The sequence below is a fragment of the Euprymna scolopes genome, chromosome 20, assembly GCF_053919585.1.
Source record: "Euprymna scolopes isolate OS-2025 chromosome 20, ASM5391958v1, whole genome shotgun sequence".
Classification (NCBI taxonomy): domain Eukaryota; kingdom Metazoa; phylum Mollusca; class Cephalopoda; order Sepiida; family Sepiolidae; genus Euprymna; species Euprymna scolopes.
In genome coordinates, this window is record NC_136501.1 from 112,633,165 (window position 1) to 112,753,164 (window position 120,000).

Consider the following 120,000-nt stretch of genomic DNA (forward strand, 5'->3'; position numbering starts at 1 on the left):
GATAGACAGACAGATGTTAAGTTTTCTGTTAAGTTAAGAAATCTCTCTTGCCTAAGCTTTCAATTTTTCGAGTCGAATTTGAACTACACACGGCTCGCAGGGGAACAATGAGATAAAGACAATATATACGCATATAATTAAAATACATTATTAAAAAATAAAATAAATTTAAAAGAGAAAAAGTATGAACAACAGTTGGCAAGAAAGTAAAAAATATGACGACAGTACAATGTAAAAATAAACCTAAACCAGGCTTCGGGTCAAACAAATCCAACTTGCCTCCTCCCTTGAGGCTTGCATTCACGTGGGCTTAGAACTAATTTAGCTGATGTTGAAGCATTTCTCCTAACAAATACCCCGGATATCTTAGCACTAAGTGAGACTAACCTACACTCCTCCATTCCCTCTTACTACTTTAACATGCCTGGCTATCTCCCACTCTGCCATAAGGACGGACCCATGCACGGACGTGGAGTTTACATTCCTAATACCCTTCCCTTGACTAGAGAAACAATTTATGTGCTTTAGACTAAACATGCAACACAACATTAGCTACTTTTATTTTCTCTATCGCTCTCCCTCGACCCAAGACTGCACCATAATAAACAAAGTCTCTGACAGCATAGACACAGCACTCTCCCTCGATACTAGCGCACAAGTACATGTATTTGGTGACTTTAATGTCCACAAGAAAAACTGGCTTGGATTCTCTACTCACACAGATGCAGCAGCCAGCACAACTAATAGCTTCTCTATATCTCACTCCCATCACAAATGGTTACGTTTCCAACCCGTTTCCCTGGCCAGCAAGAACAACCCGCATCACTTCTAGATCTGTTTTGACCACAGTTCCCGATGATTGTATAACGAATGTCCACAACTTACTTGGGAACGCTGATCATGCAGTGATAATGGTTGAAATCGCCCTAAACTCTAGAGCCAAAACTGAAGAGCCAGTGCTCAAAACAACGAGATATTATAAAAAGGCTGACTGGGAAGCCATTAGAGATCTTATCAGAGCTGCCTCATGAGGAAATATTTTTTCTCTTCCTGCTGAACAGTGAGCAAATGAGACCACTGAATGGTTCAAAACAGCAATTGAAGCGCATGTTCCCATGCGGAAATTTTATAGCAAGCCACACTCTCCCCAATGGTTTAATTCGACTTGCACAGATGCCATTGCTCAAAGGCAGCATGCATACCGCAGATTTAACCGACATAAATCCAGTTCAAACAGACAGAAGTATATAGAAGTTAGAAGTAACGTTAAGAAAGAGATAGCGACAGTTAAGAGAGAATTTACGGAAATCACTAAAAAAACGCATCGAAGCACAAAAACTAGGAACTCGTGACTTCTGGAAAATCTACAACAGTGTGGTAAATAATGGGCAATCAACAATTCCCCCGCTAACCAACAATCACGAGGTTGTTTGCTCAGCAACTGAAAAGGCTATGCTTGCCAGTCAGTTTGCCTCAAACACCACACTGGACCCTTCCAACCACCCCCTGCCTGACTTTCCTATGCGGACAGACACCACGCTAGACGATCACCCCTGCTCAGGTGCATGCTATCATAAAAAACCTTGACACTTCAAAAGCATGTGGACCCGATCTCATCCCAGCTGTGCCATTACAAAAGTGCTCAGCCGAAGTAGCTCCAGTTCTCTCCAAACTCTACAACAAATGCCTTAATGAATCTTGCTTTCCGGGCTGTTGGAAAACTGCTTCTGTGGTACCAGTATTCAAGAATTCTGGCGAAAGAATTGACCCATTAAATTATCGCCCCATTAGCCTCCTCCCACTTTTTGCCAAAATATTTGAGACCTTAATTAACCATGCTCTAGTCCATCACCTTACAGATGCTAAACTTCTGACTGACCAACAATATGGATTTAGACAAGCCCGTTCCACAGCAGACATCCTACCTGTAATCTCTGAGCGTATATATCATTCACTGGACAAAGCGGGGGAGGGTAGAGCGGTAGCTCTAGATATATCTAAGGCTTTTTACAGGGTATGGCATGAGGGTCTCCTCAGGAAAATTAGATCATACGGTATCACTGGTAGAATATTTAGCATAATTAAACCCTTCTTAGATAAGAGAAAAATCAAGGTTGTCCTCGACAGTCGTACATCTAAACAATATGATATAAATGCGGGAGTGCCTCAGAGGTCTATCCTTGGACCTCTATTGTTCCTGATATTCATAAATGACCTCCTTGACAAAATTGCCTCTGAGATGGGTATATATGCTGATGACAACACATTCTATAACAGGCATGACAGGAAAACAAATGAACACATATCTTAAGAAATGGCAGAAACACTAGAGGATGACCTCCAATCTGTAGTGGAATGGGGACAAAAATGGATGGTTACGTTCAATGCCGCCAAGACTAAACTAGTTTCATTTAATAATTACAAGAAAACTTCTATACCACCTATAGCAATGGCCAATGACTCTTTATCTGAGAGTACATCTTTCAAACTCCTTGGCCTAACGTTCACAGGAAACATAATTTGGAACTATTACATTAGTATCCTGTACCTTTATAAGGCCACCATTCGCCCATGTATGGATTATTTCTGCCATATTTGGGCTGGTGCATCTGCTGTTAGTCTCTCGCTCCTTGACAAGGTTCAAAAGAGAGTCGCCAATCTGATAGGTCCTGAACTGGCATCTAAGCTTCAGCCTCTGTCCCATCGACGAAATGTTGCATCCCTCTGCCTGTTCTACAAGTATTTTAATGGTGAATGCTCTGGCGAACTGCAGACACTTGTGCGCCCACAACGTGAACACCCTCAACAAACCTGACAGGCTGCTAAATCCTACTCCCACACTGTAGAGATCCCTAGATGCAAAAGATCTTTCTACTCCAGTAGTTTCTTCCCCAGAACCGTTAGACTTTGGAATTCTATTCCATGTCCCTGCTTCCCCAACTGTACTGACATGCAGAAGTTCAAGTGTAACGCAAACCGACATCTTGCTGGCCAAATGCCTACATAGTACTCCAGTAGTTGTTGCCCCTGATAGTAGCCCCCTACACCAAAGTGGCAATGTGTCTTGTTTGGGGTGAAAATGTAATATATATATATATATATATATATATATATATATATATATGTGTGTGTGTGTGTGTGTGTGTGTGTGTATATATATATATATATATATATATATATTATATATATATTAGTGTTGGGGCGATAAATTGCAATCGGAATCGGGAATCGGAAAAATCAAAACTTTTTGGGGTATCGGAAAAATTATAGTCTAATTTCCGATTCCAAACCGATTCTTTAAAATTTTAAAATAAAAAATGAAACAAGCACAAAATGTTTTCTTTTGTTTTTTTTTTTTTTTTTTTTTTTTTTTTTTTTATTAGAAGTTGTTCGTTTACAACATAAGACTGAGAAGGACGACAGAATCTTATTTACAGATTTAACGTTGATTCAGTTTGTTTGTTTTTTTTTTGTTTTTTTTTTTTGTTTTTTTTTACATTTTCACCCCTATCAGGGACATAAGCTACAGGGGTACTATATAGGGAGTTTAATTTATTTTATTCATTGGTCATTTATAACGTGCCTATTGCCTTTGTATTAGCTAAAATGTCTATGTGCCTTCATCTGAGGGAGTTCATATGATTATTAACACGTTTTAAATGCTCTGGACGGGTGGGGTGGGGGGAGAATTTCGTTAGCGCCAGCTGTACATTAGGGTGGTGTCATAGGCTTCTTCTGAAATAATTAAAGATATATGGCACCTTTTTGGACACAAGGAAATCCTCAGACTCTCCAAACCTAATTTAATTTGCTTTTATTAGTTTTTATTATAAGCAACGTAAATATTTTAGAGTTCACTTGCCTATTCAATATCACAGATTTTAAAAAGCTTTTCACACCTATTTGATTAATGGCCATATCGTGTCTATTAGAGACTTCCATTTTAATATCAAAGATTTAACATGCTTGGCATTTTTTTTTCTTCTAGCGCTGGTTTTGTCTGATGACCGCATCCTTTGAAATATTTCATGTTTCCTTATATTTTGTTTGGTTTTGGTGAAAATATAGATGAAAATCTCACACGTTTATCAAAACTTTGGAAGAGCAAACATTGTGATGTTTGTTAACTTAAAAAAATCAACTTTCAGTTACATTTAAAATAACAAAAACATATGAGATTCTACTTTTTAGGCGATTATGTGTGAACACTCTGAAACGTTATTTTAGAATTTCGAATGGGGGTTCAGTTGTGCATATAAATATAATGTAAACTGATCCCATTTCGATACATTCTAACTTTTTAAGCAGTTAAGTAATTTTTATCACTAATTCTAAAGCCGATCAGCAAAACCCGACAGGCAGCTAAATCCCACCCCCACACTGTAGAGATCCTTAGATGTAAAAGATCTTTCTACTCGAGTAGTTTCTTCCCCAGAACCGTTAGACTTTGGAATTCCATTCCATGTCCCTGCTTCCCCAACTGTACTGACGTGCAGAAGTTCAAGTGTAACGCAAACCGACATCTTGCTGCCTAAATCCCTACATAGTACTCCAGTAGTTGTTGCTCCTGTTTCACGAAATACACCCGTCTAGCTGAATCCACTGTGAAAAATTTCCCCCACTCTATATCTGTGCCTAAATCAAAACGCGGATTCCATGAACAAAGCTTCTTTCTTAGAACTGCACGCCTGTGGAACTCTGTTCCGTCTGCCTGCTTCCCTCCGGACTACAACTTGGATGTGTTCAAGTCCAATGTTAACAAATTCCTAATGAACCGCCCCCTTAAGTAAACACTTCATCAAAGCTCCACACTAAGGTAATGTACTTGCAATAACCCTTATCCCTGAGTGACTTCCGGGCCTTGATAAGTGGTGATCACTGTGTAAAAAAAAAAAAAAAATTGTGTTGCCACCCGTACTTAGGGTTAGTAGTATAAAAAAGGGGTTTATCATTCCCACTTACCTCCCTTTAATACATTAACAATCTAAAAATAGGGTCTGTCTAATTAACCAATCAGGGACCCCTGTTTATTGGGTTCGCTTTTAGAACAATAGTCTCTTCCTTTTTTAACCACAGCTCGTCCATGAAGCAACAGGTATGAAAATTCCTCTCCTAAAATTTTGTGCCTATACGAACATTACAAGAGCCGTCTAATTCTTTGGGCGTAAAATAACTTTATAGTTGGACTTTCTCTAAAGCCGCAAACACACTAAGTTTTGCAAAACTTGTAAATTTTATTGTTTTAATAATTAATACTTTTTTCTATATCCTGTTTTGTGTCGTTAGTGAATCACTTTATTTCAGTCTGCTCCAACGAACTTCGCGGCAATTTTTGGACTACAACCTCCATTTGCCAGTATTCGCTTTAGTAGTAGGAAAGGGGCGTGGTTTTTATGACTTTTAACAATGCTGTATTTTAATACGATAGTGTGTGTGTTATTCATTTTATGTGTCACGATTACATCCGAGTGACTGTTGTTTAATTATGGATTCCCATTTCTAAATAATTTTACCAAGAATTCTTCATAAGTTTTCGTTCCGGTTTCAATTATAGCTGATAGCAGTCATTTATTTTTTTAGTGCCCGGAAAACTCGTACCCGGAAAACATATTCCTTTTTGCTAGGTAGGACAACTGGTCCCTTATTGAATAAAGATCGATTCAAAACACATTTTATGATTGTTCTTCAAGGAGATATTGCTTTTAAGGGCGACTACGCACTCCCATAATATTTTAAAAAAAATATTTTTAACTCTTGTTTTAAAAAAATAAACTTGATCACTGTAGAGGCCAGAAAGGAGTTATCTCCCTTTCGCTCAGACTTTGCATAAGTGGAGTTATCCCCCTTATAAAACGACAGAGGAATCGCCATTAGTTGTTTAACCAGCTTGCTTAACGCAAACTTTACAATCACGGAGTCAAGACAAGAAAAACAAAACCATATATTTCTTTAAAAAAATACTTTAGTTTGACACTTTTTTTGTTATTACAAAACAAAAATAAAAGAAAGAAAACACTTACGTGTTATCAAAGAAATTAATTATTTTATTTAAAGAATTAATTTAGTTTAAACAATTCTTGTGTTATTACGAAACAACAAAAAAGAAAGCATGGTACTTATGTATTTTTGGTACCGCGCTGAAATAATAATGTTATTATATCGAAAGCAATTCTTAACATGGGGAGGAAGGATATCGTTTAAAAGTCATTTCGCGGACACTTCTGCAGTATGCATACGGCGCCTATTGTTAGGGGGCGATAACTCCAATTTCTTTTTGGTCAAATAACGCGGCAAATAAGTAACAAACAAGATTTTTTTTTTTCCGAACAGAAAAATATTTGAAAATCAAAACATTTATTGTATAAAAATGTATCAATATATAATTGTAAAAACATTTATTGCATAAAAATGTATCAAAATATAATTGTAAAAATATGTATTGTATAAAAATGTATCAATATATAATTGTAAAAACATTTATTGTATAAAAATGTATCAAAATATAATTGTAAAAACATTTATTGCATAAAAATGTATCAAAATATAATTGTAAAAACATTTATTGTATAAAAATGTATCAATATATAATTGTAAAAACATTTATTGCATAAAAATGTATCAAAATATAATTGTAAAAATATTTATTGCATAAAAATGTATCAATATATAATTGTAAAAACATTTATTGCATAAAAATGTGTCAAAATATAATTGTAAAAATATTTATTGTATAAAAATGTATAAATATATAATTGTAAAAACATTTATTGTATAAAAATGTATCAAAATATAAACATTTATTGCATAAAAATGTATCAAAATATAAACATTTATTGTATAAAAATGTATCAATATATAATTGTAAAAATATTTATTGTATAAAAATGTATCAAAATATAAACATTTATTGTATAAAAATGTATCAATATATAATTGTAAAAACATTTATTGTATAAAAATGTATCAATATATAATTGTAAAAACATTTATTGTATAAAAATGTATCAATATATAATTGTAAAAATATTTATTGTATAAAAATGTATCAATATATAATTGTAAAAATATTTATTTTATAAAAATGTATCAATATATAATTGTAAAAATATTTATTGTATAAAAATGTATCAATATATAATTGTAAAAATATTTATTGTATAAAAATGTATCAAAATATAATTGTAAAAACATTTATTGTATAAAAATGTATCAATATATAATTGTAAAAATATTTATTGTATAAAAATGTATCAATATATAATTGTAAAAACATTTATTGTATAAAAATGTATCAATATATAATTGTAAAAACATTTATTGTATAAAAATGTATCAATATATAATTGTAAAAACATTTATTGTATAAAAATGTATAAATATATAATTGTAAAAATATTTATTGTATAAAAATGTATCAATATATAATTGTAAAAACATTTATTGTATAAAAATGTATCAATATATAATTGTAAAAATATTTATTGTATAAAAATGTATCAATATATAATTGTAAAAATATTTATTGTATAAAAATGTATCAGTATATAATTGTAAAAATATTTATTGTATAAAAATGTATCAATATATAATTGTAAAAATATTTATTGTATAAAAATGTATCAAAATATAATTGTAAAAACATTTATTGTATAAAAATGTATCAAAATATAATTGTAAAAACATTTATTGTATAAAAATGTATCAAAATATAATTGTAAAAACATTTATTGTATAAAAATGTATCAAAATATAATTGTAAAAACATTTATTGTATAAAAATGTATCAAAATATAAACATTTATTGTAAAAAGATGTATCAAAATATACTTGTAAAAACATTTATTGTATAAAAATGTATCAATATATAGTTGTAAAAACATTTATTGTATAAAAATGTATCAAAATATAAACATTTATTGTATAAAAATGCATCAAAATATAATTGTAAAAACATTTATTGTATAAAAAATGTATCAATATATAATTGTAAAAACATTTATTGTATAAAAATGTATCAAAATATAATTGTAAAAACATTTATTGTATAAAAATGTATCAAAATATAAACATTTATTGTATAAAAATGTATCAAAATATAATTGTAAAAACATTTATTGTATAAAAATGTATCAAAATATAATTGTAAAAACATTTATTGTATAAAAATGTATCAAAATATAAACATTTATTGTATAAAAATGTATCAAAATATAATTGTAAAAACATTTATTGTATAAAAATGTATCAATATATAATTTTAAAAATATTTATTGTATAAAAATGTATCAATATATAATTGTAAAAACATTTATTGTATAAAAATGTATCAATATATAATTGTAAAAACATTTATTGTATAAAAATGTATCAAAATATAATTGTAAAAACATTTATTGTATAAAAGTGTATCAATATATAATTGTAAAAACATTTATTGTATAAAAATGTATCAATATATAATTGTAAAAACATTTATTGTATAAAAATGTATCAATATATAATTGTAAAAACATTTATTGTATAAAAATGTATCAATATATAATTGTAAAAACATTTATTGTATAAAAATGTATCAAAATATAATTGCAAAAACATTTATTGTATAAAAATGTATCAATATATAATTGTAAAAACATTTATTGTATAAAAATGTATCAAAATATAATTGTAAAAACATTTATTGTATAAAAATGTATCAATATATAATTGTAAAAACATTTATTGTATAAAAATGTATCAAAATATAATTGTAAAAATATTTATTGTATAAAAATGTATCAATATATAATTGTAAAAACATTTATTGTATAAAATGTATCAATATATAATTGTAAAAATATTTATTGTATAAAAATGTATCCATATATAATTGTAAAAACATTAATTGTATAAAAATGAATCAAAATATAATTGCAAAAACATTTATTGTATAAAAATGTATCAATATATAATTGTAAAAACATTTATTGTATAAAAATGTATCAATATATAATTGTAAAAACATTTATTGCATAAAAATGTATCAATATATAATTGTAAAAACATTTATTGTATAAAAATGTATCAAAATATAATTGTAAAAACATTTATTGTATAAAAATGTATCAAAATATAATTGTAAAAAAATTTATTGCATAAAAATGTATCAATATATAATTGTAAAAACATTTATTGTATAAAAATGTATCAATATATAATTGTAAAAACATTTATTGTATAAAAATGTATCAAAATATAATTGTAAAAACATTTATTGCATAAAAATGTATCAATATATAATTGTAAAAACATTTATTGTATAAAAATGTATCAATATATAATTGTAAAAACATTTATTGTATAAAAATGTATCAATATATAATTGTAAAAATATTTATTGTATAAAAATGTATCAATATGTAATTGTAAAAATATTTATTGTATAAAAATGTATCAATATATAATTGTAAAAACATTTATTGTATAAAAATGTATCAAAATATCATTGTAAAAACATTTATTGCATAAAAATGTATCAATATATAATTGTAAAAACATTTATTGTATAAAAATGTATCAATATATAATTGTAAAAACATTTATTATATAAAAATGTATCAAAATATAATTGTAAAAACATTTATTGTATAAAAATGTATCAATATATAATTGTAAAAACATTTATTGTATAAAAATGTATCAAAATATAATTGTAAAAACATTTATTGTATAAAAATGTATTAATACCTAATTGTAAAAACATTTATTGTATAAAAATGTATCAATATATAATTGTAAAAACATTTATTATATAAAAATTGTATCAATATATAATTGTAAAAACATTTATTGTATAAAAATGTATCAATATATAATTGTAAAATATTTATTGTATAAAAATGTATCAATATATAATTGTAAAAACATTTATTGTATAAAAATGTATCAATATATAATTGTAAAAACATTTATTGTATAAAAATGTATCAATATATAATTGTAAAAACATTTATTGTATAAAAATGTATTAATACCTAATTGTAAAAACATTTATTGTATAAAAATATATCAAAATATAATTGTAAAAACATTTATTGTATAAAAATGTATCAATATATAATTGTAAAAATATTTATTGTATAAAAATGTATCAATATATAATTGTAAAAACATTTATTGTATAAAAATGTATCAATATATAATTGTAAAAACATTTATGGTATAAAAATGTATCAATATATAATTGTAAAAACATTTATTGTATAAAAATGTATCAATATATAATTGTAAAAACATTTATTTAAAAGGTTGCGTAAGAAAATATAATTTTTATAAAACAATTTTTATAATTAAACCATTGGATTTTTATAAAGTAAAATGGCTTTTTTTTTCTTTTTCTTTTTTTTTTTTGTTTTGTTTTGTTTATTTGGAGGTGGGGGGAGGGTCGAACAAATAAATAAATAAATAAATAAAACATTTTTTTTTTATTAAAACAACTTTGAAGGGTCAACAACAAATTAATAATTTAAATGTTTTTTTGACCGAGAAGGGTCATCTCGCGACAGTTTAGTTAAACGCACCAAGAAAAGATGGGCGCCGTCCGCATACTGCACAAGTGCCTTTTGTGGTTTCGAGAACACAAAAAGTGTTAAATCTAAATTAATTTTTCTAAATAAAATATTTGTGTTATTATTTGATAATACAAGAAGTGTTTTCATTTTTTTTGTTGTTGTTTGTTTCGTAATAACACACGAAATGTTAAAAACTAAAATAATTTTTTTATAAATATATGTAATCAAATTTTTCTATTGATTCTATTTTTACGATATTTTCAGGGTCAATGTGAAATTTTATGCTCTTTCCAATAAACCGAATATAATATTTTAGACAAACTTTTTTTCACGCCCACCCTCCTGTTTTAAATGTCTATTAAAAAGTAAATAATTAATTTACCCACCAAAGTGTTATATATCACAAATTGATGATAAAAGATCAATAAATAATATATTCAATTTAAAACAAATAAAAGATTGTTTTTTTTTTTAGAAATTTACCTGTAAAGTGCGAAGTTTAAAACCTTTTTTCTTAACCACGTTGTTTTTGTTTGTTTGTTTGTTTGTTTTTTGTTTTTTAAATGAAACCTTGGTCCTTGCTCATTTAATTGAAAAAAAAATTAGGGCTTGAATTACATTTTTCGAGTAGTTATAAGCTTGGAAAGACAGGAGGTCGAATTATTCAATATATTTCACGCATTCGTAAAGTCAGTTTGTGACACACGTATGGCTACACCACGAATTGCTTCCATCTTGGAGTGACATCACATACTCCCCAACTCGCCTATCCTATTTTTTCTATATATATATTTTTTCTATATATATATTTTTTCTATATATATATTTTTGAATTACATTTTTCGAGTAGTTATAAGCTTGGAAAGACAGGAGGTCGAATTATTCAATATATTTCACGCATTCGTAAAGTCAGTTTGTGACACACGTATGGCTACACCACGAATTGCTTCCATCTTGGAGTGACATCACATACTCCCCAACTCGCCTATCCTATTTTTTCTATATATATATTTTTTCTATATATATATTTTTTCTATATATATATTTTTGAATTACATTTTTCGAGTAGTTATAAGCTTGGAAAGACAGGAGGTCGAATTATTCAATATATTTCACGCATTCGTAAAGTCAGTTTGTGACACACGTATGGCTACACCACGAATTGCTTCCATCTTGGAGTGACATCACATACTCCCCAACTCGCCTATCCTATTTTTTCTATATATATATTTTTTCTATATATATATTTTTGAATTACATTTTTCGAGTAGTTATAAGCTTGGAAAGACAGGAGGTCGAATTATTCAATATATTTCACGCATTCGTAAAGTCAGTTTGTGACACACGTATGGCTACACCACGAATTGCTTCCATCTTGGAGTGACATCACATACTCCCCAACTCGCCTATCCTATTTTTTCTATATATTCCATCTGGAATTCAGCCCCGATTTAGAGATCGACTTGCTTGTTTTCGGTCCTAATGAAGCCGGAAAACAGTGGGCGTCTACCATCTAGAAAGGATTAGGAAGGCCTTAATAACATTTTTTTGTTTTTTCTGTTTCTCTTTGTTTTGTTTTTTTAACTTTTCCCCTCACCCCCGTCATGCCATTGAAACTTTGTTTTTTAATAAAAACGCTTATTATTCATTTCTATATTTAGAGACATTATAATTATATTATATTAAAAAAAAAAAAACCATGACTTGTATTTGGAAATCTTAAGCAAGACGAACCCTGGTGTGAATGTGGTATTATGGTGAATGTGGTATTATGGTGAATGAAAAATATTTTAGACAACTCAAAGGTACAGTGACAAGGGTGTCCATTTAACCCATCCCCACTTTTTTGATTGGCCTTGTGACTAATTTTGTTTTGTAAACATTCTGTTTGTCAAAATAAAATAAACCAAAGTGTAATATCTGTTCAGTCTTCGATAAGAAGAGTAGAGATTCTTTTAGATGGAATAATTTTTTTCATTTATTTTGTCCCAATAAAAGTTTTTTAAGGCAGTGAATCTCCCCTCCATCAACAATTTCCACCGTTATCCAATTTGAATCATTGTATTTATCTCCGCCCCGCCCCCACGACAGAAAGATGTGAAACAAAGGCAGGAAATGGGATTTGAAAAGTGGAAGAGAATTCTGGTTGAACAAAAATTGCTTTGCCATTCCACGGCAGGGACACCGCAAGTGATTAAAAATAAACTAACCTTTTTTCCAATGGTAGGAAAGTAAAGAGTCTACCACGGTAGAGTGACATATAATTCAAGCTCTCTCGCCATTAAAGGTTGAAGCATTAAAGATATTAAGGAAGGGCCCTCTTGCACTTTAGGCAAATGGAAATTAGGAAGATAGAAAAGGAACAGCAGTTGTTTGACACCGGTTGAAAGAATGCAATCTGATTGGATAGAGAAATTTTGTCGTCATTACTATGAAATATTGATAAAATTTAAAAATTCAAATTGTTGAAAAAGAATTGGAAAAGAATTTAGTAACTAAGTATTTAATAATTAATAGTATTTTTAGAATTAAAAAAAATTTTTAAGTTAAGATAGAATTTAAGAATTGAAATTATTGTAAAAGAATCTAATAAGTATTTAATAATAGTATAAAAATAATTAGTGTAGAAGCATTTTTAAAAGAGTTAAAGTCATTTAAGTAACAATTCGATCGCTGACTTATAGTGAACTTTTTTACTTCTATTTTAAATTAAAAAATGTTAATTAGCTCTCCAGTTAAAAGAAGTTCAGATAGAATTTAAGAATTGATAGTATTGTAAATAAGTATTTAATAATAGTGTAAAAATAATTAATTAATTAAAATTACGCGTAAAAAATTGTTTAAGAAATTGTTTATTTATAAAATGACGTCATAATTTCTCTATCCAATCAATGGCATTCTTTCAACCGGTGTCAGACGACTGCTGTTCCTTTTCTATCTTCCTAATTTCCATTTGCCTAAAGTGGAAGAGGGTCCATATATATTCGTTTGTTGCTTTTCTTTTCCTGCGTAAATACGCCAACCAATCAATATGCACGCACCATAAAAAAACTTATCCTTCGTCAGTGTTCGCACTGTTATCCTTATAAAATAATGTCCGAGTTGATAAAATTAAAAACAAAAGAAACAAAAAATTTGAAAGTTCAAAAAAAAAATAAATAAAAACATAAGAAAAACAAAAAAGTCAAAGAAAAAAACTGTATTATCTCCCTTAGTATGAGTTATCGCCCTTCCATAAAATTTGCTAGAGCTGTTTTACCGGTTGTTATTGTTCAGAGGGGGACAACTCTTGATAACTAAAAGATTCGTTCATTTTTCATCTCATAATTTAGGACGCGATATTTTTATTACATTAAAACATAAAAAAAAAAAAAAAAGCCGCGACGATTTTTTTTTTAATGTAACAAAGTTGATAACAGTAATAATACAAAATGTAGTTTTTACGCGACTTTTAAGAGAATCGTTTTTGTTTTCATGTCATAGTTTATGAAGCTAAAACCAACGAACAAACGTTATTTTCGTTAGATGATAACATTAAAAAAAGAAGCTGTCGCAACTTTTTTTTTAATTAAAAAGTAAATGTTATGGTAAGGTTTTTTTAAAATAGTCTTGGAACTTAAAAAAATACAAAGAATGAAACTCTTTAATCCATTTTTTTTTTTTTTTTTTACTGTAACAAAGCTTAACATATTAATAACACCAGCACCAGCATCTAGTTTTTACAACTTACTAAGATTAAATGCGACAATAGGAAATTATATTGTTTTAAACCAAACTTTTTAATAAAACCAGGATGAAACTATGAAAAATGGCTGTGGCGGCTTTTTATTTTTTATTTTTTTACACTTGAACAAAGCTTATATCAGTAACACTAATATCTAATTTTTAACATTAAACTGTGATTTATTTTATATGGAACCCTGTTTTTGTATGAAAAATGTAAACAAGATATTGCTATGATATGAAAACAAACGATTCTCTTAATAGTTGTGTAACAACTACAGTTTGTATTATTAATGTCATCGACTTTGTTAGATTAAAAAAAAATTGTCACGGCTTTCTTTTTTTTAATGTTTGGATTTGATAAAAAAAATATTGCGTTCTTAATTACGAGATAAAAAAAATTAACGAATCTTTTAGTAAACGAGAGTTGTCTTCCTCTGCGCAGTGACAAATTGTAAAACAGCGCCAATTTCATAACTGACTTGTGATATGTTTGGCCGAACCGAAAAGCTGTGATACAGCAAAACAGTATATATATATATATATATATATATATATATATATATATATATATATATATATATATACACACACACACACACACACAGAGCGATCTGAATATAAGAGATTTTCTCTGGTCCCAAATTAGAGCCTGTGTAAACCGGATAGAAGGGAGTTGTGAGGACGAGTCGAGTCTCTTATATCCGGGTGTGTGTATGTATAATACATATATATATATATATAATATATATATATATATATATATATATATATATATATATATATATATATATATATATATACTAGCAAAAGTACCCGTCCTTGACTGGGTTCAAAAGCAGCCTACGGAAAATGGACTCTGATTTATTAAAGTATGATAGATTATGAAAAGGAAGGGTTGTAAAGAGATAGCTTCGAATTTGGGGGTATCAAAACCAAAGCAAAATATGATGAAAGTAAAAATAAAATAGATAAACCCCATAATTTATTATACCATACCTACTCACACTGAAACACTTATAACAATAATCTGTGGATCTATATTAAAAAACCTTGTTAAACTTTGTGACATATTTCCATTCTATGGAGGTCAGATTCGAACGAACACCCCATAATTTTCTTATACCATATTTCTTCTAACTGAAACATAATTATCAAAGTATACTTACGCAGATAGATATGAAAAGTCTTTATTAAAGTTTGTGCCTATTTCCATTCTATGGAGGCCAAGCGCGAACGCAGACCCCATAATTTTATTATACCATCCCTATTTAAGTTAAAATATACTTATCAAAGTATTCTTAGGTACATCTATATCAAAAACACTTGTAAACGTTTTTTTTTAATTTTTTTTATTTCCATACTTTGTGGACCAGGCGCGAACACAGACTCCACAATTTTTATGAACCATCGTTCTGCCAGATCAAACATACCCATTCCTGTGTCTCGATACATCTTCTATCATTATATGGAATGAGTTTTTTCAAATAGTCAACCATATAGGAGCCTATTTGTGACCAGACACGCACACACACACATTCAGCTTTATATTATAAATATATATAAATTTCGAATTTCCTGATTGGCTGTAATCGTAACTTCTTGCACTGACTATACATTGGATGTATTTAAATCCAACGTAAACAAATTCCTAATGAACTGCCCTCTTAAGTAAACACTTCATTAAATCTCCACACTAACGTACTGTACTTGCAATAACCTTTATCCCTGAGTGGCTTCCGGGCCCTGATAAGTGGTGACCACCGTATAGAAAAAAAAAAATTCCTGAAAGATTAAACACTAGCGTATGTAGGTATTAAAATGATTATAGTAATAATTATGTCAGCCTCTTTAATAACTTGGTTCTTATTCTTGCGTACTCTAAGTTGAAATAAGTCGGTCATTTAAGCTTACATGCGCAGATTATAATGTTATAATTATGAGATCACTTTCACGTCAAATGACATGTTTTATATAAATGTTAATTTCAACTGTATTTTTCATGGTTAATGTTGATCGTGTGGTTTGTTCTATTGTTAATGAAGTCAGAGATGTTTTGCAACGAAAACTCCGACACTTTCTGTAAATATAAACTGAGCTCTAGGTGCATATGTGACACTATCACAGATAACGACCTACTAACCGTCAATATCGACATTTTAGTTATCTGTCGAGACCTCTTTGTTGTTGATTGATTTGCTTCAAGCCACAACCTGCTTTCCTTTCAAAACTGGAAACTCCTTAATTGTTGCAAAACTAACTCTAAATATGGGTTACTTTGGAATTATATTTCTATAAGACATCTAACAAATGTCGGCACGTAAAATGGATGATGTTGAAAAAAATTATAAAATAATAATCGCCAACATTGTGTGCCATCGTTTCCCTCTCTTTCAATTTCCCATTCTAGCCAAGTTGTCTCTCATCAATAGGACTGTGACAACAGCATATTGTTTTCATTGTTTTGACTCTTGAGTACATATCCGTTAACATCTTATATGTTTTATATAGACTAATGTGGTTTTCGGTTAATTGACTGCGTCTTACTGCGATGGATATATATTTGAGAGTCAAAAGAATGAAAAAAATATTCTGTTGTCATACACCTAATCATCAAACACTCGAGGGGCAACACAGACGAACACTTTCCGTAAATATCAACTGAAAACACAGAAAACGACCCACATTTTAGTTGTCTGTCAAATCTTTATTGTTGATTGATGTCATCTTACCTCGATCTGCTTCAAACCACGACCTGCTTTTCTCTCAAAACTGGAAACTCCCCTCAACTGTCACAAAAATCACTCTAAATACGGTCCTTTGTGCCCAATCTCCGCCACACCTTGATTAACAATTTATTTAAGCTCCCTTTTGTGCATCTTGGTGAACAACTTCCTCCCAAATCTCTTTCTACTAACCTTCACCTCCTATACCTTTGTTCTGCTGATCAATTTATTTTTTTCAATTCCCAACACTTTTCTTTGGCGGGGGGGGGGGGGGGGTTACAGTGTGGAGGGACATACATCTGCAGCGTCTTTTCAGGTTTCCTCTAAATAAACTGGAAGAAAAGAAATTTTTTTATTCACAAAAAAAAAAAAAAAAAAAAACTCAATCAAAATAAAAGGATGAAAATTGGCCAAGTGTTCGCTTTTTTTTTTTTTTTTTTGCAAATTTGAGATGAAAAATCTTTTTTACAATCAAGCACATGAATATTCGTGCTTCGTAATTTATTTGATGAGATTCGATTATTTAGACTACCAATCTCATTTTGGATGTTACACTCATGTTTCAGCCAATGTAACTTTCTCCAGGTGCATCTTGGGGTTAAATTAAATTAAACTGATCCGACCCAACTAAATATGGATCGGTTAGTCTTCTCACTTGATATTTCATAGACATTTAAAGAGTGTGGTATCCTTGTTCTTTACATAAAATTTGAGGTTAGGCATTGATAGTAAAGTTCTTGATATTGTTAAGTCTTTTCTTTCTGATCTTGATGGAGTATTAGAAGGTTGGCTCTCATGATTTTTGGAGAATCTAGAAAAGTGATATTAAAAGTGATACGTTTTTTTTTTTTTTTTTTTTTTTTTTTTATTACATTTTCACCCCAAACAAGGCAAATTGCCACTTTGGTGTAGGGGGCTACTATCAGGGGCAACAACTACTGGGGTACTATGTAGGGATTTGGGCAGCAAGGTGTCGGTTCACGTTACACTTGAACTTCTGCACGTCAGTACTGTTGGGGAAGCAGGGACCTGGAATGGAATTCCAGAGTCTAACGGTTCTGGGGAAGAAACTACTGGAGTAGAAAGATCTTTTACATCTAGGGATCTCTACAGTGTGGGGGTGGGATCTAGTAGCCTGTCGGGTTTGTCGAGGGTGCTCGCGTCGTGGGGGCACAAGTGATTGCAGTTCATCAGAGCATTCACCACTAAAATACTTGTAGAACAGGCAGAGGGATGCAACATTTCGTCGATGGGACAGAGGCTGAAGCTTAGATGCCAGTTCAGGGCCTATCAGATTTGCGACTCTCTTTTGAACCTTGTCAAGGAGCGAGAGACTAGTAGCAGATGCACCAGCCCAGATGTGGCAGCAATACTCCATACATGGGCGAATGGTGGCCTTATAGAGGTACAGGATACTTTCGGGTGTTAGTAGTTTTCTAGCACGGTAGAGAGAGCCTACCTTTCTTGCAGCGGCCCTGGCAATGCCTTCAATGTAATCGTTCCAACTCATGTTTCCTGTGAACGTTAGGCCAAGGAGTTTGAAAGATGGACTCTCAGATAAAGAGTCGTTGGCCATTGCTATTGGTGGTAGAGAGGGTTTCTTGTAATTATTGAATGAAACTAGTTTAGTCTATTTCATCTTCTAAAGATTAAGCTGATCACTTGCTCGTCTTTTTGCTGACAATTCTTCTTTCAATGATTCTGGTGATGTTCATCCTGATCCAAATATCATCCTGTTAATCTCTTCTTCTTAAGGTCAGCAGCAGGTTTCTCCATTGTAATGTTCATTTCTTTCTTGGAATCCACATATTAAATCCACTGCTCTTTTCGCGTCTTGTAAAATCGGTACTCTCTATCGGTACTCTCTATCGCTCTAAACACTTTCTCACGCTCGAAACTATTCTCTACCTCGATAAATCAACTACCAAACCATGTATGGATTATTGTTGTCATATTTGGTGAATCTGATCTGGTGCTGTTCTTCCTGATTTTCATTCAAAAACGGATCAGTTTCTTGATTCTATAATTATCCAAAAATAATTGCTAAAATTCTTGCTTGTCTCCATCAATCCAACGCTTCCAGATTTGATTCCTATTAATGTTCTCAAACGTTGTGTGTCCGAACTTTTTTTCTATTTTCTTGAAATCATTCAATCTTTGTTTCAGTCCTGTTTCTCTTCTTATTGAAAGGATTTTTTGTTGTTGTTGTTTTTTTTTCTTCAATTTTCACCCCAAACAAGGCACAGTGCCACTTTGAAATAGGGGGCTACTATCGGGGACATAAGTTGCAGGGGTATTATGAAGGAAGATGAGTAGCAAGATGTCTGTTCACATTACACTTGAACTTCTGCATGTCAGTACAGTTGGGAAAGCAGAATCCAAAGTCTAGCAGTTCTGAAGAATGCTGCTGATTGATCTGATCCAAATAAATATCGTCTCGTTTGTCTTCTCTTCATCATAAGGTTGGTCAACAGCAGGCTTGTTCATTGTAATGTTCAGTCTGGTTTTCGTTCAACAGCTGATCTATTAACTGTCGTTGGGCAATTGCACTTGACATTTCAAATGCATTCGACAGAGGATGACATCCTGGTCTTCTGCATAAACTTTAAGATTATGGTATTGATGGTAAAGTTCTTGACATCTTTACGTCTTCTCCTTCTAATCGAGTAGATTGTGAGTAACTCTTGATGAAGTATACTTATTTTCTTTATTTTATCAATGGCAGTGTTGCTCAGATCCAACACGGTTTCTTCTCTATATAAATGACTTTCCAGAGAATTTTATTATTCAGAAAATCAACATTTATGATGATGAAACCACCTTCTATTCTGGTATTGCTTTTCACCCATCTTTCTCGGATCAGTTGAAATATGCAGTTGATTTAGAAGTGGATTGGGTTTTATTATGGATTGGGGTAAAAAAAAATAGCTGGTTTCGTTTAATCCTGTTAAGACTTAACTATTCACAGGTGTGTCCCTTTTCTTTCTGAGATTTTTATGGATAACTCTGCTCTCGATGAGAAATCGACTCTAAAACTTATCTTGGTCTTTTTCATCAAATCTTTTTTGGAATACATTGCTTTTATTGATGCTCGTAAAATCACTTCTCTCTGTCGCTATAAACAATTTTCTCACACCCGAGACTATTCTCCATCTCTACAAATCTACTAACAGATCATGCAGGGAGTTTTGTTGTCATATTTGAGCTGGTGAATCCATTTTAAGGTTCTCGATAAATTACAGAAACATATCTGTAATTTGATTGGCCCACACTTTCTTCTCTGCAACCTCTTTCTCACAGTAGCAATACACATGAAAAAATTTAAACGGCTTAAAATATTTAAATATTGGTATATAGAAAGAACTTGAGAAACTAAGAAAGAATCTTTTTTAATTTTTAAAATCCAATTAAAATCAAGGAAGTTATGACTATTTTTATGTCCTGCGTGTTTGGATATTTTCCCTTCTTTAAGACCATATGCGTTTTGTCACATTTTTTGCACAACTCTTTCAGTAAAAATGCTATATCTTTGTTAAAAAACAAGACTAAGCAATGAAATTTACCATAGAAGTGTATTTTTGTGCAAGGAATCTGAATATGCTACTGAAAATCTCCAGAAATGAATGGTTTCCAAATAATCTGCAGTAAATTCACATAAATATGCTGCAATTGCTTAAAAATGTCATGTATTCATTAAAAGATAAGAAGTTAGAGAACTGAAAGTTTAGTTGTAATGCATTTTATGTGCCAAAAACTGAAATCAAAATCTAGGATTGGTTAAAAATGAATATATTGCAATATTTCTTTGGCATTATTGTAGATTAATACCTTCTGTTACCCCTCCCCATCTGACCACCTCTCCAAAATATGTGATTCTACCTTTATAGACAATTGCATGTGAACAACTTGAAAAACTTTAATAAAAAGATAAGTTATTTTAGAATTTAATGTAAAATGATTTCCCATTTTGAATCAATTGAACGTTTTAGGGCAGTTAACCCCCCCCCTTTCCTATGATAGATAAATCCTGGGTGTTTTTTTGTTTGTTTGTTTGTTTTCTAAAAGGCAGTTATGCGTGGTTTTAAGAGGGTCTTTGTGCAATTATGAGAAGGTAGGGAGGTTGCCACTCTGACTTTGGGTTAATGATAGGGCTAAGGAAAATTATGTGTGAACATCCTGAAGACTTGAGAGAAACAAAACAAACAATTTTAGAATTTAGAGTGGGGGTTGATTTCACATAAATGTAAAATAATTCACCATTTCAAGACGATCCTAGCGTTTTAGGACAGTTGATCAATTTTTTTTTTTATGGGAGATTAATCGTGCACTTTCTTTAAACGTTTTTTATGCTTTTTTTACGCTTATATGAACTCACAGAGGAAGTTTATTTAGTGGAGAGCTCTGCCACTTGTACTTAGCGTTATTGTTAAGGCTAAAGGTTTTAGGAGGCGGCTTGCCACTCATACCTAGGATTAGACATAGAATTAAGCGAGTTTTTTTTAAGAGGGTGTTTGATACCCATTGTGAAACTTTACAAGAATTATGACAAACAGACAAAAATAAATGCTACTTAAAAAAGTGACGTCAATCTAACAGAAAACATGATGCTTGGAAAAATATCAAGTATTTAAATTCTATTTTACTGTAAAAAAAGAAACAAGTTTTTGCTAAAGCTGACAAATTGTTACAAATTTTGAATTAATGTTATTTTGATTTTTAATTACATTTCATGTCTTTTCTTACCATTTTTATTTTTTAACTGAGCACCTCCTACAAATATTTAAATATTGATTATTTTTTTAATTTTATTTTTAATAATCGGGTAGATTAGTTTCCATTCGATAATAATTCACTGAAAACATTTTTTAAGGGACGAAAATTAGAAGTGTGTTACCGTTCGTACACATGAACCAAAACAATCATATTTCACATTTTCGCTTGTTAAAATATTTTAAAATTTACTACTACCCAATTTTTAAAAATATTTGTATGGTTGATAACAAAATAGCTCTAACTAAACATGTAAGAATTTTTATTTATAACCAGGTTTTCAATTTAAAAAAAAATCGATTTGAAATAAAAATAAACAAAAACAAAACGTCTGCTTACGCCATGTTATCGCTGCTGCTGCTATTACTAATACTACAGAAGTCTTGATTCAAATTCATAACGATTTTTTGGGATATTATGTTTTTAAATTGCTACGTACCACTAGAGAAAACACTGTCCAATCATTTTTTAACGAATAAACATAGTAAAAAGATTGTTTTATTTAATAGTGAGTGTCCGAAGAAAATTTTTTTTCAAAATTTTCAATACTCACCATTTTGAAATCTTTTTTTTAACACAACAAAAAAAAACGAGTGATCAAATGAATTTTGGACACTCAAAGTTATTAAAAATGACATCTATTTTGGCTAATTTCCAAATTTCATTAAAAAATTCTTAACAGAAATCGGGGGGGGGGGCGTTACAAAATCTTACCGAAAATGCTGTTTTATGATGTTCACATTTTTATCACTTTATTTGCTTAAAACTCTAAAAATATATAATGTATGTTATTATTTACTAATTCATTTGAAAGTATATTCATTTCTGAACAAAACGGTGATATTTTGAAGACTTAAAGGGCTTTGGTTTTTAAAATATGACTATTTCAGCAGAACCCCCTTGAAATCTGTGATTATCTAAAGCGTTTTAACGGCCATGTGTATTGCTACTCACAGACATTGCTAGTCTCTTTTCTACAAATACTATTATAACATATATTATATTAAATACTATTATGATATGTGTTCCTCAAAATTGTCTGATCTATTCTCTGCTTCCTTTGTTCCAGCTCATTTGACTCATTGGTCTAGTGGTCTTCATTAATTTGCTGTTTTAACACCTCATTATAATACAGCTTCCTATTTCAGTAGATTGTTTCCAAGAACTGCAAAGTTGCGGAATTTTCTTCCTATTCACGGTTTTCCTTCTACCTTCTTATTACTTTTTTTTTTACATCAAGTGGCTTTATGCCTTGTCTCAAACAATTTCCATTAAAAAAGTTTCCTTTTAACTTCTGCTGTGTATATCGAGGAAAAGTCCCTTCTGATTAATACTTAGGTAATTCGAGTTTAATTTTTAAACTTTACATAATAGTCTTTACTTTGAAATTTTTTTTTTTTTAATATCTTGTAAAAAAAAATTTTTTTTTTAATCTTAAATAAAAAAAAAAAAAAAGTTTTTTTCATGTAAACTTAAAAAAAATGTCCACGTAAATACTAACTCCTATTTCTTTTGTCACGTGAGCTGTATGTTTTTATTTGAAGACTTAAAAAATTCTGCCCAGTTAACATCCCGACAGTCTACTACAATGAGATTTTTACATATAAAGAGAAATCGCTTGAAAAGGGCTCATTCAGGCTGAAACCTTTAAATATCTATGTAAAAAAAAAAAAAAAATGGTTTTGGCTTTAAAAAAAATGTAAACATTCATTTAACTATATTTCAATAAAGTAGCATCCTATTTCTACTAAAAGATTCTTTTTTTACAAGATATTAAAAAAAAAAAAAACACTTAAACTGAAAGAAAATAAAGTTTAAATTAATAAAACAAAGCAAAAACACAAAAATAATAGAATGATTAAAATTGGTCAAGTGTTTATTTTTATTGCAAATCTGAGATCAAATGGGGCTCTTTACAACCCCCCCATACCCATCCCCCCACCCCACCAAGGCACAAAGAACAAGTAAAATCAGCCCCGACCCTCCCCAACATGAATAAAGAGTCAAAGATCGTACAATTTAGGGGTCTTGATTCTGCGAGTCCGAGTAGCCGCCACAGTTGATAAAACTGCTTTAGGAGTGGTTTTATATGAAACATTTGTTTTTTGCTGCGGAGATTGTGATGAGACGCCTGATTTTACTGCTATCCCGTCAGAGTTTGTGGGCGTGGTCTCACTTTGGTTTGGAGTTGGATCGGGTGAAGCATTTGCTGGCTGCACAGTTTGTTCAGTATTAGATTTACCGTCAGTTGCCGATTCCGCCACGTCTGGTGAGGCGGGGGGATGATAAGTGCTGAGTTGTGCAACTCTTTTTGCTTTTAGAGGAGAAGCTTCGAGTAAAGACGAGACGTGGCCCAAAGGTTCGGAATTTGAAATTGCTTCTTGAGTAGAACGTTCTGAATTGGCATCGGCACCAGATACTGACGACGAAGAAGGGGAGGAGGGGGAGGAGACAGAGAAAGGTAGGGAGGAACCTTTTGTTGCAGGGAGGGGAAGCATTGAATTAGAGCCTGAAGAAGATAAGCTGGTAGAACTATTCTCGATATTGAGATTGGAAATTTTGGCAGTAGTTGTAATACCTGATACAGCGGCTGTCGACACGGTACTGGCAGAAACGAGGATACCACGATTAAGGGATATATGGAAAGTGGTTTGTTGCTTAGTACTGGTAGATTCGGTGAGAGCTTGAAGTTTACCAATGTCCAACTGGGGAGGATTACTCAAGATTTTTGCTTGAGTAATTGTAGGCGTCCCAGTACCTTTCGTCAAGACAGTCGTGGGGAGGGGAAAATCGTGAAATTTAAGTTTCTGGACTTTTTCTTGGTCTGTCGAGTACAATGACAGCCCAGATAAATTACTTGAACTGGCCGAACCCTGTTGACCACCAGTTGTTAAGGTCAAAGTTGGAGCTCCACCTCCTGCAGCTTTCTGTTTGCTGATCCGAGTTGCCAACGCTTGAGTTGTGCTCAGGATTGTTGGCGTAGAAGATGATAGTGTCGATGACGACATATTACTCCCTTTAGCTGAACAAACAGTGATTGATATTGAGTTTGACTTATCCATAGATGTGATAAGTTGCTGCATTTGTGGAGTGCTCGCCACTGGGGTAATATGGACGGCACCACGTGCCCCACTGTGAGAAATAGGGTAAATAGAGCTGAGACTTGATGTATTTGCTTGGGAAACTTTGGTTAGCACCTGATGCTTGTTAAATGACCCTGGTACAAGCATCGGAAAGCCTTCATGGGATCGCTTCTGCTCTGCAAGCATCGACATACCAAGATTCGAATTTGGACTACCATCAGACGTCGAAGAGCCATTTCGGTCGGATTTGCCAGAGAGAATCCCGATTTTATATTTTTTATCAGAATCTACTGTGGTGCTTGTCGCAGCGTGCAACTTGGTACCAAAATAGCTTCCAGAATTCTTCAGAAGTTCCGATAATTCTGGGGCACCTGAGAGTGAGGCTAACATTCCTGCAGTAGGTCGGAAAGACGAACTATAGTTGGCTGGCATAGCAGGAGAACCTGGTAGGGAACGAACAACCTTTTTCTTGGCATTAGACTCCAGAGTGGAAGAATTTGACGCTGGTCTCTTGCGATTTGTCTGCCGTCGTGATGCCGCCGCTGTTGCTGCTGCTGTCAAAATATGAACACATAATAATGACAGGTAGGCAGTTGGGAGTTAGTGACGTAAGCTCAAATGTCTGGAAAGGAGAGGTCAATAAGTTTTTAGGATGACAAAACAAGTTTATTTGGATGCACATAATTGTTTTCGTGACGTGGTGAATGCAGTGTTTACTTGGAAATATTTGTTATTACGAATTGAAATTATTGGTTATAGTCAAGTAATTCCTAACTTTTGGCATGGCTGCTACCGGAAGCGGTGACAAGGAAAATCAATTCCTTCACCTTTTTTCTCTCACGTCTATATTTGTGAATGTGTTCTTTTTTTTATCACATTTTTCTTTATATCTAATAATCATTGAAAAGTTTTTTCAGTTTTATTTTAATTAAAAATTATTGAAATTAGTTTTCTTTTAAGAAATATTAAAAACACATTTTAAAATCTTTGAAAACTATTTGGGAATATTATATATCGGATACGTTTTTTTTTATGGTGTTGATTTTAATAAACATTAAAAAAAAAAATTTATATTATTGCGAGCGATTATCCTCAGCCTTTTGTTGTTTTACGTTTTGCCCAACTATTCCTCTGACCTTCATCAGGTGGCCAGTAGGGGCCCGTGGCGCAGTGGATAGAGACGTTGAATCTCTACGGTTCCAGGTGAGAATTGTTTCAAGATAACGATTTCAATTCTACTCAAGCAGACCAGAGGCTTATTTGGCCCAAACATGGTGAGACGACAACAACTATAGAAGGCAGTAATTGCTGAGAATGAAGTTAGGAGATTCGGAGTTTCTATCCCGTCGCGGTTACCACCTGACGAAGACCAGAGGAATAGTTGGCCGAAATGTCATGAAACAACAACTAAGAAAGATGCGGATAAAAGTCCGCAATAAAATAAATTAATAAACAATACTCATCTCAATAATGAATTCCAATATATATATATTTTTATGAAATTATAATATATATATATATAACTTTTTATGAAATTATAAATATATATATATATATATATATATATTTATGAAATTATAAAAATATATATATATATTTATGAAATTATAAAAATATATATATATATTTATGAAATTATAAAAAATATATATATATATTTATGAAATTATAAAAAAAATATATATATATACATGAAATTATAAAAAAACATATATATATATATATTTTTATAATTTCATAAATATATATATATCTTTATAATTTCATAAATATATATATATCTTTATAATTTCATAAATATATATATATCTTTATAATTTCATAAATATATATATATATCTTTATAATTTCATAAATATATATATATCTTTATAATTTCATAAATATATATATATCTTTATAATTTCATAAATATATATATATCTTTATAATTTCATAAAGATATATTTCTTATAAAATTTCAAATAAGATAAAAACTTATTTTTTTAATTTTGTTATTAAAAGTACAAATAAAGACTAATTGTGTTATTTTTTTATCTTTTTATATTTTTGCTAATTTTTGTTGCATATTTTTTTCAATAAATTCCTTTTCTTCTATTTTATCTCAATAAATCGATTCACAATAGATTTGGTTGGTTGGTTGGTTGGTTGTTGTTGTTTTACGGCATATCAACCTTTTTCAGGTTATTTAATGCCGAATCCAGTTATTTTGAGCAACGATTTTTAATGGAGTATATTTTTTTTAAAGTCAGATTCTATTTAACACATAGTTGAGACCCTAACAGGTACTACCACTCCGGGTCAGAGTGGACCTGGGAGCAATGGCAATTAAAGGGTGTCTCCACACTCCCCAAAGCCTGCAAGATGGGGCCTCACCATCGGATCCAGGACCCGCTCTACAACAGAAATGCTGAAGAACAATAAAAGTGAAAGAACCGATTTGCTTTGTCATCGCTTCCGGTAGCAGTCATGCGAAACCTTAGGATGTATATTAGCTGACTATAACCACATTACGACAAACTAATTTTCCTTACATGCTAGCAAACCACATAAAACACGTGAACCTTTGTGTTTCGGAATTCTTTTTTTGATGAGGATTGATTATTCCGATTCTTTGGACTACTGTTCTCATTTCGAACATTTGTTTATCTACAGTTGGGATAATAACAAAATTTTTTTCAAGAAAAATTTTTAAAAAATCTTTATGATGTATGTACCTGTCACTGCACGAAGATGTCATATTCCAAAAATCACATAAATCGATCAAGTATTTTTTTATTTTTTTTATTTAAGAAAATCAAATATTATGACGCATTTTATCGAAGAATTACTTGACACCGTCTTCCATTTCGAATGATAAGCTGCTAGCGACACCTGTTGGCAATGTACGAATGTGAGATCAGCAAGGGTAGACAACCAACTTTCGCCACTCTAGAAAAAAATCCTTTAAAACTAACACATTTGGGGATGCTGAAAATGAAAATAATATTTACAATTTCCGAAAACGAGTAGTTTCCATGTTATGAAGAAATGTAAGTTTTAAAAAAGTGGGGGATCACTTTTCTATAATAATTTATCTATAATGAGCACCCACTTTATGGCCACCTGTTTTGGTGGGTGGGGAAGGATGGGGCAACATACAATGAACACAGTTTTACATAAAATGAGCACCCACACATTGATCCTCCCCTACCCAACAAAAAGTCTGTGACTAATTTTTTTAAAGGAGATGAAAGTATTAGTCCAAATAATTAAATACAATTAGTGGGTGATGTCATCAGCATAAATGTTAATTTTCTAAATAATATTCTCTGAAAGGTCATTTATATAGGGGGGGTGGGGGAGACAATCGACTTTGGAAAAAAAAAAAAAAAAAAAAAAAAAATGGCAAACCCCCTTTTTTTTCCTTAAACAGGTGGTCATAAAGTGGGTGCTCATTAAAATGTAATCCCCCACATTTTTTAAACTAACATTTCTTCATAACATGGAAACTACTTGTTTTCTGTAATTGTAAATATTATTTTTGCTTTCAGTGTTCCCGAAAACCAGTAAATGTGTTAGTTTTAAAGGATTTTTTTCTAGAGGGTGGAAAGTTGGTTGTCTGCCCTTGCTGATCTCACATTCCCTACATTGCCAACAGGTGTCGCTAGCAGCTTATCATTCGAAATGGAAGATGGCGTCAAGTAATTCTTCGATAAAATGTGTCATAATATTTGATTTTCTTAAATGAAAAAAAAAAAAAAAAATACTTGATCGATTTATGATTTTTAGAGTATGCCATCTTCATGCAGTGACAGGTACATACAAAGATTTTTAAAGATTTTTCTTGAAAAAAAAATCTTTTTTTATAGGCCTAACTGTAGATAAGCACCGAACATTGTATTCACATTTCAGTTGATCTAACCACAAGAACGCGTGACATAGCGGATAAAGTACTTGGTAAAATTTAGTTGTAAAAGCTACCCTCATCTGGAGGTTAAAAGTTCAATCGTTGGCAAACCAACCAGAAAACACAGGCCTGATTGTCAAAGAATTCTGCTGACAAGATTTCACCTGACATCGCAGTTTGCCTGACTACAACCCCCCCCCTTCTTTGTGTGAGGTATCGTGGAACAAGCTACAACACAAAGAAGAAGTTAACAGCTAAGATCATCTGGAAGAGAGTGACAAAGTTCTGTGGCTAGTCCCAAGGATGCCTCGGAGCTGTCATCAAAGACAAAAGCGGTCCATCAAGTCAAAGCAGTATCACGAGGAGGTGGCAGTGGCAAAGTGGTTAATGGCACAGACTGACAATCTGAGGGTGCCAAGTTCGAATCCAGTTCATTCCACTTAGCACTTTCACTTAGGATGTTGGCAACCTTCACGTGGTCCCTCTTGTAAGTAGTCAATGTATTTCTAGAAAGAATTCTAACTAGAAAGATACTGAGGAAACGAATGCCAACAATCATTTGATTCATACAAAATAAATGAACAGAACCATAAAGATAAACTAACCCAAGTTTAATAAATAACTAAAATAAAAATTAAAAAGAATATTCAGTTTTTGTCCAGAATACCCCCCCCACCTCATATTAAGTAATAAAAGTTAAAAAATCTCTACGATGTATATGGCAAAACAATATCATATTCCAAAAATCATCTATCATATAAATCTCACCTGTCTGTTTAAATGTTTGCATGTTTGTATGTCTGCCTAAAACTTTCGACAGAGGCGACGGATTTTCACGAGATCGGTATCGTTTTGAAGCTCAAACTTTCGGACGACAAATATAAAAAAAATTGGCCAAAAATATTAATTCCTTCACCCTCAACTGGGCACTTTTCTACAGGGAGGAGTCGATTTTTTCGAAAGTATTACCCGCTTTTCGATTGACTAGCCTTAATTTAAACCTTCGCCACTTTCGGTTTGGCAATGGACGTGACGGCAAAGACGTCATTTTTTTTTTTTCCTCCTTCGCGGTACAAGTTTCAGCCTGCCTGCCTACTACCACTTTTTTTTTGCTCAACACACACCTCCAAACACCCGAGCAACGTCAGGCACCCAGGGTAGTTTAAAAATAAAACTACTTGCGTAACGTTGCATAACCTTGAGTATTATTACGTAACGTTGTATAACATTGTCCAGGAACCAACACGTTGTAGCCTCAGTCGCAAAGCAGACAAAGAATAGAAAAGGATTTCAACTCGCTTTTTTTGTTTGCTCATTCTCTCATTACGACTGACGCATGATTGTCTTTTCGAACCATGCTCTCTTCTTTTGACAGTGGTCTTTTCCCTTACCGTGACGTCATTTCGCTCACAGCTCGGTATTTGCATGTAGCTGTCCGCACTATGTTACACTTGATCAATTTACATAAGAAATTCAGATTTTATTAATATCTGAGAAGTGATTGTCTTTCGCAGCATTTTGAAAAAAATTTCCAGAAAGGAGGGGAGATTATTCAACAATAATTCATACATACTAGATCTATGTTGTAATGCCTAATCGCTTAAAAATGATTATATTAATAAAAATAAAACTACTTGATCAAGTTATGTGATTTTTGGAATATGATATTTTTATTTCTTCACGGTTATGTATATCATACAGATTTTTAATATAGGGAGAATGTTGGACAAGGTCTAAAAAATCTCAAACAAGCCTACCTTTCTTATAAAATCATTTTTCCTACGATAAACCATTTTGTGTTTAATCATGTGAAAGATTTCTTCAATACCTACCGAGTTGCGCTTTTGTTGGTGACATTGGTTCGGTAATACTACCATCTGAAGATTCGTCTCCAATTTTAGATTCGGCATTATCAGATACCATAGAGCTTTGGTGCATAACCTTTAACAGCCGAGACATTGGAAGACCTTTCATTGTCGGCATCAATTTTGCCTAAAATGACAAATCAGATGGGCATTGTTTGAATAATAAATATACATGGCATTCCACAAGTTGTGAACACATTTGGACATTAAATATCTTAAACTATTAAGGATATAAAATGCATATATATATATATATATATATATATAGTAAGCATAATTGCCATACATATTTTATAACTTACTACCTAGCTCTACACACGTATTGAGCACTTTTGAAGTAAATACTTAAAGTTTACACATAAATGTATACTCTCGTATATTAATTTATGTGATTAAATGAAGTAGTCATATATATATATATATATATTAGTAAATGAATGACAAAAGTCTATATTCCAAAGTTCATGATGTTGACCATCTTACAATTTATTCCTTTAATTCAATTGACATTTACAATTCTTGACAGTATCTGTTTCGTAACACAAACTCAATCACTTAATTATTATATCAATTAGTGAATCTATTTTGCCCTTAACTCATCAGAAGAAATAGCAACAATCAATCCATCAAAAGGAAGTAAAGTGCGTTTTTACATGATTAAAATCCGAAAATTGTAAATGTCAACTGAATTAAAGGAAGAAATTGTAAGATGGTCAATATCATGAACTTTGGAATATATATTTTTGTCATTTATTCATTTTATTGGTCTTCTTAAATAAGGACTGGTATATATTATAAGGAAACATATTTCCACAGTAATATATATATATATTTGCAACTATATAAGGAAATAATATACTTTATAAGGAAATAAAGTATATTTCCACAGAAATATATATATATATATATATATATATATATATATATATCATTAATATTAAAGTTGGATTTGATAAATTTAGCCTTAAAATCATATCACTTTCATTTAATATATATAATTCAGTAGACATAAAGTCTTGAAATTTGTCCAAGACTTCTGGAACCCCCTGTAAAAAATAAAAATAAATAAAAATAATAAAAAAAAAAAAATAAATAAAATTAAAAAAAAAATAAAATAAAAATATAAAAATTAACAAAATGGAAAAATAATATAAAATTAAAAATATAGAATTTAAAAACCAACCTGTTGAATAAACTCGGTGAACCAAGTGCAAGAGACATACAAACACTTGCGTTCAAAAGAACAATAAGAATCAAAAGTCTCAAATTTAATAGGTTCCAGACTGTCGGCCAAGCTCCAACCTCTGTCCCATCACTGCAATGTTGCATCCATGTGCCTGTTTTACAAGTATTTTAATGGAATTTGTTGATGAACTCCCAGCACTTGTGCTATCTCAACATACATATCTCTGACTAATTTGACAAGAGCAAAATCCCTCTCCTTCACTGTTGATGACCATTAGATGCCAAAGAGCTTTGTACTCTAATAGATTTCTTCATTTGGACTGATAGACTCTGGAATTCCCTCCTTGTTTCCTGTTTTCTTGACTGTAATAATCTGCAGAAGTTTAAATGTAATGTGAACATACATCTTGCTGCTAAACTCCCCACAATCCCCCGTTAAACACGATCTCAAATAGTAACCCTTTAAATACCAAGTGGCGATATGCATTGTTTGGGATAAAAAAATAGTAAAGAATTTTAAAAAGATGTCTTCATTGCAACGTCATAATATTAAATGAAAGATGACGAAGAAAAGTTATAACTTTATCATCAGAACAATAAAGAAAAGTTGGGAAAAAAGGGGAAAATTAAGAAAAAAAAAAAAAACTCTTTAAGCCATCGCATTTCAAAATTGAATGCTTCTCATAAGAAGAGAAGGGTCAGAATTATACAAAATACAAATATAGAAAAAACTGGTTTAATGACATTTCTATATGAAATGAGAATGAAGGAATAGGATAAAATGGTAAAAATTAAAAGTAGCTACCACATGTAGAAGTAAATCGAAAGAGCACTACATATGTAGGTAATAGTGAAGCAATATATATAGGCCATCTATATATATATAAGCGAAAATGTATGTGTGTATGTATGTACGCTTTTCCTCGATGTCCACAAAAGGCTTCTTTCAGAGAAGCGCTTGCTCGGTTCACAACTTCTTAAAACTTTTTATATCATTTATAAATTGTAATATCTCAGAGTTACCCACGGAGCTCGCCTGTCTATTTAATTTTATTGACTTTCAAACGTTAATTATTCCACATTTCCCGCATCGGCACGCGTTACATTCGGTTTTCGGTATAAAAAAAAAAGCGAAACTCGACTAATCACAGGCCGAAAGCCAGTTGTCTCAAGAGAGCTAAGTAACGTTTGTTCAATGTCGACTTCATCATATCAGACTGTAGCTTTCATTTCGCTCCTCCTAATAAACAGGGAGCGGGTTTTTAAAAACAAACCGATTTATTCAACTCATTCAAAACTGCTTACTGCTGAATACCTATCTCCGTCACGTCAATCAAAAACGCGCACCTGTTTTTTTTAACACTTTACTATTTTCCAACTGCGCGCCGTGAAGGCATCGTTTTTTTTTTTTCCACGGGCACCTGTTTTTTTTCACATACACCGAAAAACACTCGGGCAACGCCGGGTACCCCTCGCTAGCTATGAAATAATGGAGATTATTAAAGAACAACCAATAATAAAATGAAAGGAACAAGTGAAGCATGCATGATCCCCCGTGAGTGCACAATGAACAAGGCATTAAAAAAAAATTCAGCGTTTAATCCCCCCCCCCTTCATTTAGTCCCAAAAGTCTCTAGGGGACGTCAAATCCTGGTAAAAATGAACAAACAGTGCAGGTTTAGGCTTTAACATATGTAAATTTGAGTTCTGCACCATGCAAAAAAAAAAGAAGAAATGACCATGTCCATCATTTGCTCCCTCCCCATTGGCCCCAAGGCCTTAACGTATTTAAATTTGAGTTCAGCCCCATGCAAAACTGCTAAATAGACATACACAGAAAATTATGGACAAATATAGTAAAATGGAATGTTTTTATTAGCTCTAAAAGAATCCCTGGGGGAAACCCAAGAGTTATCGTGAAGAATAGACAAACAAATTTATAAAGAAATCAGTTAGTTACAACTTTTCAGAAAGTTTTATAAAAATTCAAAGCATCATTTTTTTTGTAATAAGCACAAAAGTGTCAATTTTAGCCATTTAAACCCAAAAGGCACTCCTAGTGGGGCAACCGGAGTTTTCCTGGAAAATCCGTTCTGTTACTTTTTTACTCATATCATGTTTAATGTTTGTGCAAAATTTCAAAAAATAGTTATTGAGAAAAGTGCTGACAGGCGAACAGACAAGGGTGAATTTACAGGTCCACCCTCTTTGTCAGGGGACCAAAAAAAGTGAGAATAAAAGAGAAAGGAGAAGGGATAAAGACAGTAGAGGATACGGAAATACATATATAGATAAAAATAACACAATCTGGAAGTGAAGAAAAATGGGAAGAGAAAATGTAAAAAAAATGTGTTCAAAAGAAGTTCAAAAATAAAATAATAAAAGACAAAATAAAAATAAAAATGAAAAAATAAAAATAATAAAATAAAAATAAAAATGATAAAAGACAAAATAAAAATGAAAATGATAAAATAAAAATGAAAATGATAAAAGACAAAATAAAAATAAAATGATAAAATAAAAATGATAAAATAAAAATGATAAAATAAAAATAAAATAAAATAAAAATGATAAAAGACAAAATAAAAATGATAAAAGACAAAATAAAAATAAAAATGATAAAATAAAAATAAAAATGATAAAATAAAAATGATAAAATAAAAATAAAAATAAAATAATAAAATAAAAATGATAAAATAAAAATAAAAATAAAATAATAAAATAAAAATAAAAATGATAAAAGACAAAATAAGAATAAAAATGATACATATTCCAGTGAAGTCCTTATTTTAGGGTTCCAGAAAGCAAAGAATATGGCAACCAATGTCTATGATAGCAGGTAAATGTTTGGCATCCAAAGGGTACCTCATCCCCAGCATAATAATAAAAAAAAAAAATGACAAAAATAAGTAAATAAATATGACATGCTTTTCTTTCAAAGCATGAAATTACCTCTGCTCGAGCAGGCTGTTTGCTGTGGTGGTTGGCAGGTCTGGCAGCAGCAGCAGCTGTTTCACGGAGCACCTTACGACGCTTCTTTTTTTTCAAGTCCAATTCTGCCAGCTCAGCTTGTTCCGATTGGGATACGGACTGAGAGAGAATACTACCAAGAAATTCAGCTACTTCATCCTAAAAAAAAAAAAAAAAAAAAAAATTATACAAATAAATTTTTAGCGTTTGTCCAAAATTCCCTCTATATCAAAAAAAAATACAGAAAAATCTTTATAATGTACGTACCGTTACAAAACAAAATCATATTCCAAAAGTCATGCAAGTTGATGAAGTAGTTTTTTTTTTAATAAATAAAATCATTTTTAAAGGATTTAGAGTGATTAATGCGAGATCATAGACATTACAAGGCCGATTTCTCAATTTTGAATTATTGAATTACCTTCCCTTTTTCTTTAAGATGACGATGTGAGAGTCGCTCCTTGCTTACTCACAACATTTGATTTTCTTAATTAAAACTACTTTATCAATTTATATGATTTTTGGAATATGACATTTTCATTTCTTCACAGATGTATATCATACAGATTTTATTTTTATTTTGTTTTTTTTAAATATAGGAAAAATTCTGGACAAGGACCAAATTTTTTAAATAGCTCATCAAAAATATAAAAAGTTTTTGTTTTTTTTAATTACACAAATAAGTTTTCTAAATTGCCAATTAAAAGAATAAATAAGTAAAAAAATTTTTTTATAAAATCATACAATTTTTTTAAAAATTACAAATCAAAAATATTAAAGAAAAAATTTTACAAAAAGTTTTTTAAATAGTTTAACCAAAAGTCTGAGACAAATTTGATAATTATTTTTATATCTTTTTATTTCAGAACCATTTGCACCTTTTATGGTTGAGATGCGAGCTGAAGAAATGCAACAGATGCTACCTGCCTCCCTGACTGTACTGATATGCAGAAGTTTAAATGTAATGTAAACCAACATCTTGTTAATCTTTCCTATGCATGGTCACAAATAGTAGCCCCTTATGTCCAAATGGCGATATGCCTTTTTAGGGGGTGAATGTCGTAAACTCCATCGCAAGGAACATAAAAGAAAAAAAAAAAAAAAAAAAAAAGACGTCATTCTCCATCGTCTGCTATACCTATATTTCACTTCTGCCTCATTTTAACTTTACGTCACGTGTATTTCATTCAACCCTGGCAGTGATTCTGTTTTACAGAACTGGGTTATTATCATGCACTCAGTGTGACCCTTGTCAAAATTCATACTAGCTAACTTAATTGTCATCAATGCAGAACCCATAATATGTAATACAAGAACCAACTACACACCACCAAGTTGAAAGAGAATCCAATTTATGAAAAGCAAGAAATTTGCTAACAAGGCCAAACACCCACCTCCCCATTGATCCTCAGATCCGAGGAAGCAGCTAAGAAGATATATATATATATCAATGTTGGGGCGATTAATCGGAATTGGAATCGGAAAAATACTTTTTTGGGGCATTGAAATTTATGCATATTTTCTCATGCCAAAAAAATGATTCCTTTATTTTTTTTATATGATTTTGTTTCAAACAAAAATCTGCTGCTGCTGATAGTATTAATAAAATAAATATTTGATTTCAAACTAATAGTAAAACTAAAATCTATACATCATCCCCCACAAGTGTTTATTTTTACATTTGAGAAAATATCTGCACATTTTAACGTGTTTTTACTGTAATCGGGAGGAATAATTGTATAGATAAATATTTACAAATTTATGAAGAATCGGAATCAGAAAAAATATTGGAATCATCACATCACTAGTCTATATATCTATAAAAATGAGAATGTGTGTGAGAACACACACACACACACACACACACTCAACAAATTTTTTATTTACAAACTTAAAATTTGGCATATAAGGTATTCAGATTTGTGGAAAAAAATTTTTTAACCAGTTTTCATAAGAAAAAAAGGGTTACTAAGCAGTCAAAATTGAAAGATTGGTATGTGGAGGTCATTGGATTTTTATCTGTTTGTCAACTGTTTCACGACTGCGCATGCACAAATCATTCACATGACAGCTTCCTTATGTAAAGAATAAGTAGGTTTGAAAACACTTTTTAAAGATCGTGGCAAGCTGGCCTAATGGTTATCATACTTGACTCATTGTCCTTAGGTTTTGGTTACGACCTCAGCTCGAGTATTTTTTTTTCTTACAAGAAATGAACTGTTTAGAAAAAACATAATACTAGCATACACATCTCAGTTTCTTTCTATTAAAAAAAAAAATAAAAAATTTAACATTACATTTAATACCGGACAATGCCGAGTACATTTGCTAGTGTTTGTGTGTGTGTGTGTGTGTATATATATATATATATATATATATATATATATATATATATAGCTTAATCGAATCAAACTAGATTGAACTGAAAGCGGGAATAGTACTTACGAAAATGCAACGATCAACCATGTATTGCGTTAATCCTTCGAGTTTCTTCTTCGCTCTTGAAACACGAAGACAGTCATCAGCTCCACCTACGACGACCAAGCTGTTTTCAGCTTTCATTTTTTCACGAAGATCCTCAATCCCATCAATATCACATGAATTGCTGTGCTGACCGACCACGAATAGCGTCGGCGTTTTACTATCAAGTAACGGATCCTCAATATCCTTGGGGAGGAAATAAACAAAAAAACATTAAAACCAATTCAGCATAAGTTTCATAAAGACAAACAGAAAAACAATTTTATTAACATTCAATTTTTTTTTTTACACACTGTTAAAGAATCAGACTAATAACATGGCTTATACTCATAACGTTAGCCACGTTTTCACTGACTACAACATGGTCGTTTTCAAGTCCAATATAAACAAGTGCTTGTTGAGCTGTTCTTGAAAATAAAATCCTACCAAATTTCCACTAGGACTGGTCATCATTGAGATATCTAACCCTTATCTCCGAGTGGCTTCTGGGCCTTGACAAGCAAAAGTGTGTTTGGCCTGCATTCGCAGTACAAGTTTCATTGGTCTGTTCAATTGAAATATGAAGCAAATATTACTTTTTAACAATATTAATAAAATTTGTTGTATATTAGAATCCTGCAAACTCTATTTTCAATGTTTCCATGAAACTGAAGGTATAGATGGACGATCAAACAAATGCACTAAACGTTATAGGGACATGCATGGATGTCTGTATATACACACACTAGAACGAGACAACTCGTGTAGCAATACAAACATGAACTATTGATATCATATATAGTTTATTTGACAACGTTGTATATAAAACAGCTATTCTTATTTGTAACGCGTGTATACGTAACGTTACACACGTTATGTTGTGATTAACTAGGGACCCAACATGTTGTAAACTCCATCGCAAGGAACATAAAAGAATAACTTGACTTTTTTTTTTCCTTTGTGAAACAACGGACATTTATTTACAGGTTCTTTTCCTGTCACCCTCGGCCACCGTGTCTAACATGTCGTTTTTTTTGTCCTTCTGACATGATACCCGGTCTTTCGACTCTTTCGAATACCGCTCCCCTTCCAACGTTATTCCTGGTTTGCACACACATTTTTTTTTTTAATTATTTTTTCTTCTTCCTTGCCATGACGTCATTTCGCACGTAGCTCAGTCATTTGCATAAAAATAACCATACGCGCATCCGCACTTTGTTACATTCTGTTGTGCCGAGCATCGCATGTGCATCCTCGATTCTACTCTGAAATCGTGTTTTTTAATAAAAAAAAATATAAGAATTTTAGACCTCCAAGCTAACCTATCTCTGGACAGGTTTTTATTTATCCCTCTTTCTCTCAAGTCCATCTTTATCACTTCCTTCCATGTTTTCTTTGGCCTACCCCTGCTGTCTGACCCTGCTACCTTAACTGTTCTACATCTATTCAACTTAGAAGTCTTATCCAAGCCCATCTTTAAGACTTGCGTCACACATCCTTCGTTGTCATATCATTTCTCTGCATACATGTCCTCAATCCGTCACTGGCCAAATTTCATTTCCACACAACATCATACTGTGTATGATTGTGTCGTAGACTTTTCCTCTGATCGACATTGTAATGCTCTGCTGGTTAGTAATGACACAAGTTCTCCATCTACTCCTAATTTGAGCTATCACATTAACACCTACTCAACCTTGTGTCCAAAAGGAATTTCAGTTTCGGGGAGTTTTATGTCATTTTGCTTTACGGTGTATTAATTTTTGGGGTTATTTAATGCCAAATCCAGTCATTTTGGTAAAAGGTTTTATGTTCATATTTTCAAATATTTATTCATGGTGTTTGGTTTGATTGTTTTGTAGAGTAAAATTGCTTTTGTTTTTGACTACTTTGGTAATTTTTTCTTATTGTTTTAGAGTTCTCTCTTTTTATCGATCGTGTACTTCTATGCATTAAATGAACCAGGTATCATATGTTGTCCTTATATGGAAGCAGGTAAAAATTTGAAAATCTGCACTCAATTCTGATGAAGTCTCCGTTTAATTAAGACAAAATCTATAATATAAATCTCACCTGTCTGTTTAAATGTATGTATGTTAGCATGCCTAGCAAAAACTTGTTTAAATGTATGTATGTATGTCTGCCTAAAACTTTTGACAGAGGCGACAGATTTTCACGAGATCAGTATCATTTTGAAGCTCGACCCTTTGGATGACAAATATTGAAAAATTGGCTAAAAACATTAATTCCTTCAACCTCAACTGGGTACTTTTCTACAAGGAGGGGTCGCTTTTTTTGTTGACATTTTCACAAGCCATCCCCGCTTTTCGATTGACTAGCCTTAATTTAAACCTTTGCCACTTCCAGTTTGGCAATGGACGCAACAGCAAAAATGTCACGTTTTTGTTTTTTCACATTCTTTTCCTCCTTTGCGGTACGGGTTTGAGCTTGCCTGCCTACTTCCACTTTTTTTTTTTTTTTTTTTTTTTTTGGCACAACACACACCTCCAAACACCCAGGCAACGCCGGGCACCCAGGCTAGTATAAAAATATATCACGCCAACTTGATTACATTGTCTTCATATTCTTTATTCTTTGGATTCTTCAAACTACTGTGATAACTGCTTGTAAATTTGATATTTGAAAGAAGCCAGTTCAACCCGCCTTGAGTGAATGCCATTTCGGTTACAGTTCGGGTTTTAGGTTTGGTGCATGAGAGATTGTTATTGAATTGATGGAGACAAAAATTTGTTTATTTTAAATTACTATAGAATCGAGAGGGGGGGAGGGAAGGGGCATAAATAGCTACTTACCCCATGATAACCGTTGATGCCGATGAGGGGGAAGCCTAAACAGATAACAGCCGAAACAGACTCGATAAGAGATACCTGAAAAATAAAATCATGAATCGATATAAGAAGGAACTTCTACAAAAGTTAAAACCAAAAAAAATAACTTTGCCATCCCGTCATCATGAAACACGTCTTATTCATACAAACATCAGCAGGGCACCCGGCGTTGCTCGATCATGAAATATGTTTAAACATATTTTAATTGTATTCGGACTATTGTTCTTCTCATTTTCATAACATTTCAGTCGATGTAACCTCCAATCTTCAGGTGTATCTTGTCGAACTCAAGAATGTTTCTGTCGAACTTGGGAATCTGGACAGAATTTCTAACAGAACCCTTTATTTACTTCACGGGGGTAGCATGCTCTCATTCTGTCAGCTATGACCGGAGAGAGGTCCTAAGTAATTTGCAATTGTATTTTTTTAAGTCACCCACACTGAGAATTGGACTTTCAACCTTCAGGAGGTCACTTTTACAATTGATTTTTCCAAGAATTCTAATCACTGCACCACAGGTTGCTGCAAAGATTCCAAATAATATAAATAACAAATCATCTCAAAAATTCAGAAACATAATATTTTAATTTATACAAATTCCATGTTTATTGATATAGAATCAATTCTGTGTTGATTATTATATTGTACCCTATATACAGTAGTGTTGTGACGATGAATCAGAATTAAAAAAATCCGAGCTTTTGGTGGCATCAGAAAAATGTGAGCCTATTTTCCGATATCGATTCCTTAAATTATCTTTTTGATTTTGGTTAAAGAAAAATCTTTCACTGCTTGTAGTAATAATAAAATAATATTTATTGATTTGAACTTCCAGTAAGACTAAAATCTCTAGATACCTCATCACAAGTATTTTAACTTTTAAGAAAACATAAGCACATTTAAGATGTAATCGGGATAAAATAACACTTTTACAGTTAAATATTTAGAGGTTTTTAAAGAATCAGAATCGGGAATTTAGTACAGAATCGGGAAAAATATTGGAATCGTCCCATCACTAATACATAGTAATGATTTTGAAAAAAATAAATATGACTTGGGTGCGATCAGCTACAATCAAAACCAAAAGATTTAGCTGTCCATTCTCAGTCGTTTGAACTATCATAAGATGGATAACATTAAAAATGAACCGACTGTATATTTGCGCATGCGTACAAAAGCACCTTAAGTTGACTTATGCCTGGCAAATTCTTTTGTTTACAATTTTGATCTTTAGTTGGAGTTTCTGAAATTGCAAGTAAATATCTAGTATCTCTAGCAAAATCAAACTAAAAAAAAATTTCACAGCAAGTACCGGCCGAGGTCTTATGTACAACATGAAAAGAAATTGGAATCTTAGGAAGATTTCTATCGTTCCAGTAATCATAGGAGCGACCACTCATGAAAATGAATTTCAAAAGCTACCAGACAAATATAATTGTGAACCAAGTGCAAGAGAAATGCAAACCGTTGCGTTTAAACCTTTTCATTGGAGTCGGAGATTGCGGATAAATGCTTAGTATTTAGTATTTCTAGCAAAATAATAAAAAACGGGGGGGGGGATTATTAAATTTCCCAGTAGTGCCAATCATCATCAGAGTACCTGGCTGGTCCTTAACATTAATCGAGAGAGAATGTATAATTTGTAGTAAAACAAAACTTTTGATGTAATTGAAATGTTAAATTATCCTCCTCCTCTGGCAGGAAGATGTGACACAAGGGTCAGAAAATGGGATTGAAAGGTGAAAGCTCTAGAGGAAGAGGCAGCCCCATAGGTATTTCCTGGCAAGGATGCATCAGGCGATTAGCAATAAATTACATATTATGTCAGGGTATCAAATAAAAAATACCTAGGCACTTACATTGGTATTTTACGGTAAGGGTGCCTCAGGAATAAACTAATTCTGTCTCAAAAAGGTGAAGGTAAAGCCTGGGAGGACGTACCTCCTAGAACTGCACCCGACTAGCAACATATTGCAGTAAACAGGAGAAAAAAAAACATTACAACAATGGCTCAGATTCTGTTGATTTTGGTGGCAACAGAAAAGAAAATGTTGAACTTACGCGGCAAGCAACTAAAGCACCAACGTTCCAACCCAGAAGAACAATCGGTCGATTCGAGAAATGTCCTTTGAGCTGTAACAATAAATAAAAAAAAATAAAATTAAAAAATTAGTAACAAAAACAACAAAAAAAAAATGCTATCATTTGTATTATTTCGACTACTGTTCTCATCTTGGATGTTATCATGTTTCGGCCACTATAACCTCCGACCTAATTCAGGTATGCCTCGTCCGAATCTAGAATCTTTATGCTAAGCATGTGTAGAATTTTGACTGTAACTCTTTATTTAATCCATGGGATAACGTTTTTTTCTTTTTCTTGTATTTTCACCCCAACCAAGACACAGTGCCACTTTCATGTAGGAGGCTTCTATCTGGGACATAATTTGATGGGGTGCTATGTAGGGAGTTGAGCAGCAAGATGTCTGTTCACATTACACTTAAACTTCTGCATGTTAGGGAAGCAGGAACCCGGAAGGGAATTCCAAAGTCTAGCAGTCTTAGGGAAGAAACAATTAGAGTAGAAGGATTGTCCTCATTCCATCAGCCATGACAGAGTAAAAGTCTTAAATAATTCTCATTTGTATTGTTAGTAATAAGGAGGGATCATGGCACAATGGATAAAAGTGCTAAGTTTAATCAGTTCTAAATGACAGATTTCTGCAGATTCAAAATTTAATTCTCAGCACAGGCAATACTAAGAATTTAATTACGAATCATCGTAACATTTTAGGACATTTTATATACAGACAGAGGATTGCATCGGCAGTGAGATACCTACTGGAGCGATAGAGTGATCCAACCACTTTTCCAGCAATCTTGGCAACAGATTTGAGACATGTGTTCCATTTAAGATCAGGAGTGACGGTCAGTCCCAGAAGCTTATCAAGACATGGGCTTCCCCAAGACGAGAGCCGTTCATTTCAGTTGGGGTCAGATGGGTGTCAGAGCAATTACGATGTCAAGAGAGACGGTTGGTTTGTAGAGACACATTAGTCTGTAGTTCCATACATAGCGACTACACGGACACAATGCTCAACACTTTCAGTTTGAGATACACTCAGTTATCACCCTTATTTCCAGTAGTTACATGTTTCAGTGCATAGGTGGCAATATCAACTTCCTCTTCAGTCTCTTTTTCTTTCTTTTTGCCCATGGCACACAACACTGACAGACATGCCTCACACATTCCAATATACAGTAGTGTTGCGACGATGAATCAGAATCAAAAAAAAATCCGAGCTTTTGGGGGCATCGGAAAAATGTGAGCCTATTTTCCGATATCGATTCCTTAAATTATCTTTTTGATTTGAATTTGGTTAAAGAAAAATCTTTCACTGCTTGTAGTAATAATAAAATATTTATTGACTTGAACTTCCAGTAAGACTAAAATCTCTAGATCACCTTATCACAAGTATTTTAACTTTTAAGAAAACATAAGCACATTTAAGATGTAATCGGGATAAAATAACACTTTTACAGTTAAATATTTAGAGGTTTTTAAAGAATCAGAATCAGGAATTTAGTACAGAATCGGGAAAAATATTGGAATCGTCCCATCACTAATACATAGTAATGATTTTGAAAAAAAATAAAATGACTTGGGTGCGATCAGCTACAATCAAAACCAAAACATTTAGCTCTCCATTCACAGTCTGCAAACAGACTCGGTAATGAAAAAAATACTGCAGCTAATACTGCCTACTGCCTTACATTGCAAAAATCATGAGCAAACAAACTCTACTATCACTGAATTAACTCTGTAACCATATGAATCAAAACATATCAATCTCAGTCCACTCATGATCGCAGAGATCAACAAACGCACACACAGAGCTTTATACACTTTCCACCAAAAAGTACTGTCTATATAAAGAAATGTAGAAATGTTTTGTTTTTTTTTACATCGTTTTAAATAAGATCTACGGTTGTAAATAAATTACCTCAGTATTTATTTTCATTAATTTATGTCAAACATGCAACACATTAAAATTAACCAGCCACCTTTTTCCCCTCATTGCACCACGTGCTCAAAATTATGAGAGAGAGAACCAGAAAGATCTTGGTCATTGTCAGCCTTTGCAGTGTTGCCATAAATTGCGGTATCGTCTACATAAATTTCTATGAATGATCTAAGAATGTGATTTGGAAGATCATTGATTAAGATGAAGAAGAGAGTTGAACCCAGGATGGAACCTTGATGGATGCCAGCATTGATACTATGAGTTTCTGATTCTTGCCTATTGACAACTACTGTTCTACGCTATCTCCTTAAATAATCGGAATTCTACCAAATCTACACCACTAATAATTACTACATGATCACCTTACATTAACCCTTATTCTTGAATGGCCTTCGGGCCTTGATAAGTGATTATTCCCTTATAAAACAAAAAAAATCTTGAGACTTTATATGATAGAACAAGAGCGAGCTATCCCCATGGATTAAAGAGTTTCACCACAATAGTAAAGATTAGGCACCGAAATATAAATTTTAGACGACAATGCAGAAAATGTTTCTTATCAAAGCTTGAAGGCCACTTGAGGATAAGAGTTAATGAATGTTAAGGTGGTTGTTTAGTGATCATTAATAGTGTAGATTGGATACAATTTGGATTATTTAATAGGACGGCTCAACAAGAACTTGTTTACATTGGACTTGAATGCTACTATATTGTAATCAGCCGGAAAGCAGACCAATAGAACAGTGTTCCACATGTGGGTAGTTCTAGGAAAAAAAGTTTTGTTCATGGAATCTGCATTTAGATAGCGAGTGAGGGAAATTGTTGATAGTGGTTGTAGTTAGTAGAGTTTTTTTTGTGGAAGGCGGAGCATAGATTAGCGTTCAATCGAGCACTTGCCTAGTAGAGAGCGATAGAGCAGAGACAGGTTCACAACGTCTCTTCTGTGGGAAAGAGTTGCAGGAAAGAGAAAAGGGCATCACCTACGAAGTTTCAAAACTGGTTTTGAACTTTATCAAGGCAAGACAAGGCGCGCTGTGCAACTTCTGCCCAGATGTGGCAATAGTACTCCATTTTAGGACGTATTTGATATCCAAATGACTGAGGACTCCTGATAAATTTGATATTCCCATGACACTGCTTACTTGAGGAATCCAGTTAAACTCACCTAGGTTGAATACCACTTTCAGTATGGTATGGTTATGCAACCTGGTCATGGACTGCTTAACGGTCATCCTAAGGCATCACAGATTGCTCAGTTTTTTGTTGTTTTTTTAATCTCTTTGCATGGGATTGCAATTAGAAAATTTATGGCTTACGTTAAATTTTACAAATTAAAACCATACATTATTATTAGGTTGGTGCAAAACTAATGTCGTTTTTTATCAGATATATACACATCAAAAAAGTGACGTTTTTGCACCACCCTAATATTTGAAGTAATCCGGGCTTCTGTTCACAGGGGAGATAACTCTTACAAATTAAATTTATGGCATTTAAAACAACACAACATAATTATTTGAAAAACTTTTACAAAATTAAAACCACATACAACATAATTGTTTGAAGTAATCCGGGCTTCTGTTCACAGGGGAGATAACTCTTACAAATTAAATTTATGGCATTTAAAACAACACAACATAATTATTTGAAAAACTTTTACAAAATTAAAACCACATACAACATAATTGTTTGAAGTAATCCGGGCTTCTGTTCACAGGGGAGATAACTCTTACAAATTAAATTTATGGCATTTAGAAATTAAAACCACACAACATAATTATTTGAAATTATCATGGCTTCTGTTGACAGGGGAGATAAGCTTTACAAATTAAAACCCTCATACAACATTGTTTGAAGTAATCCCCCCCCCAAAAAAAACCTTACTTTTATTATCTTAAGAATGGAGAAAAAAACTAATACCTCAGCATTTTGAAAGCTTTTTTTTTTTAATTGAAATGTTATAAAGTTAAAAAGACGGACTGACCTCCAAAACTTTGGTTCGTACGGATCCAATCATGTGTTCTAAGCATTGAGCAATGCCAACACCACCGCCACCGTTGACTGTATGCATCGTTACGGGAATCACTTTACCAAGATTGGAAAGCTGAGTAATGCAGAATTTATTACGTTTCGAAGAAGAATTGTTGGGATATGTCGGACCACTTGAAGCAATCAAAATCAAAGGGTTGCCAGGAAGTTTACGCTGAAAATAGAAATGATAAAATATTCTCAAAGCGAAAATCATGCAAATAGAAACACTTTGGAGATGAATTGGCCTGTCGCGCTTAAGTAGGAAATATGGTTTCATTATTTATGTATGAAAAATGAAAGCACGACAAATGACTGGTGCCGATTCTTTATCGCATGTCATTCGAGCAACCTTAGATTCTTATCTAAAAAAAAAAGCAATCGATTTAAATTTAAACGAACAGCCATGCTGGTTTTTTGTTTTTTTTGTTAAAATTTTTTGTAAAACTAAATTTTTTTTTTTTAGATTTAAGAAAAATATTTTAAAAAAGCTCCAGAACTTAAACTTAAGCACAAAACATTTGAATACGAATTTCGATACTTGTGTAGATTCGTGATTTTTTTAAATAACGCATTTCAGGCAAAAACATTATATACTTACACATCATGTGGAAATTAATATAAATTCTAAAAATTACAAAACTGATCCAGTGAAATATGTGCTAGAAGTATTTATAACCAAAAAAGTCATCCACAATTACGTTTTGTTTAAAAATGGCAGACTCTTAATTTAACTAAATTTAAATCAAGGGAGATAAATAAGTTTGTCATACTGAATTTGTAATTATTTTTCTATCAGACAATTTTTTTTGGAATTTTTGGAATTTATACTAAACTAGCCTGGATGCCCGGCATTGCCTGGGTGTTTGGAGGTGTGTGTTGAGCCACAAAAAAAAAAAAAAAAAAAAAAAAAAAAAAAAAAGTGATAGTAGGCAGGCAGGATCGAACCTGCACTACAAAGGAGGTACAGAACGTGAAAAAAAAAAAAAAACCCTAACGTGTTTGCTGTTGCTACCATCGCCAAATCGGAAGTGATGAATGTTTAAATTAAGGCTAGTCAATCAAAAAGAGGGAATGAATTTTGAAAATATCGGCGAAAAAAGCGACTCCTCCCTGTAGAAAAGTGTCCAGTTGAGGGTAAAAGAATTAGTTTTTTAAGCCAATTTTTCGATATTTGTCATCCAAGGGGTTGAGCTTTAAAACGATACCAATCTCGTGAAAATCTGTCGCTTCTGTCAAAAGTTTTTGCAAGACATTAAAACATACATACATACATTTAAACAGGGAGGTGAGATCTATTTATAAACTAGCGAGGGGTACCCGGCGTTGTCCGGGTGTTTGGAGGTGTGTGTGGAAACTCCGGGAGTGAGGGGTTAAAAAAAAAAATGTTTTGATAGGTAAGTATGAGGATCGAACCCGAACACTTGAGACAAAGTTGTAAATTAAAGTGTGAAAAAAAAAAAAGTGCAACATTAACGATTGCCCCACCGCGAGATGCTAACGGAAACATGTTTGAATTTATTTAATAACTTGGATTTGGCAAGTGCCCGTTTTAATGAGTTAATGAGGTCAAGTTTGACTGCGGGATAGTATTTCATTTACTGCGGGAACGCTTCCCAAGATGTTATAGGAAAAAGACTAACCCACATGCGGCGAGCGACAAATGTTGAATATTTATCTTCCCAAAGTCGAGCAAATTAAATAGACAGGCGAGCTTCGTTGTTAACTCCGAGATATGATTTATATGTGATATAAAAAGTTTTAAAAAGTTGTTAGGCGACCGACCGCTTCTCTGAAAAAAGCCTTTTGTAGACATACAGAAAAAGTGAACACATACATTTTCGCGTTGCCCGGGTGTTTGTAGGTGTGTGTATGGGGGGGGGGATAAGTAATAACCCTAAAACGATGTTAAAAAAATCGGAAAAACAAACAAAAAAAAAAAAAAATAACCCCGCTGTGTATCGGGGGAGGGGGGGGGAAAGTAGACTAAAGAATAAGCGAAGTAAAAAGAAAAAAGAAAGAAACGTTGTCCGCGTGTCTAAAGATGTAAAAGAAAGAAAAAAAATGGTTTTGGTCGTGAGGTTGGATTGAACCCGGAACGCAGAGGAGAAACTAACTCCAACCACTTAACTGTCTAGGCTAAGAGTAAGAGGAATTGATTATAGTGTTAAAATAAGGGTTATAAAGCGAGTGAAAGAGGTTTGATTGACAGATAGCCACTAAATGAGGTCACCGTGGGAGCATTACGAGATGACGTAGCAGTATTTTATTTTTTATTAAATTACGTATTTCATTTCCTGTCTAGACATCTCTATCTGTCTCTCTATCTCACTTCGTCTTCCTTACTCTAAAGACTGGAAAATGGCGTCTGGCTGTTTTTGTTTTTTTTTTTAAACTTCGATCGTTAATATTTTTTGTAAGCGTATTTTTTTTTACTTCACATTTTTGGCTTGTTATTTTTTGTTTAACTATCGTATCTAACTATTTTGAATGTGCTAATAACTTTGGTAACGTTGCCATAGCATAGAAGTTCATAGTTTAGTTTGTGTAAGGGTTAAATTTTTTTTTTTACTGATAACATGTTTTTTTAAATTCAGACTGCCATTAGAGCTGGCTGACGTCAAGATCACGTGACATGACTCAGTGGGTTTTAAATACAAGTTGACCCAAAATAAATGGCCCCGTGTATACTTTATGTAGAAGAGTTGGTGCCCGTATTTTTGGGGGCAGTTATAAATCGATTTAAAAATATGTAATGTTTAACATTAAAATATCACTTTTTTGGGGACCCCCCTTCCCTGCAGAAAATCGATCAGTTGACGCACTTCTGATGGTCACAAACATACATACATTTTCGCTTTTATATATATAGATTTGCCATAAGATGTAATTACATAATGTTTTCACCTGAAATACGTTTGTGTAAAATGTAAACAAGCACCCAACTTTTTTTAGACGTATTCAAGCATCTATAGATGAGGTTATGTTTGTCAATTGATCACCTTTTTTTTTTTTTACATAGGAATCACCACTTATCAAGGCTTGGAGGCCACTCAAGGATAAAGATTAATGAACGTATGGTAGTCAATGGAACAAGATCATAGTAATCGTTAGTAGTGGAAATTTGTTAAATTGGATTACTTAAGAGGACCGTTCATCAAAAATTTGTTTACCTTAGACTTGAAAACTACCAAATTGTAGTCAGCTGGAAAGCAGGCAAACAAAAGAACCTTTGTTCATGGAATCTACATTTAGGTTTAGGCACAGATAAAGAGTGGGGGAAATTATTGATAGTGGGTTCAGCTAGACGAGTGTTTTTCATGAAAGTCAGGCAAGAGGGAACCATAGATTGGAGCTAAGACGAGCACTTGCCATGAAAATAATGATAATCATTTACATCGATGCCAGACAGGGATCAGAAGCATTGATGTAAAGATAGAAGCTTGGTTTTAGAAGTATTAAAAGTAACGTCTTTCCCCATTGTACCACGTGCTCAAGATCAGAGGAGAGAAAATCGGAGAGAACTTGGTTATTTATGGCCTTTGATGTTGCCATAGCTGGTAGTGTAACCAGTATGTCTACGAATGATCTTAGGATGTTATTTAGAAGATCATTGATGTAGATGAGGAGAGAGTTGGACCCAAGATGGACCCCTGCATTAATACTGTGAGCTCCTGATTTCTGTCCATTGAAATATGAAATAGCATTCTGGTAGGTGGGTCACACTTTTGTACAAGATTTTCCGATATATTCACACACCACACACCTCTATAAGATGCCCAGTTGGTCCGTCACGTTAATTTAAATATAAATTTATTTTTTAGTTGTCCAAACATCTCTCGAAGCTTTGTCCATTAGTCCATGACGACTTCCAGTCTTTCTGTTCGGTCACCACAGATCAAATCAATTTTAAAATTGGAAAGAAGGTAAATGGGGAAGAAAAAAAATTAAATCTAAATGCATAGATTTAATTGTTAAAATTATTTTTGATAATGAATTTCAAATTTGAATAATTTTACGTTTCTGAATTTTTGAGATGAGGATTGGTTATTCGTATTATTTGAATTCATCGGACTACTGATGTCATCTTGAATGTCATTCTCACAACGTTTCGGTCGATTTAACCTCCAACCTTCTTTAGGTGTATCTAGTCAAGCTCGGGAATTTGGACAGAATTTCCAACGGAACCCTTTATTTACTTCACGGAGGGAGCATGCTCTCATTCCATCAACCATGACTGGATAGAGGTCCTAAGTAATTCACAATTGTATTTTTTGATCGCCTACACTGAGAATTGAACCTTCAACCTTCAGGACAATATCACTTTTTACAATTGATTTTTCCCAAGTATTCTAACCACTGCGCCACGGGACGAGAGTTCAATAGAAACATTCCTCAGTTCAACAAGATACACTTGAAAAAGGTCGGAGGTTACATCGACTGAAACTTTGTGAAAATGACACTCAAGTAGACTGCTGAATCTAATCCAAATAATACGAATTGAATAATTTAGTTTAAAATAACCAGTTTTATGCCGATTCTAAACAAGATAGACGTTGGAATGTTTGTTTTTTTTGTTTTTTTTTACTGGATTCAAATGAAAAAACAAAAATAGGTTCTTATTTAGAATTTGATTAAAAAAAAATACAATTTTATGTTGCACGTACTTGTCACAGAATAAAACTGTCATATTCCAAAAATCATGTAAATGATCAGGTATTTTTTTTTTAAATACAAAAAAATCAAATTTTATGACAAGCAAGAATGGGTTGGTTGGTTGGTTGTTTCTGTTTTACGGCATATCAATCCTTTTCGGGTTATTTAATGCCGAAGCAAGAATGGGAGAGCCAGGATTCGCCATGTTTTTTAGAATATGTTAATATTCAAGAGTGGACAACTCAATTCAATTACAGAGATTTTGTTTGTATTCAAAATAATTAAAACTTTGTTTCGCTAAAAATCATAAACTTTTATTTTCTTTGTTAAAAAAAATATTTATCAATCTACGTAATTTTTGGAATATGACATCTTTGTTCCAAGAAGAGTATGTGCATCATAAAGATTTTTCTGTATTTTTTATTTTTAATTTGGAGTAATTCTAAATAAGCACCAAAGCGTCAAAATAATAAACAGTAAACGTTACTAAAAGATGACGTAAAAAAAATAAATGGTAAATGTTATTAAAAACCAATGTCAAAAAAAATAAACGGTAAATGTTATTAAAAACCAATGTCAAAAAAATAAACGGTAAATGTTATTAAAAACCAATGTCAAAAAAATAAACGGTAAATGTTATTAAAAACCAATGTCAAAAAAATAAACGGTAAATGTTATTAAAAACCAATGTCAAAAAAAATAAACGGTAAATGTTATTAAAAACCAATGTCAAAAAAAATAAACGGTAAATGTTATTAAAAACCAATGTCAAAAAAAATAAACGGTAAATGTTATTAAAAACCAATGTCAAAAAAATAAACGGTAAATGTTATTAAAAACCAATGTCAAAAAAATAAACGGTAAATGTTATTAAAAACCAATGTCAAAAAAATAAACGGTAAATGTTATTAAAAACCAATGTCAAAAAAATAAACGGTAAATGTTATTAAAAACCAATGTAAAAAAAATAAACGGTAAATGTTATTAAAAGACAAACTCACTGGTTTCTGTTGACTGAGAGTGTTATATACAGGATCCCAAGGTCTTTTAAGTAACATATTGAGCGCATCAACAGAGGGCGTAGAACCCTGTCTTTTGGCAGACGCCGATTGGGCGATCATTCGATCTATTAAAGAAGGAATCTGGAAGGAAAAAAAAAAAAAAATTAATTCAAAAAAAGTTATTAAAAAAAAATAAATCAAGAATGTTAATATTTACTGGCAACAGATCGAATGACACATCGGCCAGAGTAACGTACCAAATCATACCACCATGTTTTTATTTTTTATTGATGCATTTTTTTTATACCCATTAGTGTTCGGATGATTAATTGAAATCAGAAATAAAAAAAATCAGAACTATTTTCCAATGCCCAAAACGATGCTTTTCAGCATTTTTATTTCTTTATTTTTGTTTAAAACTTAGAAGCTAGTGTCCCAACTTACAAACAGAGCTGAAAGGGAAAAAATAATGAAATACCAATGTCTTACGTACGAAATGAAAATACACCCGAATCTTAGGAAGATCACCATTCCAGTAATTATAGAAGCAACAAGACACATAAAAAATAAATTTCAAAAACTGTCTAGCAAATATAACCATTAAATCAAAAGCAAGGGAGATATAATTGTACTTAAAGAGACAGTTACAATCTTTAAAAAAGATCTAGCGTTCAGGAATGCATGAGAAAGTGGGTAAATGTCTGACATCAGGTAGGATGTCCCATCCCCAGCTCGAACAAAATAAGGAAATTAAAAAAAAATTAAAAACAAAAAAAGGGATAAATATACTTTACCTTTGCTCTGAGTGTCTGCAAAACATCTAAATATGCAGCAAGTAAATGCCGAGGTAAGTTTTCCATGAGAACATGATGCAACCACTGCGTGAGTTTCACATCCTAAAAAAAAAAAAAAAAAATTAAAAAAAAATTTTTTTTAAAAAAAGTGAAAAGATAAAAAAAAAAAAAAATTCTTTTTATATTATTTGGATTCTTCGGACTACTGTTCTCATCTTTAGTGTCATTTTCACGTTTCGGTCGATGTAACCTCAAACCTTTTTTAGGTGTCAAACTCAGGAATCTTTCTGTCAAACTCAGGAATCTTTCTGTCAAACTCAGGAATCTTTCTGTCAAACTCAGGAATCTTTCTGTCAAACTCAGGAATCTTTCTGTCAAACTCAGGAATCTTTCTGTCAAACTCAGGAATCTTTCTGTCAAACTCAGGAATCTTTCTGTCAAACTCAGGAATCTTTCTGTCAAACTCAGGAATCTTTCTGTCAAACTCAGGAATCTGGACGGAATATTGAACAGAATCCTTTATTTACTTCACAGTAGTAGCATCCTTTCGTTCTACAAGTCATGACTGGATAGCGATCCTAAATAATTTACAATTGTATTTTTCGGTTGCTGACATGAAGAATATCATTTTTACAATTGCATACAAAACAAAGAACAATCGAATTTCGATTTATGCAATGCAAATACTTTAAAAGAAGGCTCATAACAAAGGCCGAGAGAGACAAACAGACAGAAAGTAAGAGTTGACATCAACCAATCAATGAAGACATTTCTGCTACATCCCGCACACCCCAATGCCAACACTTCGTCATTTCACGGCTGTCTGTCGATTTGTAAATAAAGCTAAGTTGTTTACATTATTCGTCTGCTGTCATATTGAAACTAACAGCATGTATATAATTTTTGCATGCGTTTGACAAAAGTGCGACTAGAAATTATACAAACATTACAAAAACATTAGACAACTGTTATCCAACTATACAACAGATGAAGCCGACCCAACCGGTCCAGGGTGAATACGTAAACGAGTACAAGTGTTTTAATTTTAATTTTCAAAAGAGAACAAAAAAAAAATTTTGCAAAATTGTTTTGGAATTAATATCAATCGTCCTGAGATGGGTATTCTTCTAGTCAGTTATAAAATCTTTTATAGAAAAAAAAAGTGCCAACTCAGGAAAGGAGTGGTTAGAGATTACGCAACCTTTGCCTTACAATTCAGCATATCATCCATCATTTCTGTAAGATGATTAGTTGGTCTTTGTTATTCCAACAGACGAACATGCAATTAGAAAAGGTTTCCAATTAAAATAGCACAAAAAGAAAAACGTGTTTAGAAATTATAAGTCCGTGTTAGATTTAATAAAATTCATGAGAAATTTTGATTTAGTTGTTTTACGGTATATCAACCTTTCTGGGATTGACCTTTATTCCTGATCTGAAATGGAACACATACATCAAATCTGTGACCAAGATCGTTCGAAGAATGATTAGATTATTCTACAGCTCCAGTAGGTATCTCACCACCGAGGCAATTCTCTATCTATATAAAAGCCATGTAGGTCTTAAAATGGAATACTGTTGTCACATTTGGGCAAGAGCTGCTTGTGGCGCCCTATCAAGCTTTGATTGTTCAAAACTGGCTTTGAAACCTAGTAGACGATACCCTTTTCTCTTCCATGCAACCTACTTCTTCAGAGAAGAGACTTTGTGAATCTGTCTCTGCCGTGACATGGCAAGTGCTTGTCTGACCTCCAATCTATGATCTCCCCTTGCCAAACTTTCACAAAGAAACACTCGACTAGCTACAATCATTATTAACAATTTTCTCCTCTCTAACCGTGTCTAAATCTAAACGCAGATTCTATGAACAAAGCTTCTTTCCTAGAATGGCCTGCATATAGAACATTATTCCACTAGCCTACTTCCAGGCTGATTACAAGATGGTAGCCTTCAAGTCTAATATAAACAAGTTCATGTTGAACTGTCCTATTAAATAATCCAAATTCTACCCAATCTACACTATTAATGATTACTAAACCAACACCTTACATTCATTAACCCTTATCCACAAGTAGCCTCCAGGCCTTGATAATTGGTGACTCTCTTGTAAAAAAAAAAAAAAAAAAAATCTTAACGCCAAATCCAGTAATTTGAAAAAAGTTTTATGCTTTAAGTTGTTTATATCGTCAAATATTTATTCATGGTGTTTGATTTGGTTTGGTTGCTTTGTAGAGGAAAACTGTTTTTGTTTCTGGCTTGCAGAACATGATTGAGTTTTGCACAAAGAATAAAAACAAAAAGAAAACAATAACATCACTGTTTGGTGTGTTTTAAGTCAGGAAGCCAGTATCTCAAACAGCCTGATCTGGTTGCACCAGAAATCGTGAGAAGAAAATTTGCATGACAGAAAAAAAAAATTGTCTTACCCAAGATTCACTCGCTAAAGCTTGTCGCACGCGTTTTGCTGATTTATCAACGTGGATCCGTCTCATCACGGGTTCATTATTACTCTACGGAAGAAGAAACAATAGAGAAAACGAATAGAATATTTAGTGATTTTTCAGCCCGGCGTTGTCCGGGTGTTTGGAGGTGTATGTTGTGTTAAAAAAAAAAAAAAAAAAAAGAGTAGTAGTAGGAAGGCAGGCTCGAACCCGTACCACAAAGGAGGAAAAGAACGGGAAAAAACGTAACGTCTTTGCTGTTACGACCACTACCAAACCGGAAGTGACGTACGTTTAAATTAAGGCTAGATAATCGAAAAGAGGGGATGACTTTCGAAAATATCAACGAAAAAAGCGCCCCCCCCCAGTAGAAAAGTGCACAGTTGAGGGTGAAGAAATTAATGTTTTTAGCCAATTTTTCGGTATTTGCTGTCTGAAGGGTCGAGCTTCAAAACGATACTGATCTTGTGAAAATCTGTCGCTTCTGTCAAAAGTTTTAGGCAGACATGCAAACATACATAGATTTATATATTGATAGCTCAAATTTTCGACCCCAACCAATTAAAAAGCTTGCCCTATCTCTGAATACCCTTTATGTCAAATTTCAAATGTTTAGACCAGAAATTGTCTGAGTAATTTGGTAGAGACCGTAGAGGTCAATTTTTTAACTATGACCCTTTAACTTTTATTGTTTTGGGCTCAAATCAAGTTATTAAGTTAGATCCATGTCCAAGGAACCTATATCTAAAATTTCAAGTGTTTAGACCCAAAATTAGCAGAGGAGTTTGGTAGAGTTCTCAAAGGTCAAATCGTTGAACTTTGACCCCTTAACAGACAAATTTCTGGTCAAAAACGGATTGCAAAGATTTTCCCAAATCTCCATACCCTGTATATCAAATTTCGAGTTTGTAGACCGAAAATTGACAGAGTTATTGCGTAGGGAAATGTACATAGACAGACACTTTCACTTTTATAGATTGTATAAAGAATGGATTGCATTATATCGAAAGCTTTCAAATGAGTTTCAAAAAGAATCTAAACTTGAAAGATATATTGATGAGAAAAGAAAATGTAATAACATTAAATTTTTTTTAATTTTAAAAATTGAATAAAAAAAAGTTGTTTTTAAATTAAAAATAAAAAAATATAAAAAATAAAAAAATATAAAAAATAAAAAAATATAAAAAATAAAAAAATATTAAAAATAAAAAAATATTAAAAATAAAAAAATATTAAAAATAAAAAAAATATTAAAAATAAAAAAATATTAAAAATAAAAAAATATTAAAAATAAAAAAATATTAAAAATAAAAAAATATTAAAAATAAAAAAATATTAAAAATAAAAAATATTGAAAATAAAAAATATTAAAAATAAAAAATATTAAAAATAAAAAATATTAAAAATAAAACAAATATTAAAAATAAAAAAATATTAAAAATAAAAAATATTAAAAATAAAAAATATTAAAAATAAAAAATATTAAAAATAAAAAAATATTAAAAATTAAAAAATATTAAAAATTAAAAAAATTAAAAATTAAAAATTAAAAAAATTAAAAAAAATTAAAAATTAAAAAAAATTAAAAATTAAAAAAAATGAAAAAATATTAAAAATTAAAAAATATTAAAAATAAAAAAAAATTAAAAAAAAAAAACAGGTGAAGCATGCATGAGTGCACAGCGAACGAGGCATAAAAAAATGACTAAGTTCAGCATTATTAATGTTGAAATATATGCATAGAACATAACAAACTAAATAGAATTTTTCTACTAAAACCCGATTTTCACAGCTGGTGAATTCCAAAAATGCAATTTGAACGTGAGTATACTTTAGAAGAATGATATGCAATAAAATTTTGTTTTAAACTTGAAAATAATGCCACCGAAACGTATGCGTCAGACAGCTTTTGGACTACCTTGCATGAATCGAGCATGAGTTTTTGAATGGCATAAGAGATTCAAGGAAGGCAGGGAGTCTGTGAAGAACCATGAGACATGTAAGAGGAGTAAGGAAGTCAGAACACTAGAGTTGACAGGCCAAATAAAGAATTTCACGGATAAGGACCGTTGTGTGTTTATAGACAATAAGTGCACGGTTGGATGTTAGTGTGGGACTGTACGCACAATTATTCACGAGGAACTGCAGATGTGGAAGATTTGTGCGAATGTACCAGTCCACAATTTCATCCTTGTCACAGACTATTTGATTAAGATGGGCATCAAGATAGTTCCTCACCTCCCCCTCATTATAGTCCACACATTGGTTATTCCCTAAGCTCAAGCTCAAGGAAAACACAATCATTTGTGAGGAACTAAAGATGCAGAAGATTTGCGCAAAGATTGTCCCAAGAGTGCTCAGAGACGATCACAGACTATTTGACCAAGACGAGCATCAAGGCAGTTTCTCACCCTCCCTATAGTCCAGACCTTGTTTCCTGTGACTTTTGGTTATTCCTTAAGTTGTCGTTATAAGACAATTAAGATGAAAGAGGCTGTAATGGGGGTCATTGAAACGCTCACACAAGAGGACTTCAACGAGGCCTTCCAGAAGTTGTTGGAACAGTACAATAAGTGCATTGCAGTCGGAGGAGATTACTTCGAAGGGGACTAGAGTTTCATGTGTGTACTACCAATAAAAGTGCCCATACGAAAAAAGTCTGGAAACTTATTGAAGGCATCTAATATATTCAACACCCTGTCATTTATACACATTAACACTATATTTAGATCACAAAAACATTCTACTAACTATATTAAGAGTTGATACAGAATCGTTTACACAGAAATTGATCAGAAAAAAAAAGATGAACTTACACCATCAAATGCCAATCTCGCCAACCTATCAACATGGAGGGCCTTCATCACTTTGTTATAAAGCCGTTTCTGCTGAACAGTCCAACCTGCCCTGGAATGAAGGAAACTGAAAGGAAAATTTGATATATTAAAAAAAATAGAAAAGTTTTGTTGTAAATATTAGCACTACATTTTATCGAATGTAGAGACGACTCGAGATACTTTTTTAATTATATTTTTACAATGCAAGCTCAACATTTTGAAAAAGATGTTTTCAAAGCAAATAAATATTAACTCCCTGAAACTTTGAAAATTAAACTAATAAAAACTTGGAATCTTGTACAGAATTCCTCTTATATTAAAAAAACAAAAATGAATGAAAATTTGTACAATGTATGCACCCATGATGAAACCAAAATATAATATTCCAAAAATCATGTAAATTAATCAAGTTTTATTTTATATAAATAAAATAATTTTTAGATGATTAATGGGAATTCGTAGAAATTACAAAATTCTTGCAAGTTCGAATTATAGTTGAGTTATCTCCCTTGTTTCTTTGAGATTATTTTAAAGACAACAACACAATACAGTTATACGCCAACTCCCAGCCTTCGCCCAGGTAGTATCTGTTCTGTAATTCGTCCTTGGCCAATGTCGGGGAAACCCTTCATACTGTGACAATTACTATTTATTTGGAAACTACCAGAATGGCCCTTTTTTGGGAGAGCTGGTTTTCCCCCCCATTAAAAAACGATCTTCTGCCTAATTTGCTTTCATGGGGAAACAAATAAATAAAACACAATACAGTCATTTCTATCGAACCCATAAAATTTGATTCTATTATTTAAAAATAAAGTTACATTTACCTGATTTTTGGAATACAATATTTTCTTTCAATCAGAGGTAAGTGCATCATACTGATATTTTTTCTTCCGTTTTTTAACAACGGGGGAATTCTGGACAAGAACCACAACCGATGAAAAAAAACAAAAAAAAAAAAAACAAAGCAGAATTGCATATTTTCTTTGGAGAGCTTCATCACATGATTGAAAACAGAATTTCTGTCATGGGTTGCATAGCGGCTGTCGCGTGGTGTCAGCACATGCGAATAAGCAGATTATACTGAAATATTTGAAAACACATTTTCAGAGTTCAATTTTTTTAGTTTTTTTAAGAATGTTTTACCGTTTTCCCACATACGGCGCCTAGTATTACCAAATAGTCAACCTTTTGTCAATGGCCCAACAAAACAATGCTTAACAGTGGTAATCTAACGAGAACTGGTGTCAATGTGATCATGCTACTCAGCGATATCAGACATGAATTCATTAAACCAGTTCTTTATGATGGAATAAAGCAGAACTATGGAGACACATGATGGGACGAGGCAGGGCCATGGCAAGATGTAAGCCAGGGCAAGACACAGGTTGAAACAAGACAAGACACGGGCTGGGTCAGGACCAGAGTAAGATGCGGGCAGGGCTAGGTGTGTAAGAAACTGCGTGAAAAATATTGAATAATTCGACCCTCTATCTTTCCAAGCTTATAACTACTCAAAAAATGTAATTCAAACCCTAACGTTTTTTCAATTAAAGGAGCAAGGACCAAGGTTTCATTTTTAAAAAAATAAAAATAAAAATACAAACGTGGTTTAAAAAAAAAAGGTTTTAAACCTCGAACTTTACAGGTAAATTTCCAAAAAACTGTTTGTTTTTTTTTAAATTAGAATATATTATTTATTGATCTTTTATCTTCAATTTGTGATACATAAAACTTTGGCACATAAATTAATTATTTACTTTTTAATAGACATTTCAAAATAGGGGGGCATGAATTTAAAAAAAAAAAAAACGTTTGTCTAAAATATAATATTCGGTTTATTGGAAAGAGCATAAAATTTCACATTGACCCTGAAAATATCATAAAAATAGAATCAATAAAAAAATTTTGATAGATTTTTAAAGTTTAAAAATTGAAAAATACTGAACTCGTAAAATTCAATTAATTTCATTACTGTTTTTTTTTTAAATAAAAAAAAATATTTCTATTACTTTTTATACAACTTTAATAGTTTATTTTGGAAGTATAATTTTAAAAGAAAATAAACAACCCACTTTTAAAAGAGAAATTACAAGTTTTTTTATATTTTATTCGCAGTTTCGTGTTAGGGGTGTCAAAAATTCCTACAAAAATTCTGATACACCTAGGGCAGGGCCAGAGTAAGACGTGGGCAGGACTAGGGGAAGATGCAAGCCAGGGCAAAAGGCGGAACCAAAGCAAGACGTGGAGCCAGGGTAAAATGCGAGGTAAAAGCAAGATGCAGGACGAGATAAGGCCTGGGCAAGATACAGGCCGGGGCAGGGACTGAGTAAGACGGAGTGCAACATAGTCAATCCTTTTCAACAGTTTCATTACATTTTAACGTTCGAACCCAATATGTATCTGAGACAGTTAAAAAAGAAAAAAAAAAACCCAAAGAAATTCCACTCAGTTTTTTCAGTTGGAATGAAACGCATTTTTTGATGGTTCTTCCAAAATAATGCAGTGCCTCTCGTTTTAAAAGTGTCTTCGTTTATAAAATAAAATACACATCAGGTGCGCTTGAAAGCCAAATCACAACACAATATTAGGAAAATAAACAAATATTTTACTCGTTTGAAATTTATAATTTAAATATATTTCGGAGTCAAACTCCATCCTCAGTATTTTGTACATCGTTTTTCTTTCTTTCTTTTCTTCTTTCTTGCCATTTTGTAAAGTTGGAGAAAGAAAAATCAGTAAAGATCCGTGTGCTGTCTCTCAGCAGTTGTATTTTTAAATGCCAGAACGGTGTGTTGGCAGTTGGCAATGGGAGATTAACGTCAGGAGTGTAAGTTCCTTTATAAAGGCGTTGATTTAATTTGAATAAATTACGCATCAGGTGCGCTTGAAATCCAAATCACAATGCAATATTATGAATATTTTACTTGTTTGAAATGGCAAGAAAAAAGAAAAATGCACAAATACTGAGGATAGAGTTTGACTCCAAAATATATTCAAATCATAAATTTCAAACGAGTAAAATATTTATTTTCATAATATTGTGTTGTGATTTGGCTTTCAAGTGCATTTGATGCGTATTTTATTTTATTCAAATTAAATCAACGCCTCCATAACGAACTCACACCCCTGACGTTAATCTCTTAGGTTATGTCGTATGCCACATACTTAAGTCTTTCGCCACACTGGTCAAACATTCATCTTCCCCGTCACACAGTTTCTTTTCCAGTCCCCACCACGCGGTACATTTTTTTCTTACCCTTCTCTTCTTTCACTGTGACACGTCACTTTGCAGACTGGCTTGGTTATTTGTATATGTGTTATGCAGCTACAGCTACTACCAACGCTAGTGGCTCTGTTGCAGGGGCTGGGCAAAACAGGGGATGGGGCAGGGCCACCTGTCTATCTATGTGAGCGCGAGTCACGAGATATACAAAGATAACAGAAGTGATGAGGATCAAGCTTTTGCAACCTATATAAAGTGAAATTGTTTGTGTGTGTGTGTACATTTCCCTACCAAATTACTCTGTCAATTTTCATTTTAATCGGTTTTCGGCCAGAAATTTGGCTGTGAAGAGGTCAAAGTTCAACAATTTAACCTTTGAAAACTCTACAAAACTCTTCCACCAATTTTGGGTCTAAACACTTGAAATTTTACATGTAGGTTCCTTGGACATGGATCAAACTTTGTAACTTAATTTGAGCCCAAAACAATAAATGTTAAGGGGTCAAAATTGAGGTCAAAGTTAAAAAAAAAAAATTGACCTTTCAGCTAATTTTTGGTCTAAACATTTTAAATTTTACATAAAGTATATTCAGACATAGGGCAATATTTTTAATCGTTTTTTTGGCCATAAATTTGGCTGCCAAGGGGTCAAAGTTCAAAAGATTTGACCTTTGCGGTCTCTAGCAAACTATTCAGCCAATTTTGGGTCTAAACATTTGAAATTTTATATAAAGCGTATTTAGACATACAGCAAGCTTTTTAATAAGTTTTTAGGTGAAAATTTGGCTGCCAAGAGGTCAAAGTTGAAAGAGTTGATCTTTGCAGACTCTACCAAACTCCTCTGCCAATTTTGAGTCTAAACGCTTGAAATTTTAGATGTAGGTTACCTGAATATGAGGCAAACTTTTTAATATATATATACATATGCACATAAAGTTATGAACAGTACATAGGGCCCGAGCACAGCCAGGCTGAACTGTTAGTTTTGAAATAAAAATCAAATTAATTGCTATTATCAAAGACATTCATCCACACTTTAGACAATTTAAAATAAAAAAAATAGAAAGACATACTTGCTAACGTGTTCGTCATAATCTTCTGTGCGTTCATCAGGATAAATCAAGTTGACATGCCTTTCACATTCATTCATCAAATTACGGGTTTTATTCAAGTCCGTGAGTAGTGGAGGTTTCTCTGTTATATTTTCAACGTCTAGAATCTCATCTTCATCACTGGAAAAAACAAAAAAACAAAAAGAAAATAAAAAAGAAATATATTCTTAAAATTTGTCGCAAAATAAAAAAATAAGAAAAAAAGAAATTATTTAAATTTGAACATTTTAGAAAACCAAATAATGCTGTATAATTTTTATTAAATAAAAAAAATCTTTTCTTACATTTTTTTTTTTTTTTTGGTTTGGATTTTTGGTGGCATTCCACTCTTACCAAAGACTTTTTTTTTTATTTTCTCATTTTGAATTTTATCACCATGGGTCCTTGTAAAGTTACACTCTTGTGGAGGTTGAAGGTTCAATGTTTAGTGCATGTGACAGTCAAAATACAATCACGAATTACTTCGGACTTCTAACCAGTCATGTCTGACAGAACAAGAGCATGCTACCCCGTGAATTAAATAAAGAGTTTTATTCAAAATTCTGTGCAGATACCCATGTTCGACAAGATACACCTGAAAAAGGTCAGAGTTTACATTGACCGAAATATTGTTAAAATAACACTGACGATGAGAACAGTAGTTCGAACAAGCCAAATAATACGAATAATTAATCTTCATCTAAAAAATTCAGAAACAAAAAATTATACAGCTTTACTTGGTTTTCTAAAATATTTAAATTTAACAGTTATAGTCAGTTAACATACTTCCTAGTTTCCAGCGTAACATTACCGGAAGCAGTGACAAGTTCCTTTGCTTTTTTCTTTCATGCCTATACCTCCCTTTTGCATGAACTTTATTTTATTTAATGTTTTTCTGATATTTATTTTTTTATACTTTCATAAACATTATATAAATTTAAAAAAATCTTATTTTTAAAATTCAAACAGAAAAAAAACTTCTTTTTATAATTCCATAAATATTTCATATAAAATTTCAAATAAAATAAAAACCTATTTTTTTTAATTTTGTTATTAAAAGTGAAAATAAAGACTAAGTGTGTTATTTTTAATCTGTATAATTTTGTAAATTTTTATAGCATATTTTTTCAATAAAGTCATTTTCTTATATTTTATTTCAATAAATCGCTTCACTATAGAAATGCTGAAGGACAATAAAAGTGATCATTTCTTTCTGATAGGTTCATAAGAGTAGTAGTTGAGGGGCAAAAATCAGAAGCTCACAGTATTAATGCTGGAGTCCCTCAGGGGTCCATCCTGGGCCCAACTCTTTTCCTGATCTACATTAATGATCTTCCAAATCACATCCTTACATCATTTTTAGACATTTTAGCTAACGACACTACCATTTATGGTAGCACATCTAAGACAGTAAACGACCAAGTTCTCTCCGATTCTCTCTCCTCTGATCTTGAGCACATAGTACAATGGGGAAAGGAGTGGTTGGTTACTTTTAATGCATCTAAAACCAAGCTTCTCTCTTTACATCATCAACACTCTGTCCCACATCTGGCATCAACTGAAATGAATGGCTCTCGTCTTCAAGAGGCCTCAAGTTTTGACAAGCTTCTGGGCTTGACCGTTACTCCTGATCTTAAATGAAACACATACATCAAATCCGTTGCCAAGGCCACTGGAAAAATGGTGGGATCTTTCTATCGATCCAGTAGATATCTCACTGCTAATGCAGTTCTCTATCTATATAAGAGCCATGTACGTCCAAAGATGGAATACTGTTGCCACATCTGGGCAGGAGCTGCTAGAAAAGACTTGTCCTGCCTTGATAGAGTTCAAAATAGACTTCGTAGCCTTGTAGGAGATGTCCTTTTCTCTTCGTTGCAACCTCTATCTCACAGAAGAGATGTTGCGAGTTTGCCTCTGATGTATCGTTATTTTCATGGAAAGTGTTCGACTGAGCTTCAGTCTATGGTCCCCCCTCGCCAAACTTTCACAAGAAACACTCGTCTAGTTGAAAACACTATCAATAATCTCCCCCCCCCACTCTTTATCTGTGCCTAAACCTAAACGTAGATTCCATGAACAAAGCTTCTTTCTTAGAACTGCACGCCTGTGGAATTGTCTTCCGTTTTCCTGCTTTCCGGCTAATTACAATATGGTTGTCTTCAAGTCTAACATAAACAAGTTCTTGATGAGCTGTTCCAGATAAGTTAACAAATTTACCGAATTTATTACTATATTGTCCAATTTCTACTGTACACTCTTTAACCCTTATCCTCGAATGGCCTCTTGGCCTTGATAATGTGGTGATGACTGTGTAAAAAAAAAAAAAAAAAAAAAAAAAAAAAACTTATTTGTCTCATCACCGCTTCCGGTAGCAGTCACGCCGGAAGTTAGGAAGTACGTTAGCTGACTATAACCAAATTAACTTTGCATAATAATTCTTTCACAAAATGTGATTAACTTCATTTTTTTTCTATGTAGGAAAAATAATGTGAAAATTATTTTAAATAAGAATTTTGAAATTCACCAACTGTGACAATCAGGTTTATTCCAATTCCTGCTGAACCTGTACAAGAAACAAGTAGAAAACTTCGAAGTCGCAAAATATGGTATCTTATCAAGTCTGCTGAGTAAGTTTAGGGAAGTCTTAGTTCAGCCAAATCATTGCACATATTTAAAGCAATCTATATATATATATATATATATATATATATATTAAATTTATTTATACAAACATTAATGGCTACATATGTGCATACATGTTTCTGTAATGACCCGCGTTAGGGGACTACGTCTTCAGGCCAAGAAATTACTGATATTTCAATCAAAAACATTTTCCTATTTCGTTTGTAAAGTTAGAATGTAACCTGGGTGGGAGTCATAAAGCGGTGAGAGGACAAGTGAGGTCTTTGAAGATAATAAACATCTAATATACCTTTAATATACCTGCTCTGTTCACTCATTGAGCACTCTTTGGTAGACACATGTTGTTTCATTGGATGTACTTCTAGGAAACTAAACTCTACTGGCTATATATATATATATATATAAACTCAAATAACGTACAATAAAATCAACACTTAGCTTTGGTCTTCTCTTATCTTTCGAAACAAATTCTTCATTTTCAAAAACGTTGGTAATAGCCACATCTTTTTAAAGTACTGCCTTTCCTTTAGAAAGACTTGTCTTTTATAGTTGAAAAAAGGTTTTATATATACAGGGTGGAACGATAAAATTGTTGCCAAAGAAAAGACAGGAGTCGATTTTCATTTGATGAAAACCGGTTTTCATTTTTTTTATTTTTTTTGTTGCAGACCATGTACTAGTTGGCCAGTTGTGTACAAATCCCAAGAGCGCCAGAAACCTTCTATCATGTCTGAAAGTAACAATGTTCAACGAGCAAGATTGGAGATGTACCGCTGTACAACTCATGCTCTCTACCGATCAAAATTATGACAACAGAATCATTGTCACCACTCTCAAAATACAAATCTGAACCATTCAATCACTTTAAGCACAGCTCAACGATGTTTCTGGCCACGGTTATGGTCTTTGGTGTGGGCCACATCATGCCACCTCACAGCTTCAAAGTTGGCTTGAAAGTCAACACCAAAGTGTACCTGGATGTGCTGAAGAGTGTGGTGATCCCCTGGTGCAATCAGGTGTTTGCTGACAGACTCTTGGTCTGACAGCAGGACGCGGCACCACCCCACAAGTCCAAAGAAACACAACTTTGGCTCCAGAAGGAGTTCTACGACTTTGTATCCTTTTCTCACTGCAGACCTGAACCTGCTGGACTATTTCGTTTCGTCATATGTCGAGAATATCACCAATATGACGTCTTACAACACCAAACACAGCCTGATCACCACCATCTGCCAAGTATTCACTGACCTCCCATCAGTGTTTGTGGAAAAGGCATGATCCCAATTACGGACCCGTATTGAGGCGGTGATTGAGACTGAAGACTGCTACATTGAATAGATGTCAGCTCTACTACATAATCAAGTTACCTGAATTGATTTTTTCAATAAAAGTTTTAAAATAAAGCTGTAGTGTTGTTTTCTTTAGGGCGACACTTTTATCATTCCACCCTATATATATATATACATATATATATATATACACACACACACACACTCCTATAAATTTGGGTTGTTTTTGTATTGATATTCATATTAAAACCCCCTTTTTTCTGTTTATTTCAAAAGAAAATACAACTTTGTTATATATGGGTCGTGGAATTACATTCACTAGAAAAAGATCTAGCTAATTTGCATATTCTTTTAAACATTCATTTTAATTAATTCCCTATTAGTTGCTTCGGTTTTCTTATGGGATGTGCATTTTTAATTAACTATTACATGTAGTTATATTCATGCAGATATTCTACATGATTTATACTTGCGTAACATTTGCGTAAAAAGTTTATAGCAAACACAAAACTCTTTCTATATATATTTATGTATATGTATATATTTTTGTTTAAAATATTTTGCCTACCAAACTCCTCCAAGAGTTTTTGGTCTACAGATATGGAACTTTATATATAAGATATTCGAACCCATGCAAAATTTTATATTTGGGTTTTAACCCGGGAAAATCAGTACGAAAGTGTGAAAATTAAAATTAAATTTTCCAGGTGAGGGTCAAAACGCCAGCATTATGAATATGCATGCATAACGTAGTTGCTATTGCTTCACGTTTTAATTTTTAGCTTTGCAGACATGTCTTCATTGCTCAGTCATTAATGGCAGAGGAAAAAATAAATCATAAGCTAAATGTTTTGGTTTCAATTCTCAGTGGTGGCACACGAGTCATTTTTTTAAAAACTTTAAATCATTACTATATATTGGATTCAATATAATATAATAAATACAAAATTAGCATTAATCAAAATATCATATTTAAGCATATTTTACGACTGGGCAGGTAGAAAAGTATTCAAAAATTAAGAATAATTGAATTTCAACAAGGGTCGTTGATAGTGCTCAATCAAAGAGAGTAAATTATATATTTTTTTTATTATTCTTTATGTAAATAGTCATATCTTGCTACGATGTGCAGACCGTTCCAATCACATTTGATTTCATCAGACAAGAAAAATTAAAATACAAAATTTGGAAAGGTCTGGAACCTTTTTAAATTTTGTATTTTAATTTTTCTTGCCTGATGAAATCAAATATAATTTAAACGGTCTGCGCATTGTAGCAAGATATTACTGTATTTACATAAAAAATAATTAAAAAAGAAAAAATATATATATATATTTAAAGAAATGCCTGCTTATTTAATAACAGAGCAAAATTAATTTAATCTTAACCATTAAAAAACACATGCTTTTAATTATTCATAAAATTTAACATAAGCGACAAATTATGTTATTTTATAATTTTATTTTCCTTTGCAAATTATATTGAAGTAATACATGTTTATTTCTAACAAAGAAAAATCAAAAATATCTTCTTACACAGAGTTTTGTTCTGTATTTCCGTTTCGAGGAAATTTGTTCATAAACAACAACCGGAGCGGTTTTGCATTGCTGGCATCTGGATGTGCACTCCATGGTTTCGCATAACAATGGTCAAGTGCGACAACATCAATGTCTTGCATTTGTCCGGCTAAATGGTAGAGGTAAGCAGTGGTCAGTTTGTGCCGATGACTTTGGTATTCCTCCACAAAGCGGTCACTGTTACCTGTAGAAGTGACTGGCCGATAACGAGACCTGGAAAAAAGACAGATGGATTACAATTTAAAAAAAAAAAAAAGGGGGGGGGAGGGTCTTGGATAGAATTCCCCTTATACGAAAAAAGAAAAATCTGTATAATGCATGTATGTACCCGTGATAAAATGAAAATATATTAAAAAATCACATGAATTGATCAAGTTCATACATCATTTTTTAATAAAGAAAATAAAATTTTAGGAGTATTCAAAGAGCAACAGTTGTGTCACCATTTTGAAAATCTAAGAAAACAAAGGGAGATAACTCAACAATAATTCAAACTTGCAAAATTTTTTTTGTAATGCCTATGTATTCCTATTAATCATTTAAAAATTATTTTATTTATAATTAGGAATTTGCAGAAATTACAAAAATCTTGCAAGTTTGAATCATTTTTTAACTATCTTCCTTGTTTCTTGAGATCACTTTCAAGATAGAGACGACCGCTCTTTGAATAATGCATAAAATTTGATTTTCTTATTTAAAAATAAAACTTTATTAATTTACATAGTTTTTAAAATCGGATATTTATCTTCTGTCATTGGTATGTATATCTTACACATTTTTTTTTTTTTAATAAAGGAGGAACTCTTTGTTTATAAAAATCCGTCGACTTTGGAATGTAAAACGTTAAAAAATAAATAAAAAATAAAGGACCTCTAAATTAAAAATTAGTAAAATTATGCCACCTCTAGTCACATATTTTTGTTAGTATAAATAAATATTGAGTTTGATAGCGAACAATTCCTTGTTGACATATGTTACCCCCTCCAAGAAATTAGGAAGTAATACCTAGGAGGAAGAGTCTCATGACAACAGGACGGATACTACACTATCTCCTACTCTTGAATTGAGTACTTAAAGATAGTTCACTGATATAGTTTTTGAATGCAGACAGATACCAAATCTCTATGAGTCATCTATGCAATAAAGTCACTTTTTCCCCTATTTCAGTAGCTATTATAGCTTTAGAACCAACAGCTTCATATACTAAGCTGTTCTGCTAGGTATTTTCTGATGAGCATTTTCAGAAAATATGCGTCTGTTTTCTTTTCTTTAAAAAAATTTTTTTTTTTACATTTTTTTGTCTAAGCAGTAAAGGTTGCATTTTCACTCATTAAGCCCCCACCCACAATCAGTAGCACCAGGAAACGATTGTTCATGGAACTGTTTCATTCTATCACGCTACTCTTTTTATCTGTAACTTATTAAGTACCAACAGCCAAAATTTTACAAACAATTATGACTAAATTCAATCCTCTTATATAAAGGTACACATCAATACGGGAAAAAGTAAACAAAAATCATGGAGATATCTTGTTTAGTTTCCAAGTTATGAACATTTTAATATTCGCAAAAATGGGACGAACATATTTAATTTACAATATGGAAACTTTGAAAGCAACTGACAAAAAAAGGTAACTGGTAAAAAATGTCACAAAAGATGCTTTCATCATTCCTAGGATAAGAAGAAAAACACCCGTCTAGCTGAATCCACTGTGAAAAATTTCCCCCACTCTTTATCTGTGCCTAAATCAAAACATGGATTCCATGAACAAAGCTTCTTTCTTAGAACTGCACGTCTTGTGGAACTCTGTTCCGTCTGCCTGCTTCCCACCTGACTACAACTTAGATGTCTTCAAGTCCAACATTAAGAAATTCCTAATGAACCGCCCTCTTAAGTAAACACTTCATTAAATTTCCGCACTAACGTACTGTACTTGCAATAACCCTTATCCCTGAGTGGCTTCCAGGCCTTGATAAGTGGTGACCACCGTGTAAAAAAAAAAAAAAAAAAAATAATAGGAAGTAAAAGTACAATTATTTCTAATCCAATTTTGGCCTTCATTTTTGAGGTGTGAAAAGTGAACATTACATCATTTATAATAATAAAATTGCACTGATGGGCAATTTTTAAAGTATCATCAAATAAAACTGAATTAAATGAAAACAAATATGCACATGTAATATAATTCTATATATAATGATTATTATGCCTATTTTTTTTTTCAAACAAATTTATAAATAAATAAAAATGATCATTTGTTCAATTTCAGCAGTGGAAATAAAGTACTAAATGTCATAAACGTATACCAAAATCATCACAAAAACTATTAAACAGATCTCGAATATTGCATGTTAAATCAATACATCTTATAGAATATCACATCCAAATGTCAGCTTTTTACAACTTGTAGGTCTTAAATAATATCCTCAAGAAAATGATCATTTTTATTGACAATATAAAAATCACAAGCTAGCGTTCCGTGTAACAATTTTATCACCTTTGTTTGGGTCATGAAAATAAATCCGCGATTTTAGCAATACTAACAGTCACTTTAGTATTAACTATTGATGGGATGATTGCAAAATTTTTTACCGGATTTCTGATACAATTACCGATTCCAATTGTGGTCATGGTATTATTAGCCATGAACAATTTAGGCTCCAGTACACTGGAGGCAGTAGAAGAAGCTATTAATATGAGAGTGAAAATGGATGCAACCTTTCTTTGTAAAGAATCTTATTTGGGAGAAACAGTTAACACAGTGAAGATATAATTTTTTTTTTAAATGAATACATATTTTCTGGAAACACACACAATACTTGGTGAAAGTTGTTGTTGATGACAAAGGCCCTTGAGGTTTTGTAAATAATTACTAAAAAAAAAGAAAATTTGCAATAAAAAAAAACATTTGATACTTGCCCAGAATTCTTCCTATATTAAAAAACAAAAATAAAGAAAAAAAAATCATATGATGTCCTATGATGAAGAGAAAATATCATATTCCAAAAATCACAAATTAATTAAGACGTTATATTTTATTTTTAAATAAGAAAATCAAATTTTGACTTGCCAAGGAGTGACCGTCTGGCAATGCCATTTTTTAAAACAGTTTCAAGGAACAGGGGAGATAACTCCACATAATTTAAACTTGAGATTTTGGTTTTAAGGCCTACATTTTCGCATTAATCACTTAAAAATTATTTTCTGATTTAAAAATAAAACTAATCAATCTATGCGATTTTTGGAATCTGTTTTTTTTTTCATCATGGGTTCATATATAATACAGATTTTTTATTTTTGTTTTTTTTATTCTGAGTATGGGTGGGTGAAAAATTCTGGACAAGCAAGTGGTTTCATTGTTTACCTTTTGGCCGAAATAAATCCTTTCTAAAGAAGAATACAGTGTTTGTTTTTTGTTTTGTTTTTAAATTTGACCATTTGCCAACGCCTCAGTTTGATTCTTGTCCTTCCAGCTTTTTATGTGAATCTGCTTCAGCAAAAATCAGGTGTGTATGGTTCAAATTCTGTAGAAGCAACGCAATTCCATTTAAAGGCATATGGACTGCATATCATTCTTAATAATTGTTATCATGAATGTCGATGACATTTAAATTTAATATAATCGCAAAATCGTAAATTTTGTGAACGACAATAATGGTTGGTGCGGCAGTTTAAAATAAGAATTATCTTTACAATTCAAGTTTCTACTATGCTTCCTGTTTTGTTTTTAATTGAATTTTTACACTTTTATTTATTAAATTGTTAGGTGAAAGTAGGCCAGACTGCTTTTCCACGGGATGCTGGCTTTTCGAATCCAACTTTCTGACACTTGTGTCACATCATAATCGTGTGGAGGAAGATAAATAACGTGGAAAGAATTTGCTTGATTCCTTAATAACATTGGCATCATAATAAGTCGGACCAACTAGGATGTTGGTGGCAAGAAATTTGTTGCATCAATGAGTTGAACACTTTTGAGTTTTTAGTGTTTATGGCTTCTATCTTTTTTTCTCTCTCCAATTTTTTTTTTTTTTTTTTTTTAAATTTTTTCAAGCTGGGGATGGGGCATCCTACTAGATGCTGGAAAATATGTTCTCCCACCACTCATGCTAAATTTATAATCTTATTTTTTTTTTTTTAAAAAACAAAGGAGTCACTACTTATTAAGGCCCGAAAGCCACTCAAGGATAAGGGTTCATGTATGTAAGGTGATAGTTTAGTAATCGCTAATGGTGTAGATTGGATAGAATCCGTATTATTTAATGGGATGGCTCAACAAGAACTTGTTTACATTGGACTTGAAGAATCACATATTATAATCGTCCAGAAAGCAGACCAATAGAATAGCGTTCCAGAGGCTGGCAGTTCTAGTAAAGAAGTTTTGTTCATGGAATTTGTATTTAAATTTAGGCGCAGATAGAGAGTGGGGGAAATTATTGATAGTGGTTATAGCTAGTAAAGTTTTTTTTGTGAAAGTGTGGTAAGGGAGCAACAATAGATTGGAACTCAGATGAGTACTCACCATGAAAATAGAGAAGAGACAATCTCGCAATATCTCTTCTGTGGGAAAGAGTTGAAAGGAAGAAAGAAAGGGCATCACCTACTAGGTTTTGAAGCCGGTTTTGAACTTTATCAAGGCTGGGTAAAGTGCACCAAGCAGCTCCTTCCCAGATGTGACAACAGTACTCCATTTTAGGGCCTACCTGGTTCTTATAGATAGAAGATTGCATCAGCAGTGAGATATATCTTCTGAAGTAGTAGAATGATCCAATCATTTTTCCAGCAATCTTGGCAACAGATTTGATGCATATGTTATCATCCGATTATAATATTGCGCAATCATGTTGACATACAGGTTCCTGCTAGATCACTGAAGTTAAGAAACGTTGAGCCTAGCTAGTACCAGATGGGTAACCATTTATGAATTCTAGGCATTTCATGTAAGAGAGCACCAGCACCTCCCTACAAAAACAGCAAAAACCTAACGTCATTTATTTCCCTATTTGGAATATGCAAGCGACTGGGGATTACTTGTGAATTTCAAATTCCTTGACACTTCCTTTCACGGAGGAAACCAGTTGAACCAACTTAGAGTGAGAGTAGCCGCATAAATACAGAATAGATGAAGGAAGCCCCCCCCCCACTCCCTATGTTAAGGGCTTTTTCTAAATAATGAGGTTATCTATGATATAAATCTCATCTGTCTGTTTAAATGTATGTATGTATGTTTGTATACCTCGCAAAAACTTTTGACAGAGGCGACGGATCCTGACAAGATCGGTATCATTTTGAAGCTTGACGTCTCGGATGACAAATATCGAAAAATTGGTCAAAACCATTAATTCCTTCACCACAAACTCTGCCGTTTTGTATAAGGAGGGGTTGATTTTTTCGCTGACATTTTAACAAGTCATTCTCACCGTTGGATTAACTTCGGTTAATTTCAACGCTTTTGACTTCCGGTCGTGTCATGAAGACATCGGCTAAGATGTCAGATTTTCTTTCACTTTTTTTTTCGCCTTCGCGGCACAGGTTCGAGCCTGTCTGCCTACTACCACTTTTTTTTTCTCAACACACACTCCAAACACCCAGGCAATGCCGGGCACCCAGGCTAGTCTATATATATAAAAGCGGAAATGTATGTGTGTATGTGTGTTCGCTTTTTGTGTATGTCTTCAAAAGGCTTTTTCCGGCGGATTTTTAAAACTTTTTATATCACGTCTAAATGATAATATCTATGACTTACCAACGGTGGTCATCTCTATTCATTTTCGGATCTGCTCATGTTGCATTCGTTTTTCGGTATAAAAAAAAAAGCGAAACTCAATTGGAAATACTGGCCCACGGCCAGTGATCTCTAGAAAGCTATATAACATTTGGTCAATGTCGGCTTCGTCATATCAGTTGCTTTCATTTCGAGACGAGACACTCCCCCTCATAAACAGGGAGCTGTTTTTTTCCAAAGTTAGTTAAAAACAAACAAACCGTTTTATTGACCTCATTAAAAACTGTCCCGCAGAAAATGTTAACTGCTGAATAGCTATCGCGTACCATCGCCGCATGTGCATTAAGCCTTTTTGTATAAAAAAAACAGACCGCGTTAAATAAAACACTATCCTGCACTTAAAGTTCACGTCAAGAACTCGTCAAAAACGGGCACCTGTTTTTTTGTTTTTTTTACACTTTACTATTTTCCAACTGTGCGTCAAGGCTTCGTTTTTTTTTTATTTAAACAACCAACGATTTTTCTTTTTATTTACCCAAAACCACACACACCGCCAAACACCCGGGCAATGCCGGGTACCCCCCGCTAGTCTGTATATATAAAAGTGAAAATGTATGTATGTATGTATCTATGTACGCTTTTCCTCGATGTCCACAAAAGGCTTCTTTCAGAGAAGCGCTCGCTCGGTTCACAACTTCTTAAAACTTTTTATATCATCTATAAATTGTAATATCTCACAGTTAACCACGGAGCTCGTCTGTCTATTTAATTTTATTGACTTTCAAACATTAATTATTCGACATTTCCCGCATTGGCATGTGTTACATTCGGTTTTCGGTATGAACAAAAAGCGAAACTCGACTAATCACAGACCCAGAGCCAGTGGCTTGGTCAATGTTGACTTCGTCATATCAGCTGACGACACTACCATCTATGCACATCTAAGACAGTAAACAACCAAGTTCTCTCCGATTCTCTCTCCTCTGATCTTGATCACGTTGTACAATGGGGAAAGGAGTGGCTGGTTACTTTTAATGCATCTAAAATCAAGCTTCTATCTTTACATCATCAACGTTCTGATCCCCATCTGGCATCAATTAAAATGAATGCCTCTCGTCTTGGGGAGGCCTCAAGTTTTGACAGGTTTCTGGGCTTGACCTTTACTCCTGATCTTAAATGGAATACGTACGTCAAATCTGTTGCCAAGGCCGCTGGAAAAATGGTCGGATCCTTCTATCGATCCAGTAGATATCTCACTGCTGATGCAATTCTCTATCTATATAAGAGCCAGATACGTCCAAGGATGGAATACTGTTGCCACATATGGGCAGGCACTGCTAGAAAAGACTTGTCCTACCTTGATAGGGTTCAAAATAGACTTCGTGGCATGGTGGGAGATGTCCTTTTCTCTTCGCTGCAACCTCTATCTCACAGAAGAGATGTTGCGAGTTTGCTTTATCATTATTTTCATGGAAAGTGTTCGACTGAGCTTCAATCTATGGTCCCCCCTCGCCAAACTTTCACAAGAAACACTAGACTAGCTGAAAACATTATCAATAATTTTCCCCACTCTTTATCTGTACCTAAACCTAAACATAGATTCCATGATCAAAGCTTCTTTCTTAGAACTGCACGCTTGTGGAATTGTCTTCCGTTTTCCTGCTTTCCAGCTGTCTATAATATGGTTGTCTTCAAGTCCAACGTGAACAAGTTTCTGATGAGCCGTTCCACTTAAGTTAAAAAATTTACCGAACTTCCATTACTATCGATTACTATATTGTCTTTTTGACTACTCTACACTCTTTAACCCTTATCCTTGAGTGGCCTATCAGCCTTGATAAGTGGTGACGCCTATGTAAAAAAAAAAAAAAAAAGACGGTAGCTTTCATTTTGAGACGAGGGAGCGGGTTTTTAAAAACAAACAAACCGATTTATTGACCTCATTAAAAACTGCCCCGCACAAAATGCTAACTGCTGAATAGCTATCGCCGTCACGTCAATCAAAAACGCGCACTTGTTTTTTTTTCACACTTTACTATTTTCCAACTGCGCGTCGTCAAGGCTTTTTTTTTCATGGGCACGTTTTTTTTCACACACACCTACAAACACCCGGGCAACGCCGGGTACCCCTCGCTAGTCTATTATATAAATCTCAGTTGTGTGTATTTGTATGTCTGTTAAAAACTTTTGTTATCCACATTGAAGTGGCATGAACATGGTACTGTTAAAAAGAGCAATTTCTCGGACACATAATATCGAAAAATCAGAAAAAAATTATCAATTATTTCATGTAGAAATGTTGCTTTGCTTGAAGTGGTGGTTAGAGTTAGATAAATTTGCAGCGTCATAACATCTATGTCGTCATGGACGCATCGATAACGTGTTCGTTTACAAACTTAAATTATGCAAGTTTGCGCCCAGCACATGGCATTTAAAAAAAAAAATTTTTTTTTTTGCTTACAAAATTTTTGCTTCTGGTTTCGCTTCTGGCTGATGCACCCAAGTCCTATTTTTTCATTCGTGTTTTACCACCGGGCAAGTTATTTATAACTGCCATTCTTAACATAGGGAGGGGCAACAAGAAGTTAAGCAGAAACTTGAATCGTGAAGATAGGCAAAATAAATTCAATGATTAACTCATTAATTTTTAATAAACATTTATGTTAATGGACAATTTAATTTAACAATGGAAGAAATTCAAAAAGAGAAACTTCAAAATGGTGCATATTTGAGTTCAGTGCAGCATCATGACTTCTCCATCTTGGATTTCATGTTCGTTATACATGAATGCATGTTATATAGTGATTGAACTATACTGCCTCTGCCAATTTTTTTTTTTTTACTTAAATGTTAATAAATGTAATGTTGAATAGTATTCTGGACAACACCGGAATTATTGCTAGTTGTGCATACACGCATATGGAGCTGGACGCATACATGTAAATATTGAGACATCTTCAAACTAAGAAATATCATAAAAATTATAACAATTCAAAGAAGTGTGCAGAAACTTTGAATTCAACATTCTTCAAGTTTTGACAACAGTCATATTGAAATTTGGCCTCGGACAAATTTCAATAAGGGCCAGTGGAATGCAGCATGGAAAAATGAAATTCCTATCGAAAGTTTTTGTAAATAAATACAAATGCCAACCAAGGAAAAAGAGTCACTTAGAGAGAAGGGCACAGAGACAACAATTTGTCATTTTGTGTCACCCCCAACACTCCACCACGCCTCATCTCTCTCTCTTTCTCCATAGTACATTGAGAAAGAATTGAATAGAAAATAAATTGCAAAACAACTAATTGTCTTATAAACATTTGTCAAGAACTTGAAAATATTTAACAGATTAAATAGACGACAGGATTAAAATCCAAAGAACTACAGCATAACATAATAGTAAGAATGTAAGATGATAGTGTAGTAAGCGTTAATGGTGTAAATTGGGTAGAATTTGATTATTTATAGGGACGGCTTAACAAGAACTTGTTTAAATTGGATTTGAAGGCTACTATGTTGTATTCAACTGGGAAGCAGGAAAGTGGAACAGCGTTTGACATGCAGGCAGTTCTGGGCAGGGAAAGAAGCTTTGTTTATGGAATTTGTATTTAGATTTAGGCACAGATAGGAAGTGAGGAAAATTGTTGGCAGTGGTTGTAAATAGACGAGTGTCTTATGAAAGTTTTGTGGATGAAACCATACATCGAACCTCAATTGAGCACCTAATGCCCAAATCAGGATATTATGCAGGATTATACCCCTTAACCGAGTTCTTTTAAAAAGGAGACTTTGTTAGTTTGGCCACACTATGCATCACAATCCAGGAAGGTTCATTCATAAATCCACAAACAATAGCTCCAGAACCATCCTAAGATTGACGAAGATGCCCGGGAAGCCAGTGGAAGATGTGATTACACACCATTAAAGCCGATGCAGGTGTTCATCAATGGTTCTAACACTGGCTGTCCACCACTATCTTGGTCATTGCGGACGATCATGTGTTGTTCACGGAATTTGCATTTAGATTTAGGCACAGATTGAGGGTGAGGGAAATTGTTGGCAGTGGTTGTAGCTAAACGAGTGTTTATTTTGAAAGTTTTACAGTAGCTGGGAGGGGCCATCGTTTGGAGTTCAATCGAGCACTGAATGCCCAAATTATGTGATGCACGATTATGCCTCTTAACTAAACTTCTTTATAAAAAAAGATGTTGTTAGTTCAACCATATGACACACTGCAACCCAGGAAAGTTCATCCATAAGCAATAGCTCCAAAACCACTTCAAGATTGACAAAGACGCCTGAGACGCCCGCAGAAGACGTGGTTACACCTCATCAAAACGTAGCTTCACCCACAAGCGTTCATCACTGGTTCCAAGACTGATTGTCCATCACTATCTTGGCTGTTGTGCATGATCATGCATAGTTTACATTCATCTGGGATGGAGTTTCTTCTATGGAAGGAACCAGTTCAACCGATCCTGGGTGAATGTTACCTAAAGTCATCCATGCAGGCATGTGTACGATGAGTTTTAGAAATTGAATTACAAACTGACCTTGAGCAAGGTCACTAAATCAGTATGAGTGTATTGTAAGTAAAAAAAAAAAGAAATTTTATATAGGCATTAAAAAAAAAAATTATTTTGTTAAATATTTTTATACTAGTAGGATCTGTGGAAATTCAACAGCATCATCTTTCATCATCTATATATATTTTAATTGCATATATTACCCTCCGGACCAAATTACCATAGGTTTGCAGCAACAGATGTATTATGCCTACACTATTATCCACCATCTTATGTAACTTTTGAACACCATTTACGCCACATTTTGTTATTGTAATAAAATCCTACATTTCATCCTAAAAGCACCATCATCACAATCACAACCATCTTTAGAGGAAATAGTTTGTATTTTTCCCTCTAAATACCCAGTACTCTTACCGTTCCCAGTCATCACTGGGAAGATCTTTACACTTTCGAAGGATATGTGCTGCACCCTTATTAACTGGGTCATATACTCATATCATAACATAATCCTTCTATTTCTCAATATGAAAATAATAAATTCTCCCTTCTCACATTCCGCTAAAATCTCATTAGCTGAAACTGACTATTCATTCATTCTAGAATCGAACTCTTACTACAAAAACGATGACAGTGACGATCAACAGAATAAAAAGACTTTTTAACAATTGTAAAACCTTTCTCAACCACCGATTGCCACGACATAACACCCATCTTGCAAACTTCTCAGCTTAACATTCACAGAGCGTCAAGTTGAAACTCAGTGTGTGGCGTTGAGATTAGCTGATCGCCTCGGCGGAGCATTTTTTAATAGCACAGCCGGGATGAGATCAGGTCCACATGCTTTTGAGGTGTTTAGGTTTTTTATGATATCATGCACCTAAGGAGTGATTTTCAGATCATCTAGTGTGGCATCTGTCCGCAAAGGAAAGTCAGGGAGAGAGTGGTTTGCTGGGTCCAATCTGGATTTTGAGGCAAACCGACTAGCAAACATGTTAGCCTTCTCGGTTGCCGTGCAAACAACCTCATGATTGTTTGATAGTGGGGGAATCGTTGATTGCCCATTATTTACTACACTGTTGCAGATATTAAATCTCTGGTCCCCTCTCGCCAATCTTTCACGAAAAACACCCGTCTAGCTGAATCCACTGTCCAAAATTTTCCCCCCTCTTTATCTGTGCCTAAATCAAAACGTAGACTCCATGAACAAAGCTTCTTTCTTAGGACTGCACGCCTGTGGAGCTCTGTTCCGTCTGCCTGCTTCCCACCTGACTACAACTTGGATGTCTTCAAGTCTAACGTAAACAAATTCCTAATGAACCGCCACCTCAAGTAAACACTTCAATAAATCTCCACACTAACGTACTGTACTTTCAATAACCCTTATCCTTGAGTGGCTTCCGGGCCTTGATAAGTGGTAACCATCGTGTAAAAAAAAAAGATTTTCCAAAACCACGGGTTCCTAATTTCTGTACTTCGATGATTTTACTGGTGGCTTTAGTATATTCTCTTTTAGCTATCACTATTTCTCTCTTACAATTACTTCTAGCTTCTATAAACTTCTGTCTGTTTGAACTGGACTTATGTCAGTTAAATCTGCGGTACGCATGCTGCCTTTGAGCAATGGCAGCTGCACAAATAGAAGTAAACCATTGGAGAGAGTGGGGCTTGCTATAGAATATCCATGGAGGAAAATGTGTTTCAATTGCCGTTTTGAACCATTCAGTGGTCTCATTTGCGCACTGTTCAGCGGGAAGAGAAAAGATATTTCTCCATAGGGCAAACTCTAATGAGATTCCTGAACGCTTCCCAGTCAGCCTTTTTATAATACTTCGTTGTTTTGAGCAGCGACCCTTCAAATTTTGAAAAAGACAAATGGCGGTGAGCTAGGTGTGTCAGAAATTTTGTGAAAAATAGTGAATAATTCCACCCCATCTTTCCAAGCTTATAACTCCTCGAAAAATGTAATTCAAGCCCTAATTTTTTTTTTTTTTTTTCAATTAAAAAAGGAGCAAGGACCAAGGTTTCATTAAAAAATAACGTGTTTTTTTTTTAAAAAGGTTTTAAACTTCGGACTTTATAGGTAAATTTCTAAAAAAAACACTACTTTTCTTTTTGTTTTAAATTTGAATATATTATTTGTAGATCTTTTCTCTTCAATTTGTGATATATAACACTTTGGTGAGTAAATTATTTACTTTTTAATAGACATTTCAAAATTGGAGGTGTGAATTATTCGACCCCCTGTCTTTCCAAGCTTATAACTACTCGAAAAATGTAATTCAAGCCCTAATTCTTTTTTCAATTAAAAGGAGCAAGGACCAAGGTTTCATTAAAAAAAAACAAAAAAAAACAAAAAACAAACAACGTGGTTAAACAAAAAAAAAAAAAAGGTTTTAAACTTCGAAATATATAGGTAAATTTCTAAAAAAAACACTTATTTTTAAATTTGAATATATTATTTATTGACCTTTTTTCTTCAATTTGTGATATATAACACTGGTGAGTAAATTAATTATTTACTTTTTAATAGACACTTGAAAATGGGGGGGGGGCGTGAATTTAAAAAAAACGTTTGTCTAAAATATTATATTCGGTTTATTGGAAAGAGCATAAAATTTCACATTGACCCTGAAAATATCGTAAAAATAGAATCAATAGAAAAATTTTGATAAATTTTTAAAGTTTAAAAATTGAAAAATATTGAGTTCGGAAAATTCATTACTGTTTAAAAAAAATAAATAAATAAAAATATTTCTATTACTTTTAAAACAACTGTAATAGTTTATTTTGGAAGTATAATCCATAAAGAAAATAAATAACCCACTTTTAACAGAGAAATTCCGAGATTTTTATATTGTATTCGCAGTTCCGTGTTAGGGGTGTCAAAAATTCCTACAAAAATTCGGATACACCTCAGGTCCTGGCGGTTGTTACAGTTGTTTTAAAAGTAATAGAAATATTTTTTTTTTTTTTTTTTAAACAGTAATGAATTTTCCGAACTCAATATTTTTCAATTTTCCGAACTCAATATTTTTCAATTAAAAATCTATCAAAATTTTTCTATTGATTCTATTTTTACGATATTTTCAGGGTCAGTGTGAAATTTTATGTTCTTTCCAATAAATCGAATATAATATTTTAGACAAACGTTTTTTTTTTTTAAATTCACGCCCCCCCCATCCCAATTTTTAAGTGTCTATTAAAAAGTAAATACTTAATTTAGTAACCCGAAAGTAAATAATTAATTTACTCACAAATTGAAGAGAAAAGGTCAATACATAATATATTCAAATTTAAAAAAAAAAGACAGTGTTCTTTTAGAATTTTACCTGTAAAGTTTGAAGTTTAAAACCTTTTTTTTAAACCACGTTATTTGTTTTTTCTTTTTTTTTTTTTTTAATGGAACCTTGGTCCTTGCTCCTTTAATTGAAAAAAAAATTAGGGCTTGAATTACATTTTTCGATGAGTTATAAGCTTGGAAAGACAGGGGGTCGAATAATTCACGCCTCCCATTTTGTAAATGTCTAATAATAATTAATTTAGACCCCCATAAGTACATAATTATTTACTCACAAATTGAAGAGAAAAGGTCAATACATAATATATTCAAATTTAAAACAAAAAAAAACATATTGTTCTTGTAGAATTTTACCTGTAAAGTCCGAAGTTTAAAACCTTTTTTAAAAAAAAAAAACACTTTTTTTTTTTTTTTTTTTAATGAAATCTTGGTCCTTGCTCCTTTAATTGAAAAAAAAATTAGGGCTTGAATTGCATTTTTCGAGGAGTTATAAGCTTGGAAAGATGGGGTGGAATTATTCGCTATTTTCACGAAATTTCTGACACTGCTAGCGGTGCGCCGTGCGCCGTGCGGTGAGCTAAGTGTTAAATATGTGAAGTTTGGAAACTGAATAATAATGCAAAATAATGTTAGAAACTCAAACTCACCATATTTATGTTACCGTAACAATTTTGTATATTTTTTAAAGAAACTTCTACATTTTATCTCCGAAACTGGAGACGCCATTTATTTCACGCACCTGCCGTTAAAATGCAAGGGAGAAATCAGTATTTTAAACTATGGCCGAAATTAGTAATAAATAACAAAAAAAATTAAACTAAACTTCCGGAAAGAACTATGAAAAAAAGTAAATAAAGAAAGTGAAAGAGAACATATATCCATAACTGTTTAATTGGAAATGTTTCGGGTTTGTTTTACTGCACACATAGATTCGAAAAAGTTGTCACAAAACAAATATACAACAAATAAATGTTATCAAAGGCAAGATAAGCTACTTTTCTACCTAACTGGATATGTTTTTAGTGTTTTTATTTAATGTAACATGTTTATTCAGCTCGAAAACCATACAGTATTTACCGATGTATTGGAAAATTTAAAATAGCGGCTGACTCTTTCTTTGAGGCAGTAAGTTTGGGAAAATGAGTTATAAATAAAAAACCAGACAGAATACTGTTAGAAACTCGCTCAATATATGTTACCGTGACATAGGCTGACATATATTCGGCGGATTTTTAACAGTATTTTGACTGTTTTTTTTTTTTTAAATTATTATTTATACCTCATTTTCCCAAACTTACCGCCTCAAAGAGAAAGTCGGCCGCTATTTTAAATTTTCCAATACATCGGTAAACACTATGTTTTTAGAGCTGAAATATAAAAATAAATAATTTTTTGTCTGTCAAATAATTTACGCCGTTTAAATACACATTTGCCAAACACTTACCCCCTCCCCATGTTAAGAATGGCTTTCGAAATAACGTTATTATTTCAGTGTGGTAACAAAAACACATAAATACTCAAAAAAAAAAAAAAAAGATATCGTGAACTTGAATTCAACCTAAAAAAAAAAAACTTTAAAAATAACGCTGTACTAAAAATACATAAACACCAAACACCCTCCTCTCCCCATGTTAAGAATGGCTTTCTAAATATTGACGTTATTATTTGAACACGGTTCCTATTTACAATGTCTCCCCACGGGACAGAGTTAGACACCAGGGTCGTTTTTTAATGTGGAGGAAAGGAACGGAAATAAAAAATTGCCTCAGTCGTGAAGGATTTCTCCTCCACTGAGAGAGAACAAAAAATTGAAGCGCAGCAGCTGCAGCATCTGAAGAACAGATACTACACTCTGATCTGGACGCGAAGGCCAAGTGGGAGTCTTGATCACGGTTCAATAAGAGCACCAGCACCAGTATCGTTTATTTTTAATAATCACAAAACATTTTATACAAATGATTCTATAATATATATATATATATATATATATATATACGGGTGGGTTGGGGTCTTACCTGCTCAATAGGGCCATGGCAATGGGTAGAAAAAAGCGGTTATTATTTCATCGCAAAAAAACACCGCGATTCGATGTTTTAATTCTTCTCCATGAGGAGAAGGGTGGCCGCCATGTTTGTTTTTGAAAAGACTTTAACAAAGTGAAATAGAAAAAGAAGAAGTGGCGACGATTATCCAGATTTTCTTACGAATAAATTGTTCTTGTTTCTGTATTTTAATCCAACTTAATTTTTTAGAGGTTCGGCGAACGGAGTTTTTACGCTTTCGACATTGTGTGTTTTTTTTAATTTTTTTTTTTTTTTTTTGCTGTTGTTGTTATCGAAGTGTAAATTACGCACAAAGCTTTTCCTCTTTGCGTAAAAAGCAAGCCAAGGGGGAGGTAATCATCCAGTAGTTTCTAGTATTGTCGTTAGCGGGCGCGCAGCACCACTGTTGCCTATTTAGCGGCTTTTCCGCTAGATCTGGAGATTTCGTCTTCAATGTACTCGCGACATTCTCCTATTAGACATAATCAGTTTTGCCAACTGAGATTTTAAAAACCCGCTAGATGAGGAAATGGAAATCTCTAAAAAAAAAAATCGCTAGATTTTTAAATTTTGCCTCTGAAATTTTTAAAAACCACTAATTCAAAACAAAAATAACTCCAAAAAACAAATCACAAAATTTTAACTTTCTAACCTACATCAAATATTGCGAGGCCTTTTGGCAAAGATCAAAGTGCAGTATCTGTTCCGGCAGATACTGCAAGCAAAGACGATATGTGGGGGTGACCCCACATATAAGACCTTGGTCAATGTAGGGGCAACCCTTCATACCAATTGTCACTATCCAGCTCCCCTACTCCCTGGGGAGTTGGTCCCCATTTCCCCTTCACTCCTCACTTTAAAAATCGGCCTTGTGCCTAATTTGCTCAGTGGGGGAGCAAATAAATACCTCAAAGTGTAGTATCTGTTCTTCAGATGCGGCACTTCCATTTCTCGTTCTCTTTCAGTGGAGGAGAAATCCTTCATGACTGAGACAATTTTTATTTTTGTACCTTTTCTCCACGTTAAAAAACGACCCTGGTGTCTAACTCTGTCCCGTGGGGAAGCATTGAAAATAGGTACATCAAAATATTATGGATATACAAAATATTCCGTGTCTTCTCATTGTATATTTTTTGAATTATATTGAAGCGGTTGGCTCCCAAGAAGGCTTTCAAATTTTATCAGCTAGTTTTATCTGTTTTTCAGAGAGGGTATATTTTGTTTTGCAAGAAACATCATAAAATCAAAGAGTGTCTAATCTATATAATAAAGCTGAACGTCTGTGTGTGTGTGTGTGTGTGTGTGTGTGTGTGTGTGTGTGTGTGTGTGTGTGTGTACAAGATGTGAGATATTCTCTCACAGCGGTTTTGCCCTTGGCAGAATGAAAGCAAACCAATCAGAAATTACAACAGGCTCACTTTTTAAACTTCAACGTAAATTTTATTAAAGTAAAAAGATCCAAATTGCAAAAGATGTGTAATCTTTGGCTATCTGCCAAACTAGGCCAGTAACACCCAGAAAGGGGGTGCGAGCGTTTTCTAGTCTCACACAAAAACACGCATTCACATCTCAAGCTATATTACTTGTCATATACATACGCGCACACAAACATACGCGCCCACGTCCACACACGTACATATATTCATGTTCGTGTACATACACTCACATTCGCGTGTATACACACACACGCTAACATGCACAGATGGACGACGTCACTTCCCCTTTCAAAGGAAATCCACACATGCGCAAAAGACACACCGGAAACACCTATAAAAGGAAGAGACAAGCTGTTTCCAACCCTTTTAGGACCATCTTTCAAGCTGTACAGTCTACGGACCGACAGCGTGCCTTTTTGGCATGCATGCGCATGTGCGTACCTCACACCACTTGCTACTATGTGGGACAAAAATCCAACAGACAGTACGTACACTTTATACGCTTTCTATCTCCGTAACCTGGATTGACATTCTCACTCTTTCTTACTCTATCTCCCCTTCGTTTTGATCCATCAAAACAGACATGTGCGTGACTCTCTACTGAGCTTAACCCTCTCTTTCTACAGGCTGGCTTGCCACTTCGTGTTGCTCTATTGCATTCCCCTTTCCTTCCACGCACGTAGTCGTCAACGGCCTAATGAACACGTGTACACCCAAGACTTTCATTTCTCAACAGAAAATAAACGACATGTTTATTTTATTCCAGCATTTGAGTTCTTTGTTTCCTTCATTCAATTCGTTTCATTATTTTTTCTTGTAATGAGTTTAGGATATTTGTATCCTAGTCTTCTACAAGGGTAATAGTTCATCTTCAAGTAATGCTGAATACAAAACTCCGCTGACGAAGAACGCTGCAACAGGTTGAAGAGTTAAGTGATGCCTTCCAGATGAATGCTGCTAGTCCGGTAACCTCATGGAGTTCCCTCTGAATAACCATCTGAATGTCGGACAAATTACGGGTCAAACTGTAAACCTTAATTTTGTCTCTGAGAGACATTATTTGGTGTAATGATGAAAGTCAATTGATTCACAGAGCACAACAGTGTGCAATTAATAATATTTCGCCCAACATAAGGCTATTGGTGTTTGCAAATGATAATAACATTTCGCCCCACATTAGGCCACTAAAAACATCTCAATGAGACAAAGTTATTTTGAGGCTACAAGCCCCGAATGAGTTTCATACGTCCATTTCAACTTGTTATCAGTGTCAAAACTGGTAATTTGCAAAGATAAATTTGACGCCAAGAATATCCTCAGCAGTTAGTAACAACAAACAATCTGATAGGTTCAAACAAAATCGTGGGCAGTCAAACCAACCAATGAGAAGCCTGCTTATTTCTGCAGAATTTCTTACAAAGAATAGGCTCCTATATGGTTTACTATTATACTAAACTGACCACATACAATGATAGAAGAGGTATGAAGGATCAAAAATGGGTAGGTTACATTTTGAACAGGTGTGGGTTATCAAAATTGTGGGGTCTGCGTATGCACACAGTCCCGAAAGAATGGAAATAAAAAAAACTAAAAAACAGAACTTCTACAAGGGTTTTTGATATAGATGCGCATAAGAATACTTTTATAAGTATATTTCAGTTTGAAGACAGATAGTATAATAAATTTATGGGGTCTGTGTTTACCCCTGCGATTCATTTAATGGAAATATGTCACAAAGTATAACAAGGGTTTGTTTTTTTTAATAAGAATATTTTATATATAGGTTATCGTGATATAGGCGGACACATATTCGGTGGGTTTCTAACAGTATTTTGTGTAATTATTTAGTTTGAACTCATTTTCCCAAACTTACCATATTCAACAGTGAGCACACCGCCATTTTGCTTTTTCAAATATACCGATAAACACTGTATGATTTTCGAACAGATTCCATGTTTTAAAGTGAGTAAAACCACTAAAAACTTTTGCAGATAAGTAAAAGAGTAACTTATCTTGCCTTTGGTAACGTTTATTTGTTATCCTTTTGATTTTTGACCATTTTTTTTTTCGAATCTATCTGCATAGTAACACAAACCCAAAAATCTGATAATTGTGTTCGGTTTCCTTGTTAAAATCTACTTAAGAGCCAAAATATTTTTTTTGTTTTTTTTACAAGGTGGTCACCACTTATCAAGGCCCAGAAGCTATGCAGGGATAAGGGTTATTGCGTGTACAGTACGTTAGTGTTGAGATTTGATAAAGTGTCTTACTTAGGGAGGCGGCTCATCAGGAATTTGTTTATGTTGGGCTTGAAGACATCCAGGTTGTAGTCAGGTGGGAAACAGGAAGACGCAACAGAGTTCCACAGGCCTGCACTTCTAAGAAAGAAGCTTTGTTCATGGAATCTATGTTTTGGTTTTGGCACAGATAAAGAGTGGGGAAAATTTTTGACAGTGGTTTCAGCTAAACAGGTGCTGCTTGTGAAAGATTGGCGAGGGGGGACCAGAGATTGGAGCTCAGATGAGCACTTGCCATGGAGGTAATGATAAAACAAAGACAGGCTCGCAACGTCTCTTCTGTGGGAGAGAGGTTGCAGGGAAGAGAAAAGGGCATCCCCACTAAGCCACGAAGCCTATTTTGTACTCTGTCAAGGCAGGATAGGCTGTTTTTATCAGCTCCTGCCCAGATGTGGCAACAATACTCCATCCTTGGACGTACTTGGCTTTTATACAGATAGAGAATTGCATTAGTAGTGAGATATCTTCTCGAGCGGTAGAATGATCCTACCATTTTTCCAGCGGCCTTGGCAACAGACTTGATGTACGTGTTCCATTTCAGGTAAGGAGTAAAGGTCAAGCCCAGAAGCTTATCAAAACATGGAGCTTCCCCTAGTCGGGAGCTATCCATTTCAATTGATGCCAGATGGGGATCAGAGCATTTATGATGTAAAGATAGGAGCTTGGTTTTAGATGCATTAAAAGTAACCAGACATCTCTTCCCCCACTGTACCACGCGCTCTAGATCAGAGGAGAGAGAATCAGAGAACTTTGTCATTTACAGCCTTTGATGTGCTGCCATAGATGGTCGTGTCATCAGCATAGATGTCAACGAATGATTTAAGTATGTGCTTTGGGAGATCATTGATGTAGATCAGGAAGAGAGTTGAGCCCAGGATGGACCCCTGAGGGACTCCAGCATAAATACTGAGGGCCTCTGATTTCTGCCCATCAACCACTACTCTTATGAGCCTATCAGAGAGAAATGATTTAATGATTGAGAAAACATTTCCAGTTATACCGTAGCTGGAAATCTTGTGAAGTTGGCCTTTATGCCATACCTCATCGAAGGCCTTTTATATGTTAAGAGCAATTGCTCTAGAAAAGAAAGCCTTTGTCGAGAGATTCGCTAATCCTTTGAGATATAACCGTAAGCACATCTGCTGTAGATCTTGCAGAACGGAAACTATATTGTATGTCACTAAGAAAGTTATTTCTGCTGAGGTGGTTGACTACTTCTCCATTTAATATGGATTCCAACAACTTACTCATGACACACAGGAGACTTATTGGTCTGTACTGAGAGGGAGATGACTTATCACCTGAATTCTTAAATACAGGGCATGCTGATAAGGTTTTCCATGGTGTTGGGAAGCACTTCTCCTTAAGGCAACGCTTAAACAGTTTTGTAAGTATGGGAGCAAGTTCTGGTTGAAGCTTTTTCAGCACTATAATTGGAATGCTGTCAGGGCCAGTTGATTTACTGGAATCAATGTTCTTGATTAGCTTAGCGACCTCACGCACAGATATTTGTATGTTGCATAGTGTGTTGTCTGTTATAGGAGGAAATACAGGGAGTTGATGGCCTTCGTCACATAGGGTAGAATTAGCTGCAAAGTTCTTGACAAATAGTTTGGACTTGTCTGCTGCTGATGAGATGACCTCAGGCCCATGATGTTGGTTGGGATAGAACGTTCAGGATCCTGTTTGCTATTTGCCAAAACTGGTGGGAACCAAGTCGCTGCTCAGCTACTTTGGATTTAACACACTGAGCATATAGCTCTCTTGCATTTTTTATTACTCTTTTACAGTGGTTGCTGGCAATCCTGAAAGCAGCTCTAGTCACAGTGCATCTATTACGTTGGTAGCTATGGAAAAAGTGATTTCTGTGCGTGATGGCAGCAGCACATTCTGGGGAGAACCATGGCTGGTTGTTAGGTTTTTGTTGGAATTTTTTAGATGGTATGAATCGGTCTATGCCTACAATTAACCATTCGGTCAGGTCTGATACTATGGAGGACACATCCTTTTTAAACATGGAATGTAGGGGTAGATCAAATATAAATGTACAGAAGCTATCCCAGTCAGCCGTAGAGTATCAATATACAGTACGGTGGAGAGGTATGTCTGAAGACTTATTGCATTTCGTTTTTATCTTAACTGATACAACCGAGTGATCGGAAGATTCCAGAGGGGACAGAACGGAACATGAACATAGCTCAGGAGAAGTTGTGAGAAAAGGTTTAGAAGGCTAGCATATTGACTGAAAGTATCGGGCACACAGGTCGGTTCGTGAATAATCTGGGTGAGGTCATAGGCAATGGTGAAATCATGACAGAACCTCCCCTCATCATGTCCTGTTCGAGTGGGTCAGCCATTCCACATTGTGGACATTGAAGTCACCACAAATGTGGATGTTAGCCGAAGGATGAGCAGACAGGATGTGGTCAATTTTCTCAGATATGCTCTTAAAGAGAGTAACTCCGCTGTTGTGGGGGCGATAGAGGGCAAATATAAATGCAGTGGTGTAAGCAAGTGCAACCCAGAAACACATATAAGGTAAATTAGGGTCTTCACTGGAGATGTCCATACCACATGGAAAGCCATCTTTAATTCTTTGTTATTCTATTATTCAGACTAGCCAGGGATTGTAGGGATAGTGAATACTATTATCCCCTGTGCCCACGCTGCAATGATGAAGAGGAGGAGGAAACAAGAGAACACGCGTTCTTTCTTTGCAGCGGGGTGCGGAGTCTCTGGGAGTATGTCGGAGGGGTAATGGCTTGCATCGACCCCGAGCGGTCGGTGCCACTTGATTTAGCGTACGTAGTCGACAATGTGGACGCACCGTTTGACAGGGAGAAACGGTCGGTGTTTCTAGCGATCCTAGCGGTAGCTCGGTTAGTGATGTGGTTTACACGTCTGGGCATTGTCTATGAGGGGCGATCTTTTTCCGATCAGGATCTGGTTGTTTATTTTAAGTTTATGCTTAAAATAAAAATCAGATGTGATTGGAAGAGATTGTCCTGCATAGACTTTGATAGGAGATGGGTGCACAACACTAGTTTGCGCATCCGACGAGGAGCTAGGTTCGAGTTCGTGTTTCCACCCTAGTGGTATTGGTCCTAAGGTGCTGGGGTCTATATTTTTGCTCGGAACCCAGCCCTTTGATTAATACAAGGTTTACCTTGTAATATGGGTAGGAGTAGGGTTATTTAGGCTGAGTAACCACCAAGAGTGGAAGATAAGTTCTTTATTAGGGCCTAGACTTGGGAAGTAAGTGTGTCGATCCTGTCCCCGAGTCTTTATTTTTCATTGGCACTAGGAGAGCTTCCAAAGATGCCCAGTCCACTTGTTTGTTTTGTCCCCGGCCTGTTTTTTCGCCCATTACGTCCTTTATCTTGGAAGACGCCATCCATCCCTATTGACCCCAACCCCAAGTTATTTTCGCAGAAGAGCAGTTCTTTAGATCCTCCACTCCCCACTAGGGAACGGCCTGCTTGCTTTCACCTCTCCCCATGGGGATGGGGACCGGAAGACAGTGGGCGTTCTAATGGACAAATAGCAAGTAGGATGGGAGGGTCCCCTTACTAACCCGTCCCCATAAGCATTTTGTTTATTTGTTTTCTTTTTCGTTCTTTTTGGGTGTTTCATAGTTTGCCCCCCCCCCCATCATCTCACCCCCTTTAAAAAAAAAAAAAATACTTTCTTTTGTTTGTAAATATATATTTTTTTTTTTTTTTTGTAAATACAATTATTCTTTCCAACAGAATGCATGAAGTCGCCTGCCATCCCGTAAACTGGGGAGATGTTTTTAAAGTAGGTCCTGGTAAGAATGAAGGCGTATTTAGCGTGATAGATCTCTAGTGTAGAAAAACTAATAAAGTACTTGTCTTTCGTACAAATCTAGCATACCTTTAGTAAAGACCCGGTTTTTTCCCCAATCCCTTTACTGGCCTTCGTGCCTAAGCTCTTTCAGACCCCAAATGAGGCCTTGGCAGTAAATAATGCCAAGGCCGGGGCCGAAAGGCTAAATAAAAGTTCACTGTTAACTACGGTACAGACCGCATTTGATTCTTGGCCGCCATCTTGGTTACTGATCTGAACTACACCGCCATCTTTGTTCAACACAATGTCTCAAAACTTAACAAATCTAAAAGTTAAAAAAAAAAAAATAAATAAAGTTCAGGGGAAATAATTCAACAACGAGTTAGCTCCCTTGATATTGTAAACCCAATTATTTAACGATCAACAAACCTTCATGTCATGAGATTTGGCAAAAAGCTCTTAAGAAGTATCTTTATGAAAGTTAAACTTTTGACTAAATAGACAGAATGTCTTGGTGATCTTTTAAACCACCGTGAAAACATTACAATGTACTTTACGTGTCATGTTGAAATTAGTATAAATTCCAAAAATTACAAAAAATGAACCAGTGGAAGCTGTGATAGATGTATTTTTTCATCCACTATTATGGTCTGATATATTTTGTTTTCAAAAACAGCGTACCTTTAATTGAAGTCAAGGATAATCTCCCCTGTTTCTCCTTACTGAATTGTTTGCACAGCTCTTTGCCACTAAAACATGATAAAACTTGATGATTTAATAAATTCTATTTTTAGTCAGTATTTATGGTTTAACAAGCAATCATAATTTTGTAAAGGAAATACCCGGATGTACTCATATTTATTACATCACCCTTAGCTAAGTTTTTCCATGGAATTTAACTTTAATATTTTCTTTTTTTAGGCTCTGGACGTTATGGTCGATTATGTTTTTTTCTAAGTCTTTTTAGTTGTGTTCAAGTGACTCTATAAGTCACTTTGTCGGTTGGTTGGTCGGTCGGTCTGTCTGTAACACTTTTGTGCTTGGCCTTTTTGGTTAAGATCAAAGGTCTGTTATTAATAGGTGCTGTTCTTAGCTTTTTAAGCTTTTCTTGGCCTTTTGGCCAAGATCAAAGTTTATTTGTTCCGGCAGATACTGCAAGCAAAGACCATATGTAGGGGCAACCCCACATATAAGACCTTGGTCAATGTAGGGGCAACCCTTCATACCAATTGTCACTATCCAGCTCCCCTACTCCCCGAGAAGTTGGTCTCCATTTCCCCTTAACTCCTCACATTAAAAATCGGCCTTGTGCCTAATTTGCTCGGTGGGGGAGCAAATAAATACTAACCCCACATATAAGACCTTGCTCAATATAGGGGCAACCCTTCATACCAATTGTCACTATCCAGCTCCCCTACTCCCTGGGGAGTTGGTCCCCATTTCCCCTTCACTCCTCACATTAAAAATCGGCCTTGTGCCTAATTTGCTCGGTGGGGGAGCAAATAAGTACCCTTTGGCCAAAATCAAAGTGTACACTACATACTACATGCTGTACTTATGTTTGTAACTTTGTGATATAAAGTGGGGGATCACTTTTCTGTATTAATTTAATGTAAAATGATCACCCACTTTACAACTAGTCAGTCTCAAAGCTATTCAAGTCATTCTCCAGATCATTCAAGTTGTTTTTGAAGGATTCCAGTTATTTTTTAAGCATTCAATTCATTCTTAAGGTCATTCAATTCATTCTTAAGTTCATTAAAGTCATTCTAAGTCATTTACTTTTTATTTATTTAAGTCATTTCAGCCCATTTTTCGGTCATTTTAGTTTATCTTTAAGAATTTCATGTCAATCCTATATTCACGCATTCATTCATTACATGAGAGCACGCAACTAATGGCTATCGGCCTTGTTTCACTCAATCCTCATTACCGTGGTGACATTTGGCACATTGGTATTTCTGGCCTTGAGTTTGGGGATACATCCATTAGAGAATGCTGACTTATAGGGACAGTAATTTCTAATGTGCCACATAGGACTTCCATTGGAATCTTTTGGGTATTTTCCGTGACCTTTGTAGTATACATTAAATGTATATGTAAGATTAATCCCTCACTCTAAATTTTTTAATAATTGTTTCTTTCATCCTACTATCAAGTTTTTTCGGTTTTTTTTTCTTCAAGATTTTATGTGCGATCACCTGAAAAGTAAAATTTCCATGCGGAGTGAAGTGCGATTCATTTGTAAATTTATTTGCTACAGTTTTGAGTAATAATCCGCTAAGTTGCTGTACTACATAAGTGTTCATGGTCGAAGCTGGTATTCCTAGCATGAGGCTTACGTACCTTTCAACATCTCTCTTAGGTTGCTCTACCAGTCGGTATTTATGGCTTAACTAACCAATTATAATTCTTGTTAGGAGGAAAGACCCGGATGTATTCATATTTATTACATCCCCTGATCAAAATTTTCCTGTGAAATTTAGCTTTAATATCTTCTCTTTTTAGGGTCTCAGCATTATCTATTCACTTTTTTTTTTATTCAATTCTCCTTAGCGTGGTGAAATTTGGCAGACTGATACTTCTGGCCTTGAGTTTGAGGATACATCCATTAGAGAATGCTGACTTATAGGGACAGTAATTTCAAATGTGTCACATAGGACTTCCATTGGAATCTCTTCAGTATTTTCCGTGACCTTTGTAATGTACTGCTTGTCTTTTGCATGGAAATTTGTTTTCTTTTATCTCTTATATGACCTGTCCAATTCTTTTGGTTACTATTCCTTCTTTCCAGACCATTCTTCTAATCCTAAAGTTTTTGAAAGCAAAAATTGGCTTATAGACTTTAGTCATCTATTTTTTTTTTTATTGATGGTTTCTTCACCGGAATTGGCAACAGCCTATCAAACCCAGACCCTATTTTTCTTACAAACATTAATTTAGTCGGTGATAAACATGACGTCATATTCAGGTTTAGCCTCACACAAAAACACGCGTTCACATTTCAAGCTATATTACTTGTCATATACATACGCGCACACAAACATACGCGCCCACGTCCACACACGTACATATATTCACGTTCGCGTACATACACTCACATTCACGTGTATACACACACATGCTAACATACACACATGCACTCACATACACGCATGCATGGACAACGTCACTTCCCCTTTCAAAGGAAATCCACATATGCGCAAAAGACCACCGGAAACACCTATAAAAGAAAGAACAATAAGTGGTTTCTTCCTTTTCAGACCAGCCTCCTAGCTGGTCAGTCTACAGACTGACAGCGTGCCTTTTCGGCAGGCGCGCGCATGCGCGTACCTCACACCACTTGCTACTATGTGGGACAAAAAGCTAACAGACCATACGTACACTTTATACGCTTTCTATCTCCATAACCTGGATTGACTTTCTCACTCTATCTCCCCTTCGGCTTTGGTCCATCAAAACAGACATGTGTGCGACACTCTACTCAGCTTAACCCTCTCTTTCTACAGGCCGGCTTGCCACTTCGCATTTCTCTATTGCATTCCCCTTTCCTTCCACGCGCGTAGTCATCAACGGCTGAATGAACACTTGTACACCCAAGACTTTCATTTCTCAACAGAAAATAAATGACATGTTTATTTTATTCCAGCATTTGAGTTATTTGTTTCCTTCATTCAATTCGTTTCATTATTTTTTCTTGTAGCGAGTCTTCTACAAGCATGATTCTATAAACTGACCCAAATTTTTGAATACTTCTTTCATTTGTGTCTACGCCTTGATTCTTCATACACTTACTAATTTGCACAGTGCTGAAATGGCTGCTGCTGCTGTTTATACCTTTGTTCGCTATCTATCTTTCGGCTGCTGCTGCTGCTATTTTCACATGCGCTCATATGTGCTCTGTTACATTAATGTTAGGATTATTTGTTTATTTTGCCAAGATTTTCAGTGTGTTTCTGTTCTAAAATGTTTTCTTTCCCAGTTCTTTATTTTCAAGAGCGTAGCAAAAGGCATTTATTAAGGTTATTTTTTAAATAATACCTGCTTCTTGTTTTTTTCTAACAGTTCATTTCATCTGTGATGAGATTAACAAAACCTTGTCATCTCGACACCAGCTTAAAATCTCGACGTTACTACGGGGCCACACGTTCATCTCACCCAGCACACATTTTGCACGTAGCTAGAAGCTTCGTTTTGGATGCATTATAATTAACCAGCCACTTTTCCTCTCTTTTCTTAAGTAATATGTAGAAAGCAGGTATTATTGTAGATCAGGACCCTCAAGTAAAGAGATTCTACTTTTTAGACAATTACAGTGAATACTCTGACATACGATAAGGTGGGCTGGGGGTCAAAAACAATTATTTTGAAATTTAGAGTGTGAGATCAGTTTCACATACAAATTTAACATAAAATGACCATCAACTTTCTGATCAGATAGCATTTAAATCACAGGTAACCGTTTTAATTAAATCTTACATGTAACCATGTTCTTTATTTTCAAGAGGGTAGCAAAAGGCATTTATTAAGATTATTTTTTAAATAATACCTGCTTCTTGTTTTTTTCTAACAGTTCATTTCATCTGTGATGAGATTAACAAAACCTTGTCATCTCGACACCAGCTTAAAATCTCAACGTTACTACGGGGCCACACGTTCATCTCACCCAGCACACATTTTGCTTCTCCCCTCAACCACATGCCAGCTACAGCCAGTCATTTCTTGCCTTCGACTTTACACGTCCATCTTTTCCAGTGCACACTTTGCTTCTCCCCAACCATGTGCTGTCCTTTTTTTTTTTTGTTTGTCACGCAAGCCCACATACATTTACTAATTTGCACAGTGCTGAAATGGCTGCTGCTGCTGCTTATACCTTTGCTCGCCATCTATCTTTTGGCTGCTGCTGCTGCTATTTTCACAGGCACTCATTAGTGCTCTGTTACATTAATGTTAGGATTATTTGTTTATTTTGCCAAGATTTTCAGTGTGTTTCCGTTCTAAAATGTTTTCTTAAATGTTTTCTTTCCCAGTTTCTTTTGATAAAATTATCTTTTGTCAATAAAAATTAATTTTTTAAATGATGAAAAGTATTTTTATTACTAACTTCTCAGCATTAAAAAAATCCCCCGACACCAAAACAAGAAGCACAATTTATTTCCTTTAACAAAAATATATGTTGCTATCTGCCCTTAAAACACTATTCAGTTAAACAGTTACCCAAAAGCCAGTGACCATTTTACATTAAATGTCTATGTAAAATTAATCCCTCACTTTAAATTGATAGTTTCTTCACCGGAATAGGCAACCGCCTATCAAACACAGAGCGTATTTTTCTTGTAAACATTAACTCTACTAGTGATAAACATGACATCATATTCAGGTTTGGCATGATTCTATAAACTGACCCAAATTTTGGAATACTTCTTTAATTTGTGTCTGTGCCATACTAGCATAGACATGTGATCAAAGGACAACGATTTACAGAATTCTATAAATTCTTTTGCCGTGAACTGCGTTTCATTATCACTGACTAAAGTTTTAAGGAGTCCAAAACGACTAAAATTTTCATAAGGTGCATTTATTGTATTTATTGCAGTCGGATGTCTGCACTTGACAATTTATAGCCACTTAGTGAAACTGTCCACACTGCATAGTCAGCATACAATCGAGTCCGTGGAACATCTGTGTTTGGCCATGGTTGAATCTTTACTGGTGGATCACTTGCTGCCAGTTTTTTTGTTTTTTTTACATAGGTAACACCACTTATCAAGGCCCAGAGGCCACTCGAGGATAAAGGTTAAAAAGTGTACAGTATTCAATTGGACAACATAGTAATCGTTGGTGATGGAAATTCAGTAAATTTGTTAACTTAAGTGGAGCGGCTCATCAAGAACTTGTTTATGTTGGACTTGAAGACAACTATATTGCAGTCAGCTCGAAAGCAGACAAACGGAAGACAGTTTCACAGGCGTGCAGTTCTAAGAAAGAAACTTTGTTCATGGAATCTACATTTAGGTTTAGGCACAGATAAAGAGTGGGGGTAATTATTGATAACATTTTTATTTCGGTTGGCATCTTCTGCACTGTTTCACCACATTTTCTACATCTATTTATCCTCGGCTAATAAGTATAACTTCTCACTAAAGATTTCATTCATGAAATCCATGGATGGTCTGTGTGAAATTCTTTGAGAATTCTTTTGCAGAGTAGCCGGCCTTACTACTCTATCTGCATATAGTAATACCTGTTCGCATATTGAAAAAGAGTGACACACTATTTCCTTTTTTATTTTTCTAGTTCAACCAGACTTGCTTTTTCATTTTTTTTTTTAAAATGAAATCACCCTTCTCTGCTGTTTTTCAGATTTTCTAGCATAACCATAAGTTCTCTAATAATATTGCATAACAAACCCGATAATTCACTTCCATCTCTTAGTGCTGCTATTACTGTTTCTTCGAATGGCGCTGCATACTTAAGTATCTATCTTGATAACTCATCAGTGTGGCCTATCTTCTTTGAAGGTACATATTCTATTTTAAAATTATAATTCAGAAGAATTACACCACAATATTGTAGTCGATTTACCGTGTGAATTGGTATACTATTTTTTCCCAACCAAATATTGTTATCAGCGATTTGTGGTCTGGTTGAAGAATGAATTTTATTTAAAAACCTGCAAAATTTTATTTTATTTTTTTACAGCATAAAAACAATCCTTTTTATGTGCTTTCCACTACATGCATTGCATTTAACATTTTTTTCTTTATTTGGATTCGACTTCAGTTTCACAGTATGTATTCATCATATGCTTTTCTTTTCAATCCAATTATTATTTTTAATATGTATTAGATGCTGGCATTCCTCCGTTACCATTTTCAGTATAGTAATACCTGTTCGCATATTGAAAAAAAAAAAAAATAATAATAATAATAATAATAATAATAATAATAATGGTGAGACCACAAAGATACAATCACTAACGATAAAAAAAACAGCTGAAATATTAAGGAAAACCCTTTTTTTTTCTTTTTCTTTACACAGTGGTCACCACTTATCAAGGCCCGGAAGCCACTCAGGGATAAGGCTAATTGCAAGTACAGTATGTTAGTGTGGAGATTTTATGAAGTGTTTACTTAAGGGGGCGGTTCATTAGGAATTTGTTAACGTTGGACTTGAAGACATCCAAGTTGTAGTCAGGTGGGAAGCAGGCAGACCCTTGAATGCGGAAAATGATACACATGAACCACATGAGTGAGACAGACAAACTGGTGCAGAGGCAAAACATGAAGAAGCGTTACAAGGAATGAAGAACACTGAAGCTGCATATCAACAAGTTCTACATCCCCATCACGCATCCACTTCCGATTGTCCCATACCCCCCCAAAGTGTGATACCAAATAGCTGAGAAGGGTCAAGGAGGATAGAAAGAATGAAGGAGAGAGCCCTGACCAGACCTCTGCTGGACAAACATGAAGAGAACTGGGACATTGGGGAGGCTTAGTGCCACTCAAATTCCAGTATAGACCAATGGGCGCTGCCAATGAGAAATCAATGGTGACAGGCTGTTGCGATAATGCAAATTTATTTGCAAATGCTAGCAAAGGAAGTAAAGAGTGCTGGACGTCTGGGGAAACTTGTTATCACTCAACTTTCAGGGAACACCACAGGTTTTTCAATCAGATCTTTGATGACTTGTGTGAAAGCTCCATGTGAGCCAATATATATATATATATATATATATATATATATATATATATATATATATATATATATATATATATATATATATATAACCATTACTGTTCATCATTATGGCAGCAAGAGAAACTGGAAAAATCAACAAGCAAGAAAACAGAAAATAGAAAGAAAAAGAAAAATGGGAAGAGAAACTACACAAGATTCGTAAGGATGACAAAAGATGAGAATAACGAAAACACTTGGACATGGATGCGAAAAGGACACATAAATCGAGAAACTGAATTCCTAATTACTACAGCACAAGATAACTCAATAAGAACCAACCACATCCAAGCAAAGATCGACAAAACACAAGAAAACAGAAAATGCAGACTCTGTGGACAAAGAGACGAAACAATAAACCATATACTAAGTGGATATAGCAAACTAGCCCGAAAGGAATACAAGAACAGGCATGAGCAAGTGGGAATTGTGTAAACAACTACATCTCTAACGCACAGACAAATAGTACAAGTATAAGCCGGCAACAGTAATTGAAAATGAGAATCACAAAATTCTATGGGGCATTGACAGACAAACAGACAAACCTATCCAAGAAAGAAGACCAGATGTCGTAATAATTAACAAGAAAGAAAAGTCCTGACAAATCGTAAACTTTGCTGTTCCAGCTGACCACAAGATAAATATCAAAGAAAAGGAGAAACAGAGCAAATACACTGAGCTAGCCAGAGAGCTGAAAGGGATATTGATGATAAAAGAAAAAACATCAAGATAGTACCTATAATAGTAGGAGCACTAGGAACAATTCTAAAAAATTGAAAAAAGAAAGAGATTTGAATCAGAAGGATCGCTGTGAAGATACAACGGATAACAATAATGAAAATGGCTGAAATATTAAAGAAAACCCTTGATTGCAGAAACTAATACTCATGAGCCACAGATGCTAATTGGACATATAGAAACTTCTATAGAGGTAAAATACAAAGAAATGCTACAAGGAATCAAGAAAATAGAAACTGTATAATTGTAACTTACCTCCCCCCCCCCAAAAAAAATGATGGCATCAACTAATAGCAGATGGAGCATGTTAGGACGATACAAAAGTATAATTCAAGGAGAATAATTCTTTACTTCTTTGGGCAAAGTTGCCTCCCTTTGTTCGTAATCCTAAACTTTAAATTCTCATGAGATCAACAACCGGAAGCAAAGATTGGAAGGAAAACACAGTGACTTTCAAAATGGAGAAATAGCATCATTCCCGTTCGTTCCAGTTATCATACTTCAACTTCTATTTGTATTATTTTCAAATTGTTGTTATGTGTGTGTGTCTCCATATTAAACGTATATCGTTATGTAACAGCGAGTGATTTTCTTATTTGTTCAGAATTATTCCAATCTTTCATCATATGCTGTAAACATACCCACGTGAAGGCTGGACACCCTGCGATAAGATATTTTATATTATATTGACTCTAATGCATCCCACGATATAACAAAGCAGATAAAAGAAGATAGAAAGACCGAGAAGAGAAAACACTAACCAGACCTCCACTGGATGAGTGCAAAGAGGACTGGAACCTTGGAGAAGATTATTGCCACTCAAATTCCAATGAGGTCAGTGGTAAATGTCTATTGCGATAATGCAAATTAATTTGCAAATGGTATTGAAACAAGTGGGGAGTATTGGAAATCTGGGGAGACTTGTTTTCACTCAGACTCCAGGAAACACCACAGGTTGTTCTCGAAGACAAATCTTTGATGTTGACCTGTGTGAAAACTCCTAGTGAGTGAATAATAATAACAACAACAACAACAACAATTGCAACAACTACAATCATAACAACAACTACAATAATAACAAAGTGAGGCGAGTCAAGGAGGATGGAAAGACTGAGGAGAGAAAGCACTGACTAGACCTCCACTGGATAAGTGCAAAGAGGACTGGGACCTTAGGGAGGCTTATTGCCACCCAAATTCCAATGAAGACCAATGGTTGTTGCCAACAAGAAATCATTAATAAATGGCTGTTCTGATAACAAAAATTTATTTTTCATTTAATCTAAGGGCAATGATGTTAACACCTTTATTATCCAATGTATTCCATACTGTTTTTGCTGATTGCAATGTTTTTTTTGCGTGCGCGCATTCAATTTTTTGTTTGTGCGTGAAATTGATGTAGAGTTGGGCCCAGGATGGACCCCTCAGGGACTCCAGCATTAATACTGTGGGCCTCTGATTTTTGCCCATCAACCACTACTCTTATGAGCCTATCAGAGAGAAATGATTTAATGATTGAGAAAACATTTCCAGTTATACCGTAGCTGGAAATCTTGTGAAGTAGGCCCTTATGCCATACTTTATTGAAAGCCTTTGATATGTCAAGAGCAATTGCTCTATAAAGGAAACCTTTGTTGAGAGATTCACTAATCCTATGAGATATAACCGTTAGCACATCTGCTGTAGATCTGGCAGAACGGAAACCATATTGCATGTCACTAAGAAGGTTATTTCTGCTGAGGTGGTTGACTACTTCTCTATTTAATATGGATTCCAGCAACTTGCTCATGACACTCAGGAGACTTATTGGTCTAGACTTACTGAGAGTGTGGTAAGTATGGAGGCAAGTTCTGGTTGAAGCTTTTTCAACACTATAATTGGGATGCCGTCAGGGCCAGTGGCTTTACTGGAATCAAGGCTCTTGTTTTATTCAACTTCTTGTTAATAGCAAAATATTTCGGAAAGAAAAACTGTTGATTTTATTTATTTATTTAATTAGTCCGAAAAACAGAAAGATTTAGGTTAAAAAAAAAAAAAATTACGTACGTAAGTTTCCAGTAGCGGCCATTGGTTAGCCAGAGTTAAAACACTAAAAACTAATTCCGATAAGAAAAGTAACTTATCTGGCCTTTGATAACATTTCTTATATATTTGCTTTTTTTTTAAACCACTTCTTTGTACGTAATAGTCGAAAAGGGAAGACGAAAAAAAAAAAAAGAAAGATTTACAATGCAAAAAACAACAAACAAACAAAAAACAAACAAAAACAAAACAACAGTCGATTTTATTAATTTATTTTATTATTTTTATTCAAATTCCAGTTCAATGAACAATTCTCTTTCAATAGAATAGCCGGAATGTGTGTTTCGTTTCATATGCCCTACGTTTTAAATTTTGCAATTTTGATTTACCATGTGATTTTAGCCATTATTTATTTATTTATTTATTTATTTTCGAACTCTCTCCGTCAAAATAGCCAGAATTACATTGCTTAATACCCGGAAAACTACTCATTTACGGAAAATTTAGATGCGATATTTTATGTTATAAGTGGTGGCCATTGTTGTACGCGCAAGCGCACATATATTTTTTTATTACATGAAACCTGCGGAAAAGTATCTTTTCAGTATCGTGAAAACTAGTTGCCGGCCCCAATTGTAAATACGATATTCGTTTTCAGCACACTCAAAAACCCCTAGAAAACAAGTTTTTTAAGGTAGGTTTTGTGTTAGCCAGGCCACAATTACAAAATTTTTCGTTACCCCCTCCAAAAAATGTGACCATAAAGTGTGCTTATTTTACGTTAAATTAATATAGAGAAGCGATCCTCCACTTTTTTAAACTATAATTTTTTCACATCTTGGAAACTACAAAAAGGCGAGAAACACACACATTCCTTCCGCGGCACTTGCAGACAAAGGATGCTTTAGAGAGGATGCGATGCTTTGTGTACCACGGATTTTTGGGCACTCAAATAAAATAAAATTATTATTATTATTATTTTTATTTATCTTGTAAATATAAAAAAGAATTATCATTCAATTTATAACCTTTTAATTGAAATTAAAAAATATACACGAATAAATAAGAAGAAGAAGAAAAAAAGAAAATCGTTACGGAAATTACCGAAGATGTCCGAATGAAACTATTTGTCGACTCGGCATTTTTTAAAAATCAGTTTCCGACTTTTATAGTTTGTCAAGTAATTTGTCACGCGTCTAACGAAACACAGAAAAGCCGAGGACGTTAAAACGGGTATCGTTTTGAATTGATTGTTTATTTTTATTTTTTTTTAGTAGAAAATAATTTAATTAGAGATTTTTTTCTGTTTTAAATATTATCAACATTTTCTTATCAAGTTTTGCTATTTTTTGCTGCTATCAGCATGTTTTGCGAAAAGTTTTTGTTATTGTTATGTTGCGTGATTAAAACAAAATTATTGTTACACTGTTGTACATCCGTAATATACTATGGATGTACAAACGGGTATCAAATGTATTTACATTCTCACTACTGGATTTGAATGCTTATATAAAATTACGTTTATTGTACTGAGGATTGATTATTCGTATTGGGACACGTAGTAGCGCAATGGCTAAAGTACTTGGTGAAATTCGGTTGCAAAGTTATTCTTTTGGAGGTTGAAGGTTCAGTCCTCAATGCGGGCGACACTCGAAATACAATTGCGAATTATTTAAAGTCATGGTTGACGGAACGATAGCATGATATCGGCGTGGATTAAATTAAGAGCTCCGTTCGAAATTCTGTGCAGATTCCCGAGTTCGACTGAAAGATTCTCGAGTTTGACAAGTTGCACTTGAAGAAGATTAGGTATTTCTTTTAGGACACCTGCCCCAGCGTAGTATAAACACCCCCAACCTCCCCATGTTAAGAACGGCTTTCGAAGTTTGGGTGGGTGGGTGATTATTCCGAAAGACGTTCTTAACATGGGGAGGTTGGGGGTATTTATAATACGCTGGGGGCGTTGTAAAAATTTACCGAAGGTTAGACGTTACATCGATTGAAACGTTGTTAAGATAACACTCAGGATGATAACAGTTTTTCAAAGAATCCAAATAATACGTTATTTGCGGTTTATTTTATTTATTTAGCTGGCGTACACGAGTGGGGCCGGGGCCCTCATAGCGAAATACGCATCGCACGCATCGCGGCTCCGATGTTGTACCCAGCGCGTTTCAGGGAGCGATCATTAATCTGAAAAGAAAGGAAAGAACTGTGTCCTTTTTTTATTTTTATTTTGGCTTTAACTTTGCGCTTTTCTGATTATTTTATTATGTTATGTAATTTATTTATTTTTATTTTTTGTATTTTTTATGACCTACCCCAGAAACATCTCCAACTACCCCATGTTAAGAACGGCTTTCGGAATAAACACTCCCAACCTCCCCATGTTAAGAACGGCTTTCAAGGTTGGAGGATGCTTATTCCAAAAGCTGTTCTTAACACGGGGAGGTTGGGGTGTTTCTAATATGCTGGGGCACGCCGTAAAAATTTATTTTGGCTAGATATTTTATTTTTGTCGGAAACTATGGTTATTTTTATTTTTGAATAAAAATGATTATTAAAGCAAAAACAGTTGTTTTCGTCGAGTAGTTTTTTTTTTTTTTTTTTTTAATTCAACAAAATAAAAGGTACTCATGCACTCATGCAGTCCCTATTTACAATGCCTCCCCACGGGACAGTTAGACACCAGGGTCGTTTTTTAACGCGGAGAAAAGGAACAAAAATAAAAATTGTCTCAGTCGTGAAGGATTTCTCCTCCACTGACAGAGAAAAAGAAATTGAAGTGCAGTGCAGCATCTGAAGAACAGATACTGCACTTTGATCTTGTCCCGAAAGGTACTCATGCATGCAGTGCAATTATTGATCCGTGCTGAAATTATAACGTTATTATTTAGAAAGCCATTCTTAACATGGGGACCGGAGGAGGGTATATATCCAACAAGCGCTAATCCGGACTTGCACTAATTTTACTGTTAATAATTACCTATAACTATAATCTCCGGCAAAAAAATATCCAGCAGAAAAAAAAAAACAAAACAAAAAAACATATAATAACAAAATAATCCGAAAAAGAAAAGCGCAAAGTTCAAGCCAAAAAAAAAAAAACAAGGCCTCACACGCCAAAATTCTTTCCATCCTTTTCAGAGTAATGAACGCTCCCTGGAACGTGCTGCGTACAACATTGGAGCCGATACATATTTCGCTATGGGGGGTCTCACTCGTGTATGTCTGCAATTTTTTTTTTTTTTTTTTTTTGATTGCATTTTCACCTCCAACAAGGCACATTGCCACTTTGATGTAGGGGGCTACTGTCAGGGACATAATTTGGTATTATGTAGGGAATTGAGCAGCAAGACGTCTGTTTATATTACACTTGAACTTTTATCATGTCAGGGAAACAAGGACCCGGAAGTGAATTCCAAAGTCTAGCAGTCCGAAGGAAGAAACTATTACTTTAATAGTTTCTTCCTTCGGACTGCTTCTCTTTCTGGCATCTATGGATTTCTACCGTGTAGGGGTGGAATTTTGCTGCTTGTCGAGTTTGTCAGGAGTATTTACGTTGAGGGGGGTACAAGGGCTTGTAGTTTGTCTGAGCATCTACAATTAAAATACTTGTAAAACAGTTTGTAGATGGGGCAGAGGCTGAGGCTTGGCTGACAGTGCTGGACCTATTAGGTTGGCGACTCTCTTTTGAACCCTGTCTAAGAGTGAGAGACTAGTAGCAGATGCACCAGCCCAACTGTGTCAACAATACTCCATACATGGGCGAATGGTGGCCTTGTAGGGGTACAGGACTACAGGATACTCTATAGTTCATAATGCTCCCTACTCATCTCTATAAGGTGCAAATCCAGAGTTCAACCTAATTTAAAAAAAAAAAAAGAAAATTTATTACGATGTACCATTACCCGTCATGTAACGAAAATTTCATATTCCAAAAATCACGTAAATTGATCAAGTATTTTTTAAATCAAAATTCAGTGGTTGTTAAGATAGTTGATAGATCGATATTTTTTTCTAAATTAAAGAAAAAAACAACAGTACTTACTTGCCATGTCGAAAATAGTAATATATTCACAAATTACGAAAATTTATCGAGTAGAAAGTTATTTATAGTTAAAAATAATTTTTACGTAAAATAAGGGGAAATGGCATTTACCCTAGATGTGAACACCTTGAAGATTGCAAATACAGGGAACACACTTATCTCTCTTTTTGCCACAGACGTTTTGTTTTAGCCGATAGCAATAGACTTTTTTTTTTTTTACTAAAAACACAACAGTAGTTGTTCTACTCAATGCATTTTTATAATTTTTTTATATATTACTATTTTCGACATAACAATTTTGGCTTAAAATCAAGTATTTAAAACATCAATTTGTCATCTCAATCTTAACAAGCACCCAAAATGGTTTCATTTCATTATGCATAGTTTCTACATTCTGCATAATTATGTAGAATTTAAGATGAAAATGTTCTAACAAGTACGTATTAAAAATCAACATTAAAAAGGTTAGTTGGTACACATCAGCACTCTGACCATTTCTTTTTTAACTTAGAAAATTAAATCGTACAAGTAAGCGAAATCCGTTGGCAAAGTCGCTAGAAAAATGGTGGGATCCTTCTATTGATCCAGTAGATATCTCACTGCTGATGCAATTCTCTATCTTTATAAAGGCCAGGTACGTCCAAGGATGGAGTACTGTTGCCACATCTGGGTAGGAGCTGCTAGAAAACCTTATCCTGTCTTGACAGAGTTCAAAATAGACTTCGTAGCCTAGTAGAGGATGCCCTTTTCTCTTCCCTGCAACCTCTTTCTCACAGAAGAGATGTTGCGAGCCTGTCTTTGCTTTATTCTTATTTTCATGACAATTGCTCGTCTGAGCGCCAATCTTTCGCCAAACTTTCACGAGAAACACTCGTCTGGCTGAAAACACTATCAATAATTTTCCCCACTCTTTCTATGCCTAAATCTAAACATAGATTCCATGAACAAAGTTTCTTTCTTAGAACTGCACACCTGTGGAACTGTCTTTCATTTGCATGCTTTCCAGCTGACTTTTTTTTTTTTTTAAATAGACTTCACCACTTAACAAGGCCAAGAGGCCACTCGAGGATAAGAGTTAAAGAGTGTACAGTAGAAATTAGACAATATAGTAAACAAGTTCTTGATGAGCCGTTCCCCTTAAGTAATCCAATTTACCAAATTTACACATCTAACGATTACTATGACATTGTCCCATTGACTACAGTACATTTTTTAATGCTTATCCTCGATTGGACGTACTTGGCTCTTATATAGATAGAGAATTGCATCATTAGTGAGATATCTTGTGGAGCGGTAGAAGGATCCCACCATTTTCCCAGCGACCTTGGCCACAGACTTGATGTATGTGTTCCATTTAAGATCAGGTGTAAAGGTCAAACCCAGGAGCTTATCAAAAAGGTTACATATGCAAATTAAGACACGGTTGAATTTGAGCATATAAGAAGCCGTTATTTCGTTCATTGGAGAAAAGATTTTTTGTTTACTCAGAGTCATTTTATATGTATGGTAAATTTGAGTGTCAGTGGGAAAAAAAGAATGACAGATTTTTTTTTTTTTATGAATGTTGAAATGGGAAGAGAAAACGGATTGTCGTTTGTTTGTGTGTCTCGAGAATCTTGCTAAAGAAGAAAAACTTTTTTCTTTCTTTTTTACATGAACATTCAACAGTTTAAAACTTTAATTTCAATACTTCAGTTTATCATACTGAATTAGTTGCACAACTCTTCCCCATTAAAAGATATGATAAAACTCTAATATAATTTGATAAATTCTATTTTTACTTGTGATTATTTTTCTGTTGGATCATTTTTTTGCAAGTATGTAATAATGTTTTCACCTGAAATGTGTTAATTTAAAGGATCATTAATGTAAACAAGCACCTGAATTCTATTCAATTTCAAATTGTGATAATCAATTTTATTTATTTTTTTTTTTTTTTAGTTATTTTGATAAAATTCCGATTGAAACTCGGTCCTGGATATGACCTTAAACTATATCCAGTGGTGAGGCCCCAGCTTGCGGGCTTTGGGGAGTGTGGAGCCATCCTTTAATTACCATTGCTCCCAGGTCTACTCTGATCCGGAGTGGTAGTACCTGTTAGGGTCCCAACTATGGGTTAAATAGAAACCGACTTGAAAACAACAAATATATTCTATTAAAAATTTTTTCTTCAAAATCTTTGGATTCGGCATTAAATAACTCAAAAAGGGTTGATATGCCGTGAAACAAAAACAACCAACCAACCAACCAACCAACCAACCAACCGATTGGAACAAAATTTAATCTTTTCTCTTTATGAATGTGGAATTCTATTTTTCCCCCTGCTCAGTTTGTGGAAAAGGGTATCAAGAGCAGTTTAATTTTTTGGATACTTGTAACGATTGGGTACACAAGAAGTGCAGTGGAAGTACTGTGGGAGGATGACCAATTTGTGTGAAACAAGTGTAAGACAATGGAGAGATGACAGCTCATATGTAGAGAAATATATCTGTACGATACTATTGATGATCCCCATCCCTAAGTGTTACAAAGAAAAAGGAAATATAAAAAAATAAAAGGAAGGTTTATTGGGTAAAAAAAAAAATAGGGTTTATCAGTAGACAATGAATCAGAATTTGTTCCTTAATGCAGACAAAAGAGAGCTAAAGTAGAGGTTCTAATTAAAGTGTAGCAATGACTAACAAAAGGATCGAACAATGGACCTAAGATATATTTAGATTTGGTTTGCGGGTACTTTAAGTTTGAAATGGATTTGTTTTTATGAGTTTTATTTTATTTTTTTACTTGTGGACCTGTGCATTCCCCTTGACCGCCATAACAACTGCACGCCTGTGGAACTCTCTTCCGTTTTCCTGCTTTCCAGTTGACTACGATTTGGTTGTCTTCAAATCCAATGTAAACAAATTCTTGATGAGCCGTCCCCTTAAGTAATCCAATTTACCAAATTTCCGCTACTAACGATAACTACGATATTGTCCCAGTGACTACCATACGCTCATTAGCCCTTAATCTTGAGTGGCTTCCCGGCCTTGATAAGTAGTGACTCTTTTATAAAAAAAGAAAGATAAGACTATGGAGAATGAATCCACTGCACACAACCTTGGAGTCAGCGAGCTATCGAGTGGGAGTGGGGCACGCATGGTGATACGATTGGAGCACAAGGTGGAGCAAGTGTCAGTGCAATTGGAAGAGTTAGGAGTGGATGGAGGAAGTTCATGGCACTTCTGTCATTACTAACTAGCATAGTATTACCACTGTCTCTCAGGCATGTGTGCATAATCTGATGATGTCTGGAAGTAAGAGTTGAGGACATGCGTTGCATGGGGAGAAATATGAAAATGATATGCTGGCTGTTTAATGTGAGTGTTAAAGACCGACACATCTGACAACCTCAGATGAAGATTAAATTTGGACGGTAAAGATAGATGTGTGCAGAACAGGAGACTTTGATGGTATAGTCACATTGAAAGAATGGATGGCAGTTCTTGGGTCAGTAGATGTTATGTTCGGCATAATCACGTTGACGTACCGGTTCTCCTCAGATCACGAAGTTAAGCAATGAGCCAGATGGGTGACCTTTGGGAATTCTAGGCGCTGTGTGTGCTCTTTGCTTATCTAGGCATTTGTTTCCAGTCGTCTTGTACACACTTCATTTGCCACTGGTATTTAACAATGTTGAATTAAGAGAGGTGTGGTTGGGGTTTGCACAACTCTTGCCACACAAATTCCCTGCACTCTTAAAGTCCGTATTCATAGTTTGTTAAAACTGAAGGCAGCTACAATAGATATTTTATGTTTTTGATGGGTTAAATTTTTTTGCAAATATCTTTGTACGTTTATGTATGGATTTCATATAATCTTTATGACTAAAAGTTGTGATTAAATCAGGTTTCTTTTACGTTGTTAAAATATTTATGAAGAAAGCGGTTCTTAATATGAGTAGGGAGAACTTTTAAAATTATTCTGTACTTTCACCTTACAATAAAAAAAGATACTGTAAAAAAAAAAAGAAAAGAAAATGCAGACTCATTATTTGAGTAAGCTATTATATAAAGGAGAGTTGTATGTGTATATGTGCCTAAAGAGGAATGGGCTGGGTGGTTGAAAAAGGAAGTGGTTGAGAAAGATAAGCGAGATGGATAGAGAAAGATAGAAAGAAGTTTTCAATATAAATATGCTCTATTTTTGTCAGGGCAATGTCGGATAGTCCTGCTGATAGTCCTGCTGAAAGGAAAATGAATGCAACCCAGTCGAAACCTATTTTGCTGTAAATATTAGGCCATGAGGCAATAGTCATCCTTACGGGCATCCATCCGTGCTAATTGGTCGAGTCACAAAGAAAAGAAAAAATTGAAAACAAACACACACACACACACACACACACACACACACACACACACACACACACACACACAGTCCTCCCTCTCTCTCTGAATTCGTTTGGTTCAGTCATGAGTTCCTATTTTATTTTTTTTGCGAAATGTTTAATGACGGTCGCGTCTCACAAGAACAGAAGGCATTTTTAAAACCTTCTTTTCACCAATGTAATCCCACTACTGGCCATATTTTCTTTCCCAGTTGAACGAGTATTAATGCGCATGCGTGTTACAAAACATCCCCTCCTCCCAATGCTAAGAATGGCCATCGCCACTGACATTTATTAAGTAATGCAATGGAAAAAATGTCTTAATATTCAGAAAACTACTTGTCTGCGCAAAATTTAAATGTCATATTCGTTTTCAGCATACCCGGAAACCTATAAAAGTCATTTTAAAAGTTAATGTTCCTTCACATCAAAAAAAAATCTTCTTGGAAAAATGCTGAACAATATAAGTTCTTCCCCTCTCTCAGTTTCTCCTCTCTCTCTCTCTCACCTCTCTTTCTTCCTCTAATCTTTTTCTCCTCTCCCTCATTTTCCCCCTCTCTTTGTTTCTGCCCTCTCCTTTCCCCCTCTTTCTATCTCCCCCTTTCTTTCTGTCTTTCTGCCCATCTTTTTCTTCCTCTCCTTCTTTTTTTCTCTCTCTTTCCGCCCTTCACTCTTTCCCCCTTCTGCCTTTCTCCCTCCTCTCTCTTTCTATCCCCTCGCTCTTCCTCCCTCTCTATCTCCCTCCTTCTCTTTCTCGTTTGTTCCCGTCTCTATTTTTTCTCCCCCCCATCCTCACCTCTCATCAAATCTGTTACAAAAATAGCATTATTGCTGATACTTATCTTTTTAAATGAATCATTCATTTTTTTTTTTATTATTTCATTTGTTTGTAGGGCAAATTATTTTATTATTCTTTAAATATTTCCATGAAAAACGTTGGAATGTTTTTCCTTCTACAGAACTAAGATGTCACATTCCAAAAATCACGTAATTTAATCAAGTAGTATTTTTTTTTACACAAGCATCACCACTTATCAAGGCCCAGAGACCACTCGAGGATAAGGGTTAAAAGTGTACAGTAGTCAATTGGACAATATAGTAATCGTTAGTAATGGAAATTCGGTAAATTTGTTAACTTAAGTGGAACGGCTCATCAAAAACTTGTTTACGTTGGACTTGAAGACAATCAGATTGTAGTCAACTGGAAAGCAAGAAAATGGAAGGTGTGCACTTCTAAGAAAGAAGCTTTGTTCAAATTTACACCTAAGCGAGTCAATGTTTTGTCGGCTATGATGAAATCCGATTAAATAAGAGGAGACAAATCAGTTCGAAGTATCGAGGTCAAAAATCAGCCATATGTTCAGTATAGGTTAGCAGTAAAATCACTAAAAATCGTAACAAGTATTTTTATGGAATGTGCTCTAATGAACTCATTGTACTTGTGTCCCCTCGATATATATACTCCCTGACAAACCTGCTTAGCAACAAAATCAAACCCCTTCACATAGTGGTCCCTAAATGCTGGAAAGCCTTCTAGTCTAATAGTTTAACTTCCTTCCTTCGGACAGCTGAATTATGCCCCCCCCCCAGTAAATTACTTCTGTGACTGTACTGACATGCAGAAGTTTAAATGTAATGTAAACCAACATCTTGCTCATCTCCTCTAAACATAGTCCCAAATAGTTTTCCCTTACATCTGAATGGCAATGTGTCTTGTTTGGGGTAAACATGAGTCAAAAAAAAAAAAATTAATTTTCTTGAATAAAAAAAAAAATACTTGATCAAAATATGTGATTTTTGGAATATGGCATCTTCGTTCTGTAAAAAATATGTACATCATACAGACTTTTCTGTATGTTCTTTACTTTTAATTGCCGCCATAAAGTACTAATTTGAATAAGCACCAAAAAACTGCTACTACAAAAAACTAAAAATTATGTGATTTTTGGAGTATGGCATCTTCGTTCTGTGACGAGTATGTACACAGCATAAAGAATTTTCTGTAATTTTGTTTTTTTTAACTAAGTGTGATTCTAAATTAGCACCTTTTTTATAATCATAATCTGAAACTTGTGTCACCAATTCTTGTATATGTGACTGTGTCTGTTTTTATCGCTTCTACGTGACTTACACATTGTGATTATCTTTTATGATTTACTATTATCGTTCAATTGCTTATTGGAATAAAATAAATCAAAGGCATAAGAAGTGCTTGTGTAGATTGGTAAATCTTTTAAACTAACGCATTTCAGGTGAAAACATTGTGTACATACATGTCATGGCAAAATTAGTATAAATTCCATAAATTATAAAAAAATGATCCAGTAGAAAAATAATTACAAATAAAAAGGTGCTAAATTAAATAGAGAAATAGTCAACCACCTCAGCAGGAATAACCTTCTTAGTGACACACAATATGGTTTCCGCTCTGCAAGATCTACCGCAGATGTCCTGACGGTTATATCCCACAGGATTAGTGAATCTCTTGACAAAGGCTTCCTTTCTAGGGCAATTGCTCTTGACATATCAAAGGCCTTCGACAAGGTATGGCATAAGGGTCTACTTCACAAGATTTCCAGCTACGGTATAACTGGAAATGTTTTCTCAATCATTAAATCATTTCTCTCTGATAGGCTCATATGAGTAGTGGTAGATGGACAAAAATCGGAGGCCTGCAATATAAATGCTGGAGTCCCTGAGGGATCAATCCTGGGCCCAACTCTCTTCCTGATCTACATCAATGACCTCCCTAAACACATACTTAAATCATTCGTTGACATCTATGCTGATGACACGACCATCTACGGCAACACATCAAAGGCTGTAAATGACAAAGTTTTCTCTGATTCTCTCTCCTCTGATCTCGAGCGCGTGGTTCAGTGGGGGAAGATGTGGCTAGTTACCTTTAATGCATCCAAAACCAAACTCCTATCCTTACATCATCAACGCTCTGATCCCCAGCTGACATCAATTGTGATGGATGGCTCTTGTCTGGGTGAGGCCCCGTGTTTTGATGGGCTTCTGGGTTTGACCTTTGCTCCTGATCTGAAATGGAACACGTACATCAAATCTGTTGCCAAGGTCGCTGGAAAGATGGTGGGATCCTTCTACCGCTCCAGAAGATATCTCACTACTGATGCAATTCTCTATCTATATAAAAGCCAAGTACGGCCAAGGATGGAATACTGTTGCCATATCTGGGCAGGAGCTGCCAAAAACAGCCTATCATGCCTTGACAGAGTACAAAATAGACTTCGGGGTTTAGTGGGGGATGCCCTTTTCTCTGCCCTGCAACCCCTCTCCCACAGAAGAGACATTGCGAGCCTATCCTTGTTTTATCGTTATTTTCATGGTGGGCGCTCGTCTGAACTCCAATCCCTGGTCCCCCCTCGCCAATTTTTCATGAAAAACACCCGTCTAGCTGAATCCACTGTGAAAAATTTCTCCCGCTCTATATCTGTGCCCAAATCAAAATGCGGATTCCATGAACAAAGCTTCTTTCTTAGAACTGCACGCCTGTGGAACTCTGTTCCGTCTGCCTGCTTCCCTCCGGACTACAACTGTGATGTCTTCAAGTCTAATGTTAACAAATTCCTAATGAACCGCCCCCTTAAGTAAACACTTCATCAAATCTCCACACTAACGTAATGTACTTGCAATAACCCTTATCCCTGAGTGGCTTCCGGGCCTTGATAAGTGGTGATCACTGTGTAAAAAAAAAAAAAAAAAAAAAAAAAAAAGAAATAGAATTAGTCGAACCAAATTTTATTGTATGTTTGTATGTGGAAGAGTTATGAGACCAATTCAGTATGACAAACTGACTTATCTCCCTTGACTTAAATTCATTTAAATTTTATCAAATTAAGGGTCTGCAATTTTGAAACTAAACGCAATTGTGGATGATATTTTTGTCAAAAATACTTCTACAGGATCAATTTTGTAATGTTTTGAATTGATACTAATTTCGACATGATGCATAAGTTTGTAATGTTTTCACTTAAAATGTATTGTTTTGAATCATCACCAATGCAAATAAGCACGTGTAAGGTAATAAAACAAATTTTCTAAAAATCCTAATTAAGAAATAATTTAGTTATGAAAATAAATTTACCAAAATGCACTTTGTTTTGTTTTGGCGTAAATATATCGGCCATTTTAATCATTTGCTAATATTTTTCCATTAAAAGATTTTTTTTTTACATTTGCTAATATTTGAAAAATTACTTCCGTACTTTTCCAAATTTGAAAAGAATTTGGAAGCATTAAAACTATTAGCAAATTAGTATCAAATAGTTGAGAATTTTGGCAGTTATTTAATATGTTGCGGGAACAAAATGTGTAGCGGCAGGTAGCTTTGCGAAGGTATTGAATTTTTTTGTTGCACTTTAGAAAAGGTGCTAAGAACTAGGTTAACAAATAAAATGTTCGAAAATCCTTTAGTTTGATTGTTTTGACGACGTATAAACATTTTCTGGGTTATTTCATGTCAAATCCAGTCATTTTTAAAAAAGATTTTGTTTTTCAAATTCCTTATACAATCAATTATTTATTCATAATGTTTGGTTTGTTTTATGACATATCAACCCTTTGAGTTATTTAATGTCAAATCTAGGAATTTGGCTCGATTTGCTCATGATGAGTATTTCATCAGGTCTAAGTCTATGGCTAGTCCCTGAAGCAGCTGAAGGATGATTTTCTCACAAGTTTCTTTTGAAAAGCATCACAATAGTATTCTCGCATGGAAGACACATCTGGCCAAACAACAAATCTATGACAAACTTTCATTGATATCATCTATTGTCGAAACAAGATGTGTTCAGTTTGCAGGCTATTGTTCTTGAGCAGTGGTTCCCAACCATGGTGCCGTGGCATACTGTGCCGCAGAGAGATAATAGCTAGAAGCCATCTAATTTAATTTTGTTTAATAAAAACATTTTTTTTTTTTTTTTTTTTTTACATAGGCATCACCACTTATCAAGGCCAAGAGGCCACTCAAGGATAAGGGTTAAAGAGTGTACAGTAGACATTGGACAATATTGTAATCATTAGTAATGAAAATTTGGTAAATTTGATAACTTATATGGAACGGCTCATCAAGAACTTATTTACGTTAGACTTGAACACAACCATATTGTAGTCAGCCGGAAAGCAGGAAAACGGAAGACAATTCCACAGGCGTGCAGTTCTAAGAAAGAAGCTTTGTTCATGGAATCTACGTTTAGGTTTAGGCACAGATAAAGAGTGGGGGGGAATTATTGATAGTGTTTTCAGCTAGACGAGTGTTTCTTGTGAAAGTTTGGCGAGGGGGGACCATAGATTGAAGCTCAGTTGAACACCTTCCATGAAAATAACGATACATCAGAGACAAACTCGCAACATCTCTTCTGTGAGATAGAGGTTGCAAGAAAGAGAAAAGGACATCTCCTACAAGGCTATGAAGTCTATTTTGAACTCTATCAAGGCAGGACAAGTCCTTTCTAGCAGCTCCTGCCCAGATGTGGCAACAGTATTCCATCCTTGGACGTACCTGGCTCTTATATAGATAGAGAATAGCATCAGCAGTGAGATATTTACCGGATCGATAGAAAGATCCCACCATTTTTCCAGCGGCCTTGGCAACAGATTTGATGTATGTGTTCCATTTAAGATCAGGAGTAAAGGTCAAGCATTCATCTGCAAAAGATCTAGCTAATTTGCATATTCTTTTAAACATTCATTTGAATTAATTACCTATTAGTTTTTCTGTTGTCTTATAATTTAATTTAATTTCTTTATCATGATGACACCACTAAGTAAAAAAGCCATCAAAATCTACAATTCTCAACTTTGTACTGATGTGAATTGTGAGTGTCTTATCTAAACATCATTAAAAACAAAAATTGTGAAATATTAAAAATATTGAAGGGGAGTTGAGAGTGTCTTTCTCACATTGTTCACATGTTGCAGCAGTAGTTAAAAAACACCAGGCACAACTATCTTACTAACATTCACCATTATAATTTTATACCAGATATTGTAGACAGGATTTGTTTTATTGGTGTGAATAAAAATTCTCTTTATATAATCTTTGTTTTTTTAAAAATTTTATTGTAAAAGGCTTTATGCATAGAAAATATTAATTTTTTAATAATAGGTGTGCCGTGAAAATTTAAATAAACTCAATAGTGTGCCACCATGTAAAAAAGGTTGGGAACCACTGGTCTACAGCATTAAATGAAGTTATTCCTTCCCTACTTCTGTGGGACCCTACTAACCACTCCAGAAGTAGAATTCTCACCTACTCAGATGTTATTGCAAGAGATGCCAGTGCTGAGAGGCAGGATATCTAATGTGAACGTGTGAATTTCATCTCGACTACAGTCAAAAGATTGTGATGATTCTGATAATCTGGTCAGAGTCCATAATGTATTCTACCTAAATATTGTTACAGTAGAAACTTACTCCTTTAGAGGAATTCAGCTCAATCTGCTCATGGTGAATACCTCACCAAGTCAAGATTTACAGCCAGTCCCAGGGACAGTTAACTTAAATGATTTTCTCAGTAACTTCTTATGAAAAGTATCACTGTTGTATTGTGATGTTCTGGTCAGGAGCCATAATGAATTCTACCTAAATGCCTATATATGACAGGTCTGTATATACCTGTATATGATGAGCTTGAAGGCAAAACTCAAACCCCATTTTGAAAAATACGAAACTATCACTACAAAACGTGTTGCATTTCAGTACTTGACCCCACCTCAAAAGCATATATGATATCAATATAATAAATTTTTAATTCCAATTAAAATCACCTTTTATTTAAATTTAATATATTCATATTTTTATGTTTTAGGGCTTCACTTTAAACTAATTGGATTTAATGGTATGCATTTAATACATATCTAAGGAAATAGCTACAACATTAGAGGAAGACGTCGAATCTGTAGTGGAATGGGATGGAAACTAGATGATAATGTTCAATGTTGCCAGGATTAAGCTTATTTCATTTAATAATTACAAGAAACCTCAATCACTAATTGGCATGGCTAATGATATTCTACTTGAAAATACTTCCCTCAAACTGCTAAGCTTAACATTCACAAGCAACATGAATTGAAACAAATGCATTGAAGTAATTGTCAAGGCTGCTGTGAAGAAGGTGGGCTCCCTTTACCATGCGAGAATGTTACTCACACCTGAGAGTATCCTGTATCTCTGAAAAGCCACTATTCGCTCATGCATGGAATATTGTTGTCACACCTAACTATATTAACATATTACGACATTAACACAGTGGTTAACAATGTTAACAGTGGTTAGCGATGTTAACATAGTGGTTAGCGATGTTAACATCGTGGTTAACGATGTTAACATAGTGATTAACGATGTTAACACAGTGGTTAACGATGTTAACATAGTGATTAACGATGTTAACACAGTGGTTAACGATGTTAACATAGTGGTTAACGATGTTAACATAGTGGTTAACGATGTTAACACAGTGATTAACGATGTTAACACAGTGGTTAACGATGTTAACACAGTGATTAACGATGTTAACACAGTGGTTAACGATGTTAACACAGTGGTTAACGATGTTAACATAGTGGTTAACGATGTTAACACAGTGATTAACGATACCGACTAACAACCTGGGTATGCACCTTGGCTTTTTTGGCTAGGAACTAAGTGTATACAGGGTAGAATGATAAAATTGCTGCCGTAGAAAAGATGACATGATTCCATTTCTGTTTGATGAAAACTGGTTTTCATTTTTTTTTGTTGCTGACCAACTACTGGTTGGCCAGTTGTGTACAAATCCCAAAAGCGATAGGAGCCTTCAATACAAGCTGTTTCAGTAGCTTTTCGGCCTAGCTTGAGTTGAAATAAAAAAATATTGCAAATTTGCTTTTTTTCATCTTTTATTCAACGTTCTGAAAAGAAGACATAATTTAAAAAAAAATGATTGTAATTGAAACGATTAGATAGAACGAAAAACAATTTTTAAAATGCTATATAAAGTAAAGGTATTATAAGAAAAACGTATTTGAAAATACATTTGAAATCAAAATTAAAAATTGCGCAAGAACTTTTTTCTCAAAAATGAATCTCTTAGAATTTCTGCACAACCTTGCTATGATACCTTCTGATAAATACCTGATGTATTTCTAGAAATAATTCTAACTAGAAAGATATCAAGGAAATGAATGCCAACAGAAAAATCATATGAGTCCTACAAAATGAACGAATAAATTTAGACTCGGCATCCTCTCATCATTTTTTATTCACATTTAGTTTATGAAAATGAACGGAAAACACCCTTGACTTGAAGACGGTAATAAACCGTAGTTGCTGGATATCTATTTTGCTTTGAATGTCAAATCGCAAGAAATTAATTTACTCTGTGTTCCAGCTTAATGAACACGTTAGCAAAATTATTAGTTGAATGTGCAACACTGAATCAGTGAAATGGGATATTCTTGTGTTTGCAAATAACTTTCATATTTCTTGCAAGGAAATCAAATTGCCTCAAACTAGTTAAATGACTACCGTCACAATTTATGACTCGATGTTTTTTTTTTTTATTATTCAATGATATTGTCCGTTTGTTGTATTGCAGGGGACTCATAGCCTTTCCCTGTAACACGTTTATTCAATGAAAGGTCATTGTTAGAACTGATAAAAAAAAACAACAAAAAAACAAAAAACAAAAAAAAAACAATCAACGAAACACAAACAGGGGTGCATAAAACCGTAAAAGTTATCTCTACCGATATATAAAAAAAGCATTAAGGGAGGGGGGGGATGAGTGTGTTCCCTATGGACTCCGAAACGGATAGGCCAACTTTGTGTGTGAGGGAGATAGTTCCCTATGAACTCTGAAACGAATAGGACAACTTTGTCTGTGTAGGGGGTGGGGGTGAGAGTGTTCCTTATGGACCTCGAAACTGCTGAACCAACTTTGTGTGTGTGTGTGTGTGTGTGTGTGTGTGTGTGTGTGTGTGTGTGTGTGTGTGTGACAACTGTATTTTTAGTGTCGCCCACACTAAGAATTGAACCTTCAACCTCCAGAAGAGTGTTACTTATGATTGAATTTTACTAGAAAGCGGATAAAAGTACTTGGTAAAATTGTATCGAAATTAATGTTTATATGAATAAATGAAAAAGACTCTTTTGTGTTTACAACCAACTTATGAATGAAATGTTTATTTTAAATCATTGTTTCAATTTTTTCAAATATCAAACTTTGCAAAGTGATAGCGAGCAGATGAAGCCAGGTAGTTTTTTTTAATAAAAATTTACTTCAAGATCACAAAATATGACGTCATGAGTACCCTACTATATTAATCTCTATCTCTTCTATTATATGAAAGGAAATTTGTGTGAGTTCGTTCCCTATAGACTTGAAAACGGCTGGGCCGGTTTTTATGAAAGTTTACATAAAGGTACTTTATGTGCCTGGCAGTGTTCTTAGATAGTTTTTTTTTTTTTTATCGGAATATCTTTGATAAATATCGATAATCGAAATAATCCAATGAAAGAGGAACATGCGATTTTGACCAAAGTTAACAGCTTACACAGCCTAACATCACAAGTACAGTTGAGAAGTTTTATTACAACACAAGCTGAAAGGCCCGACATATAAAATCAACAGTAGATTATTTGATATAACAGGGATGCATTCGAAATGAATGTTTTTATCTAAAGCACAATTGAAGCATGATACTTGACTTTTCCATTTTAAACTTAAATTCAAGCCATTATGTATAAAAATAATTTTATAAAATCAACATTAGGTTCTCTACAGTGCAATGTAGACTACAATGTATTGTGAACTAAGTCACTGCAGAGGCATATGAGCTTCCTCCAAGTGGACCACAATGGGTCCCTCGCTGGAGCAGGCAATCAATTGATTTGATTGAAAACTGAGCGATTTCACTGATTTCGATGACAATAAAAATATGGGAGTGTGAAACATTCATTAATTATCGTTCAATCCCGGGCAACGTCGGGTCCTCTGCTAGTATGCATGTATATATATATATATATTTTTTTTTTTTACATAGGCGTCACCACTTATCAAGGCCGATCGGCCACTCAAGGATAAGGGTTAAAGAGTGTAGAGTAGTCAAAAGGACAATATAGTAATCGATAGTAATGGAAGTTCGGTAAATTTGTTAACTTAAGTGGAACGGCTCATCAGAAACTTGTTCACGTTGGACTTGAAGACAACCATATTATAGACAGCTGGAAAGCAGAAAAACGGAAGACAATTCCACAGGTGTGCA

General features: G+C 33.9%; 2 protein-coding genes across 7 annotated transcripts in view; one reads left to right on the plus strand and one right to left on the minus strand.

Moving 5' to 3' along the window:
- Nucleotides 1-23,627: 23,627 nt before the first annotated feature.
- Nucleotides 23,628-83,648, minus strand: LOC145241569 (uncharacterized). 2 transcript variants are annotated; one of them, XM_080104640.1, is made up of 14 exons: nucleotides 83,249-83,648; nucleotides 67,639-67,893; nucleotides 62,151-62,309; nucleotides 57,831-57,936; nucleotides 55,000-55,083; nucleotides 52,574-52,675; nucleotides 51,780-51,920; nucleotides 46,079-46,297; nucleotides 42,132-42,203; nucleotides 40,035-40,109; nucleotides 37,207-37,428; nucleotides 34,744-34,920; nucleotides 30,574-30,733; nucleotides 23,628-25,406 (listed from the first exon to the last, which is right to left on the minus strand). In XM_080104640.1, exons 1-14 carry the CDS (start codon nucleotides 83,263-83,265, stop codon nucleotides 23,773-23,775), a joined length of 3,423 nt encoding a protein of 1,140 aa, XP_079960766.1. In that variant the 5' UTR covers nucleotides 83,266-83,648; the 3' UTR covers nucleotides 23,628-23,772. The 2 variants fall into 2 exon arrangements, with proteins under 2 accessions (XP_079960766.1, XP_079960767.1); XM_080104641.1 differs by having other exon boundaries at nucleotides 23,628-25,403; nucleotides 83,249-83,630.
- An 18,745-nt stretch (nucleotides 83,649-102,393) lies between these two features.
- The window catches only part of LOC145241572 (putative protein-lysine deacylase ABHD14B), an 83,955-nt gene continuing 66,348 nt past the window's right edge, over nucleotides 102,394-120,000 (plus strand). Inside the window, exon 1 of one of the 5 annotated variants that reach the window (XM_080104652.1) lies at nucleotides 102,394-102,545. The gene's annotated coding sequence lies outside the window, so the exon portion shown is untranslated. Of the gene's footprint in view, nucleotides 102,546-102,997; nucleotides 103,122-120,000 lie in introns of those variants that run through there. The other 4 variants (XM_080104649.1, XM_080104650.1, XM_080104653.1 and 1 more) reach the window with 4 other exon arrangements.

What these genes read in the sequence shown, in the direction of transcription:
- LOC145241569 (XM_080104640.1), bottom strand. An exon ending in CGAGATTGGCATTTGATGGT is followed by an intron (nt 55,084 to 57,830) that starts GTAAGTTCATCT and finishes CTTCTTCCGTAG; the next exon opens with AGTAATAATGAACCCGTGAT. An exon ending in TGCAGACACTCAGAGCAAAG is followed by an intron (nt 51,921 to 52,573) that starts GTAAAGTATATT and finishes TTTTCCTTCCAG; the next exon opens with ATTCCTTCTTTAATAGATCG.